Source organism: Salvelinus fontinalis, chromosome 11 (genome assembly GCF_029448725.1).
Source record: "Salvelinus fontinalis isolate EN_2023a chromosome 11, ASM2944872v1, whole genome shotgun sequence".
Lineage (NCBI taxonomy): Eukaryota > Metazoa > Chordata > Actinopteri > Salmoniformes > Salmonidae > Salvelinus > Salvelinus fontinalis.
The window spans coordinates 35,689,953-35,800,737 of record NC_074675.1 but is presented as its reverse complement, the minus strand read 5'-3'; the positions used below and the strand labels follow the sequence as shown (position 1 = coordinate 35,800,737).

The following is a 110,785-nucleotide window of genomic DNA, read 5'->3' as shown; positions in this document are numbered from 1 at the left end:
AGTGTGGTGGAGGTGTTGTTTCCTACCCTCACCACCTGGGGCTGGCCCATCAGGATGTCCAGGATCCAGTTGCAGATGGAGGGGTTCAGCCCCAGGGTACCTAGTTTGATGATGAGTTTGGAGGGGCTATGGTGTTGAACGCTGAGCTGTCTTCTATGAGCAGCATTCTCACATAGTTATTTCCCCTCTTGTCCAGGAGGTGGGAGAGAGCAGTGTGAAGAGCAATTGAGATTGTGTCGTCTGTGGATCTATTGGGGTGGTAAGCTAATTGGAGTGGGTCTACAGTGTCTGGGATGATGATGTTAATATGTGTCATGACCAGCCTTTCAAAGCACTTCATAATTACAGACGTGAGTGCTACAGGGCGATAGTCTTCCAAGGTGCTTTACTAAATGTTTATACACTAGGACATTTAATGCAATGGTAACTATATTTGCTTTGTCATCTAGAAATGTGTACATGAACTTGGTCTGATATACAGTATAATTTTGACAGAATTTCAACACGTTTTTTTTTATCAGAATGCAATACATTTTACAGTACATGTATTATACTTGATAGTGCTAATGACATGGTCAACTAGATCTATTCTGCAAAAAAATACATTAAAATGTAAAGAATAATGTATAGAAAGAAGGAAAGAAGTAAAGATAGAATGAAAAGAACAGACATGGAGCAAAGTTGACTTTGAACTCTAGAACAGATGTTTTATGCACATAGACATGTACCTCATCTCCTGTCTTTGCCAATGACCACTTCTGTGACAGCCAATTCCACTTCATGTTTATACATGCTCACGTTTTAATTTTATTTGACATAGAAACACATTTAAATCATTTTCAGATACTGAAGTACTGTATGTGTTTATGTAGTTAAACAGGTTCAACCAGTCTCAAGTTCGGGAATTATGTAGTTTAACAAAACAGCACCAAAATTAATATTTGTTTTAAACTATTTGATATCATGCATAGGCCTACAGTGCCATCTGAAAGTATTCACACCACTTGACTTTTAATTTGTTTCATTTATTGTCATTTTTTGTCAATGATCTACACAAAATACTTTGTAACGTCAAAGTGGAAGAAAAATTATAGATTTTTATTAATGGGAAATTAAACTAATATATCTTGATTAGACAAGTAGTCAACCCCCTGAGTCAATACATGTTAGAATCATCTTTGGCAGTGATTACAGCTGTGAATCTTTCTGGGTAAGTCTTTCTGAGCTTTCCACACCTGGATTGTACACCATTTAACCATTATTCTTTAAAAGTTGGTTGTTGATCATTACTAGAAAGCCATTGTCAAGTCTTGCCATTGAATTTCAATCTGATTTAAGTCCAAACTGTAATTAGGCCACTCGGGAACTTAAATGTCATCTTGTTAAGCAACACCAGTGTATATTTGGCCTTGTGTTTTAGATTAATGTCCTGCTGAAAGGTGAATTTGTCTCCCAATGTCTGCTGAAAAGCAGACTTAAGGGTTTCCTCTAGGATTTTGCCTGTGCTTAGCTATATTCCGTGTCTTTTTATCCCCCAAAAAACTCCCTAATCCTTGCCGACAACAAGCATACCCATAATATTATGCAGCGACCACCATGCTTTAAAATATGAAGAGTGGTACTCAGTGATGTGTTGTGTTGGATTTGACCCAAACATAACGCTTTGCATTCAAGACAAAACTTAATTTCTTTGACACATTTTTTGCAGTATTACTTTAATAGTGGTTTTTGCAAACATCTTTTGAAATACTTTTTTTTCTGTACAGGCTTCTTCCTTTTCATTCTGTCATTTATGCTAGTATTGTGGATTTATTTGAGTGTTTCTGATCCATCCTCAGTTATCATGTCACGCCCTGGCATTAGTATTCTTTGTTTTCTTACTTATTTTAGTTAGGTCAGGGTGTGACATGGGGAATGTATGTGTTTTTTGTAGTGTCTAGGGTGGTAAAGTTTAGGGGGTTTATTTGAGTAGTTGGGTTTATGTTTAGTATAGAAGTCTAGCTGTGTCTATGGTTGAGTGTAGGTATCTAGGAAAGTCTATGGTTGCCTGAATTGGGTCTCAATTAGAGACAGCTGGTTATTGTTGTCTCTGATTGGGAGCCATATTTAAGGCAACCATAGGCTTTAGCTGTTTGTGGGGAATTGTCTATGTTGAATGTAAGTAGCTTGTGTGTGCACTTTCGTTTGTAGCTTCACGGTTGTTTTGTATAAGTGTTTCGTTTCATGTTCATCTTCAAAATAAAGAGAAGATGTATTTTGCACACGCTGCGCCTTGGTCCACTGTCTATCCAGAAGACAATCGTGACATATCTCCTATCCCAGCCATTAAACTCTGTAATTGCTTTAAAATCACCATTGGCCTCATGGTGAAATCTCCGACAACTGATTTAGAAAAATTGCCTGTATCTTTGTAGTGACTGGATACAAAGTGTACCATATTGAACCATATGAAAACCTCCCTGGTCTTTGTAGTTGAATCTGTGCTTGAAATTCACTGCTCGACTGCAGGACCTTACAGATAATTGTATGTGTGGGGTACAGAGATGGGGTAGTCGTTTAACACTATTACTGCACACAGAAGTCCATGTACCTTATTATGCAACTTGTTAAACACATTTTTACTCCTAAACCTATTTAGGCTTGCCATAACAGAAGAGTTGAATACTTATTGACATGTTAGCTTTTCATATTTAATTTATTTGTACAATTTCTAAAAACATAATTCCTCTTTGACATTTTGGGGTATTGTGTCACAAAATCTAAATGTAAATTTAGGCTATAACACAAGAAAATGTGAAAAAAGTCAAGGGGTCTGAATACTTTTTGAAGGCACATATAATCCATTATACCTTAGAATTTATTATTTATTGTATTAAACTTCTACATGGTTGCCATAGATACCCATATATATCTGCATCCTCTCTGTTCATGAAACAATGTGCAATACAAAATAAACATGTTTTTTTTTTTTTTATTACAACTGCAGATTTTCTGTTTTTATGTACCACCGGCCTGTAGTGTAGTCTATCTACATACAGTCTCTTAACATTTTGTATTTTCATATGCAACCTTTGGAAGAACAGAATAGACATATTTTGAGTGAATTGTTTATACAAGAACAACCGAACTTACTGTAAAGCAGAACTGTCTGTGCTGTTGACTGTAAGCATGCATGGCACATGCTAATTGTTGTAAAATAAATAAATAAATAAAAATAAGAAAAGGATGTACAAAACCAATACAACTACTATGAAAATAAATGAATGTGACTTAACTTGAATTACTTTATTCTAGCTTGAATATTGTACTTTTAACAAAACAGAAACGCACAGGAAGTTTTCTCGGAGTGCTTTTGCTTCTGCTTTGCTTGCTCTCTGGGCTTTAGGCCAGGTAACTGTAAAGAGAAAGACAGAGAGAGAGAGAAGGAAAGAGAGACAGAGGAGAGAGAGAGAGAGAGATAGAGAGAGCAATGAACATAACTGAGGTGATTTAGTCCATTGATAAGCAAAATGGAAGAACGATAATCTTAGTCGTTAGGGAGGGACAAAGAGAAAGAACGGGTACAAAGAGATCAAATCAAATTGTATTTGTCACATGCTTCGTAAACAACAGGTCTGAACGAACAGTGAAATGCTTACTTATGGCCCCTCCCCAATAATGCAGAGAGGAAAAAAAGAGAAATAATAGAACAATTATAACACAAGGAATAAATACACAATGAGTAACGAAAACTTGGCTATATACACGTATACCAGTACCGAGTCTATGTGCAGCGGTACGAGGTAATTAAGGTAGATATGTACAGTACATACAGATAGGGATAACATGACTAGGCAACAGGATAGATGATAAACAGTAACAGCAGCGTTAGAGCAAAAAGGGTCAATGCAGATAGTTAAATTGTTAACCAATAGCTACCCGTACTAACTATTTAGCAGTCTTATGGCTTGGAGGTACAAGCTGTTCAGGGTCCTGCTGGTTCCAGACTTGGTACATCGGTACCGCTTGCTATGCAGAGAGAACAGTCTATGACTTGGGTGGCTGGATTCTTAGACTATTTTTAGGGCCTTCCTTTGACACAGCCTGGTATAGAGGTCCTGGATGGCAGGGATCTCGAGCCCAGTGATATACTGGGCTGTACGCATTACCCTCTGTAGCGCCTTGCGGTCGGATGCCAAGCAGTTGTAATACCAAGAATTGATATAGCCGGTCAATATGCTGTCAATTGTGCACCTGTAGAACTGTTGAGGATCTGAGCGTCCATGCCACATTCTTTCAGCCCCCTGAGGGGGAGGAGACGTTGTTGTGCCATCTTTACCACGGTGTTGGTTTGTTTGGACCATAATAATTCCTTAGTGATGTGGACTGAGGAAGTTGGAGGTCTCGACCTGCTCCACTACAGCCCGCAGATTTGGATGGGGGTGTGCTTGGCTCTCTGTTTCCTGTAGTCCACGATCAGTTCTTTTCTCTTGCTGACGTTGAGCGAGAGGTTGTTGTCCTGGCACCACATTGTCAGGTCTCTGACGACCTGTAGGCTGTCTCATTGTTGTCTAAGCAAGCATCCCTGCTTAGTCCCCTCCAGACGGAAAAATCGTCTTTGACACACAGTAGGCCTAGGCTACTGCTCTACAAAACAAACACTGTAGCCTATATTACACGTTCATGTAATGTGTGTGTGTTACTCACCTGTAGACGCTGTCAGAGGGTGGTGGGTCGCAGCAGACGCACTGTGTTCGACCCGAACTTCCGATGCTGTTTAGGCCTCCCATCCGGGTTGGCCGTGCTCTTATACGAACTTAACATATACTGCAAGTTCTGGTTGGCCTTTTGCGCCCCTGTTAGTGGCCTGTGATGCGGCTGCTAGATTGTCTGCCTAGTGTTGTGGTGATTTCGGCAGCTTCTCCCACATAGTTGTGATTGTGACGATGCAAAGGCACTAGAAGGAATGGTGGCCATTTTCCCATCTGCTCGGGTAAAAGTAGAAGACAAGAAAAATGAATGATGGCGCCGACAGAGATGGTCGTCTCGCTTCGCGTTCTTAGGAAACTATGCAGTATTTTGTTTTTTTATGTATTATTTCTTATACTGTTACCCCAGGAAATCTTAAGTCTTATTACATACAGCCAGGAAGAACTATTGGATATAAGAGCAACGTCAACTACAAACATTACGACCAGGAATACGACTTTCCCAAAGCAGATCCTCTGTTTGGACCACCACCCAAGACAATGGACTGGATCGTTGAAAACAACGCGCTGCAGAAAGGGCAGATGGAGCGGTCTTCTGGTCAGGCTCCGTAGACGGGCACATCACGCACCGCTCCCGAGTACACTACTCGCCGATGCCCAGTCTCTTGACAACAAGGTAGACGAAATTCGAGCAAGGGCTGCCTTTCAGAGAGACATCAGAGATTGTAACATTCTCTGTTTCACGAAAACATGGCTCACTCGGGATACCTTATCAGAGTCGGTACAGCCACCTGGTTTCTTCACGCATCCCGCCGACAGAAACAAACATCTCTCTGGTAAGAAGAAGGGTGGGGGTGTATGCCTTATGATTTACGAATCATGGTGTGATCATAACATCATACAGGAACTCAAGTCCTTTTGTTCACCTGACCTAGAATTCCTTACAATCAAATGCCGACCGCATTATCTGCCAAGAGAATTCTCTTCGATTATAATCACAGCCGTGTATATTCCCCGCCCCCCCCCCCCCCCCCAAGCAGACACATCGACGGCCCAGAAAGAACTTCATTGGACTCTATGTAAACTGGAAACCATGTATCCTGAGGCTTCATTCATTGTTGCTGGGGATTTTAATAAGGCTAATCTGAAAACAAGGCTCCCTACATTTTATCAGCATATCGAATGCGCGACCCGGGCTGGAAAAATTCTGGATCATTGCTACTCTAACTTCCGCGACGCATACAAAGCCCTGCTGTAACGGTCGTCTTGTGGTGAATGAGCGGACCAAGGCGCAGCGGGTGATGAATACATAACGAATTTAATAAATGAAAGACGAAACACGAAAACACTTGAACAAATTACAAAACAATAAACGAAGTAGACAGACCTGAACAAACAAACTTACATAAGAACACGAAGAACGCACAAAACACGAACAGACTACCTAAAACGAACGAACAAACGAAACAGTCCTGTGTGGTATACACAGACACAGGAACAATCACCCACAAACAAACAGTGAGAACAGCCTACCTTAATAACCTGTTTGGGCTGCAGGGGGAGTATTGAGTAGCCAGATAAAAGGTGCCCATTTCAAACGGCCTCATACTCAATTCTTGCTCGTACAATATGCATATTATTATTACTATTGGATAGAAAACACTCTTTAGTTTCTAAAACCGTTTGAATTATATCTGTGAGTCAAACAGAACTCATTTGGCACAAACTTCCTGACCAGGAAGTGGAAAATCTGAAATCGATGCTCTGTTCTACTCCGTGCCTATACATGGGCATGATACGTAAGAGTCTACGTGCACTTCATACACCTTCCCCTGGATGTCAAGAGGCGGTGAGAGAAGAAATTTCTTGTTTATCTTGGTCTGAGGTGGAATAAAAGCTCTTTGTATGACGTGACCGTCCATTTTCTGTTTTCTGGAGCGCGCTAAAGGGGACATTGATTTGCCTTCTGTTTAGCTGTCGTTATGGACGACTAATATCTCCGGCTATGATTTTATTTGATACATGTGACCATATCATCGTAAAGTATGTTTTTTCAATATAGTTTCATCAGATTATTGAACATTTTTCGGGAGTTTTGCCGTGTTCCCTTCTCTTCCGTTTGTTGACTTTGAGAGCTTTGTGCCACTTGGCAAGTGCGCGTGCTAAATCGAGAGGGAAAATGAACGTTTTAAATCCAAACAACGACTGTTCTTGACAAAGGACACCTTCTACAACATTCTGATTGAAGATCACCAAAAGTAAGAAACATTTTATGATGCTAATTCATATATCTGTCGTGCATGTGAATTAGTCGTGGGCGCCCAACTTTGGGGTACTCAGCTATACCGAAGCTGGATGTCGTAATGAAGTTATTTTTTAGAATTCTACACTGCGATTTCATTAAGAACTAATGGATCTATCATTTCCTATACAACATGTATTTTTTACTTATGTTTATGAATAGCTATTTGGTCAGAATATGTGTGTCAGAAAACGTGTCAGAAAAATATCGTTGCTGTTTAGACGTTGTGGGAAAAAGATGCTACGTTAGCACAATGTGTAACCACTGATTTCAGCTCTAAATATGCACATTTTCGAACAAAACATAAGTGTATGTATAACCTGATGTTATAGGACTGTCATCTGATGAAGAAAATCAAGGTTAGTCCAAAATGATATATCTTTTGCTTGTTTATTACGATTGCTAACTTTTGCTACTGGGAAATTGCTTGTGTTTTTGGCTATTGTGGTAAGCTAATATAACGCTCTTGTCATGCCCTGGCCTTAGTATTATTTGTTTTCTTTATTATTTTAGTTAGGTCAGGGTGTGACATGGGGTATGTGTGTGTTTGGGGGTATTTATATGGTAGAGGTGGTGTTGGTGGTAGTGTATGGGTTTGTGTTGAGTGTATGTATCTAGCTGTGTCTATGGGTGTGTAGTTTTCTAGGAAAGTCTATGGTGGCCTGAATGGGTTCTCAATTAGAGACAGCTGGTTTCTGTTGTCTCTAATTGGGAACCATATTTAAGGCTGCCATGGGCTTTAGCTGTTTGTGGGTCATTGTATATGTATATGTCGATGTAAGTAGTTTGTGTGTGCACTTGCGTTTGAAGTTTCACGATCGTTTGTTGTTTTGTTAGTTTAAATAAGTGTTTCGTGTTCATCTTCGTCGTTGTAAATAAAGAAGATGTATTCATATCATGTTGCGCCTTGGTCCTCTCATTCATGTCAACACGATCGTGACAGCTCTATTGTGTTTTCGCTGTAAAACACTTGATAAATCGAAAATATTGTCTGGAATCACAAGATGCCTGTCTTTCAATTGCTGTACACTATGTATTTTTCAGAAATGTTTTATGATGAGTATTTAGCTATTTGGCGTTGGTGTCTGTAATTATTCTGTCTGCTTTCGGTGCAATTCCTGATTGTAGCTGCAATGTAAACTATGATTTATACCTGAAATATGCAAATTTTTCTAACAAAACATGCTATACAATAAATATGTTATCAGACTGTCATCTGATGAAGTTGTTTCTTGGTTAGTGGCTATTTATATCTTTATTTGGTCGAATTTGTGATAGCTACTGATGGAGTAAAAAACTGATGGAGTAAAAAAAGTGGTGTCTTTTGCTAACGTGGTTAGCTAATAAATTTACATATTGTGTCTTCCCTGTAAAACATTTAAAAAATCGGACATGTTGGCTGGATTCACAAGATGTGTACCTTTCATATGCTGTATTGGACTTGTTAATGTGTGCAAGTTAAATATTTAAAAAAATATATCTTTTGAATTTCGCGCCCTGCACTTTGAGCTGGCTGTTGTTATAAGTGTACCGGTGTCGGGCTGCAGCCATAACAAGTTAATATGGTTCTCAATCAGAGGAAACGTCAAACACCTGCCTCTAATTGAGAACCATATCAGGCAACACCTAAACCCAACATAGAAAACACATAACATAGACTACCCACCCCAACTCACGCCCTGACCAACTAAACACATACAAAAACAACAGAAAACAGGTCAGGAACGTGACACCTGCCCCGCCCTCGTTTCGGAAAATCTGACCACGACTCCATTTTATTGCTCCCAGCCTATAGACAGAAACTAAAACAGGAAACGGGTCTGTTCAACGCTGGTCCGACCAATCGGATTCCACGCTTCAAGATTGCTTCGATCACGTGGACTGGGATATGTTCCCGCATAGCGTCGGAAAATAACATGGATGAATACGCTGATTCGGTGAGCGAGTTTATTGGCAAGTGCATCGGTGATGTTGTACCCACAGTGACAACTAAAACCTTCCCCATCCAGAAAATGTGGAATGATGGCAGCATTCACGCAAAACTGAAAGCGCGAACCACTGCTTTTAATCAGGGCAAGGCGACCGGAAACATGACCGAATACAAACAGTGTAGCTATTCCCTCCGCAAGGCAATCAAACAAGCTAAGCCTCAGTATCGAGACAAAGTAGAGTCGCAATTCATCGGCTCAGACACGAGAGGTATGTGGCAGGGTCTACAGTCAATCACGGACTATAAAAAGAAGACCAGCCCCATCGTGGACCACGATGTCTTGCTCCCAGACAAACTAAACAACTTCTTTGCTCGCTTTGAGGACAATACAGTGCCACCGACACAGCCCGCTACCAAGACCTGCGGGCTCTCCTTGGGAGCGGGCCACGTCAGCAGCACTGTGTTATCCTCAAAGCGGGCGAAGAAGGTGTTTAACTTGTCCGTGAGCAAGATGTCGGAGTTTACGAAGTGGTTGGTTTTCCCTTTGTTTTCCCAAAATTGTCTGTAGACCCTGCCACATACGTCTCATATCTGAGCCGATGAATTGTGACTCCATTTCCTCTTAACTGACATTTTGCCTGTTTGACTGCTTTGCGGATGGAATAACTACACTGTTTGTATTTGACTAAATTCCCAGACACCTTGCCGTGGTTCACAGTTTTGGGTCGAATGCTGCTATCTTTCCATATTTTTTGGTTTGGGTAGGTTTTAATAGTCACAGTGGGAACAACATCCCCTATACACTTCCTGATGAACTCAGTCACTGTGTCTGTCAATGGTATTCTCAAAGGCAACCCGGAACATATACCAGTCCACGTGATCAAAACAATCTTGAAGCATTGATTCCGATTGGTCAGACCAGCGTTGAATAGACCTTAGCATGGGTACTTCCTGTTTGAGTTTCTGCCTATAGGAAGGGAGGAACAGAATGGAGTCATGATTTGATTTGCCAAAGGGAAGGTGTGGGAGGGCCTTGTAGCTATGGCAGACGGGAGAGTAACAATGTTTGAGATATTTTGAAGTGTGAGTACTACATTCAATGTGTTGATAAAATTTTGGTAGAGTTTTCCTCATTTGCTTTGTTAAAATCCCAAGCTACAATAAATGCGGCTTTGGGATATATGGTTTCCAGTTTGATACAAAGTTCAGTGTAGTTCCTTGAGGGCCGTTGTGGTATCGGCTTGAGGGAATATACAGTGCATTCGGAAACTATTCAGACCCCTTCACTTTTTCCACATTTTGTTATGTTACAGATTTATTCTAAAATTGATGAAAGTTTTTTTTTTCTCATCAATCTACACACAATGCCCCATAATGAACATCTATATAGTAATGCTGTTCATTGACTATAGCTCAGCATTCAACACCATAGTACCCTCAAAGCTCATCATTAAGCTCGAGGCCCTGGATCTGACCCCTGCCCTGTGCAACTGGTTCCTGGACTTCCCGACGGGCCGCCCCCAGGTGGTCAAGGTAGGAAACAACACCTCCACTTCGTTGATCCCCAACACTAGGGTGCGTGCTCAGCCCCCTCCTGTACTCATCGTTCACCCATGACTGCGTGGCCACGCATGCCTCCAACTCAATCATCAAGTTTGCATACCACACAACAGTAGTAGGTTTGATGACCAACAATGACAAGACAGCCTACAGGGAGGTGGTGAGCACTCTGGGAGTGTGGTGCCTGGAAAATAACCTCTCACTTAATGTCAAGAAAACAAAGGAGCTGATTGTGGACTTCAGGAAACAGCAGAGGGAGCACCCCCCTATCCACATCGACGGGACCGCAGTGGAGAAGGTGGAAAGCTTCAAGTTCCTCGGCGTACACATCACTGACAAACTGAAATGGTCCACCCACACAGACAGTGTGGTGAAGAAGGCGCAACAGCGCAACAGCGCCTCTTCAACCTCAAGAGGCTAAAGAAATTTGGCTTGGCACCTAAAACCCTCACAAACTTCTACAGATGCACAATTGAGAGCATCCTGTCGGACTGTATCACCGCCTGGTACGGCAACTGCACCGCCCGCAACCGCAGGGCTCTCCAGAGGGTGGTGCGGTCTGCCCAACGCATTACCAGGGGCAAACTACCTTCAGGACACCTACAGCACCCGATTTCATAGGAAGGCCAAAAAAATCATCAAGGAAACAACCACCCGAGCCACTGCCTGTTCTATCATCCAGAAGGCAAGGTCAGAACAGGTGCATCAAAGCTGGGACAGAGAGACTGAAAAGCAGCTTCTATCTCAAGGCCATCAGACTGTTAAACAGCCATCACTAGCACATTAGAGGCTGCTGCTTATATACAGACTTGAAATCACTGGCCACTTTAATAATGTTTACATATTTTGCATTTCTCATGTCATATGTATATACTGTATTATATTCTACTGTATCTTAGTCTATGCCGCTCTGATATTGCTTGTCCATATATTTCTATATTCTTAATTACATTCCTTTACTTAGATGTGTGTGTGTGTTTGTTGTTGTGAAACTGTTAGATATTACTGCACTGTTGGAGCTAGAAACACAGCATTTTGCTATACTCGCAATAACATCTTCTAAACACGTCTATGTGACCAATAAAATTTGATTTGAACATCTGGAAAATGTGTATGTGACGAATAAAATTAGATTAAGATTTGATCTGTTACCATTAATGCTAAATTGTGTAGTGTGTTGCCTATGCAAATGAACCTCAAACAATGAAAACGTGTGGTGGGCGGGGCCTGTCCGGGCCGACCCCGCCCACAACCGCGCAGTTACATGTGCCGCAGTGTGGTGTACAATCACAGTTTTTAAATTCTACCGTGACTATCTGTGAAAGATGTCAGTCAAACTAGTTTTGAAATTGGGGGACTGGGAAAACTTCTTCCTACTGTGTCAGAGAAGTTTTGGTTTTGGAAGAATACTACCGTAGCAGGCGTAAAAAGACGCCTGAGCAGAGTCCTCACAACAGTTTTTTCAGGGGAAACTGCTGTAGCCCTGAAAACCGGAAACATCCGTTTTCACCACCCCGATGAGAGTGGAACACTAACGCTACTGCCTGAACTTTTTTTTTAGCCCTCCCCCAATCTGTATGTATCACTAATGTCTCTGTTCGATTTGTTACTTTATTGCAATGGAATGGTAGGACCCATTGGCTAGTAGTGATGGAGACCAAGTTCTAAAACGGCGCAGGTAGAAAAGTGACTCCTTTCCACTCCGCTCGGTCGGTTACCGCGAGTATAATAACGTTAAAAGAGATCTAGAATGGAGACTGTTGAGCAGCTCGTGTCGTTTAACCATATCCCAGTCCAGTTAAACGGAGGCACGCCTTGGGGGTTCACGCTGAAAGGAGGTCTCGAGCACGGAGAACCGCTCATCATCACTAAAGTGAGTCGTGATTTGTTTTCAGAACTCTCGCACGCGCTCTGTTGTCGTGGGATACGTTTTAGTTGAGCTTTTACTGTTAGACTGACCGTCCACAAGGCCAATGCAATGTCCATTTGTTAGGCTACATAATTCTTGTGGTTTATGACTGTGTGTGAGAGTAACATGTCCAGTCTGTAGAACTGCATGGCTGGATATTTTGTTGCAACTTCTTTGCCTTTAATTCATCAATGTTCCACCACAGTCCTTTGAAACTTTGTTCATTCTTGTGACTATATAGAAATAAGAATACATAGTATAGCTTGCAGTGGTCACTACTGGGCATTTCCATCTAAAATGAGCCATAAGCACCAACATGTGAAGTGCATAGGAGAATTTCAAATTAGCTGTCAAAGCTGAGTTTTATTGATTTTTATTAAGGCATATACCTTTTTTAAGCCATTTTCCAACCTAAAAAATAGGAATAAGCAAAATCATTGACTTCTGGTCAACATATACCAGAAACAGTTATACACAGGATTATAAATCCATCAAAACACAATCATGTGGTTGAAGCAAAAACCCTGCCAACTAATATGAACACTTTTATATTTAGTTTTAGAGAAATAATTTGCCTTCTCTATTAAATTTAACAAACATTGCCGTGTTATTCCAATACCAAAAACCCACGTTTTATTAAGATAATTTCTATTTTCTCTCCCTCATGGGGGGATAATGAAAGTTCACACTCACCGAAGTAGCAAGTAAAGGTATACCTACCAATTTAGTTAGTGTTTTTACTGATATCAAGTTTGTTTATGAATGTATTAAGTGATTTAAAACCCATAATTCTGTAACTAAATCAGAATTATTTGCAATTGAATTGGCTACAATGGGAAATCATAGTAGTCATAAACCACAGTTGGGTCACCTGCTACTGTCCTCCCTTCCACTGGCATACCGTTATGTTCAGCTCAACAAAAAAGTTTTTTCTCTCTTTCTGTGGTCTGGTGGTCAAAGCCAAGATGTGGTCGGTATGCCCTGGCCGGACCAAATCTGAACCAATCCTAGACGTCTATGTTTCACAAGTTTGTACAGTACAGTAGACAACAGTACAGTCAAGAAAAGAGTACTGTAGAGTTCAGTACAGTAGAGCACACTAGAGTAGAGTACAGTGTATTGTATTGAACATATCTACTTTACTGTACAATATGGAACTCTGCTGTGCTGTACTGTCCAAAGTTGTGAAACACAGACATCTATAATTGTTTCAGATTTGGTCTGGACCGGACCAACCAAATGTGGTCTTGTTTGGGGGCGGAGCTCATTACAATAATAGCCAGTGTGTACAAATATACCCAAATATGAAAAAGGATATTGCATATGCTACCTTCGTGTACCTATTCAGGATGCATTACCATGAATATAATGATATTCATAACCATAATTATGCATTTCTGTATAATACAGATCAGGGAGCCATAAATCCTGTACATGGTAGATTGTTACCCATAAATACCGTAAATACTTTACCAGGTGTACATCCACTTTACTTGCTGTATGTAGTTAAATAACCCACATACATTTTCAAATTCAAGGTGCCATGGCATAGCTGACAACTCATTCTTTCTGCAGATATCTTTGAATCTTAGGTTTTTATGCGACCACATTTTTCCAAAAACGGACAGATTTTACCATAATCCCATTACCAAAGTTTACAAAGAGTTGTATGGTTCGTTAAACTATGAAATCAAAGTTTTTTGTTGATGTTTTGTTTGGCAAACATTTTAAAGTGAAAACTAATTCAAATAATGGAATTGCCAACATGTTCAACAGTGCACAGACAGTCACCTATTGTTGTTTCCACATGACTGCAGTAGCTTTTAGGTCTACATCCCAAATGGCACCCTATTACATATGTAGTGCACTGCTTTTTACCATGGTCCGTATGGGTCTGGCCAACAGTAATGCACTATATATGGGAAATAGGGTGCAATTTGGGACAGTAGTTTCTTCTCCTTTATCACAGCCGGGTGTGATAAACGTTTCTACTGCTTAGATTTGACACAATTGTGCGTGTGTGAGTGAGTTGTCAAAATGTTCTTAATGTTTAAACGGCCATGTCCTTCTCTTTAAACGATAAGAAAACAATTGTAAAATTACATGTGATTTCACCATAGATATGGTCCTGCGTATGACCGCTAGGTCCTGCGTATGACCGCACAGTTTTAGAGGCCGAGAGAAACTGTCCAGAAACAGACAAAGATCTTTCTTCTGAAACTTGTCAGTCTATTCTTGTTCTGAGAAATGAAGGCTATTCCATGCGAGAAATTACCAAGAAAATGAAGATCTGGTACAATGCTGTGTACTACTTCCTTCACAGAACAGCGCAAACTGGTTCTCACCAGAATGAAAAGAGGAGTGGGAGGCCCAATCCTCTTTTTGCACAACTTAGCAAAAGGACAAGTACATTAGTGTCTAGTTTTTTGAACCCACAAATTCTGATGCGCCAGATACTCAACTAGTCTAAAGAAGGCCAGTTTTATTGCTTCTATAATCAGCACAACAGTTTTCAGCTGTGCTAACATAATTGCAAAAGGGTTTACGAATGATCAATTAGCCTTTTTTTAAATGATAAACTTGGATTGGCTAACACAATGTGCCATTGGAACACAGATCTGTACGCCCATGTAGATATTCCATAAAAAACCTGCCGTTTCCAGCTACAAATGTCATTTACAACATTAACAATGTCTACACTGTAATTCTGATAAATTTTATGTTATTTTAATTGACAACTAATGTGCTTTTCTTTCAAAAATAAGGACATTTCTAGGTGACCCCAAACTTTTGAACGGTAATGTGTATTTTTCAATGGTGCTGTGATGTTTTTCACAATTTTTGAACCTTTCTAATCATATACACTGCTCAAAAAAATAAAGGGAACACTTAAACAACACAATGTAACTCCAAGTCAATCACACTTCTGTGACATCAAACTGTCCACTTAGGAAGCAACACTGATTGACAATACATTTCACATGCTGTTGTGCAAATGGAATAGACAACAGGTGGAAATTATAGGCAATTAGCAAGACACCCCCAATAAAGGAGTGGTTCTGCAGGTGGTGACCACAGACCACTTCTCAGTTCCTATGCTTCCTGGCTGATGTTTTGGTCACTTTTGAATGCTGGCGGTGCTTTCACTCTAGTGGTAGCATGAGACGGAGTCTACAACCCACACAAGTGGCTCAGGTAGTGCAGCTCATCCAGGATGGCACATCAATGCGAGCTGTGGCAAGAAGGTTTGCTGTGTCTGTCAGCGTAGTGTCCAGAGCATGGAGGCGCTACCAGGAGACAGGCCAGTACATCAGGAGACGTGGAGGAGGCCGTAGGAGGGCAACAACCCAGCAGCAGGACCGCTACCTCCGCCTTTGTGCAAGGAGGACTAGGAGGAGCACTGCCAGAGCCCTACAAAATGACCTCCAGCAGGCCACAAATATGCATGTGTCTGCTCAAACGGTCAGAAACAGACTCCATGAGGGTGGTATGAGGGCCCGACGTCCACAGGTGGGGATTGTGCTTACAGCCCAACACCGTGCAGGACGTTTGGCATTTGCCAGAGAACACCAAGATTGGCAAATTCGCCACTGGCGCCCTGTGCACTTCAGATGAAAGCAGGTTCACACTGAGCACGTGACAGACTTAACAGTCTGGAGACGCTGTGGAGAACGTTCTGTTGCCTGCAACATCCTCCTGCATGACCGGTTTGGCGATGGGTCAGTCATGGTGTGGGGTGGCATTTCTTTGGGGGACCGCACAGCCCTCCATGGGCTCGCCAGAGGTAGCCTGACTGCCATTGGGTACCGAGATGAGATCCTCAGACCCCTTGTGAGACCTTATGCTGGTGCGGTTGGCCCTGGGTTCCTCCTAATGCAAGACAATGCTAGACCTCATGTGGCTGGAGTGTGTCAGCAGTTCCTGCAAGAGAAAGGCATTGATGCTATGGACTGGCCCGTCCGTTCCCCAGACCTGAATCCAATTGAGCACATCTGGGACATCATGTCTCGCGCCATCCACCAACGCCACGTTGCACCACATACTATCCAGGAGTTGGCGGATGCTTTAGTCCAGGTCTGGGAGGAGATCCCTCAGGAGACCATCCGCCACCTCATCAGGAGCATGCCCAGGCGTTGTAGGGAGGTCATACAGGCACGTGGAGGCCACACACACTACTGAGCCTCATTTTGACTTGTTTTAAGGACATTACATCAAAGTTGGATTAGCCTGTAGTGTGGTTTTCCACTTTAATTTTGAGCGTGACTCCAAATCCAGACCTCCATGGGTTGATAAATTTGATTTCCATTGATAATTTTTGTGTGATTTTGTTGTCAGCACATTCAACTATGTAAAGAAAAATGTATTTCATAAGAATATTTCATTCATTCAGATCTAGGATATGTTATTATAGTGTTCCCTTTATTTTTTTGAGCAGTGTATTATCCACAGATTGTGAGCTAAAGATAAAAACCATTTCTTACGAGTACTTTTATATTATTTATTGATTGACTATGGCTTTCCAAATCACCCAACACTGCTATTTGTAAGGTTTATTTTAAGTGCATGTTGTGGTTAAAAAACAAACAACTTTTGCCATTCCTGAACCTGTGACCAGAAACAAGCTACATAGGGGCCATACCAGAATAAGTGACATTGATTCTGTCTCTTCGCAGCAAAATCTGCAGAGCTGAGATTGTTGTATGCCCTGTACATATAGCATTCTGTTTGTGACAAGAAATGTATATTATTTAAATAGAAAAACTCTAAGTGTTGAATCAAGCAAATTTTTGTACCAGTTCATAAACCATGTGCCATGGAATTAATTGGTACATCGAAAATCTCCTATTTATTTTGCAACCTGTATGGCGCAGCTGTCAACATTTTTGTCCTCAGATGAAACTGGTATATTTTTCTATTTATGCCAGTTCCTTTCAGCCAGTTTGTATCTTTAATATATGGCAGGCAAACAAATTCCCTACATTCTCTCTTTTCCACTTGCCTCCTCAATTTCTGCAATCAGTTGGTTGTAAGTTTGGATTGAGTAGATATTCCCATACATTTTTGATAACTGCATATGTAACAACTCCATTTCTATTCATAATATCATTAATAAATGTAATATCATAAAAAATAAAAATTCCCGATAAAGAATGTTTTTTTATTAACCTCTCTAGGGTATGTGGGACGGTAGTGTTTCACCTCGTCAACAGCCAGTGAAACTGCAGGGCGCCAAATTCAAAACAACAGAAATCCCATAATTAAAATTCCTCAAACATATATGTATTTTACACCATTTTAAAGATACACTTGTTGTAAATCCAGCCACAGTGTCCGATTTTCAAGTAGGCTTTACGACAAAAGCAAACCAAACGATTATGTTAGGTGAGTGCCTATTCACAGAAAAACACAGCCATTTTTTCCAGCCAAAGAGGAGTCACAAAAAGCAGAAATATAGATCAAATGAATCAATAACCTTTGATCTTCATCAGACGACACTCATAGGACTTCATGTTACACAATACATGTATGTTTTGTTCTGTAAAGTTCATATTTATATCCAAAAATCTCAGTTTACATTGGTGCGTTATGTTCAGTAGTTCCTAAACATCCGGTGATTTTGCAGAGCCACATCAATTTACAGAAATAGTCATCATAAATGTTGATGAAAATACAAGTGTTACACATTGAATTTTAGATCCACTTCTCCTTAATGCAACCACTGTGTCAGAATTTAAAAAAAAACTTTGCGGAAAAAGCAAACCATGCAATAATCTGAGTACGGCTCTCAGACGACAAATCAACCCAAAGAGATATCCGCCATGTTGGAGTCAACATAAGCATTATAAATATTATAAATATTATATTATAAATATTCACTTACCTATTCACTTACCTTTGATGATCTTAATCAGAATGCACTCCCAGGAATCTCAGTTCTACAATAAATGTTTGTTTTGTTCGATAATGTCCATCATTTATGTTCAAATTCCTCCTTGTTGTTCGCACGTTCAGTACACAATCTAAACTCGCGACGCGCGGAAAGTACGGACGAAAAGTCCAAACAGTTCCGTTACAGTCCGTAGAAACATGTCAAGCGATGTATAGAATCAATCTTTAGGATGTTTGTAACACAAATCTTCAATAATGTTCCAACCGGAGAATTCCTTTGTCTTCAGAAATGCGATGGGACGCAGCTAACTCTCACATGAACGCGCATGGTCAGCTCGTGGCACTCTGGGAGAGACCTTACTCGATCTCCTCTCATTCGCCCCCACTTCACAGTAGAAGCATCAAACAAGGTTCTATGACAGTTGACATCTAGTGGAAGCCTTAGGAAGTGCAACATGACCCCATTTCCACTGTACGTTGGATAAGCAAAGAGTTGAAAACCAACAAACCTCAGATTTCTTACTTCCTGGTTGGATTTTTTCTCAGGTTTTTGCCTGCCATACAAGTTCTGTTATTCTCACAGACATCATTCAAACAGTTTTAGAAACTTCAGTGTGATTTATCCAAATCTACTAATAATATGCATATCCTAGGATCTGGGCCTGAGTAGCAGGCAGTTTACTCTGAGCACGCTTTTCATCCGGACGTGAAAATACTGCCCCCTTCCTCAAAGAAGTTAATTAGTATATTGGACTTTAGCCATAACATTTGTTGTAATATTTGGTAGATTTTTTTGGGAGGACTAAACTGAAATTGTAACCAGCTTTGTATGGCTTGTTTACGAAAGGGCGATACTTGAAACAAAACATTTTTTGCATATGAGAAGTTGTAATCTGTATGAAGGCAAAAAGGCAATTTTTGAACAAAGTATGAGTATTCCTTAATAATCTACTGAAGAACCGTTTTGGGTTTAAGTATGACTTATGTATGAATGAAGCTTTTAGTGAGTGGTTTAAAGCTTTAATATTTAATAATTTTAGCCCCTCAAACTCCTATTCATTATATAAATAGACACTTTTTAATTTTGTCTGGCTTAGCATTCCAAATAAAATGAAATATTTTTTGCTCATATGATTTAAAAAAACGAGTCATTTGAAGTAGGCAGTGCCATCAGTAAGTAAGTAAACTGTGATAGGACCAAAGTGTTAACCCCCCCCCCCCCACATAAATAGACAAGTATTTACCTCTCCATGGTTGCAGAATCTTATCTATTTTTGCTGACTTTATATTGAAATTGTGGTAAGTTAATTTATATTTTTTGAGATGTGTATACCAAGTATGTCTACTTCACCATCTGCCCATTTTATTGGTAAAGTACAAGGTAGTGTAAACAATCCAATACTTAATATGGCACACTTGTCATAATTAGGTTTTATTCCAGAGGCTAGAAAGGTGATCAAGTTCTTCAGTGAGACTGTGCAGGGATCCAGATTTCAGACTTAAGAAAAAAATAGAGTCATCGGCATACATTGACACTTTTGTTTTTATCCCCTGGATTTCTAACCCCTTGACGTTCTTGTTGGATCTAATTTTAATAGCTAGCATTTCAATGGCCATAATAAATAGATATGGAGACAACGGACAGCCTTGTTATACTCTGCTTAAAAGCTCAATACTTTCTGAGAAGTAACCATTATTTACTATTTTACATCTGGGGTTGCTGTACATAACTTTAACCCATTGTATAAGAGATTAAGTAATCCAGGCATTTATATATAAATTCTAGTCGTACTTTATCAAACGCCTTTTCAAAATCTGCTATGTAGACCAGGCCTGGTATCTTCGATGTTTCATAATGTTCAATTGTTTTAAGTAATTGTCATATATTATCTCCAATATGACATCCATGTAAAAAACCTGTTTGATCAGGATGAACAATATCTGGTAAAAACCTTTTTTTAAATTTTATGTGCTATGCATTTCGCCAGGATTTTCGCATCACAACATTGAAGTTTAAGAGGCCTCCCAGTTTTTTAAATGGACTGGGTCTGGGTCCACCTGGGTCCTGTTTTAGTAGTAATGAAATCAGACCTTGTTGAGTACCTGAAAGTCTACCATTTGTATAAGAGTAATGAAAACATGCTAATAATGGGTCTTTGAGTACATCAAAAAAGGTCTGATATACCTACTGGTATACCGTCAAGGCCTGGTGTTTTTCCAGACTGAAAAGATTTTATTGCCTCAAAAAGTTCCTCTTCTGTAAGGTGGCCTTCAGACAGGTCTTTCTGTAAATGTGTTAGTTTTACATTATTGTTATTAGAAAACATATGTTTTCTTTGCCCATGACAAAAGTATATTTCTCCCTCCCAGTCCTTTTTCTATATTTGTAGAATTTGTTTCCTGTAAACAATATATATTATGTTCTTTATCTTTTAGCCATGTAAAAATGTGTTTTTGCCCTAATATTCCACCCACTAAAACCCCCCATATCTAGGTCTGTTGTCACTAAGACCAGCAGATCATCTACCTGACTCACGACGCACCTTTTGCGTCCTAAGGCAAACCCTTGGCCGCCAATTGCTGTTGGCCAGAGGGAAATATGGGAAGTCCATAAATATCTGAGGATGCTTAAGAGAACTAACCAAATAACATGGAAAACAGTCAGAAAAAAGTAAATAGTAACAATAAGAGATAATATTAATAGAACTAATAACAGCACAATCTTATAAATGAATGGTCATATTTGAAAGTCCTAGCAAGGCTATAAGCATGTTAGCCTAGCCTGCTCAGTACATTGGATTCAATGGTTTGACTTGCTTTTTTTTTTTTAATGAAGAGAAATTCATAAATATAATCGCAAGACCAGACCTTTTTTTATGTCCATTACATGCAAGACATATTTCTTGTAGTCCTCATTTATATCCTGTTGTATTCCGACGGAAAAAGGAACATAGATTCTAATGACTGCAAGTAAAAATTATTCTTAGACATCACATTATATCCTGCTGTATCGTGCCATGGCTGTGCCAGAGCCGACTGCAAGCCAACCCCGGGCACTCTCTTATGGGAAGGCATACCCAAGTTCAACTCACAATCGACTCTGACACAGCCAAGAACACATGCAGTACTGACAATCCAGAGCGAGTAAACCTGTAAAACCAACCCTCTCTCCACCCATACACATTTTGTTTTTTATTCAAGAGTTGTTGCTCTATCACTTCAGCTGTTTTACACCTAGGCCTATAATCATTAGGATCAAGAATATAAAAGGTAGCATAAATAGCTTATGGAAATATATAATATACCTTTCTCTTGCTTAGAGAAGTGCTTCCGTAAGCCAGTTATTGTATTAGTTCTACTGTTAACTTGAATCCCTTTATCCCAGTGTTAACCAGCCTGCCACACACTAGAGACAACAACCCTGTTGACAATACCTAATCCATCCATTTGCCGGTGTCTATCGGAAGAATAATCATCCTTAACATTTTTTATATTTATTTTTAATAAATAATAACACCAATAACACCAATTATTTTAGGATCGTGTAGGCCTATTCCAATAGAAAAACTAGGCAGGTTTTTAATTATATAATCCTTTATCCTAGCACTAAAAACGTAATATGAATAGATTTATTAATCTTAAAGGCTAATCCTTCCGATTCACATCGGCGAGCAAGGGCCGCACTATATAAGAGCTTTTAAGTCATAATATTCTCGACCTCTACAATTAGGCCATGTCATGTTAAACAAAAAAAAAATACTTTATACATTAGAAATACCAATCTTCAAATGTAATACATAAAAAGTCAGCCTTAACCATCCTCGCCGTCCCCTAAATAAAAACCTGATATTACGTCCATATTGTCCAAAGTTCCATATTTCCTAAATAGAAAAAGGATAAGTTCATCATTCCCATTCTGCATTACCATAAGTCCAACCTTTGTATTAAGTCCACGGTTCCATACTACATTAATAAAAAAATGAATCCATATTTGTACTGTGTAATGCGGTGCAAATATGTATCGGGGATTACTTCAGCAGGAGGTCGTGCCGTGTTGCGTTATTCAAGTGTGTAAACTTCTGTGCATCGTGGGGAGCTAACACGTAGCAGCCAAGACTCCAAGTGCAGGCTAGAAATGAGTAATTGGAGCATGCACGGTGCGCACAAAGTAAGGGGACGGGCTTGATCAGTGAGACACATTTGACAGAAGTACTGAAAGTAGCACATTCTAGTACTGAATAGTTTTTCATTTTTCTAGTATAGAAAAACTACAGAAGTTTCAGTATACCGTGCAACACTAGTGTGTGTTGTGCATGTCTTCCAGATTCACCCCTCTCTGAGCCAGGGGGGAGGGTCTAGAGGAGAATGAAAGGGAGTGGGAGAAAGAGCAGAGGGATATCCCCCATTCTCTTAGAAAGGGTAGAGCCTCATGTTTTAGTACAAGCTGCATGGTATTTGACTGACCATGTGTCCTTCCTTACTGATAACACTGTATAAGCCTTCATCTCTTACCCTCCTGTGGTATCCTGAGAAAGAGGATTGTCTGTGTGTGTGTGTGTGTTATTCTACTATAATCCTGTTGGTTAGGGGTTAAATGACACTGGTTACATCTGATTGAAGCCAATTCTCTGCCTAAACCTGCTAGCTAACTGGCTACACAAAACCCATATGGAGTGTTATCAGACATCGGAGTCACCAATGTGCGTTTGTTTGTTATTATTATGAATACAGAAAGTACATAATGTCTGTGGCTATGATGGTGGTGTACTGTTGTCATTTGTTAATATTTCTGCTCCTGCTGCTTCTAAAAACGTGTAGTCAGGACTGGAGATATGAAATGTTCCATTCTCCTCTCTATCTTTCCATCTCTGAACCCCCTAATCTGTTTCTACTAAGTCTGTAGGCTTGCCACATTAAAACACGGTATAATAGAGAGGTTGGAAGGCCAGTTCTGGGGATACTGTTGTATTTGTCCTACTCTGGCTCCAGATGTAAGGATGTTTTATGTATTTCATCTATCTTATGTATATAGTCTTATTTAGTATCTTATGACTTTGCTTATTTGTGAAACATCTAGGCTGATGTAGGGTTTTAAGTCTTTATTATTGGCCTAATAGACCTGAGAACCACATGGAACGCTTTTGTTTGATGTTACCGTCGTAGATAGCCCAGTGTTAATGGTTGTAAAATATGTACCGGTTGTAACATTGAGCTGCTTTATGCATTAACTCAATGGGAATCTCTTTACTAGTTGCCCCAAATCAATATTTTACAAGTTGCAATAAGAGGACAAGTGTCAAAGGGATACCTTTTTAATTTTGGCATTGATGCCCTTTATTTTCTTCCCCAGAGTCAGATTAGCTCGCGGATACCATTTTTATGTGTCTGTGTCCAGTATGAAGGAAGTTAAAGGTAGTTTCGCAAGCCGAAAAATACACTGGTAGAAAGAAACTGACAATAACTTCTTTGTACTGTATATCATGCGTTCTTTCATTCTCTCTGTCCGTTCCTTCACCCCTTTCCTGACTCCCTCGTTCTCATGCTCTGGTGTTACTAGTACCACAGGACGGACGCCACACACACACACACACACACACACACACACACACACACACACACACACACACACACACACACACACACACACACCACACACGGTGTTACTGGTACCTCGGGGTGAAATAGTCATACTTTTCCTTCCCTCCTCCTCTACTTTAAATGGAACAGTGGAACTAGTGAATAGGAACAGTTGGGAATTGGGGAATTTACAGTGGAGTGCACGCACAAACACACACCCTCTCTCTCACACACTCCTACATAACACATCCTAAAGTTTCGGCCAGTGTTTGAACGTGTCCATTAGAGAAATCACACCAAAGGACCTTATCTTCCCAAGGAGAGAGGGAGAGGAGGAGGGAGGGGAAATAGGGGGAGGGGAAGGTTTTGGTGAAGTGGACAAGGTCGTTTCAGCCTACAGGGACGTGGTAAAAGCCCTGGCGGAATGGTGCCAGGAAAATAGCCTCTCCCTCAACAAAATGAAGGAGCTGATCGTAGACTACAGGAGACAGCAGAGAGAGCATGCCCCCATCCATATCGACGGGCCGCAGTGGTACGGGTCAAAAGCTTCAAGTTCCTCTGCGTGCACATCACTGAGGACCTGAAATGGTCCCTTCATGCCGAAGAAATTTGGCTTGGCCCATAAGACCCTGACAAACTTCTACAGATCAAATCAAACTTTATTTGCCACATGCGCCGAATACAACAAGTGTAGACTTTACCGTGAAATGCTTACTTACAAGCCCTCAACCAACATTGCAGTTCAAGATGAAGAAACTATTTACCATGTAAATGGCTAAAATAAAATGTAACACAATAAGAAGAACAAACAGCGAGTATCAGCAGTGTACGGGGGGGGGGGTCAATGTAAATTGTCCGGTGTCGTTTTTTATGAATTGTTCAACAGTCTAATGGCTTGGGGGTAGAAGCTGTTGAGGAGCCTTTTGGTCCTCGACTTGGTTCTCCGGTACCACTTGCCGTGCGGTAGCAGAGTATACAGTCTTTAACCTGGGTGACTGGAGTCTCTGACAATTTTATTTGCTTTCCTCTGACACCGCCTATTATATAGGTCCTGGATGGCAGGATGCTTGGCCCCAGTGATGTACTGGGCCGTTCACACTACCCTCTGTAACACCTTATGGTCAGATGCCGAGCAGTTGCCATACCAGGCGGTGATGCAACTGGTCAGAATGCTCTCGATGGTGCAGCTGTAGAACCTTTTGAGGATCTGGGGGCCCAAGCCAAATCTTTTCAGTCTCCTGAGGGGGAAAAGGTTTTGTCGTGCCCTCTTCACGACTGTCTTGGAATGTTTGGACCATGATAGTTTGTTGGTGATGTGGACACCAAGGAACTTGAAACTCTTAAACTGCTCCACTACCGCCCCGTCGATGTTAATGGGGCCTGTTCGGCCCGCCTTTTCCTGTAGTCCACGATCAGCTCTTTTGTTTTGCTCACATTTGAGTGAGAGGTTGTTGTCCTGGCACCACACTGCCAGTTCTCTGACCTCCTCCCTATAGGCTGTCTCACCATTGTCGCTGATCAGGCCTACCACTGTTGTGTCGTCAGCAAACTTAAATAATGGTGTTGAAGTCGTGTTTGGCAACGCAGTCCTGGGTGAACAGGGAATACAGGAGTAGACTAAGTACACACGCCTGAGGGGCCCCAGTGTTGAGGATCAGCATGGCAGACATTTTGTTGCCTACTCTTACCATCTGGGGGCGGCCCTTCGGGAAGTCCAGGATCCAGTTGCAGAGGGAGGTGTTTAGTCCCAGGATCCTTAGCTTATTGATGAGCTTTGAGGGCACTATGGTGTTGAATGCTGAGCTGTAGTCAATGAATAGCATTCTCACATAGATATTCCTTTTGTCCAGGTGAGAAAGAGCAGTGTGGAGTGCGATTGTGATTGGTCATCTGTGGATCTGTTGGGGCGGTATGCAAGTTGAAGTGGGTCTAGGGTGTCCAGGGGGATGCTGTTGATGTGAGCCATGACCAGCCATTCAAAGCACTTCTTGGCTACCATTGTGAGTGCCACGGGGCGGTAATCATTTAGGCAGTTTACCTTCGCTTTCTTGGGCACAGGGACTATGGTGGTCTGCTTGAAACATGTAGGTATTACAGACTCGGTCAGGGAGTGGTTGAAAATGTCAGTGAAGATGCTTGACAGTTGGTCCGCGCATGCTTTGAGTACACGTCCTGGTAATCTGTCTGGCCCAGCAGCTTTGTGAATGTTGACCTGTTTAAAGGTTTTGTTCACATCGGCTAGCGTTATCACACAGTCATCCAGAACAGCTGGTCCTCTCGCGCATGCTTCAGTGTTGCTTGCCTCAAGTGAGCATATAAGGCATTTAGCTCATCTGGTAGGCTCGCGTCACTGGGCAGCTCGCTTCTGGGTTTCCCTTTGTAGTCCGTAATAGTTTTCAAGCCCTGCCATATCCGAAGAGCGTCAGAGCTGGTGTAGATTCAATCTTAATCCTGTATTGACGCTTTACTTGTTTGATGGTTTGTCTGAGGGCATAGCGGGATTTCTTATAAGCATCTGGATTAGTCTCCCACTCTTTGATAGCAGCAGCTCTAGCCTTTAGCTCGATGTGGATGTTGCCTGAAATCCATGGCTTCTGGATATGTACGTACAGTCACTGTGGAGACGACGTCATCGAAGCACTTATTGATGAAGCCAATGACTGAGGTGGTTTATTCCTCAATGCCATTGGATGAATCCCGGAACATATTCCAGTCTGTGCTAGCAAAACAGAAGCGCCGCTTCTGGGTGAGCATTTTCTTCTTAACTTATGGCCTTATCGAGTTGGTTTAGAGCGGTCTTAGTGCCAGCTTCACTTTGTGGTGGTAAATGGACGTCTACGAATAATACAGATGAGAACTCTCTTGGTCGATAGTGTGGTCGACAGCTTATCATAACGTACTCTACCTCAGGCGAGCAATACCTCGAGATTTCTTTAATATTAGTCATCACGCACCAGCTGTTATTGACAAAAAGACACACACCCCCACCCCTCGTCTTACCCGAGGTAAGCCGGTGCATGGAAAATCTGTTTCTTCATTCATCCACGTCTCTGTGAAACATAAGATGTTACAGTTTTTAATGTCCTGTTGGTAGGATCATCTTAAAATTGATGACCTACTATTATTTTCGAACGATTTCACGTTAGCAAGGATAATGGAAGGCATTGGAAGTTTACTCGCTCGCCTCCGGCTTCTCAGAAGGATCCCCGATCTGCGTCTTTTCTTCATGCAAAAGGTGTGGATATGGGCCTGTTACAGTGGAAGCAGGATATCCTTCTCATTAGATTCGTGACTCGTGATTTCGTCAACTGATGAAAATGTAGCCACATTAATGTCCCTTCCCGCAAAGTAATTCCCAAACTCAATGAAACATCACAGAGAAATTGAAAACATTGTTAAAGGAAAAAGTTTCTTCCAGTCTAGGTTAGTAATCGCCTTTCCAATGTCCAGAAGTTATTTTTGGTCATAAGAGACGGTAGCAGCAACATTATGTACACAATAAGTTAAAGTTACACAAAACGTTAAAAACATTAAAAAAATTGCACAATTGGTTGGGAGAATGTAAAACGTCAGCCATGTTCTTCGACACCATCTTTAACATGCACCATTGAGAGCGTTCTGTCGGGCTGTATCATCTCCTGGTACAGCAACTGCACCGCCTGCAACCGCAGGGCTCTCCAGAGGGTGGTGCGGTCAGCACAGCGCCTTATCGGGGGCACACTGCCTGACCTCCAGGAATTCTACAGCACGTGAGAAAGCCAAGAAGATCATCAAGGACCTTAGCCACCTGAGCCATGGCCTGTTGCATTAACGCTGAGAGAAAAGCTTTTTATCAGTCTCTCGATCTCCAGGTCATTAGACTGTTAAATCGTCCGTAGGGCAGTAGTCTATGTACATAGTCATTGAACACTGGTCACTTTTTAAAAATAAAAAAATATCCATTTTATTTGACCCCTTTTTCTCCCCGGTTTTGTGGTATCCAATTGGTAGTTAGTCTTGTCTCATTGCTGTAACTCCCGAGCGGACTTGGGAGAGGCAAAGGTCGAGAGCCACGCGTCCTCCGAAACACGGCCCAACCATGCTTCTTGACATAATGCCCTCTTAAGCCGGAAGCCAGCCACACCAATGTGTCGGAAGAAACACCTGGCGACAGTGTCAGTGTGCATGCGCCCGGCACACCACAGGAGTCGCAAGAGAAAATCTGAGGACTAGGCTGCCGTTCTATCAACATATCGAATGTACTTCTTGCACTGCTAAGACTCTCGACGAATGCTATTCAAACTTCCGGAATGCTTACAAGGTCCTCCTCTTCCCTCAAGGAGGAGGGAAGTTGCTCAGAGACTGCTGGCTAGAAATCATGAAAAGAATAGTCTATCAGGTTTGCTGATTGTATGTGCCGAGATATTGTAATATCTGCTTGAGTCAGATTCTGCATCGAGGTATCGAAACATCTTTTTCTGTGTAAATCAAGGGGACTGTGTTGCAGCCAGCGTTAGGGGGGAAACAGTGTGGTCAGTAGAGTTGGCACAGTTACCACAATTGGTTGTTTTTCCAATGCATCAGTGGCACCAAACAATCCATTAAGTCTGCTCCGAGTAGCAGGTGTTCAGTTTCGAGGCTGGTAACATACACAGGGTTGAACAAGCTATATATATTTTTGGGAAGTGTAGTTTCAGCATGAGTCGCGTTGTGAGAGGCGAGGTAGTCTGAGTGAACCCTCGAAGTTTAGTGTTGCATCGTTCCATTTTTAACCAACGTTTAGCTGGGTCCACCGCCCTTTTGAGTTTTTCCAGCAAAGTTTGAGATATTTGGGAAATTGTTGCGCCTGAATCAATTAGCGCATCACAGGTTAAGCAGTTGAATACTTTTTTGAGGTATTGCCTGTGAGTTGTTTTTTCTCTCGTCATATCACCCACAAAGTGGAGTGGGTGTTCACAACAGTGTGGTGTGTTATTTGTCAGTTGTCAAGACCAACTGCTGTACTTTGTGACCAAGTGCGTCCTCTATCAGAGTTTAGTGGAATCTGCTATTGCGATGTTGCTTACCTTGTGCATCGCAATATTTTTAATCTGAGTCTATAGTAGGGATGCAACGGTGCACAGTATGTTATCGAACTCTTTGATACTCCCCCTACGGTTCAATGTGCATACTTGAACGGCGGAATTACGGTATGCCTGTCATTTTCCTATAATTTCCAAAACGTGCTTATTGCGCCTCAGAGTACATGCATGTCGTACATTTAGATCCACAGAACCAGACGCGCTGTCTTGCGGCTGTTAGGTGGCTCCTGAGGGCTTACAAACTTTACTCCACAGCAATGTCTCAAAATGTGGCAACCGAGGGGACCACAACCCCCTCCCCCTTTAAACAACCAATGGATGATTTACAATGACATCTCAGTAGGAAACCTTCCTAAAGGGGCCCCATGAAGAGAGGGGAAACTAAAAACAAATATTCTCTCAGCTCCAATGTGACAATGACGAGCGCTAGCAAGACAGAGAAGCAAATTTGAAGAGGCACCGACGTCTTTCAAATCCACTGTGTGGGAACATTTTGGATTCCGCGTTCAATACGATGACGAGGGTAAGAAGACCGTGAACAAACAAAGTACATTCTACAAACATTGCTTTGCCACTGTTGGCTACTCGAGTGGAAACACTTCTAACGTGTCATTTACGTCACCATCACCCGGCCTTATCCCTTGCAGGTGGAGCTGAAGCAAGGAGAGTCCACTTGCTAGCTAAAACACAACATTCTCTCGCCTCTGCCTTCCAACAACAATTTGCGACAAATTCAGAAAAACTTACAAATTACAAAAGCAGTAGGAGTATTCCTAGGCAAAGATTTTCAGCCCTATTCAGTGGTTATTGACTCGTGATTTCGTCACCTGATGAAAATGTAGCCACATTAAGTCCCTTCCCGCAAAGTAAGCATTTCACTTGTTTCATTTGTTGGGAAGGGCCCGCAAGTAAGCATTTCACTGTTAGTCTACACCTGTTGTTTACAAAGCATGTGACAAATAACATTTTTTCCTGACCTGGAAAAACTGGAGGGCAATTCCATGGTAACAGAATGATGCTGAGACTCAGATTTTTTTTACTTTAAATGTATGCCAAACAAAAAACCATTGATTGCAAAGTTAAACAAACCATACAACTCTATGCACAAGGGTTATATAAAAAAATAAATACACAGAACATTTGAAAAATATATGTACTTGAAGAACAGTGTAGATGTAAAGTTTCGTAACAGGATGATGGTTAAAATCTCCCTCAGTTTTGTATGTGACCAAGTTTTCCAAAAATATCTACTCTGAATTAAGATTCAAATATGTCTGCAGAAAGAATGTGGTGTCAGCTATGATATGACACCTCGTGTTTGAAATAATGACGGTAGCAGAATGACATCGTGAGTCCCTGATCTGTACTATACAGAAATGCATGATTATGGATATGTGATGTATTCATTGTGACGTATCCTGAATAGGTACACAAAGGTTGAAAAATGCAATAACCTCTTTTGCATGTTTTGGGATATCATTCTAATGACACCCCCCCCAGAGCAGAGTAGAGTTCAGTACAGTATAATATAGTGAATTATTCTGTACTCTAGTGAGCACTACTATACAGTTGTGAACTATACTATACTCAACTTTTATTTACTGTTCTGTACCGCAATGTGCTGTCCAATCTTGTGAAACATAGACGTCTATGATTGTTTCAGATTTGGGATGACCAAATTTCAAACGTCCATGGACGTCCAGTGTTGGTGGTGCTCAGTGGGTGAGGTGGTTAGAGTAAATGGAAAGAGAGGAGGCTCATGAGTAGGCGTCAGTAAGAGTCTGGAGAGGTGACATTAACTGGAAAGAGACAGGGAGAGAGACTGAATGAGGGAGGGGTTGTCTGTACTGTTTTCACAATTATGAGGTGAACATAACAGTAAGCCAGGGGAAAAGGAGGACAAGTAGCAGGTAACCTATCCGTGGTTTGTGACTACTATAATTTACTATTTAAGCCAATTAAATTGCAGTCAGTAGCTAGGTTTCCATCCGATTGGCGACATGTTCATGCAAATGTTCTAAAAGACTTATTGCAGATAAAAATGAGTGTGTGATGTAGTGCACACAATTAACTTTTTCATGTACCGAATCATCTAAAGTTAAGTAGGTTTCCATTATATTTTCAACTCTACCGATAGTTTTATCACAAAAACGGTTGCAGTCCAGCATCACTACTCTGGACGGTTCTGACTTAGAATATATGGACAACTACAAATACCTAGGTGTCTGGTTAGACTGTAAACACTCCTTCCAGACTCACATCAAACATCTCCAATCCAAAGTTAAATCTAGAATTGGCTTCCTATTTTGCAACAAGGCATCCTTCACTCATGCTGCCAAACATACCCTCGTAAAACTGACCATCCTACTGATCCTCGACTTCGACAATGTCATTTACAAAATAGCCTCCAATACCCTACTCAATAAATTGGATGCAGTCTATCACAGTGCCATCCGTTTGGTCACCAAAGCCCCATATACTACCCACCACTGCGACCTGTACGCTCTCGTTGGCTGGCTTCATACTCGTCACCAAACCCACTGGCTCCAGGTCATCTGCAAGACCCTGCTAGGTAAAGTCCCCCCTTATCTCAGCTCGCTGGTCACCATAGCAGCACCCACCTGTAGCACGTGCTCCAGCAGGTATATCTCTCTGGTCACCCCCAAAGCCAATTCCTCCTTTGGCTGCCTCTCCTTCCAGTTTTCTGCTGCCAATGACTGGAACGAACTACAAAAATCTCTGAAACTGGAAAAAAATCTCCCTCACTAGCTTTAAGCACCAGCTGTCAGAGCAGCTCACAGATTACTGCACCTGTACATAGCCCATCTATAATTTAGCCCAAACAACTACCCCTCCCCCTACTGTATTTATTTATTTTGCTCCTTTGCACCCCCTTATTTCTATTTCTACTTTGCACATTCTTCCACTGCAAATCTACCATTCCAGTGTTTTACTTGCTATATTGTATTTACTTCGCCACCATGCCCTTTTTTGCCTTTACCTCCCTTATCTAACCTAATTTGCTTACATTGTATATAGACTTGTTTTTCTACTGTATTATTGACTGTGTGTTTGTTTTACTCCATGTGTAACTCTGTATTGTTGTATGTATTGAACTGCTTTGCTTTATCTTGGCCAGGTCCCAATTGTAAATTAGAACTTGTTCTCAACTTGCCTACCTGGTTAAATAAAGGTAAAATAAATAAATAAATAATTTAAAAAATGCCTATGTAGATATTCCATAAAAATGTCTACACTGTCTACACATCAATTTGATGTTATTTTAATGGACAACATTTTTTTGCTTTTCTTTCAAAAACAAGGACATTTCTAAATGACCCCAATCTTTTGAAAGGTAGTGTACATCCCAAAAATTTGGGGTGTGTGCTGTGGGGTTGAAGCTACGAGGCTTGGCTATCTCATCGCTTCCAGGCTTCTGGGAGGAAGGGTGGACAATGAGCCTATCATAGCAGATGTAAGCAATGTCCCCACGCTCTCTGGCAGCTTTCATGGCTGGGATAAGTTCTTTCCTCTTCTGGCGCTGAGCTTCAGGATAGTCCTCGTTGAGGAACACATTGCACACAGTGAGTCCATGCAACTTAAGTGACCTGTTAAGCAAATATTTGTCCTGAATTCATTTAGGATAGCCATAACAAAGGAGTTAAATACTTGCCTAAGACATTTCAGCTTTTCATTTAATTTTTACTTGTAAAATGTCTAAAATCAACTTTCCACTTTGACATTATTGGGTATTGTGTGTGCCAGTGACACAAAATCTTAACCTTTTCATGCATGAGTTTCAAATATCTCTAATTGTCGCCCCAGGGTGAGTTTTTTTTATGCACGTGATGTTAGAATGTTCTCTCCATTCCAGAATGTGATTGTTACGCAACAGTACATTTAATCTGCTCTGCCCTCAAACCAAGGCACGCAGCCTGTTTTTATTTATTTTCTAAGAACAGTTTGAATTGAGGTGTGTTCCGCCTCATTCATTCACATAAAAGTAGTCGTTTTTACTTTTGCGGACCGATTTGATTTTTTTAGACATTTTTGACCCGGACAAAATTCTCCAAGCACTTCCCAATTTGTTTGTGCAGTTCAAGTCTGCAGACATTTTCTCATCTCTCGTTCTGCTCACACGTGTTCACATTTCCCATCTGTTGCCTGCATCGCAATCATAGTTGTTTTCATTACTAATAATAACTTTTGGAATGTGTGCGTTTCTATCAAAGTAAGTGCCTTAATACATTATAATAGTTTGCATGTTGTGTTATATCGTTTCTACTGTAGCATAATATTTTTGTGTCCATTTCTTTCAACCGGACACGCGAGGTAACATTACTCATGTCATAACCTTTATGGTGTTATACTCAATGCTTAGGGAGCTAGCTACATTATTCTATTAGCTCTGTAAAACAATGCTAATTGTGTCAGAGAAGTATTAGCATGTGTTGTATTTTGAAGCTACCCTGGCTTTTTTTATAATAATTTTTTTAACCCGCTTTTTCTCCCCAATTTCATGGTATCCAATTGTTAGTAGTTACTGTCTTGTCTCGTTGCTACAACTCCCATACGGGCTCGGGAGAGACGAAGGTCGAGAGCCATGCGTCCTCCGAAACACAACCCAACCATGCCGCACTGCTTCTTAACACAGCGCGCATCCAACCCGGAAGCCAGCCGCACCAATGTGTCGGAGGAAACACTGTACACCTAGCGACCTGGTCAGCGTGCACTGCGCCCGGCCCGCCACAGGAGTCGAAGGTGCGCGATGAGACAAGGATATCCCTACCGGCCAAACCCTCCCTAACCCGGACAATGCTAGGCCAATGGACCTCCCGGTCGCGGCCGGCTGAGACAGAGCCTGGGCTCATCCCAGAGTCTCTGGTGGCACAGCTAGACCACTGCGCCACCCGGGAGGCCCCCCTAACCTGGCCTTATGACTCCCAAGTGGCGCAGCTGTCTAAAGCACAGCATCTCAGTGCTAGAGGCATCACTACAGACACGCTGGTTCAAATCCAGGCTGTGTTTCTTTCAAAGTAAGTCCCTTATTACGTTAATAGTTTATGTATGTGATTTGCATGCGAACTGTATGTCCAATTACAAGAAATCCCTTGTTCTGTAATCATCTCACCTCTTAGTTGGCAGTGAACTATGTGGCCATTAAGAACTGCGTTGATCAGATGGAAACGTATCTTCTTATACCACTTGGTCGTTTCCTGAGTGCATTCCACAAAGCTGTTTATCATGTCTGCCTTATCCACTGCACCCATTTTGAGGTAATAGTCAAGCATGCAGTCTGTTCGATTTTTCTCTCTCCAGTCAGATAGTCCACCTTCCCTGTGGCAGACATGGTTGCTGTATGGACAGTAGAGAGGACATGGATGTCTCGTTTGTCATACCACTTTACTGCCAGCTGTTAACATTTCTTATTTTACATAACAGGTCATTATGGGTGGCAGTAGCATTGTTGATGAAATGCAGTCATTGCAGCAGAGCTAGGAAGCAGTCTTGGGAAAATAGGGTGGCAAAGAAAGGAGTTGCAAACATAGGATCTATGCTCCAGTATTCTCTTAGGGAGTTCTTCTTTACTATCCCCATGAGAAGGACTGTCACCAGGAAGGTATACTAATTGTGGTTGCCCCCCCCCACTCCTACCTCTCTTCTCCTGTAGCTCTAAGGCATAGCGATTGGTCTCTACTATGTCTCCCACCAGCCCCTCTGTCAGAAACATCTTGAAGCACTTCAGATGGAAATGGCAAGGAGCGTTGCACTCCAGACTGGGACTCGTCAAAGCAAACAGCAGGGCCAGGAGGGGTGAAATGGCTGGCAGCCTTCCAGCTACCACAGAACTCCTGTACTTCATCCACTGTCAGTCTGCCTCCATCACCACCAGCATCTTCAAAGGGAACTGGGACTTTGTCAGTGGACAAGGGGTCCTTAGATTCAGGGTTCTCAAAGGCTGGGGGGCAGCTCGTCACTGTCACTGTCAGAATCCAATTCTTGACTTTCAGACTCATTGTCAGATTTTTTTAAAATCTCCAGAATTTCTGCACTTGTGAGTTGTCTCCTTTTGAAAGACGTTGCTAATGCTACAGCTTAGCTCACTAGCTACATACATAAACAACAACACTGAATGGCTCAGAGTGGGAGTGAGAGGTTACGTGATTGACTGCCTGCATGCGCCATTTGTATCAATAATTCACTATCAGAAAATGTTTTGTGTGGTAATGATTTAAATATTTACTGTTTTATTCACATGTTTTTCAAGTAGTAGTGATAAATCATGCATTCCGAATCTTGCATAGATTGTAATGGGCACATAGTACGTGTGTAATTTTTTTTTTTTTAAGTTATACAGATTATGATGAGCTAAGCTAATTCCAGCTATGTGTGGAGCCATGTTTGTTGACATAAAATGCATTCTGGGTTTCACGTAATCGTCCGTTGGACCAAAGATGTTATAACAAAATGAGGTGAGTAAGGGTTCACACATTTTTTGAGAACTTCAGGAAGTGAATGGTGGGATGTGAACGAAGGTAGACGACACACCCCTTCAACATGTATACTATAAACAGACCAAACTCATGTTATCTTCTCTTATTATCTTTGGTTTCTGTGAGGAAAAAAAGTATGGCGGCGGGTTGAAACTAATCATTGTCGGATTACTTTCGATTTCTAGAAAGTGTTTTACTCAATTATTTTGATCAATGGTGAGCTCACCCGTGATGATTAATTATACATAATTGCTATTAGCTAATTCATATTGTAGTTTGTCAGCCGAGAGTTATAAAATTGGACTGCTTGTTTTGCGTCATCTTTCCAAAGTGTTAGGACAAATGTAGCCTACATTTTTTCTGGTTTGGATGATTGTGTTATGCTGTCTCTACTTCTGTGAATGTCTGAACATTGCATCCAAACATAAACTGCTCACATTCTGGACATAACTTTGTAAGGACTCTGTTTGTGTAAATAGTTTCTGGGAAATAGTGTGGCCAGCTCAAATGCAGATTGTTGCGTCATTCGAAACTGGCCGTTCTAAATAAGCGGTCTAATCTCACGGGTGTGATCATATGCTTCAGGGACCACTGTAGAACGATCACACCTGTGTGATGGTACGTGTGAAAGGGTTAATTTAATACATTTAAAATGCAGGTTCTAATACAACAATGTGGAAAAAGTCAAGGGGTGTGAATACTTTCTGAAGTCACTGTATGAATGCTGATATCATAGATGGCTATCCTTGCATCCATAGCTCTGTCTTTGAATTTGAGAGTGGTTACATTTCTCCAGCCCAATCCCTCAGCTATATACTGAAACAGTGGTTGGGAAAAGGCTTTGTTATTGTTTTAACTGCTGATTGCCGTTTTAATGGACCGTCACATGTACTCACATACAAACACTGTTTGGGCTTTCTCTTCTGTTATTGATTCTTTCTTTGCAGTAGATCATTCTGGGCTAAAGAACTAGAAAGCACCAACTCACTTTGCAGAAAAGATTGCACACCCCTTTGCTTGGTGCCATTACACCTGATTCAACTAAGCACTTTGATCAGGGGTCTCACTGCTGGGTTAGGAGAGAACCTTGCGGCTCTCAGTATACTGACGTAAGTCCTTGTTACCAGGCAGACAGAAAAAGTCCCATAGTGTCTTATGACCGTCATGGGAATTCCCTTTTGGCACAATGGTGGGCACACTGCCACCAGACACAGACAGACAGACCCGTTTATTAATAGAGCATTGATGGCTGACCTCAGGCCCTGTGGACTGACGGGGACAGTGTGTGTGTGTGTGTTCAGAGAAGGGGCATTCTTCTCTCCTCAGCCTGGCATGACCTCACCCTGCCTGGGCAAATATCACCATGGCACTGCCCTCTACAGACATGCAGGAATGCACACACACATGCAGGCACTCACGCACTCACTCACTCCCACACATGCGCGTATATACATACACACGCAGTTGATGTCATCACACGAGGTATTGCGCTTGAATCACTCCAGTTTCAATAAATGATGTTAAACTGTACCAACTTAAGCAATGACATTGACACCTGGGGCGTGTACTTAACCTATAAAATAAAGTTAAGAGTGATATAAAGTTAAGAGTGATATATCAATTCAAGGCATTCTCAAATAGCCGCCTGTCTCTTTTAATAGCCATGCAACGGCACACGTTTCAGAAAATAAACGCCTGTTTCAAATAAACAGAACAGTATGATTCTTGATTATGCAGACAATTTGGAATTCACAGTAATATTTCTTATAACAACCAGAAGTGATGGAGTTCATCTTTCTTCTACTTTCAGCCAGGTGAGACTTGCATGCATCTTGTTGATATTAGCTCTGTTTTAGTGGTGTGCGGGCCAGCTGTTTGTTCAGCAGCAAACGCATGCAATTGCTAATCACCCATCCACCCGACTATATGTGAAAATCTGAGGCCAGCACCTGACCCTAACCCGCTAATATAGAAAACACATTGTAGGCTACAGTTAGAGACGGCAGAATTATCTAATTTTTTACAGGGTGTACATATTTTTTTGGCCTGATTTAGATATGTTTCTTTTTATAATTTTCTACGTTTTGGTAGGCTATTTGTTAGTCAACTTGTCTATAATTAGATACATGCAGCTTCTCTCTGGTCATTAGGCTATACAGTGCATTCGGAAAGTATTCAGACTTTTTCCACATTTTGTTACGTTACAGCCTTATTCTAAAATTGATTACATTTTTGTTTGTCCTCATCAATCTACACACAATACCCCACAATGACAAAGTGAAAACAGGTTTTTAGGAATTTTAGCAAATGTATTAAAAATAAAAAACATACCTTATTTACATAAATATTCAGACCCTTCGCTATGAGACTCGAAATTGAGCTCAGGTGCATCCTGTTTCCATCGATCATCTTTGATGTTTCTACAACTTGATTGGAGTCCACCTGTGGTAAATTCAATTGACTGGACATGATTTGGAAAGGCACACACCTGGCTATATGGCCGCCCGGCCAAACTGAGCAATCGGGGGAGAAGGGCCTTGGTGAGGGTGGTGACCAAGAACCCAATGGGTTCCTCTTTGGAGAAACTTCCAGAAGGACAACCATCTCTGCAGCACTCCACCAATCAAGCCTTTTTTTTCAGGCCTTTTCCTCAGAACCAAGCCACTCCTCAGTAAATAGTACATAACAGCCCAATTGTAGTTTGCCAAAAGGCACTAAATGACTCAGACCATGAGAAACAAGATATTCTGGCCCGAATGCCAAGCGTCACGTCTGGAGGAAACCTGGAGCCATCCCTATGATGCTGCCATGGTGGTGGCAGCATCATGTTGTGGGGATGTTTTTCAGTGGCAGGGACTGGGTGACTAGTCAGGATCAAGGGAAAGATGAACCGAGCAAATTACAGAGAGATCCTTGATGAAAACCTGCTCCAGAGCACTCAAGACCTCAGACTGGGATGAAGGTTCACCTTCCAAAAGGACTAAAACACTGAGCACATAGCAAAGACAACGCAGGAGTGGATATCCTTGAGTGGCCCAGCCATGGCCTGAACTTGAACCCGATCAAACAGACCTGACAATAGCTGTGCAGCGACTCTCCCAATCCAACCTGAGAGAGCTTGAGAGTATCTGCAGAGAAGAATGGGAGAAACTCCCCAAATACAGGTGTGCCAAGCTTGTAGCGTCATACCCAAGAAGACTCGGCTGTAATCTCTGACATAGGGCCTTCAAAGTACTGAGTAAAGGGTCTGAACACTTATGTTCATGTGATATAAGTTTTTTCAAAAAACGTTTTAAATTCTTTATTATGGGGTGTGTGTGTGTAGATTGAAGGCCAGCATCAATAGTCATTTACAACATTAACAATGTCTACACTGTATTTCTGATCAATTGTATGTTATTATAATAGAAAAAAACTTGTGCTTACTGCTAACCAGAGGAGAATCTCTCAATGACAACAGAATGAGAAAGCAGGATGTAGCAACGAGAATGAGAATGTTTGTCACTTGGCTGTTTGTTCCAAAATGTTTTGTGCTGAGCATAGTTTCCATGGGGACAGTGACCTACTTAGAATGGAGGACTGGGCCTATATCCGAATGGTAACCTTATGGGCCTGGTCAAAAGTAGTGCACTATAGGGATTAGGGTGCTATTTTAGACATAGCCTGAAAGGACATAGTGTGTATGTTTGTGTGTGTGCGCAATGCATGTTTTTTAACCCCCACCTCTCTCTCCCTACAGATCGAGGAAGGTGGTAAGGCAGAACAATGTAAGAAGCTGAGAGTGGGTGATGAACTGGTGAATATAAACGGATCAGCCCTCTACGGTTCAAGACAGGAAGCTCTTATACTCATCAAAGGATCCTACCGGATACTAAAGATCACCGTACGCAGGTAGGAATTGACAGACCATATGTATGTGTGACAGTATGTTGTTGGGAGATTGAGTGTGTGTGTGTGAACAGATAAGGGAAATGTAACAAGAGGTGAGAGATGCACCCATTTTGTGGTGTGTCCCATCCTATCTTCAAATGCTTGTAAAATACCTCAACAGGTCTAGTGAAGCGATGTCAGACTTGGTGATTGACTTGGATACATTTGGATATGTAGACTTGGATACATTTTTTATATTTTTATAACTTTGTTTATTTTGGAATTAACAGAGCTCTACCAGGCAGTTGAGAAGTAAAGAGGGTCATACCACCAAATTGCAGAGCATTTTTATTCATCTCAACAATATTACAAACATTACTTTAGGTCTGCTTCAATGGTTTTATAGATGGGTAAGCATTGTTAAATGAGGACTTATGTCAAATTTGAATATTTTATGGTCATTTTGTAATATATTTTAAATTATTACCTTTTCAGGTGGTGTGTGGTGCAATGTCCCTCAAAGGTTTTCTTAAATTTCAAATGATCCAGGTTCTTCCACCATGTTTCCCACATGTTGAGACTACATTGAGAGACACAGTGCAGTTTTGTATTACTATTATAGGCATTGTTTTATAGTTGACATTAAGTTTGAATATTGAATAATTGACCCCCATGGCTCATGAAATGTGGTTTGACCAATTTATGTTGTATAATATAGTTTGTTGTCAACAATTCAATCATCTTTTTCAGCAAAATAAGTATTTTTAATCAAAAATATTAATATACCCTATTTTCTATACAGAACATCACAAACAACAAAAAGAAAACGTTCACTATACAAAACATTATTACTTTTTTTGGGGGGGTTGATCCGCTTTAATATTGCAATAGATTGTGGCTACTATCAATGTAATTGTCTGCATTTCCAATCCCCCATTTATTTGTTTTGTAAATACAGTGCATTCGGAAAGTATTCAGATCCCTTGACTTTTCCACATTTTGTTACGCTACAGTCTTATTCTAAAATTGATTACATTTGTTTTTTTTCCTCAATCTACACACAATACCTCAATGACAAAACAAAACAGGTTTTTATACATTTTTGTAAATGTATAAAAAAATTAAAGTAGAAATACCTTATTTACATAAGTATTCAGACTGCAGGATAATAACTAAAGCAGAAGGCCAAATATACACTCTACCATAAAGGCCTGATTGGTGGAATGCTGCAGAGATGGTTGTCCTTCTGGAAGGTTCTCCAATCTCCGCAGAGGAACTCTGGAGCTCTGTCAGAGATGACCATTGGGTTCTTGGTCACCTCCCTGAACAAGGCCCCCCCCCCCCAATTGCTCAGTTTGGTCGGGCGGCCTGCTCTAGGAAGAGTCTTGCTGGTTCCAAACTTCTTCCATTTAAGAATTATGGAGGCCACTGTTCTTGGGGACTCTAGTTATCTTTTGTTTGTTTTTAGTCCCAGCTACCCTCAACCCCTCCCATCCAGTTTTGATTTCTAGCTGCCATATATTTTTCCACTGTGCTGTGATGTTTCACAAAAGTTATACGCCTTTCTTTTCTCAGTTTCTACAGATTTTAAATTAAAGAAACACTAAGAGTGTTATTATATTATTGATTGATTTGACTGACTTTTCAAATCACCCAGCAGTACTATTTGCAGTTAGTTTCAAGTAAATATTTTTCAGCCATTCCTGAACCTGTGACCAAAAACAAGCTACGTATAGGCAGTACCAAAACAAGTGATCTAATGATTCTGTCTTATCGCAGTAAAATCAGCAGAGCTGGGATGGTTTTATCCCTATATATATATGTGTGTGTGTGTATATATATATATATATATATATATATATATGTATATGTATATGTATACGCATACGTATACGTATACGTATATATATATGTATATATATATATGTATATATATATGTATATATGTGTGTATATATATATATACACTGCTCAAAAAAATAAAGGGAACACTTAAACAACACAATGTAACTCCAAGTCAATCATACTTCTGTGAAATCAAACTGTCCACTTAGGAAGCAACACTGATTGACAATAAATTTCACATGCTGTTGTGCAAATGGAATAGACAAAAGGTGGAAATTATAGGCAATTAGCAAGACACCCCCAAAAAAGGAGTGATTCTGCAGGTGGTGATCACAGACCACCTCTCAGTTCCTATGCTTCCTGGCTGATGTTTTGGTCACTTTTGAATGCTGGCGGTGCTTTCACTCTAGTGGTAGCATGAGACGGAGTCTACAACCCACACAAGTGGCTCAGGTAGTGCAGTTCATCCAGGATGCCACATCAATGCGAACTGTGGCAAAAAGGTTTGCTGTGTCTGTCAGCGTAGTGTCCAGAGCATGGAGGCGTACCACCCTCATGGAGTCTGTTTCTGACCATTTGAGCAGACACATGCACATTTGTGGCCTGCTGGAGGTCATTTTGCAGGGCGCTGGCAGTGCACCTCCTTGCACAAAGGCGGAGGTAGCGGTCCTGCTGCTGGGTTGTTGCCCTCCTACGGCCTCCTCCACGTCTCCTGATGTACTGGCCTGTCTCCTGGTAGCGCCTCCATGCTCTGGAACAACATCCCCTATACACTTCCTGATTAAGATGCAACCCGGAACATTTCCCAGTCTGCTTGATCAAAACAATCTTGAACCATTGATTCCGATTGGTCAGACCATCGTTGATCTGTCCTTATCACGTGTACTTCCTGTTTGAGTTTCTGCCTATAGGAAGGGAGGAGCAGAATGGAGGTGTGATCTGATTTGCTACAATAAATGCGGCCTCAGGCTATATGGTTTCCAGTTTGCACAAAGCAGTGTAGTTCCTTGAGAGCTGTCTTGGTATTGGATTGAGGAGGAATATAGATGGCTGTGACGATCACCAAAGAAAATTCTCTTGCAAGGTAATGCAGTCAGCATTTGTTTGAGGTATTCTAGGCCGGGTGAACTAAAGGACTTGAGTTCCTGTACGTTATCACAATCATACAACATGCACATCCACATTTATTTTTTCCAGAGTGTTCTTTATTCCTGTCGGTGCGATGTGCGGCTCAATTCAGTCTTATGTAGCAACATTTGAAAATGTGTTTTTACATTGGACAAAAGTAGAGACTCAGAGCTAGAAAATTGTATATCATACACTACACACACAATGCGAAAGTATTTCTGCTTTAAAAAAAGTTAATAAACTTGTAACCTCACTTTTGAGAAAATGGCCGTTGAATGTTTTGGTAAACCTACTGGAGAGCTCTTCATTGTCTACACCCATTCAGCATTGTTCACACCCTCTTAAGCCTTAGCTTCACCCATATCTTTAACTTCTTATGGCTGCAGGGGCAGTATTGAGTAGCTTGGATGAAAGGTGCACAGAGGTGCCCAGAGTAAACGGCCTGCTCCTCAGTCATAGTTGCTAATATATGCATATCATTAGTAGTATTGGATAGAAAACACTCTGCAGTTTCTAAAACAGTTTGAATTATGTCTGTGAGTATAACAGAACTCATATAGCAGGCAAAAACCTGAGAAGAAATCCAAACAAAGTGGAAATTCTGAGGCTGGTGGATTTTCAACCAAGCTCCCATTGAAAGCCCAGCGAGATATGGATGAGTTTTCATCTTCCACTAGATGTCAACAGTCTGTAGAACTTTGTCTGAGGACTCTACTGTGAAGGGGGGCCGGAAGAGAGGAGAATTAGTCACCACTGCCATGAGGTTTGACCATGCGCGTTCACATAAGAGGGAGCTCCGTTCCATCACTCATCTGAAGTCATTATTATTAGTATTGGATAGAAAACACTCAGAAGTTTCTAAAACTGTTTGAATTATGTCTGTGAGTATAACAGAACTCATATGGCAGGCAAAAACCTGAGAAATAAATATGAACTTTATCAAACAAAACATACGTCAGCTGATGAAGATCATCAAAGGTTAGTGAATAATTTTATCTCTTTGTGCTTTTTGTGACTCCTATCTTTGGCTGGAAAAATGGCTGTGCTTATTGTGGTTTGGTGTGACCTAACATAATCGTTTGTATTGCTTTCGCTCAAACGCATATTTGAAATCGGACACTTTGGTGGGATTAACAACAAGATTACCTTTAAAATGATATTAGACACACGTATGTCTGAGGAATTTTAATTATGAGATTTCTATTTTTTGAATTTGGCGCCCTGCACTTTCACTGGCTGTTGTCATATCGATCCCGTTACCGGGATTGCAGCCATAAGAAGTTTAAGGATTAACATTTGAGGCCATGTACTAAATGATCAAAGATTTCAAGACTAAAGCCTGGTTTATGCTACGTCTATCGACAGTTGTCGCAGTGACATGAACATTCTATTGTCGTTCAACATTAAACTTGTCATTGTCATTATGAAAAAGTATGAACACAAAAAATACAGGCTGCATGACATCAGCAGCCTGATAGTACAAAATAGCTTAACTAGTGTATTTTTACACCAATATACTCAACCGTTTAAAAATGAATTTAGTATACAGTACCAGTCAAAAGTTTGGACACACCTACTCATTCCAGGGTTTTTCTTTATTTTTACCATTTTCTACATTGTAGAATAATAGTGAAAACATCAAAACTATGAAATAATTACATATGGAATTATGTAATAAACAAAAAATTGTTAAACAAATCAAAATATACTACAGTTCAAAAGTTTGGGGTCACTTAGAAATGTCCTTGTTTTTGAAAGAAAATGCATTCTTTTGTCCATTTAAAATAACATAAATTGATCAAATACAGTGTAGAAATTGTTAATGTTGTAAATGACTATTGTATCTGGAAACGGCTGTTTTTACTATTACAGACTACAAAGGAAAGCAAAGCCGCAAGCTGCCCAGTGACACGAGCCTACCAGACGAGCTCACTTCTGTTCTCACTTTGAGGCAAGCAACACTGAGGCATGCATGAGAGCATCAGCTGTTCCGGACGACTGTGTGATCACGCTCTCCGTAGTCGACGTGAGTAAGACCTTTAAACAAGTCAACATAAACAAGGCTGCGGGGCCAGACGGATTACAATGACGTGTGCTCCGGGCATGTGCTGACCAACTGGCAGGTGTCTTCACTGACATTTTCAACATGTCCCTGATGGAGTCTGTAATAACAACATGTTTCAAGCAGACCACCATAGTCCCTGAGCCCAAGAACACAAAGGCAACCTGCCTAAATGACTACAGACCCGTAGCACTCATGTCCGTAGCCATGAAGTGTTTTGAAAGGTTGGTAATGGATCACATCAACACCATTATGCGAGAAACCCTAGACCCACTCCAATTTGCATACAGATCCACAGATGATGCAATCTTAATTGCACTCTACATTCCCTTTCCCACCTGGACAAAAGGAACACTTATGTGAGAATGCTATTCATTGACTACAGCTCAGCGTTCAACACCATGGTACCCTCAAAGCTCATCATTAAACTAAGGATCCTGGGACTAAACACCTCCCTCTACAACTGGATCCTGGACTTCCTGACGGGCCGCCCCCAGGTGGTGAGGGTAGGTAGCAACACATCTGCCACGCTGATCCTCAAAACTGGAGCTCCACAGGGGTGTGTGCTCAGTCCCCTCCTGTACTCCCTGTTCACCCACCACTGCATGGCCAGGCACGACTTCAACACCATCATTAAGTTTGCAGACGCCACAACAGTGGTAGGCCTGATCACCAACGACGACGAGACAGCATATAGGGAGGAGGTCAGAGACCTGGCATGGTGGTGCCAGAATAACAACCTATCCCTCAACGTAACCAAGACTAAGGAGATGATTGTGGACTACAGGAAAAGGAGCACAGAGCAAGCTTCCATTCTCATCAACAGGGCTGTAATGGAGCAGGTTGAGAGCTTCAAGTTCCTTGGTGTCCACATCAACAACAAACTTGAATGGTCCAAACACACCAAGACAGTCGTGAAAAGGGCACGACAAAGCCTATTCCCCCTCAGGAAACTAAAGAGATTTGGCATGGGTCCTGAGATCCTCAAAAGGTTCTACAGCTGCAACATCGAGAGCATCCTGACTGGTTGCATCACTGCCTGGTATGGCAATTGCTCGGCCTCTGACCGCAAGGCACTACAGAAAAGATTATCAAGGACAACAACCACCCAAGCCACTGCCTGTTCACCCCGCTACCATCCAGAAGGCAAAGTCAGTACAGGTGTATCAAAGCTGGGAAACAAGAGACTGAAAAACAGCTTCTATCTCAAGGCAATCAGACTATTAAACAGCCATCACTAAGATTGAGTGGCTGCTACCAACATACAAAGGGGAAAGGGGGATACCAAGTCAGTACAACTGAATCCCTTTTACTGAAATGTGTCTTCCGCATTTAACCCTACCCCTCTGTATCAGAGAAGTGCGGGGGGCTGCCTTAAAAACTTTTAGGGGTCCCGCTAGCGGAACAACTTCCGGTGAAGCTGGAGGGCGCGCAATTCAAATAAATAATATAGATTTTAAACGTTTATGTACAAATAAGTCTCATATCGACTGAAAGCTTAAATTCTTGTTAATCTAATTGCACTGTCTGATTAACAGTAGCTATTACAGCAAAAACATGCCATGCGATTGTTTGAGGACGGCGCCCCACATCAAAATAATTTTCCACCGGCACAGGCTTCATACATTCAAAAATAATGATTTAAATATTCACTTAGTTTTTGAAAATCTTCCTCTGATTTGTCATCCAAAGTGTCCCAGCTATATATGTTGTTTTGTTAGATAAAATCTTTCTTAATATCCCAAAAAGTCACTTTAGTTGGCGCCATCGATTTGAGTAATCCACTCATTCAACATGCAGAGAAAGAAATCCAAAAATCTACCCCTAAACTTTGTTTCAACATGTCAAAGAAAAATTCTATACACTCCTCAGATACCCTGAAATGTAATCAAACTATAATATTTCTTAAGGAAAGAAGTATGTTCAATAGGAAACCGATTTTAGCAGGTGCGTAATTTCTTCAGTGCACGCACAAACACTAATTTTCAATATTGTGTCCTTCTGCTAAGACTGATATTTCTTATTCTTTTTTGAAGTTACAAGCCTGAAACCTTGAACATAGACTGCTGACACCATGTGGAAGCCATAGAAATTCCATCCAGGGAGCTAATTCTCAATATGAGCTTTCTCTTACATATCTAAGAGGGTCTCTCAATATTTTAACATTTCCACAAACTTCAACGTGTTTTCTTTCCAATGGTACCAATTATATGCATATCCTGGCTTCAGGGCCTGAGCTACAGGCAGTTTACTTTGGGCACGTCATTCAGACAGGAAATGGAGAAAAAAGAGGCATAGCCATAAGTTAATTGTCATCCACGTCTTCGTCCCCTTGTAATCACTGGTCACTTTAATAAATGGAACACTAGTCACTTTAATAATGCCACTTTAATAATGTTTTCATATCTTGCATTACTCATCTCATATGCATATACCGTATTCTATACTATAAATTGCATCTTAGCCTATTGACATTGCTCTGATATTGCTTATCCATATATTTTATATATTCTTATTCCATTCCTTACTTAGATTTGTGTGTATTATGTATTTGTTGTGGAACTGTTAGATATTACTTGTTAAATATTGCTGCACTGGCTGAACTAGAAGCACAAGAATTTCGCTACACTTGCAAAAACATTAATAACCATGTGTATGTGACCAATACAATTTGATTTGATGAGGTAATCACCTGGAATGCACTTTAATTAACAGGTGTGCCTTGTTAAAAGTGAATTTGTGGAATTTCTTTCCTTCTTAATGCATTTGAGCCAAACAGTTGTGTTTTGACAAGGTATTGGTGGTATACAGAAGATAGCACTATTTGGTGAAAGACCAAGTCCATATTATGGCAAGAACAGCTCAAATAAGCAAAGAGAAACGACAGTCCATCGTTACTTCAAGATATGAAGGTCAGAAACACGAGCAAAGGACATTAGACCGGTGGAAATCTTTGCTTTGGTCTGATGAGTCCAAATGCACGATTTTTGGTTCCAACTGCTGTGTCTTTGTGAGACGTAATGTAGGTGAACAGATGATCTCCTCATGTGTGGTTCCCACCGTGAAGCATGGAGTAGAAGGTGTGATGGTGTGGGGGTGCTTTGCTGTTGACAATGTCGTGATTTATTTTGAATTCAAGGCAGCATTCTGCAGCGATACGCCATCCCATCTGGTTTGCGCTTAGTGGGAATATCATTTTTATTTCAACCGGACAATGACCCAACATTGGCTGTATGTAATAATGCCAAAGACGTTCTGAGCTAATAATGTTAGAAATAACAACAAAAAAGAAAAGACTGTGAAGTTGCTTAGGAGCCATGAACCAGGCGACCATGTCTATCGGCGTCATCTTGTCTTCATATTCATGGTTCACCTTAACCCTCGTAATGTTGGTGTACATGTGTGTGTGGTATGTACAAAACATTAGGAGCACCTTCTTAAGAGCAGCGTTGCAGTTCTTGACACACTCAAACCGGTGCGCCTGGCACCTTCTACCATACCCCTTTCAAAGGCACAGCAATCTTTTTTCTTGCCCATTTCCCATTTTAACCTGTCTCCTCCCCTTCATCTACACTGATTTGAAATGGATTTAACAGGTGACATGAATAAGGGATCATCGCATTCACCTGCTCAGTCATGGAAAGTGCAGGTGTTCCTAATGTTTTGTACACTCAGTGTGTGTGTGTAACGTGTCATAGAAAGTGGCCTTTGACCTTTTAGGGTTCGACAGTAATCTTTGAAGCTGGGAGGACAGGGTTGCGTCTGCTCTCTCTCATCCTGGAGTGTGTGGGTGTGCGTGCGTGTGCGTGCGATCCTGTGACAATGTCAGTCTTTATCTAAGCTGTGTGTTTTGGCTGATCGGAGGTCTGCTTACGTCAGACTAACGTTGGCAACGGAATGGTAGGTCACCCTTGACCCCTCTCGCTCTTTCTCGCTCATTTCAGTGTCTCATCTTGGCCGTGCCTGTCCTAGTTAGCAGAACTAATGGTAGTACAGTGTTTCCACCCAGCAGGAAGTTTCTTTCTGACTCATCCAGGGTTTGCAAGGCGAGAGGGACTTTCCCCTGGTCTGGTTCTCAGTGACGTTCTGTCCATGTCACATTGCCTCCGTGTGGCCAGGGTGGGAACTACATCAAATAAATTACCATTTACAAATTACAAGCAACTGAACAAAAATAAACGCAACATGCAACAATTTCAAAGATTTTACTGAGTTACAGTTCATATAGGGAAATCAGTCAATGTAAATAAATTCATTAGGCCCTAATCTATGGATTTCACATGACTGGGCAGGGGCGCAGCCATGGGCAGGCCTGGGAGGGCATAGGCCCACCCACTGGGGAGCCAGGCCCCGTCAATCAGATTGAGTTATTCCCCACAAACGGGCTATATTACAGACAGAAATACTCCTCAGTTTCATCAGCTGTACAGGTGGCTGGTCTCAGACGATCCCACAGGTGAAGAAGCCAGATGTGGAGGTTTTAGGCTGGCATGGTTTCACGTGGTCTGTGGTTGTGAGGCCAGTTGGTCATACTGCCAAATTCTATAAAACGACGTTTGAGACGGCTTATGGTAGAAATTAACATTCAAATCTCTGCATGCCTGTTGCATACCCCCTTCAAAACTTGAGACATGTGTGGCATTGTGTTGTGTGACAAAACTGCTAATTTTAGTGGCCTTTTTTTGTCCCTGGCACAAGGTGTACCTGTGTAATGATCATGCTGTTTAATCAGCTTCTTGATATGCCACACCTGTCAGGTGGATGGCAAAGGAGAAGTGCTCACTAACAGGAATGTAGACAATATTGTGCACAAAATGTGAGATGTCCATATGGAACATTTCTGGGGTCTTTTATTTTAGCTCATGAAACATGGAACCAACACTTTACATGTTGCGTTTATATTTTTGTTCAGGGCTTATACCCAGGGCTCAAAAGTGTGACCAGTACCGAGTCGATTTTCAGGGGTACGAAGTAACTGAGGTAGCTGTACATATTGGTAAGGGTAAAGTGACTAGCAGTGGTCTGTGTGTTGGGGTGTCGGTGTAAGTATGTAGTGTGTGTGTGGGTAGAGACCAGTGAGTGTGTATAGAGTCAGTGCAAATAATGGTCAATGCAGGTAGTTCGGATAGCCATTTGATTAGCTATTTAGCAGTCTTGTGTCATCGCCCCTGGGTGAGGATCAAAAATAGCCCCCCCTCTCTCACACCAGAGAGGAAGAGGGGGAGTGAGGGTCGGTTCTATGACTTTAATGACTCGTCGTAAACTTTCTCTCTTGTGCACTGCAGTATGGAGAAGTCAAAATTCCTTTGTGTGTAGAGAGAGAATCTTGCCAAAACTTCAAACATCAGAAGATTTGGTATTGGAACATTAGTTTTCAAATCCAACTGTGGAATCACGAGGAATCTAAGATGGAATGAGGCCTTCATGTGCATTCAGCCTATATGAAATTAAATTATACACCCAGATTTCAGTATACACCATTAGGGCTTTAGGTAGGAATTGTTGAGGTGTGTGTGTTGCCATTTGTACAAGATCTGAAGGTTGCGTCTGTGTTGTTTCTCTGACATAGTCAGTGGGTAGGGTTAGTTATTAAATGTATTTTGCTAGGGCACGATCCAGACAATTATAGAAATTTGATAAATAGAGCGTTGGGCCAAACGTAGTACTATTTCTGTCTCTCGCATTTTAGCAGCGAGTAGACTCGGTCATTATTAATTTCTTGAGCCAGACATATGGGCTGGCCAATTAGAGAAATTTGAGTAGATGTTATCTTGACCAAGCGAATAATTATCTATTCATCTCTCGCATTTCGGTTGCGAGAGTAGATAAAGGTGTACTTCTCCATGTTTCCGCGTGTTCCGGTAAAACATTGAGGAAAATAAAGGGTTTTAATGTGAGACAATATTAGTAAAACCTTTCCCTTGCTGAAGAGGATCCTATATTACTCGGAAGTGAGAATTCCGATAAAGATTCTCTCCAGTTTAGCCCTGATGTATTGCCATTAGAGATTGGCATTAGTCCAGTACCGCAGTCCTCAGCAGCACGTGCAAGAAATGCCTGATATAAAGGGACAGGTGAAGAGAACTGAGCAACTAATGACAAAAGCAGAAAATTAAAAGATTCTGTTAGCCGAGGAACTGCGTTTGAAAACGGAACAATTAAAAGTAATTACAAGAACTTTTGACGATGAACAAGCACAAACTCTTCAACAAAACAGTTTTTTACAAGAACAACTCAATTTAGCCAAAACGAAATATGATGTAGTCCACTCCAAACTAGATAAATCTGTCGAGTTATCTACAAACAGATGCGCGCAACTTGATAACGTGCATGCAGTTTTGATGAATGTTACTCAAAGCAATGATGTTCTAGTCGTAATGCTGGACCAAAACGATCAGTTAATGAACACAATGACTAAGTTGGATGACAAATCAGCAGAACTCATTGAAGTCGCTGACCAAATGAATGATGAGAATTCAGGTGATGAAGATGGAAATATTGATTTCTAAGCAAGCAGAGGAAATCTCATCACTGAATCTCTCGCGTCGTACTCAAGACCTCTACCTGCAAACCATGACATAAGTGTGAGGCCGAACGGAACAAGTGTGACACTCACGTGTCTAAAATCAGTACTCTAAGCACCCAAGTGGACTCTGTTATGCAGAAGAATACCACCCTTAGGTACCAGAACGGAATTGCAGAACGGTCACGCGCTACAGCGTGTCTACCCAACCAAGCAACCTGAGCTCAGTACTCAAAGGAGTGAAGACGAAATATGTTTTCAGACTTTGCATCCCTCGTGTGTCCCTCAGTCGTCTCCCCTTGTCCATTCAGCACAGAGTATAATTTTTGTAACCCTTACTTTACCAGGTAAGTTGACTGGGAACACATTCTCATTTACAGCAACGACCTGGGGAATAGTTAGTTATAGGGGAGAGGAGGGGGATGAATGAGCCAATTGTAAGCTGTGGATGATTAGGTGACCATGATGGTATGAGGGCCAGATTGGGAATGCCATGGGATCTTTAGTGACCACAGAGTCAGGACACCTGTTTCACGTCCCATCCGAAAGACGGCACCCTCCAACACCACTTCCAGCAGCATCTCATCTCGCATCCACGGACCAACCCTGCTTATCTTCAGAAGCAAGCCAGCAGTGGGATGGCATATGGCACCTCTCCACAAACAAAGCCAAAGATTGGCTTCTCCTCTTCACCCTTACTTTGGCCTACTCACTGAAACAGGAATGGAAGAGCTGTTACCATTCAAACAAATGTTTTATGTCGAACATGTATCCCACTTTCATTACCTACTTGGGCCCTACAGCCCATGTTGGCTTGCCTATCTTACAACTCAGAGAGCTTGCAAGCACAGCTTTTGAGGCATCAACAGCATGCAACGCTAAGAACCCTGACATCTCGGTTTTGTCGTTTGACCAGGAGCACTCACTCCAGCTAGAGGGTGCATTGTTAGGTATTTGAGCGTAGCGAGATTGCGCACAACAACGGTTTCTACCACGAAAGAACAATACTAATACCCACCGCAGAAATATCCATAAAGTACGTCGCCATCGAAACGACTACGACTACAACAATCGACCTGATCGCTACGTTCCTGCACCCAACCCACACAGTGTCAGAGCACAAGGTTAACAAAGGGTTCAAGGATGATCGAAATGTAGACCAATGTTCTCTAGAAGTTCTACTACATGGAGAATTAAAGCGAGAAAAGGGAAAAAGATAATTCTCTAGGATGAGACGTGGAACTGCCGGACAACAGGTCTGCCGGAATTATCACACTTAACAAGGACGTTAACATTCAAATTATTCCCGCTCTAACTCAAGACCCTATCAAGGGCCCGCTCGATCAAGAAACAAGCCCACAGGCTTTGTCTATAGACTCTGATACAAAGGTTGCAAAGAAAAAGGTCAAAAGCTTCGCAAAAGCCAAGTCCACGCAAAACACGATAAGTCGATCTGCTTTCACCACGAACAGAAATGACACATCACGTCATTGCGAACAACCAATTCACTTTGTGGGCAATATGTCCACTACACCCAACTCAGAGACCATACCTGGAAACAGTCCTGGAGGACTGCTTAACATGTCATGCGCTAATTGATTCGGGCTCGACAATATCGCTCATCTCTCAAAAGTTGTTCAATGATCTCAAAAGGGCTTTGAAGCCAACTAAACATTGGATAAAAAGTGAACGATGCGCCACTGCACTTTGAGGTTTCACTCAGACTACCTCGCCTATCACATTGAGACTCATGCTGAAACTACACTTCCAGGATGTATTCGCTTGTTCACCCTGTGTATGTTACCAGCCTTGAAACTGAACATCTGCTACTCGGAGCAGACTTGATGGATTGTTTACTCCCACTGATGGATTGGAAAACCAATCACGTCTGGTCACATTGCCGTCTCCACTAACCACACTGTCTTCTCCTAACGCTAGCTGCAATGCAGTCATCCACAAGGGGTATCTGTTGACAGCACCCCTTGAGAAAAATACTTTTGAAACCTCTTGGTGCAGAATCCGACCCAAGAAGATATTACGCTATCTCGACACATTCCATCAGCAAACCTGATTTACCCTTATTTTCATGATTTCGAGCATAGCCAGCAGTCTCTGTGAGCAACTTTCCTCCTCCTTGGAGTTGTGCAATACTGTAGTTGAGATGAGCTTCTCTTGTCCATCGGACACTTCCGCAAGCACATGTTGCCGTCTTGGCAATAAAAGCATCGATGTGCAGAGTGTAATCTGCTTCCAATGATACATTTTCCGCTTTAAGGGGGCCTGAAACCCCTTACAATGACACTAATGCTGTCAGTCCCGCAACTGACCCGATGACTCCCACTGGTGAAACACTGTGCGATATCACAGACAGATATCTCGTCTCAGTTTGCAGGTACTGGAATGGTTGCCACACGTGGACGCTGTGGTGGCTGACAGGCCTCGACAGCCACTGAGCATTTTGAAGCACGAACACCAGGAGATTTGGTTGAAAGGTTACAACCAATCTAATAACGCGGCTGCTGACAACTCGTACATAGGGTCTGATCTTTTCATTTGTGCCTCAGATACCAACACCAACCGCTGGTGGGGGGGATCCTGAGACACGGGGGGGGGGATACTAGCCCAGACCCATGATGAGCCTCGTCGAGCCCGGTGGGGGGGGGTTGAGACTACGTGCAACATTGTACGAGGCCGCCAGAGCAGGAACAAATCTAGTTGTAAACTTCCTCATGAGAACAGAGAGGAGCGACAGGCCCCTCGACAGAGATAACCTTAGAACATATCTAAGATATAACTGAGGTGTACCACATTGGTCAGAAAAGAAGTCCAGTGGACTTTCCACCTCCAAAACAAATGGTAACAATAATCATTAATCATTTCAACTAGTATGCAACTAGTAAAATGCTCTAATCATGTGTTCCAGTAGGATAACATTTAAGAATAAGTCGGTAGGATAACTGGTCTTCTTGAGTACCAGTACCCTTGCCAGCACAGTCAGGCCAGCCACGATCAGTAAGAAGGTTAGAGACCTATCAATCGCAAGTTGACTTGTTAACAGTGACAGAGGAGTTAGTAGTCACTCAAATTGCAACACATGTACGGGAATCTCCAGAACACTCTTCTCATGGTTAACACACGTGCCACTAATAAATAGAACCTTCCATTCCGGAGGAAAGTTATTAGTCATGAACCATGATCACGCCACATATGACTGGTTCAGTGCATATAGAGTACTTCCGTTGTGAGGTTAGCTCCTCCGTAGATAACATAGCTATGAAATAGACTCCTTCATACCTATCGCCACTACAATGGTGTGAGACACGGTGACTTCTAGTAAAACTACTACAGATCCCCTTAACATATGTCTTGAGATTGACATCAATTCTTACTGACCTCTAGGCATTGACATGAAAATGATCTGATGAAGTCCGACTCATTCGGAACAGGTTGCAACCTACCAGGATACTTGGTTTTCTTTCCCTTGACATGTGTGCTTATGTAAGCCTAAACACACACGTACAACAATTTTTTTTATGAGGATTTATGCTAGGATCACTTAAGAGTCCGAGCAAAATACCATCCTTAGTAAAGTTGAACAAAGTTACCCTTAGGTAATAAAGTTACCCTTAGGCCTTTGACTCTACAGCTACAGTACTCACCAGTTTCTCCACAGTTGTCCATATGTCATTATTGTAGACTGTCTGAAGCTGGTGCCTTGCAGCTGTAGACTTATCATGTAGTTATCAACTTAGGATAGTGTCTTAAGCAACCCACCGCGAATTTGGAACATTCTAGATATGACATTGGACACAATGCCATGATAGGGTCATTCTGGCAAGACCGTGGACGTATATGGAATACAGTCCCATTTAGATGATTAATGTTTGATAACTATATTTTGTATGTCTTTTGTTTATGCCTTTATTCCTGTTCGTTTCATTAAAAAAAAAATGTTTTACCCCCTTTTCTCCCCAATTTTCGTGGTATCCAATTGCTAGTAATTACTATCTTGTCTCATCGCTACAACTCCCGTAAGGGCTCGGGAGAGACGAAGGTCGAAAGCCATGTGTCCTCCGAAACACAACCCAACCAAGCCGCACTGCTTCTTAACACAGCGCGCCTCCAACCCGGAAGCTTCATTTCATTTTCTTTCACACTTAAGAAGTGATAGAGCCATAAACAAGTTCCCCATACAACCATCAGTTAGTGCCACAACTCTGTTCATTTGGGACAAAATATAATTGTTTTGCCCAGATCTACCAGCCTGGACGACCAGACGATGGGACCGCAATGACGATCACCAACCAGGACCTCCCCTGGCCATTCTTGTGGTTGTGTGCAACTTGCAGGATAATTACAAGACTGAAACCACTAGAGGGACTGTCATGACTCTTGCTCCTGGGTGAGGATCGAAGAGAGCCCACCCTCTCTCCCACCAGAGAGGAAGAGGGGGAGTGGGGCCGGTTCTGTGACTTTAACGACCGGTCGTAAACTTTCTCTCATGCACTGCGAAAAATCCTTTGTGTGTAGAGAGAGAATCTTGCCAAAACTTCAATCATCAAAAGATTGGGCATTGGAACATTAGTTTTCAAATGGAATGGTTGGTGGGGATCCAAATAATAAATCCTGTTAAAAGTTTGTTTTGTGATATCATTACAACCTCTACAGAATCGGTGTCCCGTCCTCGGGACGGTTGAGCTAATGTGATTAGCATGAGGTTGTAAGAAACAAACCAAAAAAATCCCAGGACATATCTGATATGGGCAAGAAAGCTTAAATTCTTGTTAATCTAACTGCACTGTCCAATTAAGAATACCATGATATTGTTTGAGGAGAGTGCACAATTATGAACTTAAATGTATGAATAAACCAATTAGGCACATTTCGACAGACTTGATACAACATTTTGAATAGACATGCAGTAGTTCATTGGTTCAGTCTAAAACTTTGCACATACACTGCTGTTATCTAGTGGCCAAAGTCTAAATTGCGCCTGGGCTAGAATAATTTAGCATTGCCTTTCTCTTGCATTTCAAAGATGATGGTACAAAAGATGCATGATTTTAATTCTTTGTATTATCTTTTACCAGATCTAATGTTTTATATTCTCCTACATTCATTTCACATTTCCACTTCAGTGTTTCCTTTCAAATGGTATCACGAATATACATATCCTTGCTTCAAGTCCTGAGCTATAGGCAGTTAGATTTGGGTATGTCATTTGAGGTGAAAATGGAAAAAAAACGGTGGATCCTTAAGAGGTTTTTAAGGATGGTATAACTAAATAACTGTAACTCTACAAATGTATACGTCCCAGTTATCAGATTTACATATAAAAATTGTAGAACTTATATGATTAAATATGAAACGATTTATGTGAAGATGAAATGTGATTTTAGCCTTCTAAATTATTTTTATTTTTTATAAACATTTACCAAGTCAGTAACCATGCCACATGAACACAGACACTGAGGCAACGTGATGAAACTGCCCTCCAAGGCCCAAGGCGAGTGCATAAAATGGACTGCTAATGCAATTTCAATACAAACCAGTACATTGCATGGCTGCTACTGGCGTGTAAAATGGTCGGGAGCTGAACCCTAAATAATCAACCATTGAGACCAAGCAGGCGGACAGTGTTGAGCCGGACGTCACAAATGGTTAGACTGTACCTGACCAGAAAGCGTGGAGCGGTGGCTACACGTTGAAATGGTTGCAATTTAAATACAGACCAGCGTGACTGACAGTTTGAGCTGAATGTTACGGAATGGTAAGACCCTCTGAAAATCAACAGAGAAGAAGACTAGACTAATACATGTCCCTTCTGCAGCTCTGCATGAAACGTAGTCTAGGAAACTCGACTGAAGATGAGAAAAGAATAACATTTCCCTCTCAACACCGCGTGTGTACATCTGTAGGTTCCAGTCAAACGAACACGCGATAAAGAAAGCCTACTACTTCAACTACAAAGGAAATTGTGACCTCTGGTGGACAACCAGAGACTTACACAACCAGAGACTTTCTCTCAAACTATTCGTCAGACAGATCAAGTTGTTTCAACAGTGAGATGACAGACAAAGACATCTAAGTGTTAATATACACTACCGTTCAAAAGTTTGGGGTCACTTAGAAATGTCTTTGTTTTTGAAAGAAAGGCATTCCATTGAAAATAACATCAAATTGATCAGAAATACCGTGTAGACATTGTTAATGTTGTAAATTACTATTGTAGCTGGAAACGGCTCATTTTTTAATGAAATATCTACGTAGGCGTACAGAGGCCCATTATCAGCAACCATCCCTCCTGTGTTCCAATGGCACGTTGTGTTAGCTAATCCAAGTTTATCATTTTAAAAGGCTAATTGATCATTCAAAAACCCTTTTGCAATTATGTTAGCACAGCTGAAAACTGTTGTGCTGATTTATAGAAGCAAAAAAAATGGCCTTCTTTAGACTAGTTGGGTATCTGGAGCATCAGCATTTGTGGGTTCGATTACAGGCTCAAAATGGCGAGAAACAAAGCTTTCTTCTGAAACTCGTCAGTCTATTCTTGTTCTGAGAAATGAAGGCTATTCCATGCTAGACATTGCCAAGAAACTGAAGACGCAGTGCACTACTCCCTTCACAGAACAGTGCAAACAGGCTCTAACCAGAATAGAAAGTGGAATAGAAAGTGGGAGACCCCGGTGCACAACTGAGCAAGAGGACAAGTACATTAGAATGTCTAGTTAGAGAAACAGATGCCTCATAAGTCCTCAACTGGCAGCTTCATTAAATAGTACTCGCAAAACACCAGTCTCAACGTCAACAGTGAAGAGGCATCACCGGGATGCTGGCCTACTAGGCAGAGTTGCAAAGAAAAAGCCATATCTCAGACTGGCCAATAAAAGATTAAGATGGGCAAAATAACACAGAGACTGGACAGAGGGAGATTGGGAAAAGTGTTATGGACAGACGAATCTAAGTTTGAGGTGTTCGGATCACAAAGAAGAACATTCGTGAGACGCAGAAAAAAATGAAAAGGTGCTTGATGCCATCTATCATGCATGGTGGAGGCAATGTGATGCTTTGGTGGTGGTAAAGTGGGAGATTTGTTCTGGGTAAAAGGAATCTTGAAGAAGGAAGGCTATCACTCCATTTTGTCATTCCATACCATGTCCTGTGGACGGCGCTTAATTGGAGCCAATTTCCTCCTACAACAGAACATTGACCCAAAGCATAGCTCCAAACTATGCAATAACTATTTAGGGAATAAGCAGTCAGCTGGAGTGGACAGCACAGTAACCGGATCTCAACCCTATTGAGCTGTTGTTGGAGCAGCTTGACCGTATGGAACATAAGAAGTGCCCATCAAGCCAGGGAAGTGGGAGGTGTGGGAGGTGCTTCAGGAAGCATGGGGTGAAATCTCTCCAGATTACCTCAATTCATTTGCAACTAGAATACCAAAGGTCTGCAAGGCTGATAATTGCTTCAAATTAATGATTCTTTGACAAAAGCAACATTTGAAGGATGCAATTATTATTCAATTAAAAATCATTATTTATAATCTTGTCAATGTCTTGACTATATTTCCGATTCATTTTGCAACTCATTTCATGTATGTTTTCATGAAAAACAAGGACATTTCTAAGTGACCCCAAACTTTTGAACGGTATTGTATCTACTATAAATCACGTACAGATATGCTACTTATTTAACATGCACAGAAATAAACCACATCCATCTTAATCTTTTGGTAGGTATTTTCATTAATAAACATGCAATGAACTACATGGAGGGAAAAGTGTGAGGAGTGAAGTCTCTGGGCATTGACTAGAGCAGTGAGGTCAGGTATAGGTTCTGATGTCGTTATGTGCAGGGTTGCTGATAGGTCAGTAAGAGATAATCTGTGCCTTGACTTGTTATATTTCATCACTGGAAATGTCTGTTCACATACATAGGTTGACCCAAACAGGAATAGTTTCGAATAGTTATCCAACCACTGCATCAGACTGAAGATCGATAAGCTGAAGTTGCAGGTCAGTGAGAGCGTTATCCACATTGAAGGTGAAAGCAATGGAAACCAACAGCATGTTATTTTCCAACACTTTGAAATCCTCAAAATGACGAGAAAACGCACCGTTCAGCGCACGCAGCAGCGATGTATACTTCTCCCGCTGGTCATCTGATATTGAACAGACTAGTAGTGACGGAAGGTGGGTGAGATTGTTGGCTTCTACTTGGCGGGTCAGGAGGAGTAATTTTCCCTTGAAGGCTTTGTCAAGGCTGTACTTCTGATGTGCAAAAAGGCCCTTCCCTTGTAGTTTGGAATTCATTTAATTCATGAGGGCCATGACGTCCACGGTGAAAGCAAAATCAGCCAAACATTCTTTATCTTGCAGTTGAGGGAAATCCACATATTTGCAAAAACTCAGCAATCTCCAACTTCAGGTCCCACACCCTTTTAAGCACCTCCCCCAAATTATGCCATCTCACTTTAGTGTGGTAGGGGAGATCTGCATGACCCAACTCTGACTCTTCCAACAGTGATTTTGCTCTTATGAAGATTACCACTTTAGTGTGACTGTATCCACAACACGGCTCGTTTTCAGAACACATTTACAGAGCACCTCCTGATTACTAGTGCAATGCAGGAAAACAATTTTCTGATCTGGGCTCAGCTCAGCTACTTGATATTGTATCCTTTTCATAAGGCCAACATTTTTTCCTGTCAAGTTTGGGCACCATCAGGCACACTGGATAACTTTTCAAAACTCAGTCCAGGCTTTGCCACACACTAACCTCCTCCAATAAATCTTTCCCTGTTGTTGTGCTCTTCATTGACTACACTGAAGCAGGCTCCTCTGTAATTTCAAAGTCTGGTGTTATGCTTTGTAAGAATATCAACAACTGCGTCATGTCACATGCATCACTGCTCTCATCCAGGGCCAAGGAGAAATGGGTGAAATCCTTTACCTTGTCTTTCAACTGTTGTTCCATATTCTCTCTCTGTCACTGTTCGTCTTGACAGGGAAACATTTTCAAACAGCTATTTCTTGTCGGGGCAAAGTATTGCTGCGGACTCAATTAAACATTCTTTAATGAATTCACCCTCAGCGAATGGCTTGCTATGTTTAGCAATTTTGTTGGACAGTACATAACTAGCTCTCGCAATTCTGTCGTTTGCTGAATGCAGTTTTGTGAAAAGTCCTTGCTGCTTTTGCAACTGAGAAACCAACTCTTCCAAGGCACTTGCCCTCTGCTCAGAAGACCAATTCCTATATTTCTCTGCATGCTCCGTCTGGAGGTGTCGGGACAAGTTGTAGTCTTTCAAGACAGCAATGTTCTCTTTGCACACAAAGCACACAGCTTTCCATGATACCTCAATAAATAGATATTTCGATGTCTACTCTTGCTGGAACACCCTACATTCAGTGTCGACTTTCCATTTCTTTTAAATATTTGAAAAACTAATTTTTGTGCAATTTCTTGTTAGCTACTTTTTGTAACTGACGTGTGTGTCAGTCCGTCAGTCACTGTCTGTCCTCGTTCAGTTGTTATTTATACGTGTCTTCAAAGTAGATCTCCCACAAGCGGTGGGAGTTAAATCATTACACAAAGGCGAGTATTCATTGGGCATTTTAATTTGAATAACAAATAAAAAACTTTACTATTGCAAATTCTTTGATCTGAGCATGATTCCGCGGGCCGTATTGAATCAGGTCGCGGGCCGCATATGCTCCCGGGCCGGCCTTTGCCCAGGCCTGGTCTAGGGTGTCCAGGATGAAGATGGTGTTGATGTGAGCCATGACCAGCCTTTCAAAGCACGTCATTGCTACCAGCTTGAGTGCTATGTGGCGGTAGTAAATTTGGCAGGTTACCTTCGCTTTCTTGGTCACAGGGATTATAGTGGTCTGCTTGAAACATGTAGGTATTACAGACTCTGTCAGGGAGAGGTTGAAAATATCTGTGAAGACACTTTCCATTTGGCCCGTGCATGCTCTGAGTACACATCCTGGTAATTCGTCTGGCCCCGTGGCTTTGTGAATGTTGACCTGTTTAAAAGGTCTTGCTCACATCGGCTACGAAGAGCGTGATCACAACAGCTGATGCTCTCATGCATGCTTCAGTGTTGCTTGCCTCGAAGCGAACATATAAGGCATTTAGCTTGTCTGGTAGGCTTGCGTCACTGGGTAGCTTGCGGCTGGGTTTCCCTTTGTAGTCCAGAATATTTTTCAACCCTGACACATCCGACGAGTGTCAGAGCCGGTGTGGTAGGATTCAATCTCAGTCCTGTATTGTCACTTTGCCATTTTTGATGGTTCGTCTGAGGGCATAGCGGGATTTTTTGATTAGTGTCCTGCTCCTTGAAACGGCAGCTCTAGCCTTTAGCTCGGTGCGGATGTTGCCTGTAATCCATGGCTTCTGGTTGGGAAATGTATGTATGGTCACTGTGGGGACGATGTTGTCGATGCACTTATTGATGAAGCCGGTGACTGTTGTGGTATACTCCTCAATGCCGTTGGATGAATCCCGGATTAAATTCCAGTGTGTATGTGTGCAAGCGCAAAGGCAATGAATGTGGATGTTTTCAGGTTATTCTGACCTTGAAATACCTCTTTAGGATGCATCCCAAATGGAACCCTATTAAGGCACTGCTTTTAACTGATTCTAGTGAAAAGTGGTGCACTGTGTACTGTGTAGGGTGTCGTTTGGGATGCAGATGGATTCTTCTTCCTGTTATGACAAAGCCTTTGTACCGGCCAGCTGTAATACATATTGTTGTGTGTGTGTGTGTGTGTGTGTGTGTGTGTGTGTGTGTTTGTGTGCGTCTGTTTGTGTGTCAAAGAGAAAACATGTCTGTTGTACTAGTTTTGGAATCTTATACTTTCAGGCTTCATCCTATCACCCATAAGTTAATTCCAATCAGACAATTCAAATCTAACGACTCTGGGTTGGATTAGTGCAGGGAACCTCTTGCTTTGGTATGGTTCTGTGCAGGGATCATCTCTCTGTGGTCCTTTTATCATAAGGTGGGCAGTAGGGGTCATGTTTTGGACATTGCAGCAGATACCGTGTGGGTGAATGGGTGTGCGTGTGTCCTCCTACAGTAGGTCTGTCTAAGTAACAGGAAGTCAGGAAGGGAAACATTGGGAGTTACAGGAAGTGATGTGATGGGTAAAGAATGTCCCTCCACTGCTGCTCACTGTGAGAAACTGACCACACAAACACACTACCATGGGACCATGTGAAGACAAAACAATGTATTTACAGCTAGTGACCATTGGCAAAGCCGGAAGACTCTAAAAAGTCACCAACACACCCTTGCGCCCGCCAACCCCCTGCTTCACTGTGTTTTTGCTGGTGACCAACCTTTGCTGTGTTTGGGACACTGGTTACTAGCTAAACCAGCATCAAGTCACATTAGAATGGCTTGCTAAATTCCTATTGGAATCCAGCCAGAGTGGGGATATCCAACAACTGGAACTTTACACTGGAAAAAACAAATTCAGTAACGGGTGCAAGAAGTCCAACTAACAGATTATACTAGTTTAGAATTTGTATTTATCTATCTCTGACTAGCATTATATTAATTAATCAATCAATGTACATGTAAAACCACAACAAACAAAACAAATATTGAAACAAACAGTTCTTAAGAATCAACTACAATAGAGCATGCTGGGAAATATAAAAATGATGGGCTTGGTCAGACCAGCTTGGCCAGCTAGAACATGCTGGTCAACCAGCATAACCTGCTAGACCATGCTGGTCAGACCAGCTTGACCATCATTAGACCAGCACTTTTTTTTCTTTTTTTTTGACAAACGTGACCGACCACCTCGATTTGGTCTTATGTAGCAAAATTTGAAATGGTGTTTATTACATTGCATAAAAGCAGAGACACAGAGCTACAAAATGGTATATCATACACTGAGGAACAATGGGAAATGAATTCTGCTTTGAAAGTTGATCAACTTGTAACCCCACTTTTAAGAAAATGGCCGCTGTTTTGATACACCTACTGGAGAGCTCTTCTTTGTCTACACATATTCAGCATCGTTGACACCCTCTTAAGCGTAAGCCCCATCCATATCTTTAAGGGTTCTGATGTGAGGCCAGTGAGGTCATGCGCTAAATAGAGTGATTAAGGTAGTGCAGTAAACAACCAAAGATTTCAAGGCTACAAGTGGTGAAAGTAGAAGCCTATAATAAGGAAAAAGTTTAGGGGTCTGAATTCTTAACAAATGCACTGTACTGTATATCCTAATATGACTTTGGTGCAGGTCATGTTGTTCCGCACGTTACCGTCTCTGGTAAACACACACTATATCAAATACAATCAAAATGTATTCATCACATGTACAGGATACAGAAGGTGTAAACAGTACAGTGAAATGGTTACTTGCATAGTAGCAATATCAAAAATTAGAAAGTGTCCCGATCAAAATATTTTATAATTAGCTGATGCCTCCCCAGACACAGTTGTCTAAATTGACGGGTCATGTGAAATAATAAATGCTATATTCACCCCCCAGCCATATCAAGCTAAGTGGATGGGTCACTATTGTCTAGACATGTTCACATGTTCATGAAATGCAATTGATGACCATAAACACCTTGATGGTGTTTATCACCTCATACAATCATCTGGCGAAGTGGAGTCTTTTGTTTAGACATGTATCTGGCTTGCTAAACAATGAACCATAATACTAACCCATACAGTACAAACGGATTGTCATAGCTAGCCACCATGCATGCTGTAGTATGAATCTGCAGGTAGCTAAAGCTAACCAACTAGGTTCAATGTTAGCTAGCTAGCTAACATTAGGCTATAACTAGCAATGCAAATGGTTTCTGAGATACGAATGACTAAGGAGATGATTGTGGACTACAGGAAAAGGAGGACCGAGCACGCCCCGATTCTCATCGACGGGGCTGTAGTGGAGCAGGTTGAGAGCTTCAAGTTCCTTGGTGTCCACATCACCAACAAACTAGAATGGTCCAAACACACCTAGAGAGTCGTAAAGAGGGCACGACAAAGCCTATTCTCCCTCAGGAAATTAAAAAGATTTGGCATGGGTCCTGAGATCCTCAAAAGGTTATACAGCTGCAACATTGAGAGCATCACTGCCTGTTATGGCAATTGCTCGGCCTCCGACAACAAGGCTCTACAGAGGGTACTGCGTACGGCCCATCCAAGACCTCTACACCTGACGGTGTCAGAGGAAGGCCCTAAAAATTGTCAAAGACCCCAGCCACCCCAGTCATAGACTGTTCTCTCTACTACCGCATGGCAAGCGGTACCGGAGTGCAAAGTCTAGGACAAAAAGGCTTCTCAACTGTTTTTACCCCCAAGCCATAAGACTCCTGAAAAGGTAATCAAATGGCTACCTGGACGATTTGCATTGTGTGCCCCCCCACCCCTCTTTTACGCTGCTACTACTCTGTTTATCATATATGCATAGTCACTTTAACTATACATTCATGTACATACTACCTCAATTGGGCCGACCAACCAGTGCTCCCGCACATTGGCTAACCGGGCTATCTGCATTGTGTCCCGCCACCCACCACCCGCCAACCCCTCTTTTACGCTACTACTACTCCGTTCATCATATATGCATAGTCACTTTAAGCATATCTACATCTACATACTACCTCAGTCAGCCCGACTAACTGTATGTAGCCCCGCTACTGTATATAGCCCCGCTACTGTTATTTTTCACTGTCTTTTTACTGTTGTTTTTATTTCTTTACTTACCTATTGTTCACCTAATACCTTTTTTGCACTATTGGTTAGAGCCTGTAAGTAAGCATTTCACTGTAAGGTCTACACCTGTTGTATTCGGCGCACGTGACAAATAAACTTTGATTTGATTTGACATTACTACACAGATCATACACTTAATGTTAGCTAGCGAGCCAGCAAGCTAACGTTTGCTAGCTAGCTAACAGTACACTTTAACTTGCAATGAAAATGACTTTCTGAAAATGTGTCTAGACTCTTACCTGTATACATGGATAAACGCTTCATGGTAGACTGGAACCACTTTCACTAAGTAAGACATCCGACTGTGTCGTTTCCGTTTTGTTTGTAACAACAGCTTGTTTGGCCCATTGTGTCAAGTCACTCCAGTTCACACTGACCATGTGCAGAAAGTAGTCAATCACAACATTTTCCCAGTGATCTTTGTTGATAGTTCCTGCGAAATTCAGGGCAGTAATGTTGTTGAGAGCAGTAGTAACACTTCTGCAGTCTCCATGGCTAATGTTATATCTTTCAAAAAAGCTGCAGTAGCAAGGATTATCTACACATACTGAGCAGCCCATGTCATAGACAGAAGCATGCTACAAGGCAGACCAATCCGAAGTCAACTCGTGGCATGTCCAGCCCATCCATTACCTCAGTCAATCACGGCTACCGGGAATGTTCATGTATTTTTTTTTCTGTGGCTAAACCAACTTGGCTTGTCTTTTTTGTTGTTGTATTTACAGATGGCATACACGTTTATTAAGACACATGAAAGTTCACATGTTCCAGAAGGCATTTCTACCCCAAAACACATTTTGATTAAAAAAAAAATGTTTTGGCTCTGTACTCCAGCACTTTGGATTTTAAATGATACAATGAGTATGAGATAAAGTGCAGACTGTCTGTTTTAATTTCAGGGTATTATCAACCATATTGAGTGAACCGTTTAAAAAAAAAAAAAACTTTTTGTACATTGTCCCCCAATTTTATGGGACAAATTATTGGGACAAATTAACTTATGTCTATTAAATAAGTCAAAAGTTTTGTATTTGGTCCCATATTCCTAGCACGCAATGATTCAATCAAGCTTGTGACTCGTCAAACTTGTTGGAATCACTTTTATTGTACAAAATAATATAATGTTTCTAAACTCTTTTTTTAAATTCAAAACATTAGCCAGCTGGCTCTATGGTTCTGGAGCTAGATTTGTCATAAGCATTGATTTAGTGAAAACTTCACGACAGATGGAAACCAATCTTGACTTCACCATCTATTGTTATCTCAAGTTTTGGCATCTTCCATAAATTGCGGCTGCGAATCCGCTTTAGAAATAGTTAGAAACAATAAGATGAAGCTCCGGTAATATTGATAACTATAGCTGAACCTAAACTATAACAAAACTAATTTCACACACATAACAGATTATATAAAAATGAAGTATGGTGTGATGGGGGAGAATGGGTGAGTTGTGAAAGAATTACAGGGCGGGCCATTCTAATGTATTCATCTATTCTAATTATAATCTCAAAATGATGTATCAGTCCACTGAATCCAAGCAGTGTTATTAGTGGACTCTAAGCCTCCTTGGAGTAGGCTACAAAGTGAGAGCGTGTGTAATTTACAATGGTAAGACCAAGACTAATGGATGCACATGCTGCAATAGCGTTGCTACACGATCTAAATGAAAACGACTCGGATGGCGGGGAAGAAATGGATTAGGATATAGTTGATGATTAGAATTCTGATTCATGCTGAATGGCTTTCCATATCTGGGAAAGGATCCATATTGGGCAGCGGTGAGCGAGTGTCAGATAATGTTTCGGATCAGATGACATGGCTGTACTAGGTGAAAGGAGGACAGCACACAGCATGCTGGCCTTGTGCTGTGTTCTACAAAATGTTTGACTTGGCTGCTAACAACGCACACGTGTTGTTCAAGCAGTGCATGAACAACACCATGAGCATTAGAGACTTCATCATGAGTCTGGCACACAGGGCTACGTGAGAGACATATGAGGGCCAAGGCACCAGCAAAGTTGCTACGTGTTCCAAATTGCGCACGGCTCCCGGGGAGGAAAAACTGCAAGGTGGGCAGATGCACTCGAAACAGAACCCATGACACCTGTTTCAGCTGCGAGCGACATGTTTGTGGGAAGTGTTGCAATCAAGTGAAAGTGACAAAGATTTGTGGTGACTTTTAGGACAAGAGATAATAACAGCTAAATGAGATCCAACTGTTACGTGAAGACCCACGCCATACTGTAAGCACGAGCAAGGCCATAAATAATGTGTCCAATTACTGACAATAATAGACTATTTTTGACTGCTGTCATATCGACACTTAAATTCGTTATAATGCCATTATTGTTTTTGTGCTGATTTTCACTTCACAAGCATGCTTGGCGCTTATACTGATGTTTAGGCTACAGATATTTTTTATTTATTTAAAAAAAAAAAATCTTATTTGACTGTTTGTCTTGTCGTTTTGGTATTTTTATTTGTTTTGTCATTATAAAAATAAGCTTTTATTGTTTTTCAAAGCACATGCTTTTTTCATAGTTGTAACAAAGGCACTCCAATAATAACACGTATTTTACACTTGAAATGCTGTGCTTTGAGTGGTTTTACATTTGTCCATATAGCCTACAGTAACATAAACAAATGTTCTTTCAAATATTTACATATCGTATTTTGTACCCGAGACCTTCATTAACACAACCACATGTAATCTAAGGTTCAGTTTTCTATAAACAGATACTACACATTTTAGCCACCGCTAGCTAACCATCAATGGAAGTGATGGGGACAATTGTGCGAGTAAAAAAAACAAAAACATTTTAAGTAACATCAAACCAAATATTTTGATTTGAGTTGATTTCACACGCACCCCCCTCCCCGAAGGCTATTGGCAAGACCTCCCCTGCTGTGCCAAGGACCAGGTAAAACAATACCCTAACCCCCTTACCTTCCTCCTTCTCCTGACAAAACAATGGGCATTCCTGCCATTCCTAATGCCTCTTCCTCTCTCTCTAACTCAACCCATCTCATCCCCCCGTTCTTTCTTCCTCTCTCTGAATGTGTCTTAAATGGCACCCTATTCCCTATAAAGTGCACTACTTTTGTCCAGAGTCCTATGGGCCCTGGTCAAAAGTAGTGCACTTTAAAGGCAATAGGGTGCCATTTGGAACACAGACCTAACGCAACACATGTCCTCTCTTCTTTAATCTATTTCCCAGAGGAGGACAAACAATAAAGTTATTTATTACTTATTCTACCACTAATCGGACCCAGGGGGTGTGCGTGTGTGTTTTAAATGCAGGATTCTGCCACAGTTGAAATGTGCCCTGTCAGCGTTCACCGGAGCAGACAGAAATCGTCTTTGTGTGTGTGTCTCAGTATTTGTGTTTCTGTGTTTGTTAGTGTCTCTCTGTGAGTTTTTCGTCTCTATGCCTTTGTCTGTGTCTTTGTGTGCTGTGTGTGTGTGTTTTGTCTCTTTTCATCTCTGTGCGTTTCTCTTTGTTGTGTGTATCCTCTCTGCGTGTGGCCTGCCATAGTGATTATTGCAGCTGAGTCCTCATGGCTTCTATTAGCTGTCCCATTAAACAAGGATTCCAATGATACATGACCTCCACACACACACACACATACACTACTACACATGCCTACAAGATGTGTGTGTCTCGTGGGAAGAGGGATAGAATCTTGTCAGATCAACTGCATGTGAGAATGTGAGACATCACGATGGACATAATCGCACCACTGAGTGTGTGTGTGTGTGTGTGTGTGTGTGTGATCACTGTCTGTGGCTGGTAAAAGGTCCTCCATGTTTTTTAAATGTACACTGAACAAAAATATAAAACGCAACATGAAACAATTTCTAAGATTGGTGACATGTCTGAGTATGCAGGCCATACTCGACGCGGCTTATGGTATAGAAATAAACATTACATTCTCAGGCAACAGGTCTGGTGGACATTCCTGTAGTCAGCATGCCAATTGCACGCTCCCTCAAAACTTGAGACATCTGTGGCATTGTGTTGTGTGACAAAACTGCACATTTTAGAGCAGCCTTTTATTGTCCGCAGCACAAGGTGCAGCTGTGTAATGATCATGTTGTTTAATCAGCGTCTTGATATGCCACACCTGTCAGGTGGCTGGATTATCTTGGCAAAGGAGAAATGCTGACTAACAGGGATGTATGCCAATTTGAGAGAAATATGCTTTTTGTGTGTATGGATAATTTCAGGGATCTTTTTGTTTCAGCTCATGAAACATGGGACCAACACTTTGCATGTTGCATTTATATTTTTGTTCAGTATATATTTTTCTTGAGTTTGTTGGATAGACATGGGGAGGGCACACAAGAAAGTAAGGAAGAGAGATGGTAGAAGGGTGTGGGCATGATTCGAACCCGTGCCAGCACTGGAACACTGGAATGTGCTCTGAAGGCAGCGGCTAGACGACTCGTATGTTTTATACTCTGGAGTGACAAAGGTGATATACAGGCAGGAAAGACCAACATAAAGTGTCTTTATAGGATGTTGGGCCTCCACAAGCCTCCAGAACAGTGTCATGTCTTTGGCATCATTAAAGTGACGACTGTTATTTTATCAAATCAGTTCTCTGTGATTATTATTATGTGATTAAACTAATCATGTAAATTTAATTACCTAGGAAGTTGGGGTACCAAGGAAAATCTTCAGATTACAAAGTTATAATTTTCCTAATATACAGATATTTTAATATCTGATCAATTAGTCTTCTAATTAATGAATTATTCTTTACCTCACGTTAGTCTCATTCCAAACGTCGTAAATTGTTGGTTATCTGCACGAACCCAGCCTTTACTATGAATCATCTATACACCAATTGTTTTAATCATTTATTTACTAACTAAATAATCGCAGAAATGCATAAACAAACAAACAGTACATATGGTTACAAGGAAATGATAGGGGAGGTTCCCTAGTGGGCTAAGCCGATATGACGGCTTGGTTAACAAAAGGGAAGTGGGTGTGGACTGAGAAGGGCGGGAATTACAAAAGAGTCACTAACACAGTTGATAATTATATTAATTGAAATGCTAATCCTTTGCACATGAACTCTCACTCATTCGGGAATAATTGCAATCAATGTATTTTTACGCCCAGTGTGTCATCGTGATCTCTGTTAGAATCGTCAGTCCTTCTGTTGGAAAGTTCATCTGAGCGTCTCTCTGCTTCCCTGAAGTTTTTCATGGTTAGAATGGATACTTCAAGTACCATTCAGAAATGTTCTTATAGTATAGATGTTTCGGCGGTTGTCGGTCTTCTCATCCCATCGCACATAATTTCTAGCTGCAGACTAGTAATTAGTATCTAAGATTTGCTCTTTTTCTGTCGGCATCGATAGTCTCAGAGTTTAACCATTTCCATCCGTGTAGACAATGCTCCACGTGGTATGGTTAGGAATTCAACAACCATTGTAACCTTAGTGGACACTGAGGTTTTTGTGGTCTCTACCCAAACCTTTGCCCCCTCAGCTAACCGAGGTACGCATGGTCTGAAGAGGATTTCTTCAGGTGGTGGTTTTATTCGTAACAGTAGAAAAGGGCTGTCCAATGAACCAGATCATGTCTGTGCTCATGGGGGCGGGTCAATGACTTAGTTAAACTTTAAAGGGAATACAATTCTCACACATTAACGGTTTAAAATTACATTACATAATTTCACAAATAGGTTCATCTTTACTCATTCATTTTAAACAATAATTAGACGCAAACCTCCTGTATAAACAGAGTTATGGTAATGTGGCTGTATTGTCTTTCATGAGGTCACAAACATGAAACAAAACGGACCGGGTCGTAGCTGGCTTCTCCACCGACCGTTTACACATTCTCCAAAACATGTTCAGTTCTCAAGTTCTGTGATGTAGAAGAAGTTCCTTTGTTCTCTCTATGTGTCTCTTTCTGCATGGCCAGGAGGAGAGAGTCTCCTCCATGAATTTACGACCTGAGATAACAGAACCTGGGTGTAGGAGGGAGAGAGGGGGAAGCCAATCATGATGGTAGTGAAAACGCAGTCTCAATCACTGCTCCAGAATCTCCCAGTGTCCAATTGGGTTGAGATCTGGTGACTGAGACACACACACACACACACACACACACACACACACACACACACACACACACACACACACTTTAAACCCCCTATGCTCGTTTTAGGCCCCTCTTTCAAAGTCACTGAGATCTCTTCTTCTAGCCATGGTAGCCAAAATAATGGGCAACTAGGCATTTTTATATATGACCCTAAGCATGATGGGATGTTAATAGCTTAATTATCTCAGGAACCACACTTGTGTGGAAGCACCTGCTTTCACTAATGTGACCCTAAACATGATGGGATCTTAATTGCTTAATTAACTCAGGAACCATGAGGGAGAGGGTTACACATTTGGGGGGGGGGTCACATTGGCATTTTCAACTACATTCCTTTCTTTTTAAAGAGATATTGAGAGTAAGTAAGTGAGATATAAAGAGAGAGAGAGAGAGAGAAAGGGGGGTGACATACATACATACAGTTGAAGTCGGAAGTTTACATACAAGTTTTACACAATTCCTGACATTTAATCCTAGTAAAACTTACCTGTCTTAGGTCAGTTAGGATCACCACTTCATTTTAAGAATGTGAAGTGTCAGAATAATAGTAGAGAGAATGATTTATTTCAGCTTTTATTTCTTTCATCACATTCCCAGTGGGTCAGAAGTTTACATACACTCAGTTCTGCTCACAATTTTTTTTATGGGATTGAGGTCAGAGCTTTGTGAAGGCCACTCCAATACCTTGACTTTGTTGTCCTTAAGCCATTTTGCCACAACTTTGGGAAGTATGCTTGGTGGTCATTGTCCATTTGGAAGACCCATTTGCGACCAAGCTTTAACATCCTGACTGTCTTGAAATGTTGCTTCAATATATCCACATCATTTTCCTCCCTCATGATGCCATTTTGTGTAGTGCACCAGTCCCTCCTGCAGCAAAGCACCCCCCACAACATGATGCTGCCACCCCCATGCTTCAGGGTTGGCATGGTGTTCTTCGGCTTGCAAGCGTCCACATTTCTTTCTGCAAACATAACGATGGTCATTATGGCCAAACTTCTATTTCTATTTCTCCAAAAAGTACAATCTTTGTCCCCATGTGCAGTTGCAAACCGTAGTCTGGCTTTTTTGATGGCGGTTTTGGAGCTATGGCTTCTTCCTTGCTGAGCGACCTGTCAGGTTATGTCGATATAGGACTCATTTTACTGTGGATATAGATACTTTTGTACCTGTTTCCTCCAGCATCTTCACAAGGTCCTTTGCTGTTGTTCTGGGATTGATTTTCAGTTTTCGCACCAAAGTACGCTCATCCCTAGGAGACAGAATGCATCTCCTTCCTGAGCGGTATGACGGCTGCGTGGTCTCATGGTGTTTATACTTGCGTAATATTGTTTGTACAGATGAACGTGGTACCTTCAGGCGTTTGGAAATTGCTCCCAAGGATGAACCAAACTTGTGGAGGTCAACTGTTATTTTTCTGAGGTCTTGGCTGATTTCTTTTGATTTTCCCATGATGTCAAGCAAGGTAGGCCTTGAAATACATCCACAGGTACACCTCCAATTGACTCAAATTATGTAAATTAACCCATCAGAAGCTTCTAAAGCCATGACATAATTTTATGGAATTTTCCAAGCTGTTTAAAGGCACAGTCAACTTAGTGTATGTAAACTTCAGATCCACTGGAATTGTGATAGTGAATTATAAGTGAAATAATCTGTCTGTAAACAATTGTTGGAAAAATTACTTGTGTCATGCACAAAGTAGGTGTCCTAGCCAACTTGCCAAAACTATAGTTTGTTAACAAGAAATTTGTGGAATGGTTGAAAAACTAGTTTTAATGACTCCAACCTAAGTGTATGTAAACGTCCGACTTCAACTGTACACACACACACACACACACACACACACACACACACACACACACACACACACACACACACACACACACACACACACACACACACACACACACACAGTCTCAGTAACAAACAGGGTATTGTCCTTCTGTGGACTTCACCCTTCCTGATAGATCCCCCTGGAATGGACCTTAGTCTCCCTGCACTGATTAACTGGTGTGTGTGATGGGGGACCACAAAGTAAACAAACTGCTGATTGCAGTCTGGTACATAGAGAAACACACATACTGAGGACCCATAAAGCAAACAAATATGCGATGATTGCAGTCTGAACACAAAGGTAGAGGGGGGAGAGAGTGAGAGGGGGTAGAAGGGGTGAGAGCAGGGAGAGGGGGAGGAGGGTTGAGACAGAGGGGTGTTGAGGTTGTGACTATAGTTAACCCTCTGCCTTCTGAAGAAAGCACGTTATGTAAGAAATCTAAACACACACAGACACGCTTGAAGATTGCAGCGACGGTGGCCTCTGGAAATCCTCTTCAACCCCAGGTCCTCTTCAACCCCAGGACTAATATTGTGTGTGTGTGTGCGTGCGTGCGTGCGTGCGAGTTCTCGATCGGAGTCTGTCTTCTCCCACTGTTCTGGATGTTTGTAAAGTGAATTTTCAGAGGAGTTCTTGATCTTTATCCCCTTTATCTCCATATTTCGTGGTATCCAATTGGTAGTTACAGTCTTGTCCCATTGCTGCAACTCCTGTACAGACCCAGTAGAGGCAAAGGTCGAGAGCCATGCGTCCTCCAAAATACGATCCTGCCAAGTCGCACTGTTTGCCCTTATCCGGAAGCCAGCCGCACCAATGTGTCGGAGTAAACACTGTACATCTGCTGAACGACGTCAGCTTACAGGCGCCCGGCCCGCCACAAGGAGTCACTAGAGCGCGATGGGACAAGGAATCCCGGCCGGCCAAACCCTCCCCTAACCCGGACGACGCTGGCCCAAATGTGTGCTGCCTCATGGGTCTCCCGGTCATGGCTGGCAGTGACACAGCCTGGGATCGAACCCTGGGCTGTAGTGATTCCTAAAGCTCCGCAATGTAATGCCTTAGATCGCTGCGCCACTCGGGAGGCCTCACAAGGAGTTCTATGGATTAATTTTGAATCTACAGACTGCCTACTTCTCCCACTGCTCTCTCCTTTCTTTCTCTCCCCCTCCTCTACTCCTCTTTTCCCCTCTCTCCTATACATACCCTGCTGAGGTCTTCTCATCTCTGTTGTACTATCGCTACTCAGCAAAGGGCAAGAAAACACCAGTCTGGCTGGATGCCACAATAACACTAATCTCTTCTTCTCTTCCTTCTCTCTTTTTACCCCTATATTTCTCCCTTTCTATCTCTCTCTCCATTTGAGCCCCTCTGAAATGTTCTCTCTCGTTGCTTCTGCAGTTCCAAAACTGGTGTCTTCCTTTTTCTCTCCCTCCCACTCCTGCCCTCTTCCCCGTCTCTCCCACTCCTTCTCTATCTTTCTCTCTCTCTCTCTCTCTCTCTCTCTCTCTCTCTCTCCATCTCTCCCTCCCCCTCCCTTCCTCTCTCTTCTTCTCCCTCTCCCTCCCCCCTCTTTCTCTCTTCTAGACAGGAAGTACCTCTGCGTATTTCCCTGTGTGGAACAATAACACTGTGGAACTCTGGGTATTATTTTAACAGCGTCCCAGTCTTTATCTGCTCCGAACATAGCTTCCTCTCTGCCTCTCTTTCTGTTTCTCTCTCTCTCTTCCTCTCCCCCCGAGTCACTCACAGTATTCTGCCTAGAGAGAGATAGAGGGATTGAATGGGAGTGGGGGAGGGAGGGAGGATGGGGGAAACAAAGGCAGAGAGAGAGCTATGTTTGGTCTAAGTGACTGAAGCGAGGGACGGTGAGAAGGAGGGAGAGAGGGGAACAAGAGGGTAGATGAGGTTTGTCGGTTGGTTTTTTGGAGTCTAGGTCAGTTGAGATGGACCACAGAGAGAGAGAAGACTTTGAACACAGTCTCGTTCTATTACTAGAGGACTATAGGGCTGCTCCGAAGGATATAACTACTCCTAGAAACAGAACCTAACTCTCTTAATAGGGCTAGGACTGTTGGACTACTCCTAGAGACAGAACCAAACCCACCTAGCAAGGCTAGAGAACTGGATTAAGGAGGGATTGAGAATTTAAAGGGAACTTCTTATCACAACAGTTTTTATTGCCTCCTTTTGAACACCGCAGTGGAAATGTTATGTTGAAGACTTGATATACAGTAGTAAGTAGCCGGACCAACTTCTTTGGGCTAAGTCCATTGTCGTCTGTGTTGGATTGAAGATCTTTGGGCATCTTTATAAGGACTGCTCTCAGACCAGTCTATGGTTGAACTAACATTGGGCCTGACCCTAACTGTGACCCAGTAGACACGGTTCTAGGATCAGGTGTGACTAGGGCCTCTTCTGTGTGGATCCACTCTGGTATGTTATAGACTGACTCGGGAACAGTTAGAAAGTATCGGGTGTTTGTTTCCTCTTATCATCTCCTTTAGTTCCTCTCCTTTTCTCTTTTTATCCCCTACCTTCCATTCATCTTCTCCCTTCTGTGCAGTGTGTACTGTTCTACCTTCACTCCTCTTTGTGTCTTTGAACTTGTAGGCGTCTTCAAGGTGTGACTGGGTGTGTGTCTGATCTCTGTTTTTGTGTGTCTTAATGTGTATATCATTTCATTACTCAGTGTCATTGTGACTCAGAGTAAATGACCTTCAATCTAGTCTCTTCAACTTTATTCGAGTTTAGGAGTCCGTATCAGTCAGCTGTTCTAGTTTCTTCTGCCACATATAGTATTATCAGTTGTTTCTGTATCAGTGTTTCACGCAGTCATACATTCACAATGTTTTATGGGTCAAAGTAACATAAATAATGTCTGTACATAAACCAAGTAACGTGGTTTATCTTGCTATCCATCCATCAGTCAGAGTAAAGCATTCAGCTACTGTTCTGTAGACTATGTTTATAAATAGAACTAAGGACGGTCTTGTGAAGTTTATTTGATTTCCTGAATGTCTGACGGTGTCCGACACTGATTGGTTCCGGTCGCTAACTGGCTAATCAGGTTAACTGTGGCTTGGGATGTCGAGGGCGATTAGCTGTTCCTTTATATCTGGCTGCTTGACAAATGTAACACTAGGACTAGGTCAGTGGAACACATTCTGTCTGAGGACAGTAGAACTACATTATATCTCACGTTATTTTCTTCCATTTCAATATATTTTTTAATAACTCTGTTTCATCATGTCATGTTTCACAAAGATGTCTGAGTACAGTAGATTATCTCAAAGTATACTGCCGAAGACAAAAATTAGAGATATTTGGATATTAAATATCTCACATTTTTGTCTTCGGCAGTATACTTCTAAATAACTTTTCTCTGTGTATATCCTAGTGTAGTTCAATGGATCAGATTCTAAGTACAGTATATCTCTAAATACTGTATAGGCTAGTTTTTCCAGACACAGATTTAGTTTTCCTTTCTATATTCGCTTCTTGTTTTTTATTTTAGCTTGGTTTTCTTAGTCATCAATCATTCCAGGCCTAATCTGGGCTCCATTAACAGTCCTGGGGCAAAACTAATCTTAGGTCCATTCATAGTCCTGGAATAAATGATAATAGTGTTTGTTCTATTCCATTTGGGAACTTCCAAAATCTCTCTCCCTAATTCCTGAACTATACCAAGAGGAACATTTTCCCGGGAACAGACAATCATTCTGACAAGTGCACACATGGACACACTCACACAATCGTCCTGAGAGAAATCCAAAAGGAGCAATTTTAGGAACTATTCCGTTTACTTTAATGAATGGCCATAAATCATAAACAGAAATATTCCCAAATTGTTCTGACTTCCGACTGTGCCAGATCCTCATTCATCCTCCATCAGGGTTCTTCCTCCTCAATATTCCCAGAATTCCTCTGTCGAAATTCTCCCCTGAGAGGAAAACTTTTTCAGAATTATTTTCCAGTGCGTTATTCCGAAATTATTAATAGCTTCAGAATAATGGGCCATTCATGAACAGGAGTCTCCTGGGAACTCACCGAAGTTTGTTCTAGGCTCCTACCTGGCATATATACACTGCTTAAGGTACTTCCTTTTGGGTGTACATAGACTTCCTTTTGGGTGTACCGACAAATCATGTTACCCCTACTGTTACCCCTACATTATCCCTTTTTTTCTTGAATCTTTATTTAACTAGGCAAGTCAGTTAAGAACAAATTCTTATTTACAATGACAGCCTAAACCGGCCAAACCCGGACGACGCTGGGCCAATTGTGCGTCTCCCTATGGGACTCCCAATCACGGCCGGTTGTGATACAGCCTGGATTCGAACCAGGGTGTCTGTAGTGACGCCTCAAACACTGAGAGACTGCTGTGCCACTCGGGAGCCAATCCCTCACCTGTATGTGTGTGTTCCCGCTCTCTCACCAGACGCAGTGTACCTGTGATCAGGCCTCACTCGTGGAACCTGGCCAAGCTTTCATCAACGGAGTCCCCCCACAGTTCTACCCCTGTCCCCCCTCCTACCCCCCCTTCCCCCCCATCTGCCATGCAGCTCCATCCTGGGCCCTACACACTACCCTGGCACTCTACAACAGACAACAGGTAACATACACACAGATGCATATATACAGACACATACACACAAACACACTGGGCCCTATACACTACCCTGGCACAGCAGACAGCAGGTAATTGTAATTTATATTGTGAAGATACGGGATGACTAAGTACCCTGGCTTATATGTGAATTAGAGTTTATAGCAGTCTGTCCCATTCTATCCGATTCCCCCGGAGAAGGTTGGGAGACAAGATTCTATCAAGCTATGTTTGCACACGCCACGTTTGTGTGTGTCATAATCATAATACTAATAATCATAATACTGAATGAATCATGAATAATGATGAGTTAGAAAGTTACAGAGGGTCAAACATCATACCCCCAAGAAATGCTAACCTCTCCTTTTATTGGTAATGGTGAGAGGTTAGCATGTCTTGGGGGTATGATCTTTGACCCGATGTAACTTTCTCACTCATCATTATTCACGATTCATTCAAGATTATCTGTAATCATGGTAGCATCCACATTAATGTAGAAGTGCTTAGAAACATATTATACTCTTATTTACAATAAAAGTTACTCCAAATTCACACAATACATTATTTACCATTCATTTTTATTGGTCACAAAATAATCTAAAACACAACCAAAACGAACTGCAAATGCATCCAACAAGTTTGTAGTCACACGGTTGATTATAGTCATTGCATGCTAGGAATATGGGACCAAATACTAAACTTTTGACTACTTTATATATAAGAATCTTTAGGGATGTCAATCATTTTGACCCCTACCGTTTTGAGAAAAAATATTATTACTTGTTAAACAAAATCTCTTTCTCTGAGCAATTGTGTTACTATAAAATAATATAATTTCCCCAAATAATTTCCAACCCCTGTGTGTGTGTGTGTGCGCTCGCATGTGTGTGCATATCTGAGCTGTGTGTGTGTTTGAGGCTCGGTACACAGTCTTGTGGGAGTGCAGACTAAGGGTATTTTGACCTGTGACCTGTTTCCAAAGACTAACAATCATCAGGAAGCTTAGTGACCTCATCGTTTTCTAAAGTCAATAGCATCACTCCGGATAACAGGGGTATTTTCAGACAGGCATCGATTCACACATTCCTCACTGGCTGATCACTCAATGGTGGGACCCCCAAACTATCAAAATGGCTTTTCACACTACTGAGACAAACTGGGCCGAGTCAAAGTTGCGGGAATAATATTTGAGCCAGCACAGTTTAATTTGGGTCGGGTACCATAGTATAAAAAGGGTATAAGTCTCTCTTCCCAAATGGTACCCTATTCCCTCATTGTGCACTGCTTTTAGCCTGAGCGAATAGTGTAATTTTGGATTGACCCTAAATCTGTGAGGAAGGAGAAATCCACCAATGATTTCAACAACTACAAAAAAATCTATATAAGAGTTAAGAAAAAACAATGAATTGGTTGAGAAAATAGTTTTGAGGAGATTTTATTTGATTAAAGTCAACACTAATAAGTACATTGAAACGTTTCCAAAGCTTATACATACTATATACTGAACAAAAATATAAAGCAACATGTAAAGTTTTGGTCCCATGTTTCATGAGCTGAAATTAAAGATCCCAGAAATGTTTCATACTCACACAAAGCTTCTTTCTCTCAAATGTTGTGCACAATTTATTTTACATCCCTGTTGCTGAGCATTTCTCCTTTGTCAAAATAATCAATCTACCTGACAGGTGTGGCATATCAAGAAGCTGATTTAAACAGCATGATCATTACACAGGTGCACCTTGTGCTGGGAACCATACAAGGTCACTCTAAAATGAGCAGTTTTGTAACACAACACAATTCCACAGTTTTTAGGGAGCTTGCAATTGGTATGCTGACTGCAGGAATGTTCACCAGAGCTGTTGCCAGAGAATTGAATGCTAATTTCTCTACCATAAGCCACCTCCAACGTCGTTTTAGAGAATTTGGCACTACGTCCCACTGGCCTCACAACTGCAGACGTCGTGTAACCAAGCCAGCCCAGGATCTTCACATCTGGCTTCTCCACCTGCGGGATCATCTGAGACCAGCCACCTGGACAGCTGATGAAACTGAGGAGTATATCTGTCTGTAATTAAAGCCCTTTTGTGGGGGAAAACTATGGCCTTCCCAGGCCCACCAATGGCTGCTTCCCTGCTCAGTCATGCAAAATCGTTAGATTAGAGCCTAATGAATTCATTTCAATTAAATGATTTCCTTAAATGAACTGTAACTCAGTAAAATCGTAGACATTTTTCCATATTGCGTTTATTTTTGTAAAGTATAGTAATATAACTATGCTTTATGTGTGTGCGTGTCTATGTGCATTACTGATTCTAGCCAGTAACAACAAGAAATAGATTGCCTGATATGTTCAGTACATCAGAATGTCCACAGTTAGCTGTGTAGCGTATACACACAGAGACACACACATGCACGCAGTGGTTCCCCTTTGATAACTATTAATGATTTAACTGCTTTTGGCTGAGATCCCGCTAACAGGATCGATTTGACAACAGCCAGTGAAAGTGCAGGGCGCCAAATTTAAACAACAGAAATCTCATAATTAAAATTCCTCAAACATACAAGTATTTCACACCATTTTAAAGATACACTTCTTGTTAATCCCACCACAGTGTCCGATTTCAAATAGGCTTTTTGGCGAAAGCACCACAAACGATTATGTTAGGTCAGAGCCAAGTCACAGAAAAACACAGCCATTTTTCCAGCCAAAGAGAGGAGTCACAAAAATCAGAAATAGAGATAGAATTAATCACTAACCTTTGATCTTCATCAGATGACACTCTTAGGACTTCATGTTACACAATACATGTATGTTTTGTTCGATAAAGTTCCTATTTATATAAAAACATCTCAGTATACATTGGCACGTTATGTTCAGTAGTTCCAAAAACATCCGGTGATTTTGCAGAGAGCCACATCAATTTACAGAAATACTCATTATAAATGTTGATTAAAATACAAGTGTTATACATGGAACTTTAGATACACTTCTCCTTAATGCAACCGCTGTGTCAGATTTCGAAAAAGCAAACCATGCAATAATATGAGTACGGCGCTCAGAGCCCAAACAAGACAAAAAGATATCCGCCATATTGTGCAGTCAACAGAAGTCAGAAATAACATTATAAACATTCACTTACCTTTGATGATCTTCATCAGAATGCACTCCCAGGAATCCCAGTTCCACAATAAATGTTTGTTTTGTTCGATAAAGTCCATCATTTATGTCCAAATAACTCAGTTTTGTTCGCGCGTTCAGTATACAATCTAAACTCACGACGCGCGGGCAGATCCAGCGGAAAGTACGGACGAAAAGTCCAAAAAGTTCCATTACAATCCGTAGAAACATGGCAAACTATGTATAGAATCAATCTTTAGGATGTCTTTAACATAAATCTTCAATAATGTTCCAACCGGAGAATTCCTTTGTCTTCAGAAATGCGATGGAACAGAGCTCGCTCTCATGTGAATGTGCATGGTCAGCGCATGTTCAGCTCATGGCTTACTCTTACCTTACTCAATACCCTCTCATTCAGCCCCACTTCACAGTAGAAGCATCCAACAAGGTTCTAAAGACTGTTGACATCTAGTGGAAGCCTTAGGAAGTGAAACATGACCAATATCCCACTGTATCTTCAATAGAGAATGAGTTGAAAAACGACCAACCTCACATTTCCCACTTCCTGGTTGGATTTCTTCTCAGGTTTTTGCCTGCCATATGAGTTATGTTATACTCACTTTATACTCACAGACATCATTCAAACAGTTTTAGAAACTGCAGAGTGTTTTCTATCCAAACATAATACTTTTATGCATATATTAGCAACTGGGACTGAGTAGCAGGCAGTTTACTCTGGGCACCTTATTCATCCAAGCTACTCAATACTGCACCCAGCCATAAGAAGATAATTCACTACAATTACCCCTAATAGTTTTAACGGGCTTAGATAGTCCAGTATTTATGTATCACACACACTAATGGTTTGAATGGTGTAGATAGGCTTGAGTTTACATAAAGCTGTAATGCTTTGTGCTGCAATTCTCACAATTATGCAGTCCTCACCTTTATGGCCACATACACAAAACATACACACACACACACCCACACACACCCACACCCACACACACACCCCCACACACACACCCCCACACACACACCCCCACACACACACACACACACACACACACACACACACACACACACACACACACACACACACACACACACACACACACAATGCAATGTCTGATGAGACATATTCTCTCTGCATAACAGGACAATGGCATGTAACTTCCAGAACATGTGGACAAAGAGGGGAAGACAGTTAATAAACAGAACGAGTGTGTGTGTGTGTGTGTGTGTGTGTCTGTCTGTCTGTCTGTCTGTCTGTCTGTCTGTCTGTCTGTCTGTCTGTCTGTCTGTCTGTCTGTCTGTCTGTCTGTCTGTCTGTCTGTCTGTCTGTCTGTCTGTCTGTCTGTCTGTCTGTCTGTCTGTCTGTCTGTCTGTCTGTCTGTCTGTCTGTCTGTCTGTCTGTCTGTCTGTCTGTCTGTCTGTCTGTCTGTCTGTCTGTCTGTCTGTCTGTCTGTCTGTCTGTCTGTCTGTCTGTCTGTCTGTCTGTCTGTCTGTCTGTCTGTCTGTCTGTCTGTCTGTCTGTCTGTCTGTCTGTCTGTCTGTCTGTCTGTCTGTCTGTCTGTCTGTCTGTCTGTCTGTCTGTCTGTCTGTCTGTCTGTCTGTCTGTCTGTCTGTCTGTCTGTCTGTCTGTCTGTCTGTCTGTCTGTCTGTCTGTCTGTCTGTCTGTCTGTCTGTCTGTCTGTCTGTCTGTCTGTCTGTCTGTCTGTCTGTCTGTCTGTCTGTCTGTGACTTCCTTTGGGATGTACCGTCAGAAGTTCCATAAATGTTAAACAACCCCTTAAATAGCTAATCAAGACCTCAAACAAAGGCTGACAGTCTGACTCGAGTCCAACTTGATGACTATGTTTGTTTGTGTGTGTGTGCCTGCCTGCCCGCCTGCCTGCCTGCAGTACGGCTGTGTATGTGTGTAGTGTATGTGTGCCCACTCTAATTCACCATAGAGTTGTTATTCCTGTCATGTTCTTTATCGTCCCTTGATGGAACGTTCAGGAGGGAGGGGATGTCATTTCCTCTGGTTACGACATAATTTCCTGTCGCCCTCTCTACCCACGATGCAGCAGTAATCCCTGACTGCTTAAAGCTATCGTTCAATCTGCTCCTTTTTCTTTTCTTCCCCACAAATCCTTCAGAAACACATGGCAGAGGTAGCTCTATGAATAGGAATACAGTAAAGCAGATGAAATCAAGCAGTATATCCTATGCTTCTCTTACTTTACCATTTAGACTAGTGCACCTCCCGGGTGGCGCAGTGGTCTAGGGCACTGCATCGCAGTGCTAGCTGCGCCACCAGAGTCTCTGGGTTCGCGCCCAGGCTGGGTTGGGTTCGCGCCCAGGCTCTGTCGCAGCCGGCCGCAACCGGGAGGTCCGTGGGGCGACGCACAATTGGCATAGCGTCGTCCGGGTTAGGGAGGGTTTGGCCGGTAGGGATATCCTTGTCTCAGTATGTAAAATGTAATAGAATGTATGCACTCTACTGTAAGTCGCTCTGGATAAGAGCGTCTGCTAAATGACTAAAAATGTAAAAATGTAATGTAAAATGCAATTATAGAATAGATTCAGCTTCAGTAGGCCTACTTCTTAAGATGTAAATAATGTAGCAACTGGTATATGTCGGGTAAATTAACCAAAATATGACTTGTATTGATGATAATACTATTTACTTAACAGAAATTAGTAATCACTCATTTCTGTCTCCTTTCCTCTCCGACCTCCCCTCTCTTCACCTCTTTACAGTGATCTGTCTATCCAGTGGAACCAGCTCTCCAGACACTACTCTACAGACAGAAGCAGTTCCCTAGGTAGCATGGACAGCCTTGACCCTCCTAGCAGCCAAGTGTACTACGATTCCCATAATTCCCCAGTGGACCCGGCCATCTTCAACAATAAGAGAGACTATGATTACAACAGTTCACCAGTGGACCCTGCTATTTTCAACAATAAAAGAGACTCTGCCTATAGCTCTTTCTCAGCTAGTTCTAATATGTCAGACTATACTGTCTCATTAAGGCCCGGTGAGGCCTGTTCTATGGAGAATATCCTCCGGAACCTTGGGCCAGGGGGACCCGCCTGCCGGGTTTATGCCTGTGGCAATGCACCATCTGTGGGGACGGAGTCAGGCGAGGCCCATGATGAGACCAGTACCTCAGCCGTACTACTAAAGTCGAGGTCACTGACCAGGCCAAGAGTGAGGCAGCCGGAAGCGAAGGAGAGACCATCTTCGTACTGTTTTGAAGAGGAGGGGAGAGGGGAGAGGGGTGGAGGAGGAGGGAAAAGGGAGGCTTCAATTCCCCCCCTTCCCCCAACCAGGAAGGACAGTTTTAGGGCCACGAGAGGTCGCTTGGGGATTACAGATGTCAAAGATCAACGATGCATCTCTGCCCCCGTCGGAATTCCCAGCCTCTTCCGTTGCCATGCCGAGGACGATGACGACAATCCTCAGAACGTTCCTGGTGTTTCGGTTATTCCCAGATGGAATGGCTATCCCGCTCTTTGCAAGGCGTCAAAGGCAGAGGGAGACATGGGAAATGGGAAAAGGGTTGGGGTTGGGAATTTTAAAGGAGATTCTTTGGAGCAATACTACACCCTCATCTCCAAAAAAAAAGATTCCTTTCTGTATAAGAACTCAGAGATCCAGGAGATCCACTCAGACTCCCTCCACCTCTCTGCCCTAGAGAGAAGCTCCTCTTCCTCCATCCCCGGCTCCAGCTCCCTACCTCCAGACAGCTCCATAGATCCAGACCCCCCAGGTGAAACCAACCACCTCCTCCCCCAGAACAAGCACTGCTCATCAGGTCTCTACAGACAAAGCGTCCCTGAGAAACTCTTATCGCAGCTACGTCATCTAGAGTTTTCCAGTGACCCTTCGGACCATAGCTCCGTCTCCCCCTCCAGCTCCCAGTGGTCTCACTCCCCCCTTAACCCCCCCAGGGAGGACCTAGGAGGGGATATAGGGAGTCATGACGCCTCCCTCCTCCTCCTCCAGCAGAGCCAGGGGGAGTGGGAAGGAAGGAGTCAATGCTCTACCCCAGGATTGGTGGACATTGATGGAATTGGGGAGGCAGGACAGGTGAGTGTGGTGGTTTGGGAGAGTAGGGAGGTGGTGGCGGCTGCTGGTAATCTCCTCTCCCCCATCCAGGTCCAACACCCCTGGGGTAGGCCGGTGAATGTTCCAGGGTCAGGGGAGCCCTCTGGAGATTGTACACAGGGAGAGGTGAGCTCTGAGCGGATATGGGAGACCGACTTTGGGCCTCTCAGTGCTGCAGCCAGTGTTGACAGCCTACTGGAGGGAAGTCATAGAGGAGGAGGAGGAGGAAGAAGGGATGATAATGAAGGAGAGGTGCTGATGAAGAAACCCAGGAGTCACCGTTCGTCCCGGGCACGCCGTCGCAGCGAACGCTTCGCCACGAACCTCCGTAACGAGATCCAGCACAAGAAGGCCCAGCTGTCCAAGAGTAAAGGCCCAGGAGGGTTGCTCTACAGCGGGGAGACAGTTGAGGAAGAAGAAGGTCCAGACCTGGAAATCCAGGACCTCCAGAGGAAAGAGGCTGAGGACGTCGATCCGCCTGCCAAGGAGAGCAGCTCCCAATGTGTGTACACCTCTTCCGACATCAGCCTCTCAGCTCCAGCTCCTGGAGGTCTGAACAGACTATCCTCTTCTTCCACCCTCCAGCTCCACCAGCCGTCCCTAGCCCCAGTTTCTGCTCTACAACCCCCCAGGGATGAAGAACCTGAACCACCAGGGAACCAAGACCAAGCTACAGACTCATCCAGGGCATGCCAGAGGTCCGACCCAACCTTGCCCAGCTGGGGTATGGGTAGCCAGGTTGTGGAGGAGCTAGCTCCAGCTGGTAAGTCCCGCCGATGGAGATGGACACCCGAACATAAACTCCAACCAGAAATTGACACTGACCGACGGGGGGAGAGGGTCGGAGTGGCCTTGGGAGTGTCAGGACGAGGAAGGTCATCCTCTGCCTCCTCTTCTTCTTCCACCACTTGTTCTTCCCACACTGAGGAGTCTGATATTCTACCTTTCGCGGACCGCTGTAAGTTCTTTGAGGAGACAAGCAGGAGTATATTGGTGTCAAATTTGCCTGGTCTGACGAGACGACGGCAGAGGCCAGATAGACATGAGAGGCAGCCTCATCTGTCGATGCTGGAGAACCAAGGAGGGGGCTATGGACAGGGACAAGCCCAGAGGAGGTACTCCTACCAGGGTGGATTCGAGCGAGAAAGTCCCCTTTTGATTAGTACCATGGAGGCCCGGAGACAATCGGTTAGTGGGAACAGGGAGAGAGAAAATGAGAGGGAGAGAGAGAAGGAGAGGGAAAAAGAGAGGGAGATGGAAAGGGAGGAAAGAGCAAGAGAGAGGGAGAGGGAAAGGGAGGAGAGGGCGACAGAGAGGGAGAGGTTGTTGGAGAGGGAGGAAATGGTAAGGGAGAGGGAAAGAGAAGAGAGGGCCAGCGAGAGGGAGATGGCACTTGAGGAAGAGAGACAAAGTGAGGAAAGGGCTAGACTGAGAGAGCTGGAGATGGAGATGGAGAGGGAAAGGGAGATAGAGAGGGAACAAGATAGTGAGATGGAGAAAGAGAGACAAAGTGAGAGGGAGATAAAGTCACTCAGTTCAGCTCAAGATCTCTTTGCCAGTCAATCCCAACCCCATGCCTATTCCCAGCCCCACTCCTACTCCCGTCCCCAAACCCAGATCGAGGCCCCTCGTTCAGCCTTCCACCCGGTCAACACCGCTCTCCTCCAGGATAACCAGGCTCTTCACCAGGGGTATCCACCACAGAGCTACACACCAACAGAGGCAAGTATAGGTTACTGTTACACAATACCTAGACACACTCACACACACGTGCACACAGACACGCAAAGGTTGAATTCAGATTAAGGCCTTTGGTTCAACGCCAAGGTTTTATACAGTATCTGGAGATGTCGAATAGTGTTTAACGGGTCCAGATCTGAATGAGGATGTACTATCTTGAAGCTTGCTTGGCCTTGCCTAAAGCACCCTAAGGGAGGAGGATGGTTGGCCAATACAAGAGGATATAAAGACACACACACACACACTGGAGGGGTTTCATCAACCGATTCCAGTCGTTGAGATGGGAACTGAGTAGTGCATTTTATTATTCATCTCTTGTCACTCACTCACACTAGTTAGCCGTCTGTCCTCCAAGTTGAGTTTTGGAAAAAGGTTTCATATTTTACACATTGAAAGGTTCTAAAAGGGTTCCATTGTTCTAATAGTTCCTCCTCTTTGTTCCAGAAGCTTACATTTCCCACATTATCATCACTTATATAACTTTTTAAAGTAGGTACTGAGCGTTGGTGTCAACGAGCATTATTCTTTAAAGCGGATCCTTGGGCGAGCAAGCGACATTCCTGCTTCTCTCCCTGTCCTCCTGTGAATAACTTGGCCGATGTGTTCCACAGGCGTATCCTGCTGCGTCTCGGCCGTTACCGTGGGAACAGACACAGATCAACAGGAAGTTCAGCCTGACCGAGAGGTATGTCATTTCCTATCCAACCTCCTGTCTCTGTGTGCCCCCCAAATGGCAACCTATTCTCTGTGGGCTCTGGTCAAAAGTAGTGCACTATGTGAAATATAGGGTACCATTTTGGACGCAGAATGTGTCTCTACACTCCGCTTTTAGAGAAAGAAATAAAAAAAGAAATAGACAAAGAAATAAAGAATGGGTCCCAGTAGACTTCCTTTTTGGCCTGATTGCTCTCTCTCTCTCACTCTCCCTCTCTCTCTCTGTCCTGTGGATTCTGGTCAAAAGTAGTGCACTATGTAAAATATAGGGTACCATTTGGGATGCAACATCTGTCTCTACACTCCGCTTTAAGAGAAAGAAACAAAAATAGACAACGAAAAAAATAATGGATCCCAGTAGACTTCTTCTTTGGCCAAACAATCAGTTCTCTTTTTTTGCTCTACCCCCCCCCCCCCCCCCCCCCCTCTCTCCATCTCTCCCTCTCTCCATCTCTCAGGGACTACCCCCGGTACAGACGTGATTCATCCACCGGGCCACCAAATTGTGCTATAACAGTAACACCTGACTACCACCACCACCAGCAAGTCTCCCAAAGTGGGGGTTGTTGGAATGGCTTGCTGTCTGCCTGTAGTATGGACGAGGAGGACCATCACCAGACGTCTATGGTGGTTAACCCCACATCATATTCATCTTCATCACTACTACGAAGCAGGGCCATGTCCGAGAACGATCTACACTTTGGCTCTACCTACCGCCGTATTTCACCCTCGGTTGCTATGGCGACACCACTGTCTGAGCTGGAGGAGGGAGGCGGGATCGAAGGGGGAAGAGTGGGAGGAATTAGGGGAGCGGCTAACAAAAATAAGACTCTACCCCCTCCGAGGCCACCTCCCCCCAAATGGGAGCAGTTCCACCGCAGGAGAGCCTCCCACCACACCCTCATCGCCTCTCCTCTCTTCTCCACTTCTGTTTCTTCATCCGTCCATCCATTGGTAAACCCCACCCCCCCTCCTCTCCCTCTCATACCACCAGAGGGTTCCACCTCTCACCCTTCATCTCACCCCTGTCACCCCGAAAAGAGTGAAATGACGCGTCAGCGCTCCTACAGCCTCCCGCCCCAGAGGGAGGAGCTAGAGGGGTGCCAGCGCTGCATCAGAAGCCAAGTCCAGGAATGGCGCTTTTCCCAGGCTCCGCCTAGTCCAGGGTTCACACACACGGCCTTCCGGCCGGTGGCCCCGCCCCAAAGAGATAAAGACACTCCCCCTCGCTACAACGACACACTGCCGCCGTCAGAAAGCTGTGTCAGGTGAGATGGAGACTTAGAGGCACGACACACAAATGTGTCAGCACTTATACTACTCACTACTCTACAGAGTGTCTCTATGTGGGTTTCTGCATGTGAAACACTATGTAGTCAGAGCCATTTACACATCTTATTATATTACTATTATTAAAAAAGCGGAGCCAGTTCAGAAGGGAAACCCGAGTCTGGTGGCGTCAGCTGATTGCATCAGCGGACATTGCACCAATTTGATTCACACTACTTACATGCGGTCTATTTAAGTTGACCAGTTCTACACATGCTTCCTCAATGCCGGATGTCATGTGCTGGTGTCTCTTGCTGCCGTTGGTGCTGTAACTAGCGGTTACTCGCTATGCTTGCTGTTTCCGATATCCCACCACCGCCCCCAGCATCCACCTGTCTGGGTTCTGTGTTTCTTCCTTCAGGGGATTTGACATTGCATAGTGCTCACTGCCTATAGATATATTATCATCTTCATATGACGCTTCGCTCTGGCAGTGAGCTACCCTGAAGGAGCAGAATCAAGACTATGCATTATCTTTTCTAATAAATGGTTAAATGTACATCTGGTGTTTCCTTTCTGAATTATTATTATATCACCTCCACTTAGTAACACACACCTGTTTAACTGTATATTATATGTCCTTCTGCAGGTTGTACAACATGGTTGACCAAGATTGTCCTGCTGTATTGAAGCCTATCTCTCATAGACAGCAGAGGGCCAGGGCTGAGTGGGAGAGAACTCCGTCTCCCAGAGTGCATAGCGTCTCAGGTCAACTCACCATAGAGAATGGCGTTATCTCACCAGAGTCCTACTTCGCTATGAGCTATGAACAACAACAACAGTTACAGCAGAATAGAAGATTGCACAATCACCCCCACAACAATAACAACAGTAAGTAACGCCATACAATTCTGTAAAGCACTTTGTGACAACTCCTGTAAAAATTTGTTTTGTAAATTATGATTCAGTGATTAATTGATTGATTCCCATTCCAGAGACGGAATTGGAACAAGAATTATTGGAACTGGAACCGGAATCCGATTTTGGCCCGAGCCCCGCCCAGAGCTTGGAACAGGAAGTGGACATCCCCATGGAAACGGACATTGACGACTCCCAGGAGGAGGGGCTTCCAGAGGATGAAGAGCCAATCAGGACAGAGCTACAATGTTTCGCCCTGCCCGTCACGGTGTGTAACATGCCTCACTGTGCTGCTAGGGTGTAGGGTGAAGTTGCCCGTAAGGTCAGGATATGGGGAGGGGAGTTTAATGCTAGATCTGTACCTAGGGGAACCTTCACCCCGCAGCTTGATGCTAACCTATATAACTATATTGGACTCAAACTAGTGAACCTCTGCTTTGCAAACAAACGTGACCACCCGCTTGACAACTTACTGGCCAGTTGCGCCACCAGAAAGCTAGCACTTTGGCGAAGCGAGTTGAGACATCTCAAGGCATTTAAGCTGTGGAGTGAGCTTACCGGTACAATCTTATCTCCGTTGCAGGTGCTGGAGACCGACATCGACACGATCCCTGATCAGGAGGCCTTGCCAGCGGGTAGGATGACAGTGGAGAATGGGTCTCTGGATGGAGAAATGGAGGACCAGGGGATGAGGACCAGAGAGGAACTCATGGAGGAGCTGTTTCCCCAGAGCATTGAGGGCGAGGCAGGCACAGAGAGCTGGAGAAAGGCCTACCGTAGCCCCAACCTGGAGCACAATACAGACAGCCTGGATAGGTGAGTGCGTGTGTGGGTTGTGTATTTCATATTTATATGGTATACACATATCATAAAATTCACAATTAACTGCATTTACGTAGCACGTTCCATTAGATTCTCAAATTCCACAAATAACTTAACATTGTCGGGGGGTATCACATCTAGCACATTTTTTTAATTTTTTACATAGATCCTGAATTGAGTCAACTCTAACCTTACCTCTCTCTTTTCCTCTCCTCCTCCTTTATCCAGGCGTTCTGGTGCCAGCTCCAGTTGTTCGTCCTACTACTCTACCTCAGCAGCCAAAGCTCAGCTCCTCACTCAGATGAAGGACTACTGCTCAGACACTAGAGACACTGATGATGACGATGAGGAACTGTCTTACAAGGTACACACACAACACCCGTGTGCACTCTTTTATGATAAATCCTAGCTTGTATACTAAACACACACACACACACACACACACACACACACACACACACACACACACACACACACACACACACACACACACACACACAGGATCGAAGATGACTGTAACTGACTTTGCTCTCTGTAACACTCTCTACCTACCCTTCCTTTACTACCCCCCCCGTCTCCCCCTTTACAGAGACAGTTGATGGAGAGTCTACGTAAGAAGCTGGGAATTCTGAGAGAGGCACAGAGAGGTCTACAGGAGGATATACGGGCTAACGCACAGCTGGGAGAGGAGGTGTGTATAGTACACACACACATATACAGTGCATTCGGAAGGTAATTAGACCCCTTGACTTCTTCCACATTTTGGTACGTTACAGCCTTATTCTAAAATGAATTAAATCGTTTTTTTCACTCATCAATATACACACATTACCCCATAATGACAAAGCAAAAACTGTTTTTTTAATATATACTTTTGCTAATTTATTCAAAATAAAAATATTAAAAAATCACATTTTCTTAAGTATTCAGACCCTTTACTCAGTACCTTGTTGAAGCACATTTTGCAGCGATTACATCCTCGACTCTTGGGGATGACGCTACAAGCTTGGCACACCTATATTTGGGGAGTTTCTCCCATTCTTCTCTGCAGATCCTCTCAAGCTCTGTCAGGTTGGATGGGGAACGTCGCTGCACAGCTGTTTTCAGGTTCCTCCAGAGATGTTCGAACAGGTTCAAGTCCGGGCTCTGGCTGGGCCACTCAATACATTCAGAGACTTGTCCTAAAGCCTCTCATACCTCTCGTGCCTCTCCTCTCCTCCCCCAGTCCCTGATGCCTAAAGATCCCCACAGCATGATGCTGCCACCATAATGCTTCACCGTAGGGAGGGTTTCAGGTTTCCTCCAAAACACTTGGCATTCAGGCCAAGGAGTTCAGTCTTGGTTTCATCAGACCAGAGAATCTTGTTTCTTGTTTCTCATGGTCCGAGAGTCCTTTAGGTAACCTTTAGGTAACTACAAGTGGGCTGTGATGTGCCTTTTACTGAGGAGTGGCTTCTGCCTGGACACTACCATGGAGTGCTGCAGAGATGGTTGTCCTTCCAGAAGGTTCTCCCATCTCAACAGAGAAACTCTAGAGCTCTGTCAGAGTGACAATCGGGTTCTGAGTCACCTCCCAGACCAAGGCCATAAGATCTAACTCTCCTCTTCTCCCCTCTAGGTTGAGAGCCTGGTGCTAGCGTTCTGTAAGCCCAATGAGGTGGATAAGTTCAGGATGTTTATCGGGGATATGGATAAGGTGGTCAGTCTGCTTCTGTCTCTCTCCGGACGGCTACTTAGGGTTGAGAGCTCACTGGACAACCTGGAGGTCGAGACTGCACACTATGAGAGGGTGAGGAAAGAAATAATAAGAAAAAGTACAACCTTAAAACAAACTCTGTTCTCGCTCTCACCCCTCCCTCCCCTCCCTACCTCCATAGCTCCCCCTCCTGGAGAAGAAGCGTCAGCTCCTGGTGCAGCTGTCAGAGGCCCAGGACCTCAAAGAACATGTGGACCGACGGGAGCAGGTTGTGGGAAGGGTGCTAAGGCGATGCCTCTCCCCAGAACAGGTACACACGCACACACACACTGTCTTCGCACTGCTCCAACCATTCCAACTTCCAACCTCTGTGTGTGGTGTGTTTTCTTTCTGAAGGGTTGGGATAAAGCAGAAGTGAAATGCGTGTTGGACCATGTGTACAATTGGGCAGTAAAGTCATCTTTATCTTCTTGATCCACAGCACCGTGACTACAGTCATTACGTCAAGATGAAGGCAGCATTGCTGGTGGAACAGAGGCAGCTGGAGGACAAGATCAGGCTGGGAGAAGAGCAGCTAAGAGGGCTACGGGAGAGTCTCGGGATGGGATTAGGGATGTCCATGGGATATGGGCACTACTGAACCCCAACCAAGAGACCTGAAAGCTGGGCAGATGGATGGGGTATCGACACTATTGAGAGAAAGTGAACAAGGACAGTTAGAGCAGTTAAGAACCTTAATGGAGAGTCTGTGTTGGGGGTGTCCATGTTGATGGGGGTATGGACACTATTGAGAGAACTAACTCTAACTTAAAGGTGAATTTTGCTTTTTTTTTAAACAACTCTCTATTCCAGACACTTTTTTTTGCCATTTCACTTGTTTTTGAGAAACTTACCCCAACCAGTGATTCACTTCCTCATTGTTGTTGTGCAGTAAGGGGGCTCTGAAAAAACGGGGGGCTCTGAACAAACATGAACAAATGTTCCAAAAACACCCAAATACGTCCTTTTAGAAATGGAAACACTCTGAGTATAGTGATGCAGGTCTTTAGATGTTGTACATGTGAAATTGTGTCATTCCGAACTTTATCCATAACGTTATATTCCATTTTGTGTGGAAATGAATTTCTGGTTGGGCAACGTTTCTCAAAATCGCAAAAAAAGTGTATTGACCCTTCTATGACATGCCATTTACATCCAAATAATATTTGATTGTAAAAAAGCAAATTTCTCCTTTAAGGAAACTTTAGAGACGAGTTGATGGTGTTAGGGATGGGCTGGGGGATGTATGTGGGATTCATTCATTATTGAGTGAAAACCACCCTACCCAGGGAGACCCTAGAGTGGGGTACGTTAGGATGGGGGGTGGGGTATGGACACTATTGAGAGAGAACCAACCCAACCTAAGGAGAGCCTGGAGAGCTATGGTAGAGTTTAGGGTTAGGGGTAGAGCTGAGGGATGTCCATGAAGTATGGGAACTGTAGGGAGACAGCCAACCCACACATGGAGGCCCTAGAGTTGGGTAAATAGGGACGGGGTTAGAGTTGGGGATGGGGTATGGGCACTACTTCCTAAAACACCAGTACTTTTCCTGACACCAACATCTACACTGTGTTAAACAGAGGTGGCCATTAAAACCACACAAGACAATTCATTAAGGCTGCACTTGGCAGTATTTGTCCATTTAAGAAATACACACCTACTCTTTGGTGTTAGACACACTGGTACACCCAAGAGTAACAACTATCTTTCACTTACCAACTGTAACCTCACAATCGCATACTCCATGCACTACAAAACGAGGCCAAAGAATAAGTTGTTGTTTAGTGTGTGTGTTACTGAACAAGACTGGGGAAAGTATTTATTTATTTATAACTCTGTTGAGCAATACTGACAGGGAGAATTTGGGGTGCTAGACGAGAGTATTTTCATGAAACTGTTGGGGAGTGCATTGAATACTTAGAAATGGATAGAAGGTGCATGTGCCATAAAGCTGCCCATGTTATCACATAAAACATTATTGTGAAGAAAAGCCCTCTATCCAAATCTATGATTGCATATAATCCTATTACAGTAATATGTCCAGAAATGGAGAGAGACAGCTGCTTCTCTCCACTCTCATAAAACACTATACTAGCCTGAGTGCCAGTCTGTTTGTGCTAGCATGCAAACTCCTTAACGCTTATTGTCATGCCAAACATGTTTGGCTTGACCATGACAGCGATGGAGTTTGCCAAGAGCGCAAACTGATTTCGGGCCTGGAAAACCCTATACTCCATAACTGCATCACATCACTGCATTGACACCTCCTTAACACTACACTACCACACTATCACACCACGCCTTAGATTGTGTATATTGGTGTAGGGTGAAGTTTCCCCTAGACACTGATCCTGGGTCAGTTTTGCATTTCCCCCACTGGTTAAGGTTAAAATAGGGGGTGGGGAAGCTGATCCTAGGAAATTTCACCCCGGAGCCCTAAAATTACCACACCATGTCTTACAGTGTGTCTATGCATTCATTACTATTGTGTATATTGAATGTTGTGTATAGAAGTGATATTCATGTGTTATAACTGGAATCCATCATTGTAGTGTAAATATGTCATGAGAAGTTATGTCGTTTTAATATATACGTCATATGGCATATAATCGTCATATGGCAAAGTTCATCCTAATACAATACGTGCCAATAAAATAAAATAAACTTTGTTTTTATTACATTTTGGGGGATTTTTTGGGGGCACGTATTGTATTAGGATGAACTTTGCCATATGACGTATATATGCCATATGACGTGTATATATATATATATATAAATGACATAACTTTTCATTTATATATATATATATATTATTGGCTGTTTGACCAAAAACATGCATGAGACCATATATTTTTATTTTTGCAAGACAGCTATGTCTTACTATACTTGTGAGGACTTTTTGGGGACCAACGATTCCCATTCAAAATCCTATTTTCCTTAAACCTAACCTTAACCCCTAATCCTAACCCCTAATCCTAAAATAGCCTTTTTATAAATGAGGACTGGCAAAATATCCTCACTTCCTTGAATTCTAGTTGGTTTACTATTCTTGTGAGGACTTCTGGTACTCACAAGTATAGGAAAACGTGTGCACACACACTCGCACAGATACACACACAAGTGCCTTCGGAAAGTATTCAGACCCCTTGACTTTTTCCACTTTTTGTTATGTTACAGCCTTATACTAAAATTTATTAAATAAGAAAAAATCCTCAGCAATCTACACACAATACCCCATAATGACATTTATCAAAATTAAAAACAGAAATACCTTATTTATGTAATTATTCAGACCCTTTGCTATGAGACTCGGAGTTGAGTGCAGGTGCATCTTGTTTCCATTGATCATCCTTGAGCTGTTTCTACATCTTGATTGGAGTTCACCTGTGGTAAATTCAATTGATTGGACATGATTTGAAAAGGCACACACCTGTCTATATAAGGTCCCATAGTTGACAGTGCATGTCAGAGCAAAAAACAAGCCATGAGGTCAAAGGAATTGTCCGTAGAGCTCCGAGACAGAATTGTGTCGAGGCACAGATCTGGGGAAGGGTACGAAAAAATGTCTGCAGCATTGAAGGTCCCCAAGAACACAGTGGCCTCCATCATTCTTAAATGGAAGGAGTTTGAAGCCAACAAGACTCTCCCTAGGGCCAAACTGAAGTTCTGTGGGAGAAGGGCCTTGGTCAGGGAGGTGACCAAGATCCCATTGGTCACTCTGGCAGACCTCTAGTTCCTCTGTGGAGAGGAACTCCAATACCTGCAGCACTCCACCAATCAGACAGAAGCCACTCCTCAGTGAAAGGCACATGACAGCCCACTTGGAGTTTACCAAAAGGCACCTAAAGACTCTCAGACCATGAGAATCATGAAGCCAAGATTGAACTCTTTGTGCTGAATGCCAAGCGTGATATCTGGACGAAAACCTGGTGCCATCCCTGGTGGTGGCAGCATCATGCTGCCATGATGCTGGATGTTTTTCAGCAGCAGGGACTGGGAGACTAGTCAGGATTGAGGGAAATATGAACAGCGCAAATTACAGAGAGATCCTTGTTGAAAACCTGCTCCAGAGCACTCAGGACCTCAGACTGGGGGCGAAGGTTCACCTTCCAAAACGTAAACAACCCTAAGCACACAGCCAAGACAAAGGAGGAGTGGCTTCGGGACAGATCTCTGGCTGGACCACTCAAGATGTCCTTGAGTGGTCCAGCCAAAGCCCGGACTTGAATCCGATCTAACATCTCTGGGAGAGATGTTCAATCGCTGTGCAGCGATGCTCCCCATCCAACCTGACAGAGCTTGAGAGGATTTTTTAGAGAAGAATGGGAAGAACTCTCCAAATACAGGTGTGCCAAGCTTGTAGCGTCATACCCAAGAAGACTCAAGGGTGTAATTGCTGCCAAAGGTGCTTCAACAATGTATTGAGTAAAGGGTCTGAATACTTATGTAAATGCGATATTTCATTTATTTATTTTTTGCAAAAATGTCTAAAACAGTTTTTTGCTTCGTTATTTTGAGCTATTTTGGGTAGATTGAGGGGAAAAAACAATTGAATCGATTTTAGAATAAGGCTGCAACGTAACAAAATGTGTAAAAGGTCAAGGGGTCTGAATACTTTCGGAATGCACAGTATGTGTGTATTTATTTATTTTTTTACATTTTTGTTTACTGTATTCCTTACATAGTGCACTACTGGAAACGATGGGTTGGGACCAATTAAGGGGTCCCAAGCTTCCACACAAGTAAGCTAAACTTCCACAGGTTAAAAAAAAAATCCACTTAGTCATGCATTCAATGGGAAATTTAAGTGAAAATGTTACTCTTGGGGGGAGGTTAGGATTCACTCCTAATTCTAGACTTATACTGCTGTGTATTTTCTGATATGTATTTTTTATTAGATTTATTGCAAAAATCTTTTAGTAAAAAACAAGTGAGACGAGTACCATAATTAATAATACTATTTTAAACTACCGTGTGTTTATGAGTCGGGATTTGTGTAGTGTCTGTGTGTGTTCATGGGCTGTGATTTATTTTATGTCCTCTTGGGTAAAGCTTTGTTTATGTTTCATTTAGCGTAACATTTCATTCACTTTGTAGTAATAGTTAGGTAAACAGAGCTGAAATGAAGAATAGCAGAAGAAAGAGGGAATGAGAAACTGTGTGAGTGTGTGTGTCTGTGCGTGTGTAATAGTTAGGTAAACAGTGCATACAGCAAATGGAGGCTAACATATGAGCTGCCAGGTGGAACATTTAGACAAATAGTTTTTTTTTTATCTTAAGGGATTTGAGCTGTAATCTCTGGGTAAAGAGAATCACTGTTGTAAAAATGAATGATAGCAGGAGAGAAAGAGCCAGACAGTTTTTTGTGTGTGTGTGTGGGGAGGGGGGGTATGGACGTGAAGAATCACCATTAGAGTAGCAGGGTGTGCATTCCAGAGTTCAACCCAATTCTGCTCTTCTTGGCTAAAGAGAGAGACAAATAAATAAAAAGAGGGATAAAAGAAAGCATTCCCCCTGGACAAGTTTGACCCTTTATGGGAGGCAAGGTGGATAAATATTTATATTTTCTCAAATGTGGGCAGGCGATGGAGTGGAGCCAGAGAAAGGGAGGTAGAAGAGGAAAGAGATAAAATTAGGTGAATGAAGGAGGGAGAAAAAGCTGATTTATACATCCATGGACACAGACATGAACCAGGCCTCGTGCATGCTTGCACACACACACTGTCTCTCGCTACCTCCATTTTTCTTCTACTCCTCTCCTATTTAAAGAAAGAAAAAGAAAGAAAGAAAGAAACACTAAACAGACCAAAGAAGTATCCTATGCAGGGACCACCAGACCATGGGAGAAGCTCAGTTGCATTTCCTTGACTCCTCGAGTCCTCTCTCCCGCCTCCTTCTCAAAACCCATTGAATGAGAAAGTCTTAATTCCCCAATGGGTTTTGAGAAGTAGGCAAGGAAAGAGAATGTGCAGAGTCAAGAAAATGCGATTGAGATTCTCCTCATGACCACAGAAGAAGAAGCCTACCATTCCCACAAGGTGTCACTGTAGCTTCTCTTACATTAAGAATGTGAATCAACAGCTATATTGGTACTAGGAGTACATATAAGTACGGATTTACAGTTTCCTTGAAGAAAAGTTGTCATGTTATCATATTCTCTGAGGTCATATTCAATACAGTCGAATATATTATTAAATGCAAATCAATAAATAATAAGGTCTACTAAGTTACAGGCTAGATGTGCCATTGACAACAGCATAATCAAATGTTATTTATAACAAGCATTTGCCAACAATTGTTTGCATGTTTGTTGTAAACCAGATACCGTGAAGAACTAACCTAATGTACTGACAAGATCCCTTTAGTAGACCTGACTAGACTAGAGGATCACAGATAAGCCAATCTGTTCCACTAACCCAATTCCTGCACTTTAGCTCTGACATTGACTGTATTTTCTGGCTGCTTGGAAACTCACAAAGACATCGGGGTCATTTTCATTAGGAACCAAATAGAAGAGAACAGGCTGAAACAGGGAGGGATTTACCTTAACCTGTGCAACAAGAAATGCAAAAAAATAAAGCAGACATTGAATATCCCTTTGAGCATTTTGAAGTTATTAATTACACTTTGGATCGTGTATCAATAAACCCAGTCACTACAAAGATACAGGCATCCTTCCTAACTCCGTTGCCTGAGTGGAAGGAAACTGCTCAGGGATTTTACCATTTGGCCAACGGTGACTTTAAAACAGTTACAGAGTTGAATAGCTGTGATAGGAGAAAACTGAGGATGGATACTAACCTAGTTGACAGAGTGAAAAAAAGGAAGCTTGTACAGAATAAACCAGTGGTGAAAAAAGTGCTCAGTTGTCATACTTGAGTAAAAGTAAAGATGCTTAATAGAAAATGACTCAAGTAAAAGTCACCCAGCAGAGTCACCCAGCAAAATACTACTTGAGTAAAAGTTTTAAATGTACTTAAGTACAGCGGTGGAAAAACAAATCAATTGTCATACTTGAGCAAAAGTTTAAAAAGTTCAAGTAATGTTATATCAAATTCCTTGTATTAAGCAAACCAGATGACTTAATTTTCTATTTTGATTTTTTTATATACGGACATCCAGGGACTCAGACATAATTTACAAACGCAATATTTGTGTTTTGTTATTCCGCCAGATCAGAGGCAGTAGGGATTTTGTTACGTTACAGCCTTATTTTAAAATGGATTAAAAAAAAAAAATCCTCAGCAATTTACACACAATACCCCATAGTGTCAAAGCAAAAAAACATTTTTTTAAACATTTTTGCAAATAAAAACAGATACCTTATTTACATAATAATGCAGAATGTTTTTGTTTTCTTGCGCCACAGACGACTATATCGATCCACTAATACAGGACTAGCAAAGGCCCAGTGCACACCTTTTGTAAGAAAGAACAATAAATACACTGCTCAAAAAAATAAAGGGAACACTTAAACAAGACAATGTAACTCCAAGTCAATCACACTTCTGTGAAATCAAACTGTCCACTTAGGAAGCAACACTGATTGACAATACATTTCACATGCTGTTGTGCAAATGGAATAGACAAAAGGTGGAAATTATAGGCAATTAGTAAGACACCCCCAAAAAAGGAGTGATTCTGCACGTTTGAGCAGACACATGCACATTTGTGGCCTGCTGGAGGTCATTTTGCAGGGCTCTGGCAGTGCACCTCCTGGCACAAAGGCGGAGGTAGCGGTCCTGCTGCTGGGTTGTTGCCCTCCTACGGCCTCCTCCACGTCTCCTGATGTACTGGCCTGTCTCCTGGTAGCGCCTCCATGCTCTGGATACTACGCTGACAGACACAGCAAACCTTTTTGCCACAGCCCGCATTGATGTGCCATCCTGGATGAGTTGCACTACCTGAGCCACTTGTGTGGGTTGTAGACTCCGTCTCATGCTACCACTAGAGTGAGAGCACCGCCAGCATTCAAAAGTGACCAAAACATCAGCCAGGAAGCATAGGAACTGAGAAGTGGTCTGTGGTCACCACCTGCAGAATCACTCCTTTTTTGGGGGTGTCTTGCTAATTGCCTATAATTTCCACCTTTTGTCTATTCCATTTGCACAACAGCATGTGAAATTTATTGTCAATCAGTGTTGCTTCCTAAGTGGACATTTTGATTTCACAGAAGTGTGATTGACTTGGAGTTACATTGTGTTGTTTAAGTGTTCCCTTTATTTTTTTGAGCAGTGTACTTGCATACTATTGTGTGTACAGATGAACGTGGTACATTCATGCATTTGGAAATTGCTCCCAAGGATGAACCAGACTTGTGGAGGTCTAAAAAAAAAAAATCTGAGGTCTTGGCTGATTTCTTTTGATTCTCCCATAATGTCAAGCAGAAAGAGACACTGATTTTGAAGGTAGGCCTTGAAATACATCCACAGGTACACCTCCAATTGACTCAAATGATGTCAATAAGCCCATCAGAAGCTTCTATAGCCATGACATCATTTTCTGGAATTTTCCAAGCTGTTTAAAGGCACAGTCAACTTAGTGTATGTAATCGTCTGATCCACTGGAATTTTGATAAGTGAATTATAAGTGAAATAATCTGTTTGTAAACAATTGTTGGAAAAATGACTTGTGTCATGCACAAAGTAGATGTCCTAACCGACTTGCCAAAACTATAGTTTGTTAACAAGAAATTTGTGGAGTGGTTGATAAACAAGTTTTAATGACTCCAACCTAAGTGTATGTAAACTTCCGACTTCAACTGTAAATACACAGGGGTTAATGGGGAAGATGGGTGACATCTGGAGGGGAGGTGGAGGCAAGCACAAAGACAAGTGAAACAGATCAGGGCGTAACAATTGCAATAGATTTTTTCAATACATTGTAAAAAATGTGGTACTTTCCCACACTCTTCCCCAGCCAGGTGCAAATTGAGGGAGGGACACAACAAATAAATAGCTTTGCATGTGTGACGGTGCCACATACAAACTTGGTCTCTTTTTTTGATTTCTTGAGTTAAGGCAGCTCCAAAATGCAGGTGTTTCAGCCTAGCTTAGTTCTTTCTGTGGTGGTGGGGCAGCCAGCAGAAAATACGGAGTGTAGGGGTTGGTAATGTTCTCTAGTTGCACCGTGATTTACACTTTCATTATATCACAACAATTTATTTTAAATAGAAAATGTAGTATTTTGAGGATTGTGTAAAGTGCTTTATGAACGAAACACAGTTATTTCTTATTAAGTAATGGCAGTCATTAGTCCATGTCCTTAGTAGTGACCTTCAAATGTCACATTTTACACTTGTTCTCTGTCTAACAGTGTTTTAACTCGACCCAAATGTAGACTATTATTGAATGGAAAAACAGCATGATGTGTGTGTGCTGTTGTAACGGATGTGAAATGGCTAGCTAGTTAGCGGTGGTGCGCGCTAATAGCCTTTCAATCGGTGATGTCACTTGCTCTGAGACCTTGAAGTAGTGATTCCCCTTGCTCTTTTGTGGAGCGATGGGTAACGATGCTTCGTGGGTGACTGTTGTTGATGTGTGCAGAGGGTCCCTGGTTCGCGCCCTGGTCGAGGGGACGGACGTAAAGTTAAACGGTTACACTGTCACCTAACATATCTGAAGTGTGTCAGTGAATGTCAATATCTATTGATTAGCTCTGGCACTGTCTGATAGACAGATCTGTGTTAATACCACTTAAAACAGACAGTGTCACACACATGTTTGTTTTTCTCAGTTTGCAATTTAAAGGGGGTGCTGTTAGCACTTTGTAATAATTTCGTTCCCAAATTAAACTGCCTCATACTCAATTCTTGCTCGTACAATATGCATATTATTATTACTATTGGATAGAAAACACTCTCTGGTTTCTAAAACCGTTTGAATTATATCTGTGAGTGAAACAGAACTGAGAGAGAGCAATTTTCCTATGTGGATGTGAGAATGCAGAATTTTGCTGGCTGTTCTGAGATCTGTTTATAAATCTGCCTGTCTTCTATTGGTTGAGATGCACTGCATACGCCTTCCCCTGGTTGTTAGCGAGTAGTGAGACTTGAAATGGAGTCTCTACGCAGATCTGAAAGGTTATAAATAGCTTGGGAAGGAAGGGTCTGGTCTTTTCCCTCTTCGCTCTGATGCAGGAAGGAGCTTGGCATATCGTACTAGAACCTTCGGTTATAGCTCTTAGAAATATCCGGCTGTGTTTTTATTCGATATAGGCGTTAAAGACATCATAATGTTGTTATTTTAAACCGAATTATATCAGTTTAATGTCAGTATATTGCGATTTTCGGGTATTTATTTTTGTGGCGTTCTAGGGAGTTGGGTATCTCTGGCTCACATGCTAATGTTACCTGCTAATTGCAACGTTGAAGAGGACATTCTACAACCGAGCAACGATTCTTTTGGACAAAGGACACCTTACCCAAGATTCTGATGGGAGTTCATCAAAAAGTAAGAACTATTTATGCTGTTAATTCGTTGTTCTGTTGAAAAATGTAAAATGCATAAGCCGCCATTAATTTCAGTGCAGCCTTGCTTTAACGCACGCTGTATGTTGTAGTAACGTTAATTTAAAAAATGTAACACAGCGATTGCATTAAGAACTAATGTGTCTTTCATTTGCTGTCCAACCTGTATTTTTTAGTCAAGTTTATGATTATTTATTGATTAGAATAGGTGCCTCTCCAAAGATTTCTCCCGACATTTTCTTGGCAGCTTGGCTACTTTTCTCATTGTATAACCACGATTTGTGCCGCTAAATATGCACATTTTCGAACAAACTCTATATGCATTGTGTAATATGATGTTATAGGACTGTCATCTGAAGAATTCTGAGCAGGTTCGTGAAAAAAATAATATTTTGGTGGTTTATACGTTATCGCTATTTTTGGCTTGAATCAATGCCGTTGTGTGGTTTGCTATTGTGGTAAGCTAATATAACGCTATATTGTGTTTTTGCTGTAAAACACTTAGAAAATCTGAAATATTGGCTGGATTCACAAGATTTGTGTCTTTCATTTACTGTACGCTGTGTATTTTTCATAAATGTTTTATGACGAGTATTTAGGTAATACACGATGGTCTCTGTAGTTATTCTAGTTGCTTTGGGGAGAGTTGTGATGGTGGCTGCAATGGTAAACTATGATTTTACCTGAAATATGCACATTTATCTAACAAAACATATGCTATACAATAAATATGTTATCAGACTGTCATCCGATGAAGTTGTTTCTTGGTTAGTGGCTATTTATATCTTTATTTGGTCGAAATTGTGATAGCTACCTATGCAGGAAAAAAATGGTGGAGTAAAAAAAGTGGTGTCTTTTGCTAACGTGGTTAGCTAATAGATTTACATATTGTGTCTTCCCTGTAAAACATTTTAAAAATCAGAAATGATGGCTGGATTCACAAGATGTGTATCTTTCATCTGGTGTGTTGGACTTGTGATTTAATGATATTTAGATGCTACGATTTACTTGTGACGCTATGCTAGGCTATGCTAGTCAGCTTTTTTTACTGATGGGGGTGCTCCCGGATCCGGGTTTGTGAGGAAGTAGAGGTTAAGTGTGATCATCAAGTTCAGCCTGAGGCTGATGTACACTATATACATGTTAATGATCATTCCTATCTTATGAAGTCTTTTCTTGTAAAATAACATGTACTTAGACAATAGGGCTTTGTTTCAATGTGCTATTTAAAAAAAGTATATATTCTGGTACATTGTGGACAAGTCTTTGACGTTCTGTATGTTCTGAAATGCAGGCAATGCAAATACATTATTTGAAATTGTTGATTGTTTGTGTAGGAAAGGCAGGGGTGGGGTGGTAGAGAAAGTAAATATATGCACGTAAAATTTAAATTAGGATGACACTGAAAATAACCCAAGGATTACATAAAACATTTCTCAGTTGCTGGGCCAATCCCCCAAACCAATGTGCTGGGTTTATGACACAACCCAACACACTGGTTTGTTTCAACCCAGCCATATGGTCTAATTTACCCAGCAGTTGGGTCATGTGCTCAACGCAAGTGGTGGGTTAGAAAAACAACTCAAACCCACTGAGTTGAATTAACCCAATGCTATATTTGTCCAATATTAACCCAGAGCTGGGTTGTCCAAATAACCCAAACTGGGTTAGCAATTTTTAAGCAGCAATAATTAATTTTGGAAAAATAATATGAATTGCCATATTAGGCATAACAAAATATCTACCTATTAAGATATTTTTCAGTATCCTAATTTTGTTTGTTTTGTTTTCTGATTGTTTCAGTGCAGGCGTTTAAACTGGTTTTGGATGAAGGATTTCCAATGGGCCACCACCTCCAAAGTTCACTCAAAGTTCACTGGGTTCGATTTAGTTGTTGTTGTTGTTTTAATTATTTATATGTTGCTAATTATATTTTAAACTTCCATTGGTTTAAATCTATTGCTCAGTTATCACTTGGCTCATGTAAATAATCATGTAGTTGTACTTTTAAACATCCTAAGGTCAACGTCCCCATAGTGTTCCCATTTCTCTCATGTAAATGTTGTAGCTACATAAAAATATTAAACATTTTATTTGGGAAATATCCAGTCTTTGCTAATGATTTCAAGTTGATTTCAAGTTGTATTGAATTTATTTTGATCTCTTAAGACATTGAATACATGTTGTTTAGTATACTTAAAAAATTTAGTATGTTTAGCTTTTTCCTCTGTGAAGTAAGTTGATTTAAAGTTATGTGATTTGGTTTCTGTAAATACATTTAGTTAGTTAACACACAGTAACCAGAAACATGATCTAATTTGCATATTCATATCCAGTTTGCAGCAAATTTGCAGCAAACAGTAGAATGTTCGCCACAAATTTCCTAAAATTGTTTGCCAGAAGTTCACAAGTTTCACAGTTTTCCACAACTAAATTTGAATACATGTGCTTGCGGCAAATTGGCCAAAGGTTTGCCACAACTGTTGTCAGAAGCGAGTTTTTTCGGTAAGGGTTGGGAGAGTTGTCCACTGTTGGCTAGGGTCGGGTTTTCTAAACTAAGCATTCAGTTACTGTACTGACCATGTCCTTTCCCCTGTTTTGCCTGTAGGGTGCAGCAGCATACATAGTCAACTATCTGATGTTCATGTTCTGGGCTCTACTGTTCTCCTTCCTGGCTGTCATTCTGGTTCGGGCCTTCGCACCTTACGCCTGTGGATCAGGAATACCAGAGGTGTGCGCACAAATGGACGGTGCACGCACGCACGCACGCACGCACGCGCGCACACACACACACACACACACACACACACACACACACACACACACACACACACACACACACACACTGAACTATGTTCTGGCTAAGGAGTAAGCTCACTCCGAGGACTATCAACTTCCAAAGTGAAAACCTATGTTTTAGTTCAGGGGTCAACACTGTTGCATTTAAAGCTTTTGGCAAAAAAGTGTATTTATTTATTGTATTACTCTTTCACTTCTGCTTCCTACAGTCTCATCGATGTTCATCCAATTCTATTTAAAGCCAGACCCTGAACTCTGTTCTCTCTACTTTATTTCTGAGAAAACAAATGACTGAGAATACAGTGGGTGTTTCCCAGATGGCACCTTATTCTCTAAGTCCACTACTTTTGACCAGGGCCCATATGATAAATGTAGTACACTATATAGGGAATAGGGTGCCAATTGGGATTCACACAGTTTGTTTTGGAGTCAAGACTATCTGTGTTTTTGGAGCTGTCACTGGCTTGTATTGTCCTTTGGAATTTGGCTAAAACACTTTCTGCTGTATTGCCACAATCACTAGCAGACACACACACTAGCATATTGACGCTGGAAAAAACACTGCCCTATAATATCTGTTTGGCATAGTCAGATCTGTTCATTGTTTGGGGCAGAGCACAATACACACACAGTGTACCAATCACAGACTGCAGCTTTAGGAGTCCCATTGAAGTTGACTAAAAACATCTAACTGAGGGAACAACATTGTGAAAGCTTAGTCAAAGGTCCCATATTGAGAGGATAGGTTTAAAACCATCATTGATACATTGGTATTATATTGCAATCACACCAGCTGAAGTAGATGAGCACATTTACATCTCTTAGAGTTACTGTAAAACTCTATGGCTTGGCTGTGCTTTTGGCTAGTGTGTTAGCCTAGAACGTGCTACAATATTATATCTGCAGTCATTGTTTTGTTGAAGAAGGATAGAGAAAAAAATAACTACTGTCACTTTCTGTTTACTCCATCCATCCAAAATAGGCAGAGCCCCACCTGTTTTGATCCCCATATATTTAGCAAAAAATAAAATTAAAATAATAATAATTATATATATATAAAAATTGGGGGCTTGCCTGTTTTGAATAGTATTTTGGCATTAATATGTGTCACATATCAGTTTGCAAATAATGTAAAATAAATAATAAATCATTCAATTAATAAAGCTGCATACACACGTGATCTCTTTTTTGTTTTCTTGAGTAAGGCAGCTCCAAAATGGAGGTGTTTCAGCATAGCTCAGTACTTTCTGTGGTGAGCCAGCAGAAAATAGGAGCATTACGCCGTGATTGGCTCAGTGTTCTGTCGCTCCTGTGGACAGTATGTCATCGTCAAGTTTAAGTCCTTAGTAAGGGTAGGCATCCAAAATGTCAGCCCTTTAGGTCCTGCCATAGAGTTATATTACAAGTGCCCTTCCAAGAAGGCTCAATGTCATTGCATTGACCTTGAGGTCATAGGATTTTCCAATTGTTTTCTATGGGATACCCTTATTATTAGGATCCTGGTTGCAGTTCCTATGGCTTCCACTAGATGTCAACAGTCTTTAGAAATTGTTCGTTGTTTTTCTTTTGAGAAATGAAGAAGAGTATTCCTATTCATTGTAAGTGTCACTCCAGGTGGACTCTACTGTTTTGGTGCGCGTGAACTTGTTTTTATCCGGTATTAGAAACAGTTTATTCCGTCTTAGATTTTATTGATTATTTACGTTTTAGGGTACCTGAGGTTGGATTAGGAACGTTGTTTGAAATGTTTGGACCAAGTTTACAGGTAACTTATTAGATACTTTGTAGGCATGTTGGGCGAGTTGAAACCGGTGCATTTCTGAATCGAACATGCCAAATAAATATAAATTTTTCAGACATAAAGAAGGACATTATCGAAGAAAAGGACCATTTGTGATGTTTCTGGAACATTTTGGAGTGCCAACAGAAGAAGATCTTCAAAGGTAAGGCATTAATTATGTTGCTATTTCTGACTTTTGTGGCGCACCTGCCTGATTGAAATATGATTTTCATGTGTTTGTATGCGGGGCGCTGTCCTCAGATAATCGCATGGTTTGCTTTTGTCATAAAGCCTTTTTGAAATCTGACACAGCGGCTGGATTAACAAGAAGTTAAGCTTTATTTTGATGTATAACACATATATTTTCAAGAATGTTAAATATTTGAATTCGGTATTTTTGAATTTCGCGCTCTGCAATTTCACCGGATGTTGGCCAGGTGGGACGTTACCTGCCGATAAGAAGTTAATGACAAAGTTTGATGACAAAATTTGCCTATAAAGGACTGCATCACCACCTTCACAAGGTGTGTCCAAAGGGTAGGCAGAGGTGGGACCCAGCACCTCTCCTAAGGGCCATAACCCTCCTAGTCAACCAGGTACTGGAACCCCCTGCCCCGAGGTCGAACCTTCAGGAGACGCCTCACCATATTAGCCGGTTGGCCCTCGATGAGATGGGGGAGAGGGGTGGGCATAGAAGCAGGAGACAAAGGGCTGTGAGACATAGGTTTGACTCTGGACACATGTATACGAAGGGTACGGGGCAACAGAAGACAAACAGCAGAGGGGCTAATAGTCTTGGAGATGGGAAATGGGCCGATAAACCGGAGGGACTGTTTGTGGGATTCCACCCGGAAGGGCAGATCCCGGGTGGATAACCATACCTTCTGCCCGAGATGTTGCCGGGGTCCGATGTCGTCAATACCTGGAGATGGTCTTGAGGAGGGCCGGCCGGACTCTCCTCCAGGTACGATGACAGCGGAGGACAAACATCTGGGCAGAAGGTACACCGACCTCTTCGTCCTGCTTGGGGTAGAGCGGGGGCTGATACCCCAGGGAACACTCAAATGGAGATAGGTCCATGGCAGAGCAGAGAAGGGTGTTGCGGGCGTATTCAACCCACACCACCTGCTGGCTCCAGAAGGTGGGGTTGGCATAGACCAGGCAGCGCAGAGTAGTCTCAAGATCCTGGTTGGCTCGCTCCAACTGGCCATTGGGCTGGGGGTGGAATCCAGAGGACAGGCTGGCCGATGACCCAATGTGGATGTGGGACAGGCAGTGGTTACAGAAGACCAGCCAGAGCTTGCTGAGGAGTCTAATTCTGAGCACAGACCGTGCAAGCGGAGACAAACGAGGCGACATCTGGAACCATCGTAGGCCACCAAAAGCATTGTCGCACTAAGGCCATGGTCCAACGGGAGCCCAGGTGGCAGGCAAGCCTGAAGGAAGGGGCCCACTACAGGACCGCAGAGCAGACAGCGTCAGGCACAAACATCCGATTATCAGGGCCCCATCCAGGGTTCGGCTGGGATTGCTACGCCTCCTGGACCTGTTTCCCTATACCCCAGTTGAGTGCCGTCACCAGGCACGAGATGGGAAGGATGGTCTAGGGCTCCGGTGGGGTTATAGTGGCGGGACAGTGCATCCGGCTTGACATTCTTGGATCCTGACCGGTACGAGAGGGAGAAGTTGAACCGTGTGAACAGCAGGTTCCATCTGGCTTGCCTGGAGTTGAGGAGCTTGGCGGTGCGGAGATACTCCAGGTTCTTGTGGTTGGTCTACACGATTAATGAATGTTCCGCCCCCTTACCCAGTGCCTCCATTCCTCCAACGCCATCTTCACCGCGAGAAGCTCACGGTTCCCCACATTGTAGGTATTTTCCGTGGTGGGTGGTGGAAGGTGGTGGGAGAAGAAGGCGTAGGGATGTAGCTTGAGGTCCAGGGCAGAACGCTGGGACAGGACCGCCCCCATTCCAACTTCGAAAGCATCGGCCTCCACTACGAACTGATGGGACGGGTCTGGATGAACCAATATGGGAGGTGTGATGAAGCGATGTTTGAGGTCCCGGAACACCCGGTCAGCAGCTGAAGACCATGTGAACAAAACCTTGGGCAAGGTGAGTGCGGATAGAGGGGGAAGCTAGGGTGCTGTAACCCCGGATAACTTCTTACGGATCATTGGGACGCTAGCGTCTCACATTGACAACATCCGTTGAAATTGCAGATCGCGAAGTTCAAATTACAGAATTCGTAATATTAAACATTCATGACAATACAAGTGTCATACATCATTTGAAAGCTTAACTTCTTGTTAATCCAGCCGCGTTGTCAGATTTCAAAAAGGCTTTACGGCGAAAGCACACCATGTCATTATCTGAGGACAGCGCCCTGCACACAAAAGCATTACATACATTTTCCAACCAAGCAGAGGCGTCACGAAAGTCAGAAATAGCGATAAAATAAATCACTTACCTTTGAAGATCTTCATCTCGTTGCAATCACAAGGGTCCCAGCTACATAACAAATTGTCCTTCTTTATATCCCAAAAAAGTCAGTTTCATTGGATTACTCAGTAATCCACCGGTTTCCCTCGTTCAAAATGCATTCAAATGAATCCCGTAAGCTTGAAACTCTTTCTAAAGACTGTTGACATCTAGTGGAAGCCCTAGGAACTGCAATCTGGGAGGTCTTCCTTTTATATTCCCATTGACAGGCATCGCAATCAAGCGTGAGCTGAATTATTATTTTTCTGTATGGATTGTCCTTGGGTTTCTGCCTGCCATATCAGTTCTGTTATACTCACATACATTATTTTGACAGTTTTGGAAACTTTAGAGTGTTTTCTACCATTATATGATTATACTAGCTTCTGGGCCTGAGTAACAGGCAGTTTACTTTCATCCAAACTTCCGAATACTGCCCCCTAGCCCGAAGAAGATAAAGTGACGATAGAAGTTGGCGAACCCCAGGAAGCGTTACAGCTGCACCCTGGAAGTAGGCTGGGGCCAATCCACCACCGCTCTCACCTTCCCGGGATCCATTTGCACACTCCCTGCGGCGATGATGAAACCCAGAAAAGGGACGGTGGAACGATGTGTCACGGCTCCTCCTCTGCAGTGGAGGGTTGTTAGTGATTGGAGCCACCTGGGCTCAGGGTATAAAACTGCTTACTAATCACCTCTTTTTTTTCTCTCTCTCTGCTCCTCCAGGTATGCTCATGATTTGTTTGTTCCTTTGTAGTTTTGCATAGTTTTCACTCAGTCATGTTCACACACACATATTCACGCATCCATGCACTTTACATACACCTTACATCATGATACTTCCACACCTCATTCCTTTTTCTTAGTTTAAGTTAATAGTTTGTTTATAATAAATAACACTTTTAAATTGGCCTATACCTGTTGTTCGTGTCCCCTCATTTTTGTCACAGGCTATGAGCCGGAACTCGCACTTCTCTGCTTTTACAAACAGCTGGTTCTCCAGGAGGCATTGGAGAACCTGTTCGACGTGGAGCACATGTTCTTGGGTGGAACGGGAGAAGATGAGGATGTTGTCTTGCTAGACAAAGACGAACCGGTTCAACATGTTGCGGAGAACATCATTGACCACAGCCTGGAACACAGCAGGGGTGTTGGTAAGTCCAAATGGCATGACCAGGTACTCGTAGTGACCACTGGCCATGGTGATGGCGGTCTTCCACTCATCCCCTTCCCATATCCGCACCAGGTGGAAGCACGAAGACAAGGGCAGACTGAGCACGGAATGCCCGACAGGTGCTCAGCGCTCCATTGAAGCGTTCCGGAGGAGGTAAGCGGGGCTGCCGAGAAGTTGGGGTGACCAATGAGATGGCGCTGCTAGCAGCTGAGGAGCTGTGGGGTTGCCAACGTGATAGGCGGCCTCCCAGACAACCCGTAACATTTGGACCCCCTCCACAAGACCACAAAGCAATTCCTTGTGCCTACCGATGGTGGCTCTTTGGGTCGAGATGACGTTGCGCAGCTGGTCCGGGTCTGCGGGGTCAGTCATGGTCAGTTCGTGCTATCAGGAATCAAGGTAAGACCCAGATGCAGACACATCGAATTAACAATTAACAGGGCTTTCTCCTATAGATCTCCATTTTTATGGAACAGTCTGCCTACCCATGTGAGAGACGCAGACTCGGTCTCAACCT

The 110,785-nt window shown here is 42.4% G+C and overlaps 1 protein-coding gene across 2 annotated transcripts; it reads left to right on the top strand.

The window, feature by feature from the left end:
- Positions 1-11,784: 11,784 nt before the first annotated feature.
- Positions 11,785-96,538, top strand: shroom4 (shroom family member 4). Of its 2 annotated transcripts, XM_055938559.1 has the most exons (14): positions 11,785-12,353; positions 39,149-39,300; positions 76,984-77,157; positions 83,018-86,090; positions 86,720-86,793; positions 87,281-88,090; positions 88,741-88,982; positions 89,087-89,277; positions 89,593-89,825; positions 90,060-90,195; positions 90,421-90,522; positions 91,450-91,620; positions 91,709-91,837; positions 92,009-96,538. In XM_055938559.1, the coding sequence occupies exons 1-14, from the start codon at positions 12,231-12,233 to the stop codon at positions 92,165-92,167; spliced, it is 5,769 nt and encodes a 1,922-aa protein (XP_055794534.1). In that variant the 5' UTR covers positions 11,785-12,230; the 3' UTR covers positions 92,168-96,538. The 2 variants fall into 2 exon arrangements, with proteins under 2 accessions (XP_055794534.1, XP_055794535.1); XM_055938560.1 differs by lacking the exons at positions 11,785-12,353; positions 39,149-39,300 and adding an exon at positions 74,199-74,978.
- The last annotated feature ends 14,247 nt before the right edge of the window (positions 96,539-110,785 follow it).

Excerpts from the sequence above, each read along its gene's own strand:
- shroom4 (XM_055938559.1), top strand. The coding sequence starts at position 12,231 with ATGGAGACTGTTGAGCAGCTCGTGTCGTTTAACCATATCCCAGTCCAG. Across the intron at positions 39,301-76,983 it reads CTAAAGATCACCGTACGCAG|ACGCAGTGTACCTGTGATCA; the intron begins GTAGGAATTGAC and ends CTCTCTCACCAG. Across the intron at positions 88,091-88,740 it reads CCGTCAGAAAGCTGTGTCAG|GTTGTACAACATGGTTGACC; the intron begins GTGAGATGGAGA and ends GTCCTTCTGCAG.